A 139,138-nucleotide genomic window follows, 5' to 3' on the forward strand; every position below is an offset into this window, starting at 1 on the left:
ATTATGATGCCGCCGCCAATGATGCAACGAAGCTGGCCCAAAACAATGGCCACTGAGCACGTGCAGACCTTGCCATAATTTACCAATCCACTAACTTTGAACGTTGGCAACGAGGCGGTAAACGGGAATCTGGAAAGTTGAATACAGAATGCTCTTAAAAGTATTTTTAGAGAATTAGAGAATATCTTTAAACAGCTTTCATAATATTGGTAACAGTTGAACTAGCACCTTATATTTTCCAAGGGTTCTATAGTCCCGAAAATTATGAAAACTATAGATCTAAACTTTACTCCTTTTTAGATAAGTTTGAATAAATTTTCACTTTTTAATGCTGACTCCTTAAAAATGGAAATCGATCTTGAAATACCATTAACATGCATTAATTTTTCTAGTTATAACCCAGTTAGTACCATTTATAATAAAGATTCCTTAAGATTTCCAGAAGCTAAATAGATTCTAAAGATATTATTGTAATTAATATTTATTTCTTTATGGCTCTAAGAATACAAAATCATAAGCTAAATAGATTCTGAAGATATTATAGTTATTAATATTTCTTTCTTTATGTCTCTAAGAATACAAAATATTTGAAATACCATTTAAGTAAAGAGTATTATTATCGGAGCCAGTAGATGGACAATCATCGGTTTGGGTAATTTCGCGAACGCTTTTCCTATCTGCAACTCTTTTGCAGCATCTTGCATTATTATTGCGCTTATTATTATTATTATTTTGATGGGGTCTCCTTTGCGCCTTTTGTCTTTGCGTTGTTGCTGCGGTTTTTAAGCCAGAGTTAGTATTAGTGGTGGTCAAAAACCGGAGAGACTTGCATTTGCATCTGCATCCGCCGCATCTGATGCCCGAATGGCTCTGGGGTTGGGTGTCAAAGTTCAATCAAATGAATGGCACCCACAACGTTTAATGTCTTTGATGGTTTTATTAGTCGATTGCCGCCGACAGATCGCCAGACCAGAGCTCCACTGACTCATTAGCCATTGTTGTGATGAAGTTGTTGGCTTGTTTTTGCTTGCCTCGCTTTTTGGCCAGCCAGCCAGCTGCGATTTCGCCAACTGATTACTGAGATCTGCAGCAAGACTTTATTTTTATTACATTTACCGGTGTGCAATTTGCGGCCGGCCACAAAAAGTTCAAGGTTCCGAAATTAAAAAGTAGCCCAGCGAGGCGATTCAATCGATCGATGATGGGACGCCAAGGTTGCCACGCATCCTGGGGCGATCCACATTTTATTGGTGGGTGGATTGGTGGATCGACAGAATGTGGGTTGAGGTCAGAATGGACAATGGTATTCTATTTGGCTAAGAGGCCTAAGGTCTTGGAAATATATTCTAACCCACTAATGGTAATGATACTAACGTATAATACACATTATTATTGTTGGGATGTAAATAAAAAGCATTTAAAGTATTTAACACTTATCTATAGTCAACTAAAATATATTCCTAACATTCCTATATAAATTATGAACTGTAAATAATTATAAGTTATACATATAAACTCATCACAAACTATATCATACTTAAGATGTTAATTAAAATCATTTTAAAGTAAGTCTCGCTGAAATTGTATCAAAAAGTTAAATGCCAACATATCTTACCTTAACAATCTAATAAAATGTTTATTGCTACCTCAACCACTTAAAACACAGATGTTTCGCTGACCATTAGGATCCTAACTTAAATCCCCAACGAAACCGCACAGTATACACATTTCCAATTCTATTGTATTTATAAGTCCCATACAGCGGTAGATTTTCCATTTCTTCTATTTGGGTGCCAAACAACCCTTCCTTCTTCTGTATACTATACTTCCGATATTTTCCTAGCCCGAGAATAGCGCACTTCCTTCGTAGGCGGAACAGGTGTGAGGTAGGTGGCTCGAATCACAAACGCGTGTCCGACTTGTGCCTGCATCCTCGTCTCCGATTCGGTCTTTAGTCTTTAGTCTGGGATATAGCTGGGCGGCACGACATCGACATCGGTAACAACAACAACAGCCACTCGAGTGACACCTTTTCGACCAATGCATCTGCACAATTACGAGCGGGGCCAAAGTATCAGATTTCTGGGGAAGAGAAGACGGAGCCACCAGCAGAAAACTGAGTACCGAGTACCGAAAACAGAAAACTCCTTTCTTTTATGCGCCACTGACAAACGGCACATTGCACATGTCCATGTCCATGTCCGTGTCCATGTCCTGAGCCCTGGATGCGACTTGCAAGACTCTGGAGAGGGAAAGGGATGGAGTCGGGGCACTGGGACACTGGAACACAATGCTGCGGAGCTACAATCACAATCCCAATCAGTCACCCCCATCAGAAAGGCAGCCTCTGAAACAAAAGGCGTGTGTGCATGGGTGCGTGCTAGAGATGGCATCGTGAGAAGTGCCATTTAATAATAATTGCAGGTCCTGAGAAGTTCTTGAAATGAAGAAATATCATATCACATCTATACTAAGGAATTTAAAAGCTTAGTCGTTTATAATGAGTAAATGTCGACGTTCCGCCCATATGAGAACCCAACATTAATCTAAACAAAAGATCGTGAACAAGGTATTGAAATCAACAAAATGTATAAAGAACATGTTGTAGATCCATAAAAAAGAAGCCATAAAATCCTAAGATCTTATAAAAATTATGCTCAACAAAGTATATGAAAAAATGATATGCTTTTAATGTAAAAAACAAAATATCATTTTACATTAACAGGTTTTCCTTCAAGGGACAAATACATTAAAGATGCGATAGTCTAAGGAACCCAAAGGACATATCGCAAGTACCATCCCTAGCTGGGTCCTCGCCTTAGGTGCGGGTGTTTCGCCTTGGACCCGGTATTGATTTCATGTTGACGCTGCAATATTTGAGACGCTGATGCGGAGGCCACGGGCCAGAATGCCAGAATGCAGGCAGCTGGCTCGCAGGCAGGAGGTTGGATGGCTGGATGGCTGGCAGGCTTACAAAGTGCGTGTTATTAATATTATTGGCCCACAGGCTGCTCCCGGCTATTGGCCACACAGGGCGAGCAGGGGCCAGTTGACCAGTCACCAGTTGCACAGTTCCCCAGTTGGCCACTTGGCAACTCGGAATGGCCGAGATGTGTGCTGCCAGATAATTGCGGCCGGCAGGTCGTGCCAAATTCCACACGACGGAAGACAAGACCATCGAGATGGAGCTGGGAGTCGGGGCCAATTTAAAACCAATTTAAAGTTTAATGAATTCATAAAGAAATCAGTGACTGCACTTTCAAAACATAATCTGCCGACATTCCGCCTTCTCCTCATGGCGTGCCAAATCTCATAATCAGTCAATAACTTTTGCCGCCTTCAAGCACGTGGCCCTGCACTTGAAAAAGGGATATGTAGTTGGTTGATTAAAGATGTAATAAATACTTAGGATATTTAAAAATTATACTTACTGTTTTATAAAAATAGAACAAATATGTTCAATACCCCATGTAAAACACAAAATTTTTTTTTTTTAAAGGGGGTTAATTACTTGTAAGACCTATTGCATTTTTTACACTTGTTTTAATTTTCTTTGCTTTGTTATTATACGTTTTGGTACGTAAGTAGGGTGTTTTAATTAATTTTCCCTTTTTTAAAGAACTATGGTATTTTTTCCGAGTGTGAGTCCTCCGACATTGCCTCGAACTTGGATTTCCACTTGGCCGTATTTTATGGGCAATCGAAGTGAAATCAATGGCAGAGCCTGCATGCCATTAACACGAAAGTCGCCTCGATTGCGAAATCGCTTGAGGCCATCGCGAGGGAAGTGGAGTGGAGTACACCATCTCCAGAGAATCCCAGATGGACGAGAGACCCAGCCCCAGTCCCAACCCCATTCCCATTCCCATCTGCAATCCCCATGCCATTGCCAGTCTTTGATTCGTTAAACAAATTTTATTATTGAACAGATTTCCGAAGCATGACAGTTATTAATTGCAAATATCGCTTAATTCATCGCTTCAAAACGACAACACATCGCATAGTTCGGGCCAATCCTCCAAACAACCTGTAATCACGACACGATTCAGGCCAGGATCATGGTGAGGGGATCCAGAGTTATAACCAGGCTGTGTTAACCGTGGCTCTGATTTCGCCGGGTGAGCGGATGGGAATGGAATCGAGGATGTAATTTACATGGTTGCATTCCATTGACACTGATCATCAGTTAATTTGTTTGTTTATTGCCCGTATGGCTAAAAGTGAATGCGAGTCGTTTGTTTTCGGCAGTGGGACACTTCTTATCCAGCGCGATCGGGTCGAAAAGAAGTGAAGGTAAAAAGTCAGACTCAGTCCCGCCTGATTGAAAGATGGCAATGAGTTATGGCCCAAAATCCGATCAAATTGCACAGAGTAGAGACCCCCGAAAAAGCGAAGAAACAAACCGAACGGCTAAAACAAACTGAAACCCCGAATTAATACTAATTGGACTGTCACAATCCATTTGGCAGGCTAAATGCTGGTTGTGCCACATGTTCCTATTCAATGCAGTTTCAATTTTCGAATTCAAATACAAATACAGCCACCCACCGCATGATCAAATCATTAGTGAAAGGTTTTAGGGCACTTGATCGATCGTTCGGCTCGTTAGGCCTCCAATAAAAGCACTTAGCGAACGAAAACAAGTCAAATATTTTCACAACCGAAAGAGCCTGGCAAAAGATTGATTGTGTTGACTGATGGTGTTGTGGATCGATCCCCCCAATTGGCCATATTTTCTTCTCTGCAACCGGTGGCAACTGAAACTGCAACCTCCGACTTGCAGATATCGTGATGGCCCCGTTTTATTGATGGATTAAGGGCGATTACGCGATCGCTGTCCGATTCGAGTTAGCATAGACAAAGTGGCTGAAGGGCCAAAACCTCAAAAAGGTCTCGTTGTTTGCTGAAGACGAAGACCATAAACATAAACCCGCCAGATCCGAAGATGCCGAGGATAGTACAAGAGTGCTCTCGAGGGAATATTGCGCAATCGATAATCATGACATCGGCGGGGCTCGAATTGAGCTGTCATGTCAGACGGCAGTTAATCAATGCGGCCCAGCGGAAAATACATAATCAAATTAACTGCCAGAAGAGAAGTCCGAGTCAGGACAATGTTGCCAATGTAGGCCACAACGGAACGAGCAAGACGATTGTTGTCTAGCAATCTCTTCGGCTAGGAAACAGGGTAGCAGGGGTATGATGAGCTTTGGGAGGATGCTTGTGACAAAGAGATCTTAAGGAAAATATATGTGTTAGGAAGGTAATAAAGATTTGATTAGTAATAATAATAGAAACAATGTTTGAAACCCCCATTATATTATATTATATTTTTTAAGAACTTTCAGATATCTTTAGGATAATTTAAAAGTTCGACTTTTGAAGATGGAATTAGATTGTATAAAGGTAATATATATAGTATTTATAAAACTTTTGATTAGTATTACTACTTTTTTTTAATTCTCTGGGTTATCATCCATATATTTTATGGGTTAGGATCCTGTCCAAAATATTCTTATTCAAGCTAAGAACCTCCCATTCGAATCCGCGATTTCTAAGATTGACTCGTTTTAGCGCTCCGCTTGGGGCGGCAAGTGATTTGATTGCTGGCCATTGCCCGGGGTCGGGTTGCGGATAGGATTCGGGTTGGGATTGAGTCCCCCGATTGGAGATCGGATCGGGGCTGGGGTCCAGGGTTCGGGTCCGGCAGCGGCTGACTCAGTTCAAACAAGTTGCTGGCGGGAGTTATGAAATAATGCATTATAATTTGCAGGCAATTGGCTGGATGGGAGATGCACCTTGTGGTATGGGCATGTTTGTTTCTGCCCCTTTTTCCACCCGCTTTGGCTCCCTCTTTGTTTTGCATAATTGTGGGAAACAACCAGCGGGTTTGGTTTTTTTGGCCATTCGAGCTGGACTTGCTAAGTAGGCTAAGGTTCGTTATGGCATGCCTGGCCACTGACTCAGTCCCTCCGAAATCCGTCCCCTCCTGCCGTCTGCCTTCTGGTATTTGATAAATTGTGCCCCTGCTATCGAGGGCTATCGGAACGGCGAAGTGCAGGCAGCTATCGAAGGCGATCGCCGTTGAATCGCAGTGATTAATACGGAGTCCCAGAACGGAGATGACGATGCCGGGGGAACAGGTTTCCACTGCACTTGGCGCCTGCTGCACAGGAACAAATATTAATATGGTTTTATGATTTCCTGAATAATAATAGCCCAAAAACTTAAAATGGTTTGATCTTCAGAGCTACCAATGATTAACCATTTGTCTAGTATTTAAGTTTTGGGTATATATAAATATATTTAAAATCATTGTGAGATATTTGGTATTATTGTAAATACTTCATATGTGATCCGATCATCTGGATAGGATCATTTATTTTCCAGTGTTACAGTCCTGTTCCCCGTCGCTCGACTCTTCACTCATCAGCACACACCCAGTTCTGTCGCCTGCAAACGACCCCATACCATACCATCCCATACAATCCGATTCGATCCAGACCGGACCGATCCTCATTAGCCTTGCGCGCCTTGCTCTGTCGCTCGCTAATCAATTGTCGCCGTATTAAGGTCGCACTCCACTGCCTTTTTTAGTCGCTATCAGCACTGCCATCCCATTTTGGCGCTTCATTTAAATCATAAAACAAAGTGCGAGACGAGATTTATGATGTGACCTGTGCGACTCAGGAATGCGCTGTATTTAGGAAAAAAGGACATATCTATAATATTTGTATGGTATACATAAATAGCTATAGCTAGAATTGAAAGAAGAGCTCTCTATGCGATTCTCAAAAAAGTTACTTGGACTGCGTACTGAAAGCCCAGCACAAAGTCATTTGGGAAAGTTTGTAAAGGATTCTAAGTAATTAAACAAGTTAGTAATTAACAAGTTATTAATAAGGAAACAACTAGGTCGAAAATCTAAAGGACTGATCAACTGGATGCTCTACAGCGATTCCGCAGGTTCACTCAAGTGGATGGCATCTTGCATTTTTGGTCGCCTTTGCTTTGCCATTGCTTTTGCTAAATGTGACACTGAGGCTACTGTTCGTAATGGTGTTGGCATTAAAATGGATTACACACCGAAAGCGGCTGCCTGAAATTAACCGAAGTATCTCAACTGAACCGAGCTGAGCTGAGCTTTCGCCCGGCGTGGCCCACTCCCCAATTGGCACCTGTGTTTTCGGATCCGATCCCCGATTGGAGTTGCAGTTGGAGTGGCAACTGACTGGACTGGTTTGCGGAACATATAAACATATAAATATGTATTAACCGAGGCTGGCACATGGAAAAAAGGTGTTCCTTGTTGGTGCGTCTCTGTCTGCGTCTCGGTGCTTTAGTGCAAAGCGGCATTTATTCACGGCATTTCGATTTCAATTACGATACAAATTGTCATTAATGTTGGAAAGTTGTTTTCGCAATCGTCAGACGGAAGATAGCGCCGCCACATCGGCGGAGATCGGGGTTGGTTAGCCATGATTTTGATGGAGTGGATAGGCTTAGAATATGTATAAACTGAACCTGTGTCACATTTGATTGACTTTGGAGCAATCGCAGTTCGGGTTCATAAAGCAAAAAGTTCTCCAAACCCCTTCACCCCATGCCCCTAATGGCCATTTAATGCTCATAAACCACAATTATAATTTCCATATCTGTTGCGCTTGTGCACCCAAAAACCACACCTCAGATTTACTTGACTTGCCACACGAAATACGAGTGTGTGCCAAGAATTCTTACTCATAAATAAAACATTTTTTAATTTCCCATAATTTTCGACCCGCAGCGCGCCGCGAATTTCTCGTGCGGGGAGTGTGTCCGTTTCGAACAATATATAGAACGATCGATGATGAAACCCCGATTCCCGGACCCCAACCCCAATCGGATTTTAAAGTCACACTGAAAGAAAGCTTGAGAGTATTCCCCAAAAATGTTTAACAACTATAAAACAATTGATAATAGAAACTTGGATAGTAGCACTGCTTGTTTTGTAAATATTTAAAAAACAAAATTTATAAATTAAAAAAAATATTCTCAGTGCTGGCCAAGCTCGACTAACCTGCGACGATGTCTTGAGGCCAACCCAAAAGAACTTCCGCGACGAACAGCAAACACGGGTCACCGTTATGGCTCAGTGCCACCCCCACCCCTTATCTTTGCCCATTCCACAACCGATCTGATCTGAACGGGGTCCTCCATATGCATACCCAAACATACTACATACTACACCTTGAGTCAACGAATCGAACGGACAGCGCCTTAAAATTTTATTTGGATTTGGTGGCTACGCTGTCAGCGTTCCAGCATTGCGTACTTGTTAAAATATGTTTTCGATGATCGCACACGCGTGCACTAAGGAAAATGGGGGTTCAATTAGAGGGTAGTCGATTAGAAAATATTTTGTTCTTATGAAATAATAATGAAAGTATTACTATATTTTCTTAAGTGTAGATTATTTTTAGGAAAAAGTTTAGAGTCTATACTTTTTATTTGTTCCAAAGATAGTTAAAATTCTTTTGATTTTGCTTTTGATATTGCTTTTGTTTGATACATATCTTAAATTTTAACAAGTCCTAAAGTTCACAATTTTTCTCCCAGTGTCGTCACACATTTGCTTGTTTGCCATTTGTAGCGCTGTGTATGTTTTGTTCATTTCGAAAGCGTTGCCCAGAAGATGACAGCGGCGACTTGGAGGTGGACTTGGATCGACGATCGGTGCGTTATTGAAGCGAAACAAGTGTTTAGTCACCCAAACAGAGCGACGCAGGTAAAATGGGTGCTCCTTTACCCGGGAACCCCCTGGAAAACCCTGGAAGATCTCCTCCTTGGACTCAAGTCAAGTTTGTGGAGCGCACCCCAAAGCTGTCATCCGACTGCGTGGCGTGCCTTATTTGGTTAGGCTTCATTGAAGGTGCACCTTTGTTACGCTCAATGAGCGATATGTTTGCCGTCTCTTAGGAGGTAGCACATCCACTTGGTTGCCGATCCCCATCCCCATCCCCATCCCCCGTCCTCTTGAATCATCGCCATCGGAATAAAGTTCTATATGTCTGTTCGTAGCATGTGCCTGGTCAGTTTCGTTTCTTACGACATGCTTAAAAGGGTGGGGCCTAATAGAGCTCGCTTTCCGGGAATTAGGGACATAATTAATGCTTGTGCGGTTTCCGGTCTACAGATTCATTCAAATTAGAGACCACCTAACGCAGACTCTTGTATGCAAATGGGTCAATAACTAAGAAAGTCAATAATGAGTCAAAGAAAATATTAATGTTAGCAACATAATTTTTTATTTTTTTTTGATCCGTAGGTCATAGATGATTTTAATTCTTAAGCTTCGGTAGCTTTAGTTTCATAAGTTAAACGTAAGATAGATTGTAAAAATTAATAATAATTTTAAGTATTTCTTATATTGCCTAAAAAGATATTCTTACAGAAAGAGTTCTGGCAAAAAAAATCTATTTGTATAAAGGTATAAAAAGAATTGTCTTACTCCAATGCATATCTAATATTTCAAAATTCATTTAGCTTAATCCATCTGTAGATTCTATTTTGGAGACCCCCTTCCCAAAAAGATGCCCTTTTCTTACGGGCTCACCCGCAAGATCAATGATCTGCGATCAACTCAAGATTTACGATCGCTTTTCATAATTTATGTCACATATTCTGGGGGCAAGCCAAACCATTTCCAAATACCTAGGCCATAATTATGGAGCCCCACTCTCCTTCAATTGCAAAACGATCGTCAGCTGGCCACCCCGCTCCGCCGTATCTATAAGATCGATCTGGCTAAGCGCATCTCCGCCGTAAACCTTATGACATTTTTATGTTAATGCAACTTTGACTCGGGTTGCTGCTCCGCTGGATCTTTCCTACCGAATGGCGCCCGCCTCGGTTTTATTACCTTCTAAATGTTGCGTTAAGTCCGCCATTAAACGATCGACGCCTGTGCCGTATGTTTACAGATTTGTCGTCATAATTGCTTTTTAATGCCTTATCTATCGGTCCGGTCTGTCTGTAGGTATGTCTGTCTAGCTGTCTGTCCCCATATCTTTCTGGGGCTGTGGCATCATCATTAGGAGGGCCATTTAATTGTCTCAAATGAATTGCTATGGCAAGCGGAGCTTTAGGACTACCAGAGGTTACACAGGAAATAATTCAAGATATTATGCATTTTTTATTACAATTGGTTAATAATAATAACCTTAAATATTTCATATATTTTATTAAACAATTGATAAGATTAAAATGGATGTAAAGGGTATTGGTTTTCTTTAGATTAAGTAATAGACTTTTTTTATTTCAATAGCCATTTATTTAAGGATATTGTTTTAATTTTATCTTTGTATAAAATATTTATAACAATAAGCCAAATAATATAATTTCTCTCAGTGCACAGCTTCCTTATCACCCGATCGCTTTGAATTTACGCATTCGATGATCATTTCTGGGTGTGTGGGAAATCATTTGGGAGTCCAAGGGGGGCCTCCCAGATTTATCAGCGTGATGAGTAATGGTCAAATGTGAGGATCACACGCACACAGCTGCCAGCCCTTTATGTTAATTCCGATCCTAACTTATCGCAAGCCTCTATAAGCCCAGGATTTGTGGCTATTTCAGATATATCCATGCACCGACGATGTTTTCCTAACATATCGTGACACCTCTTAACCCCAGCCAGCGCTACCATAAATCACCAAGTATAAAATTCAATCCGCTTAAATTGCTTAATTATTGCCCGGGTCTTGGGCGTTAAATTTACCTACATAAAAATACGTCATTCCGGCTGTGGTAATTCACTCATATTAATTTCAATTACACACGCCGCACAATGCAATTATGCGTCCGGGAAAAAGCGAGAAGGAGGAGGAGGGGGCGGGGGCCCAGCACTGTCATGTAAACCGAAAATCTGGCAATTTATGTGATCAGTGGCTGCGATTTCAATCAGCGAAAAAGTCGCGCGCGGCGATACCCAGAGTTAAGTTTAAAAAAAGACAATAATTACTCAACACCTTCCCCGAGAATTGCACTGCCAAAAATATATTACTATTTTTTATGAAAAACAGCTATGATACATTTAGAAATATCCTTAGGAAAAGATTTTCAAAACATTACTGAATATGTTTAAGGAACATTTTATATAAAGGCTTGTACTACGTATTCTTACCCTTTAGTTTTGTTAGTATATTAATATTGCAAAATAATCTTTCATCCTGATTATTTTTATTTAAAGCTACTCCTGAGAAATAAATTAAATAAATTAAATTTTGAAGTCAAAATTAAAAGATATATTTTAATTAAACTTTATTAAAGAACAAAAGAACTTGTCGAGATCGATCATTTTATTAATATACGATTTGGAAATGAAAAAATTTTTTCTAAATTGAAGAACTATAAAATATAAATATGGTATGAAAAAAGTTCTAAAATGATTAAACATAAATAAATACTTAAATTTTGAAAATTATTTTTTTTTTTTTATTCCCATATAGATTTGTAGAAGATAGTAGTTTTTATAAGTGTGGCTGATCGGAGCTGAGCTGGACGGATCTGTGGCTGCAGGGCGAGTTTCTGGTCGTCGTCTAAGCGCGTTTCAAATTTCTTGTCCGCGACTCGGCAGCGGCAAAAAGGCTAAGAAAAATATAAAAAAGGCAACTGCAACGGCACACGGCAGAAACTTTAATTAAAGAACACCATAAAAGTGTCGCCCGTGCGATCGTAATTATGAATTTAATCTCAATTAAAGCGTTTATCTTGATTTTGCATGTGGCCAGGCCGGTCCAATGTGAATGGTATTGGGATTTGGACTGGGACTGTAGACTGTGCGAGTCTGGGTCTGCTTCTCCTTCGCCGTCTCTGGGCAATTTGTTTGCCCAACGGTTGGCCAGTGAATTTATTTGCATTATCCTGCTGGCCGGCGTCGCACGTTCCTATGACTGTGACTATGTGGCTAAAATGGTGGCCACTATCTGAGAAGCCGGCGCCCGGCTTTTATTTGCTTGGACATGTGCAAACACCTTTGTTGCATTTAGCAGATAAACATTTTTCTATTTTCCCGTGGCTGCCACAGCCAGTTATCAATTGGTCAAAGTTTTTATCTGCCGTTGCGCGTGTTTTTCCCTAAGAGTTGTGCATTTCAATTTGTCTCGAATCGATTAACTTGTCGCTGATAGTCGATCTGAGTGTAATGGCAGGGAATCTTTGTTAATTGAAAATCGTATCTCTTTTATCTTATCTAATTTTTATGAAATTTTTAAATTTAATTACTGAATAAGTACAGAGAATTTTTTATTTTTTGATTACTAAATGAGGTATTCATATCGTTTTCGGGGCAACATACCAGTAACCAGTAACCGAAAATAAAAATCCTTAAATCACCTATAAAAATCCCTAAGACGTTGGGAAATAAATGGTACTAAGTGAAAATGAATATTTTACTTTTCCTGATACCTGCAAATATTTCCCATTAGGTTTCTCTTTCTCATGTCTGCAGTTCCTGTTCGGCTCGCATTTGAATTTGATTAGTTATATGCCAACTTAAGCATAAAATATGATCCCTGGCCAAGAGTTAACGGGCTCCAATTGGCTTTGACTTGGCCCGAGATCATTTATCAAAAGAATGTCCCGACGCACACGAGACACCTACTCAGAAAGAGAGGGAAGACGGCGCAAGAGCGAGACAGCTGGAGAGCTGCTCAAACAAACGATTATTGGCTTGTAATTTCCGACTATTAGTAACATTTTGCGATGACAACCAGCGCGGCCTGGGCGATCAGGGGCGTGGGCGAAAGCCAATAGGAGGTCGTTCTTTATCAGACCCCTTTCTGGCGATTTTCCCCCGTCCCTGAAAGGAAGTGAACTAAGGAGATGATTGCTTAGCTATTTTATAGCCGAATTTAATATATTTTTGTAAGTGATGAGAATGACTGATATTACATCAGTGATAAATAAAATATTTAAATTAAATGTATCTTATTTAACAAAGGAACACCTTATCTTATAGAACTATATTTCTTAAATGAATGTTATAAGTCAGTATTTTTAATATTAAACCAACACGTGTAAGACATTGCAATTTGATATTTAATTAACAATCTTACAATTTTTGATCATATAACAAACTAAGATATTACAAAATGCTTTATATTTTCTAGCCTGTTTGAATAATAGAAATCCAGAATTCAAACGTAAAATTCCTTTAGTAGAAATTTCCTTCGATACTTTGTTGTAATCTATATATAATTAGCATCTCTGCCGTGGGGGACCTGCCATTTGGAAGAACTCCACGGCAAGCTGTGCAAATTTGACGGCAAAAATCAATTTGGAAACGATTTCGGAGGAGACGTGGGCGTCGCCCGCGAAAAGGAAACGCCAATATGACACGCTCAGCGGAGGAGGAGCAACTTGACTGACTGGGGCCGGGTCTCATGTTACCACAAGCCGGGCCAAGACCCAAAGCCCATAGCCATAGCCACAGCCAAAGCCATCGTCTAAGCCAAGAGCATTAACCAGCTATCGACGACGCTGACGGATGGCCAAAAGTCCGAGGAGTCGCAGCCGGCGGAAGATAAGCGCCGCCAAAGACAAATGCGTCTTGTGGGTTCAGAAAATCGCCGAGATTATTACGATTTTTCATAATAAATTGTGGCAAATCAGGCGCTCTGGCATTATAAGGCATCATTAACAACGACAACGACAACAAACTCGCAGCGGGCGAGGCTCCGATCCTTCTCCCCTGGCCACCCCTTAAGGACCATCTCTTGAGGCGCAAGCTAACACTGTGTAGGCCAAAAGCGTTAACAAGTCGGGCCTATGACGTTGCAGGCGACTCGAGGAGACGCGAACTTCGAAAGGAAAGGCACTGGGAGAAATTTGTAGGTTTGAGGAAAAAATTCTGAATACCAGATGGTCTTTAGTCCTTATAGAACCCACATTCTGTGCTAACTATTAAGCGTTGTCAAGGTTTCAACAATTGTTAAGCATAGTGCTCTTTCTCCGATAAAGCTAATTATCTTATAACCTATATGTTGGTAGATCAAATTTGTAAAAAATATTCTCAAAAATATAATTCTTATGAATGTTTAATAATAATAACATATTTTCAGATATTAAATTCTTTCCATATTTTTTTTGAGTGTCTTGGGTCCAACAAGTGGGAAGTGCTTTCCGTTCCGCCCCATCCCCAGCCCCAACCCCATTTCGATCAGGTCCGGTCCAGTCCGGTGCGTTGTGATCCAGTGTGGTGCAGAGTGGTGCAGTGTGGTGCGGTCCGGGCAAAGATCAAGCCAGCACCACCAAAGTTGGCGCAGTGCGTGGCGCTCGTCGGCCTCCTGCGAGTTTTCTTTGAAGTCCGATGCCAGCGAGCGGCCAAAGTCGTTTATGAGCAGAATGTGTACGCGTTGATGACGCTGATCTGTGTGCAGCAACAACAATAAGCAGAGCGTCGCATGTGCGCAACATCATCCACATCTATTGGAGCAGAAGGAGTAAAACCCACCTAGGAACCCACTGCAGCGAACTCCACTGAACCCAACCCAAGATAGGCTGCACTGGAAAAAACAACAACATGGGTGGGATCTATGAAACGGATAAAACTTGGATTCAAAAATGACAGTGTGACCTTGCCTCTCACATAAACCTTCGAATTTCAGTGACCGTTTACCTTGCAGATTACTCAAAAATTTACTTTGATTTCGTTGACTTTAAGAATACTAACTTCTTTACCTTTTTTAAACAGTAACACATAACATTCCATTTTCTCTGAAAAGTATTAATTTTTATCTTTGTGTATGGCCAAAGAAAAGTCCAAAACGAGCCGACCATGTGCCGCATTTACTTGTCAATTTGTTTTTTGGTCAACGTTTAAATAATGAACTCATATTTGCAACTCGGCCCGAGACTCTGTGGCTGTGTTGCTGCACATGCGGCGCATGTCATGTTGCATTATGGTCGGCCAGTTGCCACATGGCCGCTGTTCGACATCCCTGTCCCCCAGAAAGGGGGTTGACCGTTGGATAGGGGGAGTGCAAAGGGGGAGTGGGAATCGCACTTGCTGTAACTTAATTCCAGGAAGGCTTTTGACCGACCGCGCGACTAGGAAATGCCAACTCCCAAGCTCCAGAGGGTGGTCAACTCCATAGCACGAAATGGAGTTCATACGTAATGCGGTAAGGTGGTTGAGTTGGTGAACTGGGTGTGGTTCCAATGGCGCTGCCCATCCGGCAATCGAAAGTGCATGTGGGAGTCGAAAAGGAGAAGGCCTCCGGGGGAGGTACGTAAGGTGGATGGGTAGGAAAACAACAGTTAAATGAACTTTAGGCAGTAGTAGGAAAGTGCGGGTCTTGAACTTTAAAGGCTGATAAATTTAATTTTGTAAAATATATAAAACTTAGAAAAAGAAACTGAAAAAACTCTTAAATAAAGATATATCTTTTATTCTCGGTCTTAAAAATCATTGCTTGCCAATCCCATATAATAAATGATTTTCTGGAACTATATACATAGGTTATGTTTTCCTTGGCGCCAGTTTCATTCACTTTTCGCACATGACAATTAATCCACCGCCTGATTATTGACAGTGATAACGAAACTCTGGCATTGAACTATATGGGGCACTCTATAGGGAAAACACCCACCGGAGAACTCGATAGCCCGGGGGCAATGGCAGTGGGAACTCCATTCGAGTGGCGATACTATCGGGCGTCACCAGCGACGCCATCTCTGACAGATTCGACGTCTCTCTTGGTTTGGTAACAAAAAACTGCACTGCATTCTCATAATTTTTATGCAAACTTGCTGAAATAAAGAAATCAGTTGGTGGACCCCAGAGCTTCGAGCTCGGGGGCGTTGGTGCATTGGAGCATTGGAGCACTGGAACATTGGAGCACTGGAGCATTTTCAATTTCAATTTGCTAATGCGCGAGGAGGCTTGGACTTGGACTTGGAGCTGAATCTGGGGATTGGGGTCTCGGTTCTGGGCTTGGCCACTTGTTTGCATCAATTTGAATTTTAATTGAAAATGCGCCGGGTCTTGGAAATGCTAAGAACAGCACGCGAATCCGAGTCGGAACAGAAGACAGAAGACTGGCGCCAGTTGTCGGCCGACTCATGTGGGTGGCTATATAACTTCGATTCGAGCTGATTTACGGCAGTTGGTTCCGTTTAGCAATGGTTCTGCCTGCAGGTTCATGCAAATTGCCAGGGCTAAACAAACGAGTGCTAATTAATTAAGCTTTTCATATGTAAATGGTGAGCATGAAGTGCTCTTAATTTCTGGTTTTATGTGGTCTAAAAAATTGTTAACCTATAATAAATTATGCTGGCAATTAAGACTGGGATTTTTATATTATTAATATAGAATATGATATTGCTGGGTGAGCTAGTAATAGTATGGTTTAATGGCGGCTGGAAATATTACCATATTTTCTTATATATATCTTTAAATTATAATCATTTGGTCATAGCATTTTATGTTTAGAAGGTAATAAAAGTATTTTTTACTAACGAAACATATGTTTCAGTACCAATTAATTAAACTTTCATATCTAAATGAAAAATATGAAAACCCCTTCATTTTCATTTTAATTATTAGACTCCCCCTTTTGATTAATCGCGGTCGGATTCAGAGTCTAACCGCTTATCAAAACACCATCAGAATGTTCTGAAATATGCGGCCGCACGAGGACCAAACAAGGAATAATATGCCGGACACACCCAATAAATTTCGAAGAATGCTCAATCCTTTTACCATTTCCAGAAACTCGATCATGGGGGTTGCAACTGCACATCGAAACATCAGAACATCCGAACGTCAGAACTCAGAACATCAGAAGTGTAGCGCACAGGATAATGAACCCCCGATTATGGCCAGAAAGTGAAGCGAATGAATTCATTAGGGAAAACTGCTGGCTGGCCGACCGCTGACCCTTTGGCCGAAAAGGGGCATGGGCATTTGGCCAACTGTTGTGGGTTCGGGCCCCGAGAAATTGATGAAAAGTGACTGAGCCCGGCGCAGCACACGAACGGCACACGAAGGACTTGAGCGTGTCGTGTTAATTGCCACTAACTATACGATATAAAGCGGGTCGGTCGGGAGCGGTGAGCGGTGAGCCCTATCGACATTGTTTGCGGGGCGGACAGCCAGCCAGCCAGCCATATGGTGCTCGGGCCTCCCGAAGATGTATCTATTTTGGGCAGTGCTGGAATTAATTACGTGCTGACCAAAATGTGATCAGCGGACTGCCTGTGCCTATTATGGGTTGAAATTAGTGGTGAATAGTAGCAATAAAAATAGCTAAACTTATCTAAAGTTTTTTATAATCAAACGGGATAATATCTACCATTGAAATATATAATTCAAAGGGTAAAATTTTCTTTGATCAACGCATTTTTTTAAAATTTAAACATAAATGATTATACTATCTTGACTGTAAATGGTTCCAGCATCATAACAAAAATTGTTAAATATAGATATTATTTTATAGTTCAGTGTATTTCATATTTCGCAGTCTTAAATAAATTAATTTTTTTTATTAGCTATTTTGGCATTTAAAAAACCCCAATTTATCCATAAAATAGCCAAGTTAACAACGCTGATATCTACTGCGGCAGACGGCCACTGAATGAAAGAAGTCCTGCCACCTGATGTCTGATTTGATGGCCAAAAGGAGGAAAGACGATGGGCATTGGACCCTCGGGAATGGAATTTACGGTTTCACTTTCAGCGTTCAAATCAGAACAGGTAAACGGAGGCCCTCGATAAGCAGACGGTTCCAACTGACAGTTGTGCGTCTCGCCCAGAGATAAAGTTAATTGCCCGGCGTTTACAATCTGTTAGTTTATGAAGTGTTGCTAACACTTCTGTATCATCGTATCGCCGGCTCGTTAAATCCACTTCAGAATTCTCTCAATGGCGGAAACGGAAGAAAGTCTTTCTCTTCATACATATTTCAGCAGATAGTACGTCATTCTATTGCTCCATTTGCATTTCCTGCTAGCTATTCATCATCACATGTGCTCAAAAGCCCGTCACGTGAGTCCGACGACTTCAAAAATCACCAGCAAATGTATATATATTTTTAAAGATTTTTCCTCTTTCTGGGGACTAGGTTTTACTATATCAATAATAATGTATTTTACAAATATTTTACCTAGCCCGCTTTATTATATTTCTATCCCTTTTTTTCGTTTAAAAATTCCATAATTTTACCACACGCAGTGGGCAATGAACTCTCTTGTGAAATACTGACTTTTTTCGATTTTTAAGGGTCATATGGACTGTTTCTAATAAAAAGTAGGCCCAGCTGAATGAAGCTGAGGAAAGTCGCATACATAAATCATTTTTTCGGCCTAGGCTGTGGAGCATCGGCTTGAAACCCTCGAAGAAGGGGGCTGGCTATTTTTGGACACCGAGAGTCGCATCTTTTGTAAATTTCCGAGGGGCTATTGCGGGTGGACCTGGTGGTATTCCCCATATATATGGTATATTTGTAAATGCTACCGCATCGATTTGCGTGCGATGTGTGTCAAGTAGATGCAATCGCCGGGCGGAGTGATGGAATCTCTGGATCGGATCGGATCAGTTCGGAGTGGGATGGAATCGATTTGCCTGCAAATTAGCGAATCGGATATGACAGGAATGAGAGAAAGAGGGGGGAGTGCTACTTTCTACCCCTTCTGACTGTACTTTATGCAATATTTATACCTGGATCGTGGCTCTTGGGAAATTCAAATTGCAGATGAGCCACCGATGATCGCAGATGTCGAGCAGGAAGTGAAGGTAATTTTAGTGCGGCATATAAGGCGGCTAATTAAGCGGCGACAAGACAAAATCATAACCACAATTAACCGTTCGGCGAACATGTCACTGGGAGAAGGCAATCGTGGCGCTGGGCCCTCGATCCCTAATCCCAATTCCGATCTCGGGATGATGGGCCTGGCAAACACAGAGCGACATGTCAACTATAACCACCCATCGATCGGGCTTGTCGACAACTCAGAAGACTACAAACATCCAACGACAAGTAACAACATTTATCAACGCTCGCCGATCTACAGCAGTCCAGGCACGAAGCCCACGAGGGGGTTAAGAGATGGTGATGGAGCCGGGGTTATGGGAGATCTGGGTGAGCTGGGGGAGATCAGGGGGCTGGGTGATCTGCCTGCCTCATCATCAAGTTGATGGCCACAGGAGTCTTCAGTCCGCAGTCTCTTGACTGCACTTAGCGACTACTAACGCCAGGTTTCGTCGGTCATGTAACTCAAGAATGCACTGGGAGAAATAGATTGGAAATTTGAATTTTTAGATAATAACGAAGGAAATAAAGAACCAGTAACAAAGTATTTTACATTATAATAAAAAACCGTTTTAAAGGAAAGAAACTAACCAAATTTAGAAAATACTTTACATAGACAAATCGGAAAAAATCTATCATTATATTGTAGAAATATTGTTCAAAATTCTTTTAATTATTTTTGTTAAGTCTATAAATCGCCTCGAGAGACTTTTAAGATATATAATAACATATTTCAGGTATTTTTTCTACAACCTAAAATAATGTTCATTCTTAACATAAAAAAATTAATTACGTAAATATATTGTGTAACATGATTACTTTTCTTAAATAGAGATCCTTAAATTATCTTTGGAGGCCCTTAAAATCTTAGTCAAAATTGTAGTAGTTCTACAATTTTTTAGTCTTGAATAAAACATTGTTATTCTAGAACCGAAACTGTCATTTTTATTCTCGTTGTGCTTTAAAGCTTATAATTACTTTGATTTTATAATGGGTTCCAATGGGTAAGTGTGTCATATCTCAATGATGGGTAATGTAAGTCCCCCTAATTCTTTCAGTGTGCGGAATAGAACCTATGCGGTCTGCGACTGGCTTTACAGTTAAGGTCGCTGATCGCTGACAGGTTGCCATCCGCGATCCGCAGGCCGGTGTCGAATGCTGGGCACGATCATTTGCATGTGGCCTGGCATAAAGCATAAAGTTGAGCTCCGCTGGATGGCGGGATGACTGGATGACTGGATGGCTGGATGGATCCACTGCGATGCGATGGACAGTTGTCGTGGCTGGGCTGTCAGCCGGCGGCGCAATTTCTCTCCGGGATTTGATTTATGCCATGCGATCGCACATCGCTCACTTGTCGGAGTTGGGTTTCGGGGACTCCAGAGAGAGGGGCTGGCTGGAGGATGGAGATCTGCCGATCATATCTAGTGCTCCACATCAGCGCAGCGATTAAGCAATATGTTTTTTTCGGATCAGACTTACCCACACTTACACCCGCTTATCTGGCATCTCCCGGCCGCTTACGAAATCCGATTCCCAATCGAAATCGAAAATCGCTAGCCGACTCGGCTGGCGATATGTGTGCGAGTACCAAGATTAATGTTGATGCTTTTTCAATTACAACTCTGGCAGCATACAAATTTGGAGTAAAACGTAATCGCTCGTAATCTCAGACGTCCTAAACGACGACTTGGTCCACGATTCCTGCTCCACAGCAATGCTCCATACTCCTCGACCTGGCGACTCCTCGACTGAGGCTCCTCCACTGCCGGCTTTTCCACTGACTGACTGCCTAAGTGGCTGCTGGCTGCTGAATGTTGGGTGCTGGATGCTGGATGCCTGAGCTCGGATTGCATTTCCTAATGTTTGTTTTGCATGAGCTTTTTGTCTTGCCTTCTCGCTGGCATTTCTTTTTATTTTTTTGGATACTCTTACTGGAGGTATTTCGATTTCACGCAGAAGTTTACATTACAGCCTAGAACCTCAAAAATCCATAGAGCTGAACATAGCCTATATAAGCTATAAAACCCATTCAAATTATTATACAGTATTTTTTTAAACAGAACATAAACATTTTGTTCGATCTCATACGCTCTACTAGATAGATGGCTCGACTCTTTCTTACTAGACCAAAATCTTGGGTCGACTTTGTCGATTTTTTTAATAAGTAAAGAAAAATTATCAACTTTGTTGATTAAGTAAACTTTCTGAATAATAGAAATATTTTCTAAAATTTAAAAACAAGTTGCTTGCTGGAAAATGTTTTATGGGATGTAGAAAAATTAATTTTTAAAATTATCATTAACTTTGAGTATTTAAAATTGGGTTTTGGGTGTAGATTATTTTGTATCCGTATTGACTTAATTTGTATAGAATTTAATTTCAGAAAAGTACAACTACGATACAGAATTATAAATTATATTTTCCGGATAGGGTACTCACTCTTCGGCTTCGAAAACTAAATTAACTTTTTCTAGTTTTTGTTAGCGCTCTGTGACATGCGCCGCTCGCTGATTGCCAGGCCAGCTCTTCCAGCTCCACCTCCTGCTCCTCCTGCTCCTTCAGCTCCTCCTGATCCTCTTCTGCCCCCCGGATTTCTTGGCAATTACAAATGCCGCAACTTGTATCTCGGCCCGCCATCGATTTGTATGGCATGGAATGGGCCATGGAATCGAAATCGGAATCGCATCCACATTGGAGTCTCCGATATGTGGCTTCCATCGATCGCATCTCGTTTGCTTTGTCAATTGCAATTTGTTATCGCGTTGCCGGACTAATGGGGAGTAAGTCCCCGATCTCAGGTGGCTCTGGGATCGGGGATCCGAAATCTGGGATCGATTTGCATTCAGCCAAGCGCAAAGAGCGGCTGACTTTTGTGGTCTACGATTTGGCTGGCTTCCCTTTAGGCAGTGATTAGCCGCAGGACAATGGCAAAAAAAGGATGCCGCAGCAACAAAGGGCGGCAGACATCACAGGAGTCGATGTCCCAGTAGGTCACTGGGTGAAGAAATCTCGGGCAGACAATCGGGCGACAGGTACAACGATCCTTGGACTCGGTCTTCGGCTTTGTCTTCTCCGCAAGGTGTTTCCCTTCCTTCCAGCTGATGTGACCAATTCCATCTGTACTGCATTTTTTTGCAATTGCACAAGAGACGCGCTCTGATTACCGAGGAACTGCAATGATTGGCCTTTGTCTGGTTGGGTTCCTTCTGGGAATACGTTTTTGTGGGCCGTCTTATTTATGGCCGAAAGGTGTTGCTGTTGCAGCAAACTGTCGCTAATGGTGTGTCCCACATTGCAGTCACACATTTTAAGGGATTCCGATTAATAATAAAATGGTTTGGACAACGTTTGTTCTGAACTATGCAAGAAATACTTTGTTTCGTTATCAATAAATAACTTCTAAATATTTGAAGATCTTAAAAGATGTCATTTAATCAAATCTTTCTAATGTTAATTAACTAAAATATATTTATCCCAACTGAACTCCTAACTCCAAAATAATGAATTTCCTCTCTTTCTTAAAATTCAAAAAGGTAATTTAACTATATTATGATAATATTATTATCTAATCTACATAACGACATGGACAATGTTTAAGAATGTAAGTATTTAGTTGTCGAATTTTAAAACCATACCTACAAAATTAGTTTCATTTTCATGCAACCATTTCTTAACCAAAGTCTAATTAATAAATATCTTTTTGAGTGGATTTCGTAAAGTGTACTTTAACTTGATTATCACTACGTGCCTAAGCTGAAGTTTCCAGCCATATCTGGAATTTATAGGTATGCTTCATACCTGTCCAACATAAAGTCTTATCACCGCAGGGCTCTAATCAAATAGTCAGATTCAGATAAACCTCGACGGGTTCAGTTTTCGGTTCGGGCATGCTTCACTGGTAATCCAATCCAATCAGGACCTGAACTACCGTCTGCCATGTCAATCAGGACTCGATAAGCAGCCGTCGCTACGTTTATCACCTGCACTCCTGGGTCCTCTGGTGTCCTTTCCTTTGGTATCACATGCTATCCCTTTGGGACTCGGGACGCATGCGCCGAGATCCGTTCGGCAAATATGCTGGCAAAGGATTGCAGAAAGGAAACGTGGAGCGTCGGTGGTGTCAGCTAATTAAATATTTGCATTGCCGAAAGGTGCAAAACGCCGACTGATATGGATTGATATACCCAGAATATGATTATTGGGGGCGGGTTGAAAGGAAGTCCCCGAAATGGAAAGTGTATGACAAATCGGTTCCCTGTTTGCACATGCCAAAGGTGTTTTCTCCGAGAATTCGATATTGCTATTGTTGTGATTTCGGATTTTCGAGAGGGTTGACGGAAATTGTCACAAAATATGAGCAGCGGCAGTCCCCAAGATGCGGATGTTTGGTTTCCTGTTAATTATTGTGTATAAAAAGATACACAGAAACTATGAAATGAACAGAAATATGTATATAAAAGTTGTTGTTTTCTAATAAAGTAATCTATAAATTGGTCTTTATATATATGGCTGTTCTTTTACTGAATTTTCTAAAGACTATTTCCTCTTTGTTAGCTTTAAAGAATAGGAGCTCCATTTCAAGCTCTGAGATCTTTTCTATAAAACCAATTCCTAAAAACTTGTAAAATAATAAGTACCATTTAAGTTTCTTTTAGTATTTTCTATATTTTATTTTTATAAAAATATTCATTCTCTTAAAACTAGGAATAATCTTAACAACAGTTTGCTTAAAAGTAATGAGAATACATAAATTAGGATAATAATTAAATGAGTAGATTTGGTCAAATGCTGCGTGTGACAATGAAGCAATGTACATGAACTTAAGACCTAGGAATACTAGAACTGAAATAAATATAATAATAGTAGCACCAAAACCGAATCGACTTCTTACAACCTAAGCTAAGTTATTGTCTGTTTGTTTGGTCTTCGCCAGCGGAATGTGAGTTTTTTGGTACTGCTGAAGGATTCTCCCGAGTCCCAGAGAATCCTACGCAATGGTGATGGTACAGTTGGAGCTGGAGTGCTTGTTCAGGAGCGACATCCTCGAGAAGGACTTGTGGCACACCTGGCAGGCGTACTTCTTGACGTCCACGTGGGTCTGCTGATGGGCTCGCAGGTTCGAGCGGTCGGCAAAGGATCGTGGGCAGTCGGGGCACTGGAAGGGCTTCTCGCCGGTGTGGGTGCGGATGTGTCCCTGGAGCAGCCAGGGTCGCGAGAAGGCCTTGCCGCAGATAGGGCACTTGCAGGGCAGCGTATGGGTGCGGATGTGCATCTTCAGGGCTCCGATGGTAGTGTACAGCTTGCCACACTCCTCGCAGGAGTGCGTCTTCTTCTCCTGGTTGCACTCGGCTGCGGGGCAGTGGAACTGACGGTGCTTGGACAGACCCATCGAGGTGGAGTACATCTTCTGGCACTCGTCGCACTTGAAGCGGTAGTTCTTGGCATGATTGGCGGTCACACTGCCGGACGAGGAGGAGCCACTCATGGAGGGAGCGGAGTAAGAGGAGTATCCCGAGGAGCTGCTCACACTGGCTCCGCTGCTGCTGCTGGACTTCGCCTCATCGAAGAGGTGGAACAGAGCCGGCAGCGGGATATCATTCCTCACGGACAGATCCTCTGGCTCGGATCCAGTTTCCAGATCGGATCCCGGGCTGGAGGGTGGTGTCATCTGCTGGTAGCTGTACACCGACTGGGGTGAGGCCATCGAACTGGCAGGCGAGGGATAGGCAGCCAGATGGGGCTGGTAGCTGCTCCACAATGCAGAGATGGGGTTGCATCCGGCGGCCATCACAAAGGCGGACTGGAAGGGATTAACCGAGGTTGTGGCGGTGGTATAACCAGTAGTTCCAGCTGTGAGTCCACGCATATGGATATTGGTTGGCTGGTAATCCTGGTCCTCCGCTGGTGGCGACAGCAGGCAGGAGTTGGAGTTTAGGCTGGAGATCCTTTCCGGTGTCTTGGAGAGATTCAGCACATAGTCGCGTTTCGGCTCGGGCTGTTGGTAATCCTGCGACTCCTCCTCGCGTCCCCTTTTCAAAGACAGATCCTGTGGCTGGTCCTGGGCAAACTGCGAGTCCTTGGTCAGGGCCAAGGCCTCCGTTTGCGGCAGACGCTCCTCCACGAAGACAATGGGGCGCTTCTTCAGCGGGCAGCTCTTGTAGTTGGCGGCCATTTTGGATTTTAGTATGCGATTAAGTTTTAGTTTCCGGTTGCGATTAGAGATCGACTTAAAGATCGGCGATGCGAGTTATATGGTTCGAGTTTGTAGAGTTCGATTTCGAGTTATAGAGCGGTGGTTGCGTTCTCAACGAGAGCTGAGGTGGCTGTGACAGGTCGACTGCGGAGCACGCTCTTTTATACCCGGAACTCAGCCTCTGTCGACGCCGGCGTCGCTGCCACCATTTGGTGGTGGTTCTTCTTCAAAACAACAACAAAAACACTCACACGTGTGCGTCGCTACCTAGCAACAACAACAATAGTACTTTTCCCATACCCTTATTGCGTATTTCCCTCACTTCCCTCTACCTGCTCTCTCTGACACTCTATATTTCTCTCTGTGAGAAGAGCAGGCGCAGGCGCACCCTCCTAGTTATAAGGATCCAATCCCAAAACGATCCCCCTATAAGTTATGACAGCTCTGCTGGCTCTCCAATTTCCCGGCCTGTTCACAACCCACCCGTAATAACTCCTGCAGGTCCGGAATGCTTCGAAATGCAAGTTACACTATCGCTTCCCTACCTCTATATCACCCTAAGTAATTTCTATTTTTAAGCACGAGTCAAATTGGACTCCTAGTGCTGTATGGGGTGGTTTCTGCACTTAGATCGAGTGCCAGTGCTTGGAGTACATCTGCCGGTTGCCTTGGTTTTTTTGGGGGGGAAGTGAACCTGGGCAACACGGACTCTGACAAAACTGACACCTTCGCCGAGAGGTGTTCCAAAAATAACACTGATAATGAGCCGAATTCCGAGCACCAAGTGTCAACTCTGGGGTGCACTCTACGCTGACTTATGGATCATCTCCAGTGGCTCATTGGCAGCGATCGATGGGAGTTCGTTGGGGATTTTTCGGGGGTATAGGAACCATCACTGCCTAACCAGACAGGAGCTGACGGATACTATCCAGTCTCCTGCGAGCTTACCTTTGGTCTTGGTAATCTTCCTGTTCCCACCAATGGTTGAAACTATAAACATTTTGACGATTTCCTTTTGTCAACATGAGAAAGCAATTACTAGTTCTTAACTAAACGTATCAAATGTACACGTTTTGTAAGATACCAGGTGTCTAAGTGATCATCATTAATTAGATTCCGAATATTTAGTTTTATTATAATTATAAACATCTTACAAAATATTTAGTAAGCTATCACCCTTAAGTAACTGCTTAGATTACTTATTATTCCATATTCTCTCACCAAAGTTTTCTTGAAATTTAAAAATAAGTGTATTTAAGAACAATGAACTAATTGAACCCTTAAACTAAATTAATTTGAAATAATTTTCTGAACTTGATACGCCATTATAAAATTCTTTGTATTTTCATTAACTTATAAAATAAAATTCAATTAAGGCGGAAAATATATAGCTTCGTATAACGCGTAGAATTAAAAACAACTTTAGGATATTTTGGTCCTTCCGAAAAACCGTTTGAGAGGAGTCTCCAAATATTATTCATCTTACATTTTATTTACAATATCAATTATTCGTTTAATACAACACCCAATGGTCTCTCCTGGTCTTATGCCACCTCCTCTGACCTTTGACTCGCTGCCTCATCGCGCACACACAACTTTCCCACCCAGCACCTCCAGACTCGCCACCCCTCCAACTATCGCTGGGAAACTTTCCCAACTCAACTCCCACTCCCGCATGGAGGACTTCGCATCCGGGAAAACAGACAAGCCCGCATAGCCAAGTCCGATTTCCCAGGGACGTCGAGAAAAAACCAGGCGCGGTGGTAAAATTGGAAAAAATCCGTAGCAAACCCAAAAGTTTTGATAAACCCAAATGGTGACAAAAAATTCCAACGCGGAATTCCAATTCCCCGCGATCTTCCGATCCTGCGACCAATGGCGTGAGGGAAAATGGAATATGTCGAGCCAATAACCCAGCCGCATTTCCATTTCGTATTTCCCTGCCGCGGATTTCCCTTCGCCGACTCTCCGGATGTGGATCAGAGCTGGATTTAAAGTAATTTCCCAGCTTATCCAATTACGCAGTCAGCGAAACTCAAGCAAAACAACAGCGGAGAGTGGGAAAACTGGCTGGGGGTTTTCTATATGTCCATAGGACCATCCTACCTGGTGGGTCATCCCGGATACCTCGGTTATTACGTGTGTTATTCCGCGCAACCAGCCGCCATGACACATCCAGGCACTCACATATCTACCTAATGATCACGTCTCCGAAGTCCTCGGCCGCGGAATGGCCCGCAGGACATCGTGGATAACCCGGCGGACCTCATTCATTCCGCGGGAAAATCCGCACTTGTCGTCCGCACATCCGCTTAAGTACCTGACTTGCAAAAATCCCGGGATGGGTTGGTCCGCTCATTAGCATTAGGTAGATGATTGGCGGCCAGTGTTTCCCGCTTCATTCATTAACTCAATATTTTGGGGAAAACCCTTTCGGGGTTTCTGCTTTTCTCCCCGACTCGTTTGGGATTTCTGCAGGTGCTCAGCTGCTTTCCGATTTTCCTGTTGTATTTTGGTCGATTTTCGCTGACAATGGGCCCGTCCCATTTTTGCACCTTGTCCTGTACTCATTTGTTGTAGCTGACAATAAAGAGCGAACACAAGGATCTGCAGAATGTAGAATGGCATTGTTGGGAGAGGAGCCAGGCGAAATTTCAAAGGGATCTGCAAAAGGAATTGGGTCGAGGAGTAATGGAGGAATGATGGAGAAAATTAAACGTCAAAGAAGATTTGGAACATTGACTTGATGGATGGAATTGTAAATAATTGAGTAGCTTCTTAAATATTTTAAAATATTATATGAAAAGTAAATGTTAGATCATTGTCAATAATATAAGTATCATAGGATTTTCATTTTAGTCACTAGATCCTAAAGGTTTTTGGTCAGTTGAATTAATATAATACTATAATAATAAACTTTGGTTCATTTTCCAAAAGAATATTTATTAAAATCATAACTTCTTGTACACATTTTTGTTACAATCACTAGATCTTAAGGTTATCTTTTCCCAAGGATCCTGTAACTGTTTTTCCAGCTTTCAAGTCTGAGTTCCTTATATCTCAACCCCACTCCTTCACAGTCCAATGGTTCCATCATAACCTAACAGTATCTCCAGCTCACCTGGCCCGGTGCACCTTTTGCAAAAAAAATAGATACGAAGAGGAGAAAGAAAAAGAAAGGAACGAACATTAAGGATACCACCAAGGAAAACAAACTATGGCCCAAGATATACGATGTGTGATCTCGTTGACAATGAATTGTTGATTACTATGCTACCCCCAGGTCAGGCTCACTCTCCTATTTTTTTTGGCACGAAACAAAGGAGCTGCGATCCATAAATCGAAGATCGGAGAAGCAGGGAAAATCACTGCCACGGGCTGTGTGTTTGTGGATGTGGATGTGGACCGGGTGCATTGCACAATCAATAGGTTCGCGACACAATGGAGTAAATGTTTTGAGAAGCCAGCGAAAGGAATTGCTTCCCGGAATCCTCCGGCGACGGCGGCGTATCAATGTCCTTTAGCCAGAAGAAATCAAAAAGTTGGATCACCTGGCCGTATCTGTCGGCGATTATGTGCGGGTTCCATCCAACGGCTAGCTGTGTCCCATTGTCTGCGCCAAATTGTGAATGACCCCCGACCCCGACTTGAGGGGTCTGAGGAATCCAGACAGACCCCCAAAACTATTCGAACAGCAAGCTCTATTGTGGCAAGTCCTGCACTTGTGGCAGCTGCCTTGACTTCCAGTTCGATTCCCCCTTGGATTTCTCTCCTTTTTAAGATCCTGCGCAGGTTTCGCGCCTATTCACGGTTCGTTATCCTGTCAATGGATAGTGCCGGCATTACCAACTCTGTTGTCAGCGTCCTGTCAGCCAGGTTGCCCCCATTTTTCCATTATCCTGCGACGACTAAGCTGATTAGGGACCATCGCGTGTGTCCTGCTTGTTGGCCACACTAAACACTCTGTTTAGCCTATTACACGTGTCTCCTAAATGGAGTGTGTAAATATTATTTAATTCTGTTGCGGTGATTATGGGCTACATAAAAAAGGGAGAGTTTTTTGTATGGAGGAAACAACAGGGGTTGAATCTGATTACGAACTTAATAATAGTGATTTCCGCTTGGATATACTTCCTAACAAAGGAGGAAGGAAACAACTAAAATAATTGGTTGTAAGAAATTAAGATATCATCGATTTTAAGACATACGTTTTCCAGATATAGCTTACTCTAACATATAAGTATTTTTAAAGAAATGTTTTTATCAGAGGGTATATTCTCTTGTATCATAAGCCCATTCAGCGAAGGAAGTCCACTTATAAATAATAATTAAACTTATAAATAATAATTAAACTTAAGAATCGAATGTGAATGTGTGAATCCTGCTTAAGCTGTCCCCATTTTACCCATTAAGACTTCCTCTAGGAAGTCCATTTAATATCCACCTTTAATCCTTGATATATGGGACATTTCTCCACCTCTCGAACCACACACCAAGTTATGCGAGGTCAGGCCGAAGAAACTCCCCTATTAACAGGATTTCTAACACCTTTTGGCAGGACCTTAGATGCCCCTTAGACAGATCCTGCAAAAAAACCCATACAAACGTAGAGCAGTCAAGGAGCCGTTAAGGAAAAAATCATTGCACCGGGCGGGCGGGTGAACGGCCAAAAACAATGCGGCCAAGGAAACCCAAAGGACATCGCATCTGCGCCTGCAGGCAGGCAGGCAGGAGCATCCAGGACTCGGAAATCAGGAATCACAAATCGGTGCTGGAAATACTATAATGTCAACTCGAGGGTGGCGTGTTGGTGGCTTGGCATTGACAGCTGCAGCTCAGCCCCGGATTCTTCTCCTTTGGCGCGTCTTCGTCTTGGGCCTTTGGCTTGGGTTTTCTGATTTTACGTTTTCAGTTTTCAGTTTAGGTTTTTGGCAAGACGTGCATCTGTTTGCCCTCAGCCAAAAAAAGAATCGAGACTCGATTCGGACGTTGACTTGCATCTGCGGGCGCACAATGGCGAGTGATGAGGAGGGGAATTCATTAAGTACACCACGGAAAATATGTGAATAATTGCGAAACTGGAATTATTATTTACAAATTTTTATTTTATTTCATTAAATTGAAGAATGTTTAATACTGCAATCGATTTATCTTGAATATACGACTTAATTTTCTGCTCTTCATTAGAAGCTTATATAAGTTTAAAGACGTTTACATTTTATTACTTCCTTCACATGGATCCTAAGATGGCAAATTATTGCATTCGATTTTAGAATTATTTAACACATTCATAAACGAATTTAAAAATTTAATTTCAAGTATGTACTTATACTTATGATTGCTTAGAAGAAATATGTTCAATAAGTCATGCGAAATGTTATGAAATTTTCGAAGTTTATCTTCAGTTATGAAATTCTCACGTTAGATTTTTAAATTGATTTACACATATTTTATAAAAATTTTCATAATTTGCACAAAGAATCTACAGTTTTTTTTGAGTGTCCAGAAGAAGCACTTTCATGATCGTCATCGGAGTACGAGTAATCACAGTCGGGGCACAGGGCACAACAATAGTGCACCGTTCGAGATATTCAGCATTTTTTTGGCGGCAGGCCCTGGGGTCCTACCTGAGCCACATCCTTTGTCGACTCCTGGCCTGCCCTTTGATTCCGAAGTCTGGATTTCATTGCCCGGCTGGAGGCTGCCGGAATTTGAATTGGACTTCTGGGGTAATGCAACCGCAATTGTTTCGCCCCTTTGTTCTCGCTGGCGTTTTGGCATGTGCAGGGATTCTCCTCGAGATTCGGGCAAATGAGTTCCGTTCTCGATTCCTTTGTCATCGGTTATGCAGATGCATATTCCTGAATATACATAACTTATAGGTTGCATCACAGCTGCCCAAACACTGGCCTCCTAACGGAGCAATTGAAGATCGGAAGATGGAAAGCGGAACCGTTTCACAGATCGGTGGAATCGCTTGTTTGCACATTGTATTCCTCATCTGCTCTATTTGATAATACCCCTATTTTACAGTTTAATAAATGTATATTGTTAAGGTTCGAATGGAAAACCCCATTAACCATAGTTTGAAGTTTTGAATTCATAAGTAGCTAGCCTCGTTTTGGGGAATACTACAAATGTCTTAAGCCCTGATACATTTTTTTTGAATTCTTATAATGTCGCCATTTATGGTCGGTACCTTTAAACAAATGTCTTATCTAACAATAATTTGGTAAATAACCTACGTGTCCAGTCCTACTGCCAATTATTTTTCCCACTGGAAATTCCAGTTGGCTTGTGATTTCCCGGGAAAATGTCCGTCGTGAAACTCCCGAATTCGTGGGAAACCCCTGACCAGGTCGCGTCCTTCGCCGGAATGGCCAATCCTTTAAGGGCACTCGCATAATGTGCCCACATTAACACCAGGCCAATCTAATCCCAGCTCAATCATTTATAAGCGACAACAATTAACGTGGAAATGAAGATTTCACTGGAAATCCCGCAGCAGTGGCAAACAATATGCCCTGTATTTACAATTACAAATTAAAGGAGGCCTTATCTGGTGGCCGTTTCCTGACAAATGATCTCAGATAATATTCTCGGGAGTGAGAGCAATCAATCGAGTGCAACACGTTCTAACGATTTACATGTCAAGTTGACGAGAGTTGTCCAGGAAACGAAAACAATGGCCTGGCGCTTCGTGTGTGTCCAGGTGTCCCCTCATTTATATACTTATATATCTATCCATCGATTTCGGTTTCGATCGGGGTTTCACTTTCATTTGTCACTGCTGTCTGACACCTTGTTATGCGCAGATACTCATCGAGGGCCCGAAGACTCCCCCCTTTTCGAGTTGGGCAAACACAGTTGCGGCAGTTTCAAAATTTCGATTATGCTCGCGTGATAATTATGCATGCAATCGTAATCGTAAGCTTCCCTTTCTGGAATATGCAGTATAAAATGGTATTGGGTCTGGTTCTGGTTTAGTTTGGTTTTATCGTTCGACGACAATCGGTCTCATTGTTTCCGTTTCCCACCGTCTGCCTTTGTAGGAACTGCGTCTTTGGAAAGACCCCTTATAACCATACCCATCCCCAACCCACCAATCCCATCGATCCGAAGTTGTCCAGCTGCGGCAGTAAATTTTATGGTTAACTACGGTCCGACATTTGTGCTATTTAACCTTTTTGTGCCGGCGAGCTTCGGGCCAAAGATTACCGATCCACGTGCGACTCTGTTTGCTCTGACTCTGGTTCTGTATGCTAATAGGTTCTGGAGGGGGCACAAACAAAGCCAAGTACTTTTTACTTACAACCTGTAGTTCGTAAGTAGGGATTGCCTTACGGATGTTCAGTATGAAATCTATCAGAAATATAAAAAATATTTTTTATAATATAACATTTTTGTTTTAAATACTTACACTCAAAAAAATATTCACCCTGAATTTAAGAAAATTGAATTTCAAAATTTTCTGTACGTCCAAAATTATTTACTCCTTAGAAATTGTTTTCAAATATGTTAAATATATTAACTATATAAAAAATACTTTAAATTTAAGAAAACAGCATTTTTAAAATCTTTTTTAAGGATATAGAAACCTTTAGTAAGCCATGACTTACGAGTCACATCACATTTTTGGATAGGCAGACGTTCCAGAAATTTTTCACATACATTTTAAGCACCATCAAGTCACAGAGAACTCAATCGTACATCATAAACGAAAGTCTAAAAATTCTACAATTTTGGTTTTCAGTTTATTTCGTTTCGGCCATAAATAGGAAAGCCCCGGAGGATGGAGGAGTATTCTCGGGAACCGTGTCCCTTTCGCATTGTCGACGATTGCGGAGGAGCCTTTGCCATGGGCTGCATTGGAGGAGGGGTCTTCCAGGGACTCAAGGGATTCCGGAATGCACCGCAGGGCATAGGTCGAAGGTTCGCCGGGAGTGTGGCGGCCATGAAGGCCAGAGCTCCGGTAATTGGCGGGAGTTTCGCTGCCTGGGGAGCCGTGTTCAGTATTGTGGATTGCAGTTTAGTTAAAGTGCGACAGAAGGAGGATCCCTGGAACTCGATTGTGAGTGGAGCTGTGACCGGAGGAATTCTGGCCTCCCGCAACGGAGTGGCCGCCATGGCAGGAAGTGCCATCATCGGGGGCGTCCTACTCTCCATGATCGAGGGAATTGGCATCCTGTTCACCCGCATTTCGGCGGATCAGTTCCGGAATCCTGTACCTCCAAACATTTCAGAAGCTGCCCCGGGATTCGGCGATTTCAACTCTTCATCTGGTTATGGATTCCAAGGCGATGAGAAGGTCAATGTCACTAGCTAAATACAACACAATTGTTTCTGGCTAAAGGATCATCAAGCCTCTTGTATGGATTTTTTATTTTTGAACTGCAGCCAGAAAGTGACAAAAAAATGTTTAACATTAACTTACAGCTTAATTCCAGCCATGAGCGATATATAAAAAAAATTTAGGAAACACTAAATAAATTGGCATCAAAATTCCAGTTATGTTTGGAAAAACCCTCAAGCCCGTATTTGTCAATTAAATAAAATCATGTTTAATGGATGGGGTACCATTATGATATAATAAGACTTTCCTTTTAAATTAAATGTTCTGTAGTTTATTTAAAATATAATTAAGACATCATTGTTTACACTCTACATCCTAAGCGACGGAAGCAACTATGCTGTTTATAAAAGAAAACCGATCCTAAGTAATTGGCCAATCTTTGCTTAAGATGCCTACTTATCGTTTCCCATTTGCCACGGTTTGTGGCATTTTCATATTCAAGATTGCCTCAACAGGTAGTAGGCTGCTTCACACTTGCCTGAATCCACGACAAAAACACCTGACACGTGTCAGAGGTCAGCGTGAGATATTGGCAAATGTTTACCTGTTTACGAGGTGACTATATACGCATTCTATCTACCTGCCGCTGCTGCGCCGGCGCATAAAGTCAAGTGTCCGGGTTTAAGGGTCGCGGGTGTGGCCTCTTTACAACCTGTGCACTCGAGATGACCGCGGTGTTCTGGCCATTAGCATTAGTCGGTGCTGAGTGGCACTGGCTACCGGCCACATGTCCCGTTCTCAGTTGGAAAATCAGCAATTCGAGCATTCTCGAATCAGAGTTTTCCCCGGCAAGGCAAAAAACCAAGGGCACGGTCGATTTCCCAGCACACACATGGAGAAATTAGGACGCTGTGGGAATAGGGAATACATATATGTGGAAAGTCGAGCCCAGTTATAAAATCGTGGGAAAACGCCGCCTACCAGGGAATCCCTTCTCGGGCAGCATGGAAATTTCTTGAATAGATGTCCCTAACCAACATATGTAACTTTGGCTCGTGTGTTTTTCTTCTTTTTTTCGCGAGCGCCGACTCTTCTCGTAATGTGTGCGAGATTTCTTGCCTTGAGGAATTCCGCAACAAAACATTTGGACACGCCTGGCGCTACGGGAAAAGCACAGCTACATTATCATGTGTTCCGGGCCAGGATGTGTGGGAACTGCGCAGCCGGGAATCCAAGGACTCGCACCTACGAATAGTACGTGCTCGGGTCCAAAATGCTAGCACATGTGTGACCAACTGGCCAGTCCATTCCAGTACTGTTTGTTTTCCCATCTCCGCAGTTGGAGTTCCATGGTGTGCCATGTGTGGGAGATGGCCGGAGAACTCCCTCATGGGAAAACGGAGAGCCCAGCGAAGTCGAAGGTAGTACCGAGGTGAGAGGGAACTGCACGTGGGACTTCGCAGCAACACCATAGATTCGACAGTTATCATTCTTACACCGAGAACAAATATCGAAATTGGAATTCCACCTTTGGAAAAAACATATATATATTTATATTAACATACCTATCATATCATTATATGAAATAATTTCATATCACATTCAATCGTATCTTACGTTATCATATCGTAGAGTATCATATCATATAATATCAAATAATATTATAGAAGAACTCAAAAAAACATTTAAAGGACTTAGTTGTCTTAACAATGAACATGTTTTAAAAAATACGTTTTATATAGAAATTTTTTTTGATATTTTGTAGGTTTTTATATGTTTTAGGGAGCAATTTTAATTTTAAATGAACTGCGACTGATTTATAAAAGATTTTTTCTTGTGTAGATAAGGCCCTGGGTCAAGTCCTCAGAATGTTCACACCTTCGCCTGAACAGGCTTGAGATTGGTAATGAAAACAGGATCGAAACGGGGCATGTGGCCAGCACATGTTTGGCGTTGGCCAACAAAACACCTCAATGCGAGAAATCAACCCAAATGGAGGATTTTTTCGCATGCTGCGCCCGCATGGCGCTAAACGCGAGCCATTTGCCAGAGATTTTGAGAAAAGTAAGGATTTACTTTGTGAAAAATATTTAAAAGAAAGATCTTCTCAATATCATGACAAGTTTTGGTTAGTAAAACCCAAAAAACCCTGATACTCCATAAGATTTAAGTGTGTTGGGGATATTTTTATAAACTTTTCTGCGTGTAGTTTCATTCTAATCCTAAGCAAACCTTGGCACATGTCAATGCCAAAAGTTGAACAGCAGTCAAGGCGCATTAAAGGCATTTTACCGACTTGTTGGCACCTTTCGAGCTATCTGCATTAGAGGATTTGCATTTCGCTAGAGTGATTGAATTTCGTATGCTAATTTTTCAGGCGCCAAAAATCTCATGCATATACGACACATTTCGAGTGGGACTGGGACAAGTCTGCAGGCAGACCAATGCAATCAGAATTCTAAAAAGCTGTTAGGTGTATAAATTAGGCTCCGAAAACTGGGGCTGAGTTCACAGGGTTCAAGGGCGCTACACAGTAAGTTATTAAGGTGACAATAGCAAATGTATCTTCTTAAAAAGTCCGATTTTATTAGGAGGTTTATATTTGACCTAATACCCTTGCCTAAGTTCATTCTCTACTTTTAAAATATATATTATGTTTTATTTTATATGGTAAATACGAAACCCTTTCAGTACATTTTTTTAGAATTATTATTGTTTTTTCTTTTTAAAAATATTTTAAAATTGTTTGTTTTGTTTTGACTGTACCCTTACCTCAACAAAACCGATCCCGAGTAGGAATTTCATGGCTCTCAAGTCAGGCAATTAGATGGGCAAGCAAAAATGTGAGCACTGCAATAGTTTGCAAGGCAATGACTCTTTCCCATGTGGCCTGATCTACGGATTGTGCGACTCCATTTGCATTATTTCAACCGCATCGTTAATCGCTTTCAATTTTCAACTACCGCTTACTATGCGATCCATTTGCATGTTTTTCGGCTGATGAAATTGATGAAATCATCGGCCAGAGCAGCTGTCGAAAATACTTCGACTTCTTTTTGGGGAAAACTGCATCCATCGAGGGCTACGTGATCTAGAAACCGTGTTCCATCATCAGCTCATCTGACCTTATCCTCAAAAACTCGAATCGGATTCATTAAAATAGTCATCTCTCCTGAAAGGGAATGCAAATCAAAATTCTTTGAAATCTGTCTGAAAGGCTCAGGTGATAAGACTTGCATATATGGAGAAAGAGTTCTGCATTGTCAAACAATTTCTCGGAATTTACTGGCGATGTGGTAGGTTAAGACTGGAGGTGGAGTGACCCAGATGAAGGTGACTTGAAACCAGAGATTAAAGTAGTACTTTTATCAATATAAAAGATACTTTTAATACTTTAAGCTCTATAAAATAAATTGATTAGAATTCCTGAGATCATCGACCTAAATCGGAAACCCCTTCATGTTATGCAACTTCCTTGATAAATCAGTTATGTTTACCCATTCCCTCATTAGGCCATTTTTCAGAGCCAACTCCTTTTGGGCTTTGTTTGGCCAAGGGCTCAACTTTGCGCTTTTCCAAGTCATTAGGCCGAATTAAAAGCGGGAAAAACGGAACGCAGAATCGAAGGCAAATGGCAAATTATTCACTGTCAGGCAGGCGAACGCAGAATGCAAATGCTGAACGGCTGAATGGAAAAGGCTGTAAATGCGGTGGAAAAGTGCAACTGCGGGCAAACAATTGCAGTTACTAAGTACGAAAATATTATTGCCAAACGGTCGCGCCATCGATTTCGGTCGGCTGATAAGCCGCCAAGTCGGGGTTTCCAGCTCAGAGTCAGAGTCAGAGTCAGGCGAACGGTATCGGTATCGGGCTGAAATAGAAATCCATTGTAACTGCCGCTTTTTCAAGGCGAGTAGCTTCAGGTCCTAACCGCCGTCAAATGTTGACTTTAATTTGTTTTATTGGCGAATAAAACGACGAGCGAAGGAGCGACGATGTCGATAACGCTAACTAAGCGGGTCAGGGCTGCCGGGTTATTGTCTATCGAAAGGGTGGGGGGGTTCTACTCTCAATAGACTCTTATGGCTACACACGTCGTATACGCAACCTGAGCAACCTCACCTGGGATTTGCATAACAAGGCGTTCGGGGCAGCGACAAGTCTTGATACCTTTAATGCCTTTAGGAAGTCACTCGCAGCATTCCCGACCTGAAAAAAAACAGAATACACATATCTGTTTACAATAACAAAGGGGTAGGAAAGATCGTGGTTGGGGCCTTCGGTTTAAGTCCCACTCTGAGTTCCAGTCCCCAACTATCCGCACAATAGACAGGTCCCATAATAATTGTGCAGTGTGCTGCATGGATCCACTTATCTTTTATGTAAATTACCTGCCATAACAATTTCAGACTGCGACTCCAGTCCAGGTCGTCGTCTACTGTTACAATTCGGGTAGTCGGGAAGTCGAATCAAAGGAGCAGTACTTATATATATAAATGCGAGCACAAAGCAAATTATTGTCGAAATGTTTAATGACAAACTGTTGATGCCACGTCACGAACTCACTGGCCAGGTTGCCGACTTTTCTCCAATTCTATCCACTGTGAACTGTGCAAGTCCCCAGTCAGTCGGTTCACGAGTTTGTAACGGATTTAATGTCATAAGCGGGCATATCAGGTTCATCCAGGCATCCGGAGATCGCCTTAGAAAGTGCCACGTCGCAGATGGATGGCCTCTTTCTATCTAGATGTGGGGCTGCGTTACTCATTTAAAGATAGGTTGAGTTTGTTTTTCTACGATTTGTAGCCCTAGACAAGGTGAATGTGAGAGCTTCCATCCTTTAAATATAAGTACAATATACTAATGGTATTTAATTTATAAGTTCTTCCACAAGGTATGTTCAGATAACATATTTTTTCAGAAACAAAAATATTTTACAATCACATTTACAATATTTGAAGCCCTCAATTTATTTTCTACACATGTGTTATTATATTTTCCAAATTACCGTCACATATTTTGAATTATAATAACTTAATATAATATAATTATTTTAAATAATATTTAAAGAGAGGTTCCTATATAATAATTAATAATTAAATGTAGCGTCTTTTGTATTTTTTAATACCGTATCTAAGTTAATAGATTCACCATAACATTAGCAATGCCACTTGTTGAATAATCCCCAATCTTGAACGCTCACTATGCCCTATCTCAAGTGGCACTCCACCTAATCAGCCCCCCTTATCAGACCCAAGCACTTTTCGGTTTTTTATGAACTCACCCAAACACACACACCCACTAATAACCTTGGCAGCTTTTCCCACGCACTCTTATCAGCGGGCGTATAAAGAAAATTCCATCGATCGATGGCGTTCGGTATGCAGGGAACAGGAGCGGAGCTCAGTTATGACCTACCCCAGCATCGGGATGCCAAGGATTCCAAGGATGCCTAGCATTCCAAGGATATGTGAGTTAGCAGCCAACTGCGCACGCTTATGTTGGCCTGGAACTTTTGGCATTCTTATCATTTCCCAAGAGGCGTGTGAAAATCGATGTCGCCGGGCGGAAAATGCGTGACGTAATGGGAAAAGCACGGGAAACGCGGGCTTCCTGGGTGCCCGTTAGCTAATAGTTGGCCAGCGGAGTCGGAGCCGGAGCCGGAGATGCAGTGCCTCTCTATCGACAGGGGAAAATCTGTGCGTCCCCCTCTCCCCTTTGCAGCAAGTGTCGCACGTCCACCCACCTAGCAGAAATTATGACAGCTGGAGGTTCCAGTTCACAGGTAGTACCGCTGACTTTTCCAAACAGTTGGGGTAGTATGGTACTTTCGGCAAAGCTTACATTAAGTGAAAAATATATGTATAAACAAATACCAACGTTTTAAAAATATTAATTACAAATAATCAAATGATTAATTTACACTGATGATTAGTGATTTAAAAGAAATATTCAATGGAATTTTTTTTTTATAGTGATGATAGGTGATTTGAAGGAAATTCCTAGCAAACTTAAGTTGTCATTGTTATGAAATAGTAATCTTTAAATATCAAGTATAGAAAATAAGAACATATTTGATATAATAGTAAATAAAAGCAATTAAGTTAAATAATAATTCTGATGATATGTAAGAGTACTTAATAAAAGAGTTTGATATAATGAAATACAGATTTTTAATGTATATAGAAAACCACTACCTGTATGATAAAACCAGATAATAAAGTTGGTATATGTTCGTAAATCTCCTATATTATTGGTAAACTTCCCTAAATGACAACCCTATAAAGTGGTAACTCTGTGTCGACTACCTCCCGCTCCACTAAATCATCGAAAATCGGGAATACGCGGAATCACCTCCTCTGGGATCCTGGGCTGCTGTTCCGCTTTCTACACCATCCGCAACTCGTATCCCTGTTGCGTGTCCGTGTGCGCTACTGGAGTGCCACGCCCCCTCGCCCCATTAACTCCCCCACTTAGGCATTAGTTGAATATTCCCGCGTGCGCGTATAGAGAAAGTGTGTACCCATTTCTTTTTTCGGGGACACTGGGCTTATTTTTGGGGGTGGTACTGCTGGGGATGCTGCTGGGAGACCCACATTCCACCGTTAGTTTAGTATGCGTGATGCTGTTGGCCGTTTTGGTTGCCTGTTAGCCTAAAATGCGTGTCGCTGTGATAATGTGATGTGTGCTGCGCTTGTGTGCGCGGCGATAGAGAAATGGGGGTTGGCAAAATGTGGGCGGGAAAGTTTTGGCGGAAAAATGAGGGGTGTTCCGCCAGATAGAGGCATCGCTTTGCCCATTTCTGATCGCCCATTACATTTGAGAAGTAAAATCTACGCTATGTCGTGCACTTGAGCCAATCTTCTCTATAAAAAATATATAAAATTTAAATCCCAGCTAACATTTATTTGAGGCGAAGGCAAAAAAAGGAGCATAAAAACGGTGGCAAATAGGATTATCCAAAGGAGTCAGTTTCCGGGATGGAGGGGGTGGGTGGGGCAGGCCCGATGCCCGCTGCTCAAGTGAGCAACTCCAAATCCACCACTCAACCAGAGTGTCCTTCAAACCGCAGAGGCCCACACCAAACATTTATATACATTTAGTTGATGGCGAAACTCCTGCGAAACACGCACACAAGTGAAAATGTTGAATTTTGGCGCCTTCGTCGACCAGGCGAACAGGAGAAACAGGATGCAGGACGTTCCTTTTGCGGGCTAAGAGAGGGAGAACGGGAGAGCGGGAGAGGGTTGCCATAACAACAGCAGCTGCGCGCTCTCTCTCTCTCTTCCTCTCTCTCTCTCCCGTTGAGGTCCTTTGGTGACCTTGTTTTCACTCTCGTTCGGCCCTCTCTCGCCATCTCGCTCTTCGGAATGTGCAACCGGAAACGTCGCCTTCGTCCTTTTGCTGTTCGCCGGTTCCACAGGATGCTTTTTGCGTTTGATTTCAGGGACAAATATAATGATTGATGGACCCGGTTGCTATGGCAAAAATCCCATTGCGTGAGGGAATGTGCCGTTAGTGTGTCCTTGTTCGTGTATGTGTGTGTGTGGGAGAGCTGCCGAGAGAACAGCTGATGTGGGTGGAAAACCCCCGTCCGGTGGGTGGGAAAACTCAGGGGTGAGCAGCCGAGGTCCCAGCTGACAGCCAGGGAATCCCCTTAAATTAGTAGGAACCAAGTTGTTACCTAACTTTCTTTGTTACATTTTATACGAAGATATGTTTTGGATTATGAAGCGAAACTCAGGGGCTTTACATATTATCCTTTTATAAAAATTAAGAATGTTTAGTGAGATTCTTATGATTCTTTTAAATATCCTATTAAATATTTTAGGAACCAAGTACTGTTAACTAACTTTCTTTGTAATATTTTATTTGAAAAAATATATTTCAGGTTATATAGCGAACATTAAAGGCTTTAAGTTTAGGTTATCTTGTGTTATGTTATTCTCCCTTACAAAAAACATTATGTTTAGAAAGATTTTTATAAGTAGTAAATAGGGGTATTATTTATAAAATACATGTGTTTTTGCTGGGGATGTTTGATAAGATATAAAAAAAAAGAAGTTCAGAAATAATTCGAATTTATATAATAAGATTGAATAGGTAGTATAGTCTATACCAAAATGCCTGAAAACGTATCTTGCATGTATAACTCTTGACATCTAATCTCACACCTTGTTTTAAATGTTATTATAGTTTGGTATTGATCAATTCGAAAGACCCTTATTTATTACAAGAATCTGGGGTATAGAACCCCACACTTAACTAGATTTAATCCTAAACGACAAGGGGGCCAGTTGATTAGGTAACCCCTGTCCAGGGGCGGTTTGTTCCCCGCCACCTGAAACCGATTAGTTGCCCCCACATGACCCAACCGACCCAAATAATTGTAATTTATATGCCAAATGCCGAAAATAAAATCGAAACCATAATAAATGACTGACCGGCATTAATGAAAACCAAAAATCCGAATTCGCTGCTGGCCGGTGGAAACGGAGCTGGGACTAATGTGAAATGCCTCGAAGAGATTTGGCCAGATAACCAGATTCCGTTTTCCAGTTGCCAAATGTTGTTTTTCTTTTATTATTTATTTCGGGGGTATTTTGGCACACGCCCTCGCAGCGGCCACGCCCACGTGGCAGCACCTCCGCCTCCATTCTCTTTATTAGAGATCCGATGGCGAAGAATTCTCGGGGAGGTAGCCCTGGTTTATCTATCACCCACCTGGAAAGGTCAAAGTTGGGGGTTTCCCCTGAACCCGCCCCCAAGTGATCCCCCCAACCGACAATCCCTGGTGATCTGCACGTTTCGCTCATTTGGCTAACGTGATAATAAAGTGCAAATAATATGCCTCACACAGTTGAAGTCGAAAACGAAAATTTCAGACAATTGTTGGGCCAGCCAAGTCGAGTCTTTGGTGATCTTGCAACTGCGATATCTGCTGTTGCTGTTGCTGCTGTGGTTGCTGCAGCCTGTTGCAAGTTTTCCGCAATCGATGCAACAGCAACAACTGCAACATGGCATTATCGCTGATGGAAATGCACCTGACGCTGGCTATCACGGGTTTTTGCCGCGGCTTGTGGTATTTGCACGACTTTGGCTGGGGCGTTGGTTGCCACCAAAGCGAAACCGAACTGAATCGGAGTTCAGCCTGGCTAAGAAAACCTGGTCCATTCTGACGCACTGGCGACCACGTAAGGTGGTGGGCAGCAGCAATTGCAACAGCATTTGGCACTCGGGAAAAATATACAATAAATATTTATTTTAATATCAGCAAAGCACCATCATTACTTCCATTTGTTTGGTTAAATTCGAAAGAGACGTTTAAAAAATGTAAATAAAATATAAACCATTTTGGGAACCCATAAACATTGCTTGTTACTTGCATTACTGATAAGGAATACCAGAATAATGCCAAATGGATATGAACAGAATATAATTATTTGTTCGGAACAATTGTTCTTTGCTTTATAATCTTTAGAAATTTTATTATTATCAAAGTAGCTTAAAATTTATAAGCCTTTGCTACTTAAATATTATTATTTTTAGAAAGTATAACTATCAGAATTCTTAACCACAATTTAATCCCAGTGCAAGTGCAACAACCGGAGCCAGAGCAAAGTGCAACGCCAACCCGATTCTCTGTTTTCGCCCGCAGGCTCGTCTCTCGACATTTGCAAAAAGCTCCAGAGCTGCCTTCGACTGCAGCTCGTTATGCGGCAATTACTCGACAAACAATTTTTACCTTTAGCCCCAAGTTCAAATTTCAAAATCAAAATCAGCAGCAGCAGCGGCAGCAGCAGAAAACCTGGACCTGTAGCCAGGTAATTGGGCTCCTCTCCCCGACTCTTGTAAGATTTCCCATGGGTAACCTGTTGGAACGACCGTCCGGCCAGCAACTGTAATCACTCACTCAATCCGAGGGATCTGCACAGGAAAATATATACAGATACATAACCATACTAGAATTCTTAAAGAAAGAAAACCCGAATTCTTGAGAGCAAGAAGAACTCCTTGATATATGATGCGATACATATATACAATCATAGTTCTTTATTAAGAAGTAATATTATCTAATTACCTTAGTCAATTAAAGCAATGAATGGGTTTGTCAATAAACGCGAATTTTTCAGAACATGAATTTCTTTCGATGTTTAATAACAAAATACTGTTTAAAATTAGTTTCAGATCACCAACTTTTTCTCTCTGTGTGACTGCAACTGGTGGAACCGACTCGAGCGGTCCAAGGTGTTAGCCAGTCAGTTTGTCAGTCTGCCAGAGTTCGCATAGGGACACGAACTTCAAATCAAAGCCGGGCTAAGTGCCGGTTTGTGGCCCACAAAGGGATTGCACTGCAGATTTGCATGTGGCAGGCTGCTGGGGCTTAGAGCTGGGAGCTCTTGGAATGCGGCGAGCCATATAAATAGTTATAGATTGTTGCGCTTTTTCGGCAGCCTTGCCGGCATCACACAGGTTGCCTTCCGAAGGGCAGACAACTTAATTGTGATCCACCGCCGAACTGCTGCCGGTGCAGCAGAGATTTTCCAGTTGCCGAGGCAGGGAAATTGAGAATTTGGGTTGCCAGCGGAATGTGTGCGCTTCCCATGGCCACAAGACCTGACATTTTCATATGAAGATTTTGCAATGCAAAGTGGGAAAATGTAAGGGAGGTAAAAGGCGAAAAAAGTTAGCAATTCTAATATATTTATTTGTCGAATTAAATATTATAATAAATTGTTAGCCTATGGAAGTTTTTACTCTAAGATAATTTTGTTAATGACTTATGACAATTGCTTGATTTTTGACTAAAAGCTTGGTGTTTTTAAAGTCATGAAAGTTATAAAGTTATTAAATAAATTTTGGTAAACAAGACTATTTAAATAATTCCAAATCAATCAACTCTCATGAGGCCTACAGTGTGTGTGGTGGCAGAGCGGAAGCAGAGAAAAATTGTATCCCTTGAGAGGCTAGAGCTCCTTCTGCTAGCAACCACTGCTCCAGACTAAAGATTTTGATGTTTTGTTTTACAATTTTCATAATGGAATTTCAATTTTATACCAACTAAACACAGCCTAACTCATGTTGCACCCACTAATTCATTGCAGAATCACCTCTTCCATTGAAAAACCACACAAAATTCCCCAGAAATCCAAGCCTCCGCTGGGGAATCTTGGCAACAGGATTTTACTGGAACAATAACATAATTTGTGTTCGATTTCGCTACCTCCCGCCCACCAAATGTGGCGAAAATTGGCTATAAACCGGGCAATTAGCAAACATTTTCACGCACTGCACGCGTTTGCGATGTTCGCCGCATTCGCTGATGGCCAAAACGTGAGCGAGGCGTGAGCATAAATACGATGGAAAATGGCAGTAATTAACGAGAGTGGAAATCGGATTCGGAATGGAAATGGGAATCCGAGCTGCGGCGGCCGTTTTCATAAACATAAAAAGCCAATTTCAATAACATTTTCCATACCCGGCGAGTGTTTTTTGTTGGTGTTTGTTGCAAGTTGCAACATGAAACGGCGGCAGCAGCCACATTAGATGCTGCTCTTGCAGCAGCAACAGTTGCTGTTGCTACAAATTTGTTGCTGCTAGAATATCGTTTATTGAAACATTAATTGCCCATGTGAAAATCAGTGCGAGTTGGCCATTTGGGTGTTCAGTTGCCGCCCGCCGCAGTGAATTTGCATTTTTCCAGCTGCTTCACTGCCGTTTAAGACACTTGTTTAAGTTGGTTTTGCTTTTCTTGATTTTTTTGCTCGGGGTCGTCGAATGTTGCCCTCCGACAGCTTCCTTTTTCCATTGCGATAATTGAAATTTGATGTTGGACATTTTTTGTGCCATTTCTGTGGATGTTGTGGGGGGTTTGTAGTCACTAACTAGTTTGTGGAAATTGGAAAATACAAAGCTTAATGATTAAACTGAAGTAGCTTTTATAAATGTAATTCTAAAAAATTATATAACTAAAAATCTTAGTAAAGTCTGTTTCTTATGAGCATTAAATAAATAAATAATAAACCAAGTGCCCCTTGTTTGTCTAACCAATCTAAAGTCGCCCCTGACAGTTTTGCGCATTTCCATGGACAATTTGTTGGGCCTATGCTAATGTTTTGGGGTCTTGACAATCAACAATTGAAATGCCTTCAATTGCACTTCACAGCTTAATCACGGGGAACAGCCAAGTCAACAACTGTAACACCTACACTGGAAAACACAAAACGATTGACAGCCTGAACTGTCAACGCATTGAAAATCGCTTGAGTGACTGCCATAGGTGACCACGCCCCTTTGCCCTCCCAGAAAGCACTGAAAAAAAGCAAATGTATTTCATAAAAGACTATACATATAATAATATATTTATAAATTTTGTTTAGACATTTTTGAATTTTTTTTATTTGAGGAGAGGGTGAACTTATATAAATTGGGGTCTTAAATGAAAACATAGAAGTATTTATTGGGGTTTTAATTCATAACATTTTTAAATGAAAGGCTAAAATATTTATTTCCTGTGCTGTGTTACTTGTCGACGCCGGTGGCAATCGAGGGAGAGCGAGAAAACATGTCCACACTACAAGGAAAAATAGAAAAAATAAAAGAGTTTCCATAATGAAAATGTCAACCCGTTGGCGGAGTGCAAAGTCCACTTTATTTGCCAGGGGGGAGTGGAAAATAAATAAGAGAATAATACGGCAGCAAAGGTAGACAATAGTTCACAGACTGCAACTGCAACTGCGGAATATCACGCGTGATTCATCGGCTGCATTGTGGCAACAACAAATGCAACAAATGCAACGCCCACGCACGCACAAATGCATATGCAAATGCGTTTTTTATGCTTGTTAGAGCAACGCCTGCGTGGCCCAATGGAAATTGTGAACTTTTCTTATTTATTAAGCCAGCCAAGTCGTAATTATGCAAAACGGGCCAAGAGCTGCAAAAATATGTTGCTGATGGGACGAGAGCAACGAGGTATATAGATCTTGCCAAGGAGCTACCAATAGGGCTTGCCAAGGAAATTTATATTCGTCTTGGGGTCATAAATAATTAACTGGTCCTAAAAATTGAATATATCTGTATAATAAAAACAAAAGTACTACTAACCAAAGCGTAAATAATTCTGTTTGAATTTAGGACAAGATTAACGACTGTAATTATGATAAAAATGTAAGTAAGGATATGAACAAGGATACAGAACATGTATTTTAATTATATACAATAAGCAAATTTACCTCAATTTATTGCATAATGACCAAAAAGAAGATTCTTAAACTTTGATAAATTTCCCAGAAAAGCAAGAGACAAAAAGACGGAAAGGGCGATTTGATCCGGTAATTTGATTACACAATTGCCAAGTATTTGTCAAGACCGAGAAACGACTCAACTGTGGGTGTACTTGAACTCCGCACTCGATAAACTTAACAGCCAAAGTGCAAAATGCAACCAGCAACAACCAACTACCGACAACCGACAACTGCCAGCAACACCAAACACTCAGACAACCGAAATCGCAGACAGCAACACGGTTTGTGGCATTCAAAAACGATTTGCACCATCAGATCATCGAGATAAGCATTAAGAATCTTTGACAGAAATTGGTTAACTTTGAGATACAATATAGTTTTTCATAGGGTATAAGGATATTAATGGTAGTCTGTGGGTGTAAAAAGTAAAAAGAAATACAGCGGGGTGTATGCCATAAGGGCCAGTGAAATAACGCCCATTACTTTACTTTACTGGGCGTTATCGCACGCACCCAATATATTAAATAAAACTATGCCATGCAGTTCATTGTTTTATTTTTAGAATTATTTCTTAAGAATGATGATATTAATAATTGTAATAACATATTTTACTAGATGATCATACATATACCTGTATACTTTTCCATAAATTTGTCACATTTGTCTACTACAGATATTTTAGTATAATATTCAATCTAGTTTTGTCCTTCTAAAACCTTCTTTATTTGATAAATTACCCGGATTTGAGGAAAACTACTCGAAAGGGTATGTGATTTTCCCCGACTTTGCCGGAACCTTTTGCTTTTGGGGTGCCGCTGGCGTCGATTGGCAATCGCTGGATGGAATCGCGACCCGACGACCCGCTTTCTGGGCTGCCAGCTCAAAGGGCTTTAGCCCTGACAGTAGCACCCACTTTAAGCTCGGATTTTGGCTGCAATTTTTGGCATCTCTTGCGACAATTTGGCAATCATTTGCATATCGAAGTGACGATCGGTGCAGCTTTTTCCCATTTTTGCAGGGGAACGTGTTGGCATTTTCCGCAAGCTTCATCTGCCAAAGAGTTGAGTTTCCAACTCAATTAGAAGCTGAGGAGTTGTTTTCACGTTGTTTACCCCCAATTGAGATGCGGCGCATAATGAAATCGAAACCGAAAGACCAGAGAGTTCAATGTTTTGTTTTCAAAATGTGCTCTGAAAATCCTTGAACAGTGTCATCGCCCAACCGCCGATTAATTTACAAAATAGTCAAAATTCTTCCGCAATAAAGGGGGAAGAAAAACAAAGGTCTGCAGAATGGAGATTATCTATTTAAGAGGCGAAATCCACTGCCCGAGACGTGTCTCCTTGCCGCAAAGAGTCAACGCACTTCGCAACTCATGAATTTTACTACAACTGCCGCTTTACGCACTTTTATCTGAATATTTTGAGGCTGATATTCTGTTTTCATCTTCATTTTTTTGTGAATTTCAAGCCCATTTATTTATGTGTTGGAGGGACGGAATTTGCGCGTAAGCTTAAGGATTCTATGACTTCCAAGGGGAAACAAAAGAAGGATTGCTTAACAGAAAAGAAAATCAGCATCAACATATTGATACTTATGTACTAAATTACTGAACATTTTAGAGATTTACTTAAGAAAAGCTAAAGATATACATAGTTTAAAGGCGATTTAAAATTTTTAATGGAACTTTCTCTGTTTTTTATTTTTATATATAAAAATAAGTTTGGAATATTCCCTAAAAGTAAAGGTTATTCTCGAAATTCCTAATTTTACAAATGATTTGTAGTGGAAGAATCAAACTTTTCCTGGAAAACTACAATCACTTGAAAATTACAATATCAATTTTCAGCTATATTATTGGCGCCCTCTGCCGCTCAGTAGCTGCACTAAAACAAAGCAGTTCACATGTGCATTAAAGCAGTTTACACATGTAAAACAATGCAGTTTATGTAGAATAAATGTATAAATATCGATGTTCGATACTTCGATATGTTTATATTTTGCACATCTCTAGTTCTAGCCAAAATTGACGTGAGAATAGCTAAGCTGGCAGCACTGATTTCGGTAAACACGTTGCACTGTTTTTTGATTTTTGCAACTGCTGTGATTTGAATGAAATAATTGTTTTAAACAATTGGCAAGACCCCTGAAAAATCCGAAATGGTGAGTACTAAAGGAAGAAGTAGGTGTCCCCCGTTGATGACTCACCGAGGGTGCCACGAGGACAAGCCGGCTGATGCAACTTTCCGCCGAAAGAGTGCATCATCAAAATGCAAATTCCATGCTAATTACCCTTTTTCACCACTAAAACAGGCCACCAGTGAACGCAAGGGCACCTTCAAGGTGGAGTACCTGCAGAAGATCGAGCAGGAGGTGCAGCAGCGCTGGGAGACGGAGCGCGTCCACGAGTCGGACGCACCGACGGCTCCAAAGAAGCGGCAGGCGGAGAAGTTCTTCGTGACCTTCCCCTTTCCCTACATGAACGGCCGCCTCCACCTGGGCCACACCTTCTCGCTCTCCAAGGCGGAATACTCGGTGCGCTACCACCGGCTGAAGGGACGCCGCGTCCTCTGGCCCTTTGGCTTCCACTGCACGGGAATGCCCATCAAGGCTTGTGCCGACAAGCTGACCCGGGAGCTGGAGCAGTTTGGCTACCCGCCCAAGTTCCCAGACACCCAGGAGGCCACGCCCGCTCCCGAGGAGACCACCACCTCCGAGGTGCCCAAGGATAAGTCCAAGGGAAAGAAGAGCAAGGCGGTGGCCAAGACCGGGGCCGCCAAGTACCAATGGCAAATCATGCAGAGCCTCGGCCTCAAGGACGAGGAGATCAAGGACTTTGCCAATGCCGAGCACTGGCTGAACTACTTCCCACCGTTGGCGGTGCAGGATCTCAAGAGGATCGGCGTGCACATCGACTGGCGCCGCACCTTCATCACCACCGATGCCAATCCCTACTTCGATTCCTTTGTGCGCTGGCAGTTCAATCACCTGAAGGAGCGCGGCAAGATCATGTACGGCAAGCGGTACACCATCTTCTCGCCCAAGGATGGCCAGCCCTGCATGGACCACGATCGCTCCACTGGCGAGGGAGTGGGTCCCCAGGAGTACACGCTCATCAAGATGAAGGTGCTGGAGACGCCCAAGGCTTTGAGGTACTTCTTTGGTGCCATATGGGATTTCAATAATTACCCTCCTATAATCCTATCCCAGCTCCATCAAGCAGCCCATTTACATGGTGGCCGCCACACTGCGTCCGGAGACCATGTACGGCCAGACCAACTGCTGGCTGCATCCGGACATCAAGTACATCGCCTGGCAGACCAGCAGGAACAACGAAGTGTGGATCAGCACGCGTAGGGCAGCCAGAAATATGACCTATCAGGGATTCACTGCCGTGGAGGGTGATATCAAGGTTCTGGCTGAGCTGATTGGCCAAGACCTGCTGGGAGTGCCCCTGTCGGCTCCCCTGACCCCCCACAAGATTGTCTACACCTTGCCCATGCTGAGCATCAAGGAGGACAAGGGAACGGGTGTGGTCACTTCAGTGCCCTCCGATTCCCCCGATGACTACGCTGCTTTGGTGGATCTGCAAAAGAAGGAGGCGTTCCGCCAGAAGTACGGACTGAAGGATGAGATGGTTGTGCCCTACGAACCCATTCCCATCATCGAAGTGCCCACGCTTGGCAAGCTGTGTGCCGTCCATGCCTATGAGACCCTGAAGATTCAGTCGCAAAACGACAAGGATAAGCTGGCCGAAGCTAAGGAAATGTGCTACCTCAAGAGTAAGCGCATCTATATAATCACTCTAGAGTTTCTCTTACTTAATGTATTTCCTTAAAAATAGGTTTCTATGACGGCGTCATGTTGGTGGGCGAGTTTGCCGGCCGCAAGATCCAGGATGTGAAGAAGGACCTGCAGAAGCGCCTGGTCGACGCCAATGAGGCAGATGTCTACTACGAGCCGGAGAAGACCATCATGTCGCGTTCAGCCGACGAGTGCGTGGTGGCTCTTTGCAACCAGTGGTACCTCAATTATGGAGAGCCCGTGTGGCAGGCTCAGGCCACTAAGATCCTGCAGGACATGGAAACCTTCCACGAGGAGGCGCGCAACAACTTTGAGGCCTGCTTGAACTGGCTGCACGAGTACGCCTGCTCCAGGACCTACGGCCTGGGAACCAAACTGCCTTGGGACGACAAGTGGCTGATTGAATCCTTGTCGGACTCCACCATCTACATGGCCTTTTACACCGTGGTTCATCTGCTGCAGGGCGGCACCTTCCGCGGCGAGAAGCCAGGACCTTTTGGCATAAAACCGTCGGACATGACCTCCGAGATCTGGGACTACATTTTCTTTAAGGAAACCCCACTGCCCAAGAAGACGGCCATTAAGCAGGAACATCTTGCTGTTCTGCGTCGCGAGTTCGAGTACTGGTACCCGATGGATCTTCGTGTCTCTGGCAAGGATCTCATCCAGAACCACTTGACCTTCTGTCTCTACAATCACGCCGCCATCTGGCCAAATGATGAGAACAAGTGGCCCAAGGGAATGCGTGTCAATGGTCACCTGTTGCTCAATTCCTCCAAGATGTCGAAATCAGATGGAAACTTCCTCACCCTAACCGAAGCTGTGGACAAATTCTCAGCCGATGGTATGCGTCTTTGCTTGGCCGATGCCGGCGACAGTGTGGAGGATGCCAACTTTGTGGAGAGCACTGCGGATGCAGGTATCCTCCGTCTGTACACCTTCATTGAGTGGGTCACGGAGATGCTGGACAACAGGAGCAGTCTGCGAAAGGGCACGGATAAGACCTTCAACGATCAGGTCTTCCTGAGTGAGCTCAATTTGAAAACGCAGCAAACTGACGACAACTACCGGAAGATGTTGTTTAAGGAGGCTCTGAGGAGTGGCTTCTACGAACTCCAATTGGCCAGGGACAAGTACAGAGAGCTGTGTGGCGCCCAGGGAATGCATGAGGATCTGGTACTGGAGTTTATCCGAAGACAAGCTCTTCTGGTCTCCCCGATCTGTCCTCACATGGCGGAGCATGTTTGGGGACTGCTGGGCAACAAGGAGTCAATTGTTCACGCTCGCTGGCCGGAAGTTGGAGCCATCAACGAAGTGGATATCCTGTGCTCGGAGTATCTCATGGAAGCCGCTCACTCGTTCCGTCTGAACCTCAAGAACTTGCTGCAACTGAAAGGCAAGGCCGGAAAGGATAAATCTGCCAGTGTCCAGCAGGAGAAACCGAATCGCGGACTTGTCTGGGTGGCCAAGACCTATCCTCCTTGGCAGTGCTGCGTGCTGGATACCATGAAGGAATTGTTCAACAAGTCACAAGCCCTGCCGGACAACAAAGTCATCGCTGCTACACTGCAACAAAAGGCTGAGCTGAAGAAGTTCATAAAGCGCGTGATGCCCTTTGCCCAGATGATTCGCGAAAAGGTGGAGTCTGGCAAGGGAGTTGCTGCTCTGGCCGTCACTTTGGAGTTCGACGAGCGCCAGGTGTTGATAAGTAATCTGGAGTACCTGAAAAACACCCTGGATGTGAGTTTCTTATATTTTTTGAGTATTTCCCTTTTACCAACTTTTATTTCCCTTTAGCTGGATGTCCTGGAAATTAAGTACACCGACGACCCTTCAGCGCCGGAGAAAACTCGTGAAGAAGTGCGTCCTGGCTCGCCCTTCATCAGCTTCTCAGTGGCTCCCAATGTGAGCGTGGAGCTGACGAACCCCATCGAACGTTCGTCGCTTTTCCAGGTCAACACTGTCATTTCCGAAGGCGACACTGTGCAGTCCCTGCGTGAAAAGCTTTCCAAGATCATTGGGCTCAAAACGGACATGGCTAACCTGAAAATCTGGCGTTACGAGGATCCCGTTCTTGGCCCCCGGAAGATACCCAACTTTGAGGACTACAAAGCGGGAAAGACTGTGCTCAGTGAGGGCAACTTTATCCTGGATGTGGCTTCTAAGAAAGTCAGCCTGGAGCAGGCCGGCAAGCTGACCGAAGTGGGAAGAAACCTGATCTATGTGGTGGATTAAATCGAACAGCATCACAAGCCTAATTAATTTATTCATATAATGAAAATGAAACCTTGTAAAACGAAATCTTGGCTATTAAACTGTACTGTGAGACGCTTGTGCCCAATTCAAGTAAAGTAAAAATTAAACTTAAAAAGGTTAATTGTAAGATATGCCTAAAATGAACTTGAAACCTTGCTTGGTGAAAATCAAGTGACCCAATTAAGCAACTGAATGGTAGGCCTGTATATTTGTAGTTCAAGATAAATGTCTTTTTAAAAAAAAGAGTGTGTCCAATGCCACCCTTAAAACTAGTTGTTTTTGGAGCATTTAGTGTGTCAGTGGGCTGATAAGCTGCACAGTGGTTTCCCAGCAGGTCTTCTTCCCAATGGGTGGCTATCACTAATCCAAGAAAAGAACAACGAATTGCAGAGAACAACTATATAAGGCTTTGCTCTGCTTTAGGCCATAGTACACTTCTGTTTCTTGTGGAATAACCATGTTGGCCCTTCGCTTGTTTCTAGTGCTGCAGTGCAGCCTGTTGGTTCTGGCGGGAGTTTGTTTGATACCGCAGCCCATCAAAAGACAGCGGTCGCTAAAGGATGTGTTGGAAAAACCCTGGAAACTATCTCCTCGCTTGGATGGTCGAATTGTGGGCGGTCATCGCATTAATATCACCGATGCACCTCATCAGGTTTCCCTGCAAACTTCGTCTCATATTTGTGGAGGCTCGATAATTTCGGAGGAGTGGATCCTAACTGCTGCCCATTGTACTTAGTAAGAAGAGAGATTCCTTAAACTTTCTATGGAAAAAATCAACATTCTTATGTATTTTAGTGGAAAAACCGCGGATCGCCTGAAAATACGCTTGGGCACCAGTGAGTTTGCCCGCAGTGGTGAACTCCTTCGAGTCCAGAAGATCGTCCAGCACGCCCAGTTCAATTTCACCAATGTGGATTACGACTTTTCCCTGCTCCAGCTGGCGCATCCCATCAAATTCGATGAGACCAAAAAGGCCATAAAGTTGCCCGAGCCGCAGATGAAGTTCATGGACGGGGAGACCTGCTTTGTGAGTGGTTGGGGTAACACCCAAAACCTGCTGGAGTCCAGGGAGTGGCTGCGCCAGGTGGAGGTGCCCCTGGTCAATCAGGAGCTGTGCAGCGAAAAGTACAAGCAATACGGTGGGGTCACCGAGCGAATGATATGTGCCGGGTTTATGGAGGGCGGCAAGGATGCCTGCCAAGGCGACTCCGGCGGTCCGATGGTCAGCGAATCGGGGGAGCTGGTGGGCGTAGTTAGCTGGGGCTACGGTTGCGCCAAGCCCGACTATCCGGGTGTCTACTCCCGCGTGAGCTTCGCCAGGGATTGGATCAAGGAGAACAGTGGGGTTTGAATTTGTAAATCCTCCTAAGTATACCTACTTTGACAAGACACTTTAAATAAACTAATTTGACTAAAAATCTCTATTAACTATGAACAACTAATATCTCTTTTTTGAAACGATGGGTTTGGGGTAACTGATGCCAGTTAAAAGTTGAAGAATAATTTTTTAACCTTTGTCTTAAACAGCTTTGAAAAAGTTAAAAAATATATTAACTTGCTTACCTATAATAAATATTGTGGAAAATTAAAAATGTTTCTTAAAGATATTATAATATATCTTATTGATATTATTAGGTCGTCATAAGTCATAAAAAAAAAACTATTGCGTCTGAAAATATTACATAATAATGACTGGACTAAAATTCTAAATTATTTAAGAAAAAAAACTTTCTTAGCTAGAGAGTAAGTTTCTTTCATAATTGAATTTCTTAGTTAATTTAAGATTTTAGAACTGTCATTATTATGTAATATTTTACAGGCCCATAATTTTACCACGAGTCCCCCAGAAAAATGTAAACAAAAACTGGAGTAAATAGCTAAATGTGGCAATTAATTCGATATAACTAATTCAACAATGTGCCTAAGCATAATTGCTTACTTCAGTCTAAAACAGAAACGTAAGTTACGCCATCTTTGAAACAATTGAAAAAATAAATTTTAATATATTTAAATTACCAATATATTGACCATCCCAGATATAATACAACAGTAGTCAGAACATCTGGCTGAATGTTTCCGCATAGATCATTTCGCAATGTGCTCTTGGGACAGGAGGACTCCCACACGTTGCCAGCACACAGCCAACTTGCCAGACACGCGACCCTGCTGCCTTTCGCACACTCTGCCGGCGCATGTCGCGTTGTTGGAAATGAGTCCAGTTGGCCACGTTAAAAGGATGTTGGAGTGTTTGGATGTCTCTGTCTGTGTGCGGGTCCTTCGGCTTCTGGAGGGGGGAGCCTTGCACCCAGCATCTGTGGGCCTCATCTAATTGTTTCGCCTTTCATTGGATGGCTTATCAGCCGGTTATCACGGCTTCTGGGCTCCGTTCATGTGTTACATGCGGCGTATACGCAATTAATCACATTACGTATACGTCGGGAACACTTTGTAGGCTGTATGCACAATTTCATAAGTTGGTGTGGCTTTTTTTAGCCGTTGACCGGCTCTGCCCTTTATTGTGTTTGACTAGTGATAAATTAGCTTGGAAAAATTAACATTAGACGTTGCATAACCCAGATGTATGTACTGACATAGCCTTGGCATTGGTAAACTGATCGCAACTTACGTTGCTCTTACCGGAAAGTTTCGAACTGATAGATTGAAGTGGTCTAATCAATTTAATGTTTCTGCTTTGGTTTCGTCACTGTCACTTTCCTTTTTTTTCTTGCTTTGATTATAATAATTGATTTGGTAATAACAGAGTTGGCAAAGGGAAGTTTGTGAGTATAATCTTGGAAGATATATTATTATATTATATATTGTCTATATCTTTCCATAATATCCTGTTATCTATTCATTTAAGAAAGATAAATTGGAATTATAAACAGCTTAAATATTATTTTAAAGACTTTTAAAAAAGGATACATTTTTCATATAAGTATTTTAAAAATCTTAATAGTAACTTCGAAGTTAAATAATTTATCCATAAGCTGAAAAATCTTATTTTAATATTGCTTTAACTGTAGTTAGGGCAATTTACAACCATTACGGAATTTTAAAGCCTTCACTCCAGGAACATGTTGAATAACATTCTGACCAAGTCGAATGGCCTTTATTGTGAGTGAGTGACTTTGTGACTTGAGAGTACCACCTATTCATTCCTAACGCCACTGGCCGAGCAAAAGTGAGCTACAAACCACCGTTTCCAGTTGATTTGCAGCAGCGATTCGGTGACGACGTGCCGAGAAAATCCCCCAAGTAAATATATACACACCATACAGTGTACGGGTGCCCTGAGAATGAGAATGCGTATACGCCGCGGGTGCCCGTTCCTCCAACCAATTGTTGATTCCGTTCCCAAAAGGATTATTCAACAGATCATCTGCGGCACTCAGAGCCGAGCAAAGTCACCCTGACGAAGCCTACGACAAAGTCGCTTGAAGGCGAGATTCAGCTGGGTAAAAACGTTTAACACTGCACTGAGAAAAACCATTGGTCGCTTACTTTTTTTTAACTTGAATTGAAATTATATTTTTCTTGGAATTAAATGTAAAAAAAATGTTTTGCTAAATGATAATACCAATAACTATTATCAAATTAAAAGTTATTTGCCTCTATATTTTTTAAACCCCTGTGCAACGGTTTTTTTTAAATCCAATGATTAAAATTATAATTTGAATTATATAGTTCACCCATTTTAAATCCAATGATTAAAATTATAATTTGAATTATATAGTTCATTTGGTGTTATTGTTTTATAATTTTAAAAGAAATATCGAAATTTTTTTTAATGAAATTAAATACATACAACAATTATTTAATACAAATAATTAAAAGATGTAACTTTTTATAAAAAAAATATATATATTTCTTTTAATCCTAAACAAATATTTTCTTTGAACTTAAAAAAAAATATTTTTAACCAAAAAAAATATTTTTTTTTTTAAACTGTGTTATTACAAATGGTTTGTGGTATTTGTTGCATAAATCATATCTTTATAAGTCCAAAATATTTTTCCGAGTGCACTGAATAGCTCTGACTGTTGCTGTTGTGCCCAGAGTGTTCTCCGTATTTTCCGGCGCTGGTTATTCATGGTTATCGAACATTCGCCACCGGCGGTTGGCAAATAAACGTGCGGCACGTTGCGAATACACGTGAGTCGCGTTCGGCGAGAGCTCTCGGCTCGGCTCTCTCACTCAAACAAACGCCGCCAGCGGCACGTTGGCACTGTGTGAGTGGGTGTTTCGCTCAGTGTGCGTGTATCCGTGAGTTGCATTTCGTATCTGACTTCGGCGAGCGAGCGAAAACCCAGATCGCATTCAGCATTGTGCGTTCCAAGTAAGCGGTTCGTTGAGCGGGTCGAAATTTATTCACAAGACACCTATCTCAAAAATAAATATCTCTATTATAAACAATAACTAAAACCATACTTACATTAATATAATCTTATCTAAGGTCGCGAAATTATTTTAATAAATATAACTGAAATACTGAGCATACAATACAGTCTCTCTAAAAGTGCTAAGCTACAGTATTTGAGGGAGTGCTTATTCACTGCTCTTTCTCTCAGTGTTTCGCCTAGATTGCAATCGAAAAAAGTGCAAATTAATTGTTATTGTTCAAGCTCTTGTTGTTGCATTTTACATAAGTAAGACATGCAACAATAGTGTAAAGATTTTTTTTGTGCCGTGTTGACAGAAAAACAAAGTTCACAAAGTGCTAAATAAACACGTGAATTCCCTAAGTGCAATCCCAAATTATAATTTCCAAATTTTCTTAAACTACTTGCAGATATTGAAGAAACATATATTTCCAAAGTGAATATTAAGAAAACTAAAACTAGAACTTGATCTAGTCCACAAAGAAACCCAACAAGTGCTTAGAAAAGCTCACAAAACATTTATAAACAAGCTTACACTGAAAGCGATTCATCAAACTAAACAAACAACAAATTAACTTAAATAAATTAAACAACAGAAGAAACAACCCTAAATTGGTAAGAAAAACCAAAAAATTATTTACTAGACAATCTAGAGATTAACACAGGTCTGTGTACTATAGATCCACCCCTCTAAAAAATATACGCCTTATAAGCTATAAGCTCCCGAAAAAACTAAGCTTTCCGCGGCGCAATTATTTAAAGTGTGAAAGCTTGCCCCTTAAAGAAAACTTTATTTTACATTAAAGCAGAATCAAATAATATTTTAGAATGAAAGACAATTTAAGGCAATTTAGACCAGCTCTTATGTAAATTGCACTCATTTAAGCGGCAAAAAAGAGGCTTGGCCTTCCGCTGATTATCTGCCAGTGACAGGATAACAAAATAATTCCGGGAATTTCCCCAGGAAAACTGGCAACTGACAGATTTCATCGCAGGACACAGATTCTTAGTGTGTTTCTGCAATCCGTTTATCTAGCCCTCAGGGCCTTAGATTTATTGGCATTGCAAATGGAATTTCTTAAATATTTATTTATTTATCTATCTTTGCTTTCCGTTTGGAATGCAAATTGGCACTCGCCTCAATGAATTTCCTTTTTGCGAAAGAATGAAAAATGTTCTCACTCTCTACAAGTAAAAAAGTCACCAACTCTAAATTTCAATGCGCATATCATTTTGTAGTTCTCGCCTTGCGTTTTATGTAAGTTGTGTCTTTGATTTCATAACCAGTCAGCGGAAATGGTATTGGGGTTGCTAGAAATCCACCATGGATATGTGCATAGAGATGGGCAAATGAAATATGATTATCAGATGGTTAGGGAAATTAAGATTTTAAAATAAGGAATACTGGTAGTGGCTTATTTTGTAGAGGTAACTAGAGGTCCGATCGAATTTGTAAATGCTTTCTTGGATAATTAATACTTTAAAACTGCAACTTATTTTAAATTATTAAAAATCCTAATCATTTTAAGGTGTATGTTAATTAGTATTTACCATCTATGCAGAAGAGAGTGATTTAGTTTTTTAAATAATATTTTTCCTCTGGTTCGTAATAATTTGAACTATAGATCCTAATATTTTAAATGCAAAAATCGAAGACTACACTTTGTATTATTTATTACTATTTTATTATTTATTTCACAAATAACAATTTTTTGTTTCTTTAAATATTTTTTTAAATGTCCGTTTGTTACTTTCCGGTGTTGGCCATTTAACGTGCCATTTAAAGTGTTCGCCCAAAAGAGGGCAACAAATGGTGAATGCAATTCAACTGCACTGGCTTTTGTTGACAAATATAGCGCGGAATCATTCAAAGTCGGCAACCTGGAAGCCAAACAAAAACCATAACCCACTGCGCCGTCCTGCATCCCGATTCATGTCCTATAAATATCGCCACGGGGGGCTTTCCTATGTGAATGCAGCCTTTGTTCCCCGGAGTCCGAAGTCCGGATCCACTGGCTTTGTCCTCCAACTGTGTTGTTTACACAATCACCATCACGAATGTCTGCAAGTGAGTCACATGCGGCCACCGGGTGCCGCCTGTTGAGGATTTACCTGGTTATGTGATGGTTGAAGGTTGGATTTGGGAGGGGTATTGGGTGCCCCCTCTTTTAGGGCGGAAATGGCAATGGCCCTTCTAACCCACTTTCTTTTCCCAGTCTCCTCGCGTTTTAAGTGTGGCTTCTGGGAATTTCGGGGCCCGTCAAGTAGGCTTTTCCCTTGATTTGACTCACCGCGGGAGGTAAATGGGGAACACGCTGTTGGGACACGTGTATGAGGTGATGTTCGCCGGGTTTAATGGGAGCTGATTCGGGTTTCACCCCCAAGTGGTTGCAGTTGCAGCACATTGCACCGACTGCGCCCTTGATGGTCACATGGTCCGATTTGTTTTCGCTTGCTTGGGTTTATTTTTGGAATGCGGTGATGTGTGGCACTTATGACCGGCCATTAATAATTAGGAGGATTAATCTATTTTTAAACAGCAGTCGGGTTGAGGTATTCTATTTCTCTTTTATTCTACTACCTTTGACATGGACAAAGGGCTAGCGATCATTACTTATTTTTAGGTGATTAGGGATTGCGACTTTAAAATACAATTGTAAAAACAATGCAATTGCAGTAAGGATCTATTGCTTTAAATTGAAATACCAAAGTGGTTAATTCTATTTTTTTAAAATAACAATAAACGTTAGGTATTGATTTAAATTTCTTATAAATAACTTTTTTTAAACAATTTTTTCATTAAATTTATTAAAGTACTACCGACGAACAATAACATTGCATGCAATTCAAAAAATCTAAGAAGCTTTTAAGACTTATTACCATACAAAAATGAATAATAATAATTTTATAATACTAATTTAATATTTTGTATTTACTTACAGTTTCTGTGCAAATCCGAAAGGGGTATCTCAATGATTGGAATTGACAATGAGCAGAAGTAGGCAGCTCAAGAATCACATTTGGAATAATCAAAACTTTATAGAGTAAAATCGGTTATGGACTGGTTACTAGCAACCCCGCAGTTGTACAGCGCCTTCTCCTCCTTAGGTTGTCTGGAGGGAGACACTTATGTGGTCAATCCAAATGCATTGGGTAAGTTCCTTAAGTGATATAAAATTTTATGTTTTTTAAGTTCATTAAACTATACTTCTTGGATTTCTTTTACTAATTAATAACTTATTTTATAGCCATTCTCGAGGAGATCAACTACAAGCTCACCTATGAGGATCAAACGCTTCGCACTTTCCGACGTGCCATTGGATTCGGTCAGAATGTGAGATCCGACCTTATACCGCTTTTGGAAAATGCCAAGGACGATGCGGTGCTGGAGTCGGTGATCAGGATACTGGTCAACCTGACGGTGCCGGTGGAATGCCTGTTCTCCGTGGACGTGATGTACCGCACAGACGTGGGTCGGCACACCATCTTCGAGCTGAACAAGCTGCTCTACACCAGCAAGGAGGCCTTCACCGAGGCCAGGAGCACCAAGAGCGTGGTGGAGTACATGAAGCACATCCTGGAGTCGGACCCCAAGCTGTCGCCGCACAAATGCGACCAGATCAACAATTGCCTGCTTTTGCTAAGAAACATCCTGCACATCCCGGAGACCCATGCCCATTGCGTTATGCCCATGATGCAGTCAATGCCACACGGAATCTCCATGCAGAACACCATCCTGTGGAACCTGTTCATCCAGAGCATCGACAAATTACTCCTGTATCTGATGACCTGCCCGCAGAGAGCCTTCTGGGGAGTGACCATGGTGCAGCTGATAGCCCTGATCTACAAGGATCAGCATGTCAGCACCCTACAGAAACTGCTTAACCTCTGGTTCGAAGCCTCTCTGTCGGAGAGTTCTGAGGATAACGAGAGTAATACCTCGCCCCCCAAGCAGGGCAGTGGCGACTCCAGCCCCATGCTGACCTCAGATCCCACCTCCGACTCCTCGGACAACGGCAGCAATGGTCGTGGCATGGGCAGTGGGTGTGGCATGCTGCGCGAGGGCACGGTGGCCACCCTGACGGAGGTGAGTCGAAAGGGCCAGGAGTACCAGAATGCCATGGCCAGGGTTCCAGCCGATAAGGCTGATGGTTTTGAGGAGGCCAGCGATATGACAGGGAACGACAGCGAGCTACCAGGATCTCCGGAGCAGTCACAGCCCAATGGCGAGTCCATGGATGACGGTGATTACGACGATCGACAGCAAATCCAACGGGACGAGGAGGGAGATGAGAATGAAGATGAGGTAAGTGATTCCCACCCTGAATTTCATAAACTTTAAGTTACTAATGATTTTTTCTACAATTTAATAACTTAACCTGCTCCTCAAAGATTTTTTAAGATAAAGGAAATTTAATAAATAGAATTAAAATAGATTAACTATGACTTCGGAATCATCTTACGATATTTAATATCATATTCCTTCCAGCAACCTTTAAACTTTAAATTATAAATATTAAAATTTAGAAAATTTCGAGTAAAAACAAATAAAGAAAAAATATTTTAAGCTTTTGAAATAGAATAGTGAAAATGTCATTGACAATAAGTAATCACAATGCTTCAAAGGAAACCCATATATTTATTTGGAATATCTATGCTTATCCTAGAGTTTCATATTAGTCTAATTTTAACTTTTAAATATGTTTTTGAATTTTTCCAGGATGAAGCGGACGAAGAGGAATACCTGCAACTAGGCGAAGCCACCGAACCCTTGAACTTAACCCAACAACCAGCTGACAAGGTCAACCACACTACCACCCCAACATCTAGTCCTTCGACTGGCTGCCTGGGGACCGAGCCCTTCAAGCCACCACCACCTCTGCCGGTCAGAGCCTCCACCTCGGCCCATGCTCAAATGCACCAGTTCAACGAGTCGTCTTACAAGTCCCACGTGTCGGCGGTGAAACTGGGCCAGAAGTCGCCACATGCCGGCCAGCTTCAGCTGACCAAGGGAAAGTGCTGCCCCCAGAAGAGGGAGTGTCCCTCCTCGCAGTCTGAGCTATCGGATTGCGGCTATGGAACCCAGGTGGAGAACCAGGAGTCCATTTCCACATCCAGCAACGATGATGATGGGCCGCAGGGCAAGCCGCAGCACCAAAAGCCTCCGTGTAACACGAAACCAAGGAATAAACCTCGAACCATTATGTCACCCATGGACAAGAAAGAGCTGAGACGCAAAAAGTTGGTGAAGCGCAGCAAGAGTAGTCTGTGAGTTAGAGGAAAAAACCTTATCATATATATTTCATAACAATGTTCCTAAATACACAGCATCAACATGAAGGGTCTTGTGCAACACACACCCACCGATGATGATATTTCTAATCTGCTGAAGGAATTCACTGTGGACTTCCTCCTCAAGGGCTACAGCTACCTAGTGGAAGAGCTCCACATGCAACTGCTTTCCAATGCGGTAGGTTCCGATTTCTAAAGAAACTATAATAAATATCCTAATTTTGTCTTACCTAATGGCCAATCTATAATGAAATGAGACAGAACAAGGTGAAATTTATAAGTAACTTCCAGACAATAGTTTTTAAAATCATTACTATAATTTCTTACTTTGCTAGTACTCTTGAATATAAATAGTTTCTACATACTGAAAACAATTTAGACAATATCTATTTTCTACAAAACATTTCCATCATGCAATCAAATATAGTTCGATATGTCATACATATATATTTTTCCACTCTCAAAGCATTTCAATATAATACCTTTAAAACCTTTAAATTATTAAATTGATAATGTATAAGAGTATATTTCTCTTAAAGTATTTCTCATACCATTAAATTAGGGTTGCTTTAACAATTTTGAAATACTTATGTTTTGTTTCTAATTTTCATTCAGAAGGTACCCATCGATACATCCCACTTTTTCTGGCTGGTCACTTATTTCCTGAAGTTTGCCGCCCAATTGGAGTTAGATATGGAGCATATCGACACCATACTCACCTACGATGTATTGAGCTACTTGACCTACGAGGGCGTGTCCCTCTGTGAGCAACTGGAACTCAATGCTCGACAGGAGGGAAGTGATTTGAAGCCCTATTTAAGGCGGATGCACTTGGTGGTGACGGCCATCAGGGAGTTCCTCCAGGCCATCGATACCTACAACAAAGTTACCCATCTGAACGAGGATGACAGAGCCCATTTACGGCAGCTCCAGATCCAGATCAGCGAAATGTCCGACCTGCGATGTCTCTTTGTGCTCCTCCTGAGGCGCTTCAATCCCAGCATCCATTCCAAACAGTATCTCCAGGATCTTGTGGTCACCAACCACATTCTCCTCCTAATTCTGGACAATGCGGCCAAATTTGAAGGAGGCCAATCGATTCGCCTATCAGAGCATATTACTCAGTGAGTTTAAACTTTATAATACATTATTTTAAAATTTAATCATAATATATAATTTAAAGGTTTGCCACTTTGGAGGTAATGCACTATTATGGCATTCTGCTGGAGGACTTTAACAATAACGGAGAGTTTGTCAATGACTGCATCTTCACCATGATGCATCACATAGGTGGTGATCTGGGACAGATTGGTGTGCTCTTTCAACCAATTATCCTAAAGACCTACTCCAGAATTTGGGAGGCAGACTATGAGCTGTGCGATGTAAGTTATTTATTATAAAATACTTTTCCATATATTATTTTAAATTGTTTTACAGGACTGGTCCGATCTCATCGAGTATGTCATTCACAAGTTCATGAACACTCCCCCGAAGTCACCTTTAACCATTCCCACAACTTCTTTGACTGAAATGACCAAAGAACACAATCAGGAACATACCATTTGGTAAGGACTTAGATGTTTTCGTACAAGCAATATTACATATAGGGTGTTTTTGTCGTATACTCAATATATCATTCAAGTGAATCCGAATACTTTTTCGCACTACTAAGCAATTTCATTGATCTAAGACACAAATAACATAATTAATAAATATTATTTATGGACCATAAGGATCGGTGTTAAGTGTTTTCTTTTAGAAACATTTAGTTGCATTTATTAAATCTCCATCAGTGGACGTCCAACAAGTGATTTTAATACTCATTCATTTTTAGGGCACCAAGTATTTATGTGATTTTTTATATGATTTAACAAGCCTACTAACATACCTTTCCTTAAGAAAGAGCTTACTAACAAAAATGTAGAAATTTAAATGCCTAAGGTCCACTTTAACTTTAAACTAACGTTCAACCTGCAATACAAACTTAGTTAATCCACTTAGTTAGTAAACAATGTGTTATGAATTCTATAAAACTAATTTTAATTTATATTATTTTAGCTCTTGGTCGCAGGAGGAAATGGACACCCTATATTGGTATTATGTACAGAGCAAGAAGAACAATGATATAGTGGGAAAAATAGTGAAGCTCTTCAGCAACAATGGCAACAAGCTGAAGACTCGTATTTCTATTATCCAACAACTTTTGCAACAGGTAAGGAAGTTTGCAAATTTTATCCTATAATCTATATTAATTTTGTTTAATTTTCTAGGATATTATTACTTTGTTAGAGTACGACGACTTGATGAAGTTCGAGGATGCTGAGTACCAGAGAACTCTACTGACTACACCCACTTCAGCAACAACAGAGTCTGGAATTGAAATTAAAGAGTGCGCGTATGGAAAACCCTCTGATGACGTACAGGTAGGATAACTTGATAATATATTTAAACATAAATCCCCTTACTACAAAAGTTTCAAAGATTTTAAAATAGAAATAACCAACAATATTACATTTTATTTTATATCAAGTTAAAATTTTTCCTTTCACCTGTTTTCTAGATCCTGCTTGACCTGATCATCAAGGAGCACAAGTCCCAGCACCTGGTGTGGTTGCAGAAGATCCTGATCGAGAGCTGCTTCGTCAAGCTAACCCTGAGGAGTGGTCTCAAAGTCCCGGAGGGCAATCACATCATGGAACCTGTGGCCTATCACTGCATCTGCAAACAGAAATCCATACCCGTGGTCCAGTGGAACAACGAACAGTCTACGACGATGTTGTATCAACCTTTTGTATTGCTGCTCCACAAGTTGGGCATCCAGCTGCCGGCGGATGCGGGCTCGATCTTCGCCAGAATTCCCGACTACTGGACCCCCGAGACGATGTACGGACTGGCCAAGAAGCTGGGACCCCTGGACAAACGTGAGTTGAACTCATCCCACTCAAAAAAACAAACTATCATGTCGCAAAGGTGTTGTGTATACCGTTATCAACAATTTTTACTCTCTCTCTGTGTGTGAAATTTTGATCATGGGAATCTCGCCCGAATCCGAATCCAAATCCGTACTTCCGTCCATTCCCATTCTCATTGTGTGTCCGTCGGTGTATCTCGATATGCTGTGTGCCTCTCTCCTTCTCCTCCTTCTGGGCTCTTATAGTCAACCTCAAGTTCGATGCCAGTGAGCTGGAGGACGCCACGGCGGCGAGTCCTTCGCGGTACCACCACACCGGACCCCGGAACTCCCTCAGCTCGGTGAGCAGCCTGGATGTGGACCTCGGCGAGCCGGAGGAGCTGGCCCTCATTCCCGAGGTGGATCCCGATGTGGAGAAGGCCCATGCCATGGCATCGACGCCTTCGCCCAGCGAGATCTTCGCTGTACCCAAGACCAAGCACTGCAACTCAATTATCAGGTATGAACCATATTTCAAAAATTATATTAAGGCTCTTAAAACATTTCTAGAGTTCTTGGAAATTATTTTTATTCACATCTTTTTTAAAACAATAAAAAACTCCACTTATATTTAAACTATAAGCTTAATTTAGTTAGATAAAAAAAAATTAAATAACAAAATAAATCCAAATCAATCTTAAAATATTTTTCACTGACAAAGAATTGGTTATTTAACAAGTTATAGTGTTTTTAAAAGACTAACCCAAATTATGGAATATTTTTTCTATTAATATTTTTTTAAAATTACATTTATATTAAAGATCCTTGTTGAATATATTCTGATAAAATATATATTTAAGAAATATATAAAATTTAAAGTCTTAATGATAAGATGGAGACCATTTAAAAAAAGTGTTTAAAATCTAAAGTTACCTAACCAATCTATTATCTTATACTATAATATACTATTTTAGTATGATTGCTAATTTCTGTCCTTTTATTTGACAGATATACGCCCGATCCCACGCCTCCAGTTCCCAACTGGCTGCAATTGGTCATGCGCAGCAAATGCAATCATCGCTCAAGTCCGGCTGGTGATCCCAGCGATTGGTAAGTGCACTTTGTCCACATACAGCCCCATCCCCATCCCCATCCATATCCATATCTTAAGCCAAGTCGCGCGACCTAGCCCAACCTAAGCGAAGACAATGCCGAAAATCTTCAGATTTATGGCACACGGCAGCCGTTAAGGCTCTCCAAAAATCACCGAACATATTGTTAACACGACGCTCTCTCTCGGCCAACTGATCTCAGCCAGCTCCAAAGCTTAGACCGCGATTTATGAACTTTGCGGCCCCTGGTACATTTACTTTCCTGTGTTGACAGTCGTTGTCGCCAGTTGCGCACTAAATGTCAGCTCCGTTTTGGCCATTGTGTCTGTCGGCCGGCCAGTCTCCCAGCCTTCCACTTAGAACTGACTGCACTGGCAATTTATAGAATATATTTTAAAATATTAAAAGAAAATCTGTAATGCAAAAATTCCCACTAAATAAAATCGCAGTAAACTATATTGCACTTTGTACAAGTTGAAAATGAAAAGTAATATCAAGGAAAGAAGTAGACTAAAGGTAATACTATCTTTAATGTAGGAAGTTTTAAGCTAAATATTTGATATTTCAATAAAGGTCTGCCAGATGATAGTAAATAGAATAGCCAAGATTTTTCCAGTGCACTTGAGGCCACCGCTTGACTATCTATCTAGATGCATACAGAGTGTGTATCTCATCCGCTTTGGCCATGTGTGTCCGTATTACTCGGTCTTTTGGCCAGACTCCGACTTTAACTCCGTCTCAAGACCCCACACGATCAGATTCAGCTCACCCGCTGGTGGAGCTGCTCCTGCGATTTTCCGATTTCGATTGCGACGGCTGCTGCTCATGTTGAACAGCGTTTTGCATTTGGGTTTATGACTTTTTGTATGGCATTTTGTTGTTACACCAAAACTCTTAGATTCGCGATAAATAGTCGGACTTGCCGATTAGAGGATAACGCAAAGTATATTCGGTCTGCTGTGAAACACGCCTGGATTGATTTGGAAAAGGGTGGGGCTGCGTTTATTTTGGGCATTGGAACTAGTTTGTATGATTGATATCTGGCAATTAAGGCTTTAATCTCTAATTGGACTGTGAGAACATAAAATATTTGATTGTTATTGCAAGTATTGAATAATTCCAAGTGCGACTTTGACTTACTTTGATTATTTAATGCAGCCATAATATTTGGGTTTTATCTCACTGTCTTACTTTTTGGGATATTGAATTTCGTAAGCCTAATCAAGATAATATTTACATAATACCATTAGCTAAAAGATTTATTATAAAGCCTTGTTTGAATTTTGCCTTGTTTGTTCGAACTTGCAGCTAAATTTTGGTTCAGAATATATTTTGTTTTCAAGGGGGAAATATAATATAGCCTTGTTTATAAATAAACAGATGTGATTTTTTTGTTTTGAATAAAGGTGTAGCTGATTAAAAAATTTAAAAAAATTAAGTGGGAGATAAAAAGTAAAAATATTATATTTAATATTTATACCCCCATTAGAAATTCGTATTTTAATTCTAAAGGTAATCAGCAAAATGTAGGATTTTTACCCAGATAAAAAGTAGTTTCTCCTCTTCAAGAAACATAGAACCTAAACTCCCTGAGCTATACCCCCACTTTCCACTCCCTCGTTAGACCTAAAAACAAGTAGTTTTTTCTTAAGAATCATTTACACCTTCGACAAGTTGGCCGTGTCCGCCACAAGCGAACACACAGCTATCCGGCAATCAGTGCAATCCATGAGATACATTGGCCTGACCTCTGTCAGCGAACCCAGCAGCAGCAGCAGCAAAAACCCAGCAGCAACATGAGCAACAGCAACAACAACGGCAGCAGCAACACTAGCAACACCAGCAACATCAAGAGCAACTCGAAATGAAGTCATCGCGATTAGCACGCGCAGCTGAGACAGAGCCTATGAATGTCGGGGCAGTTGTATCTGTATCTGATGGATACTCGCGAACTGGAGGACAGTGGCTACACTCGCACCCTGACTGCATAAATTGCCTTTGTCGCATAAATAAACCGCAGATAATCTCGCTGCCACAGCTGTTCGGAGTCAATCAATTTATTAGGCTTATAGGGCGAAATCAAAGCGTTTACACCGAGTTAACTTTAATAAGCCCGCCTGAATAATTGCCCATTGTTTTGGGTAATTAGAAATCGGAGCTGATCCGCAGAGACCGTCATTAATCACATCGAGAGATGTTGACATTTAGCTGGGCTTACAATCATCTGACAACTGTTGTTGCATCCTTAGAAGAAACTGTCGTCGACCCCCTGAGAATTTCCAGTGAACTGAACCAGTTTTTCGAATAAAATTTGCATATTTTTTTGGTCCGCGGTCTGCGTTTTGCTCTTCGAAGGAATGTGAAATATTCTTGTTGATATTTTATTTATTGTTTGCTGCACAAACGCTGTGGTTCCTCTGCCTTAGTCAAACGAGTTTTTGTGTTTACAGTATGTTACGGTTTCTCGGTATTTTTTTTGCGTGGAAAGTAAAAGTCAAAAGTTACGCGATCTTTGGCCCCCCGGGGATCACCGAGCTAAAAGGCAGTGCGTGCGGCACAGAGTGCAACCAAACAAGTTCTTTTGTTAGTTAGGATAGTATATAAAAAGCTGCCCTGGTTGCTGACTCAATAGTTGGGTTAGATCACTAAGGATGAAGTCATCTAAGTGTTTTTTATAAAGCTGGGAAATGTAGGTATAGTTATACTTAATTATAAAGGCAAAATGTTTTCTCTTTGAATTTTTCTGTAATTGTTTACCCTTTTAAAATGTAATATGATATATTTAAAGAAATTGGATTCTAAATTACTTGGGACTAGATTTTTTTATTTCTTTTGAGTTTAAAAAATTCCCTTTCACGTATTGTAACTTTACAAATATAATATTTAAATTCCAAATAATGTTCAAAAAATTATAAACCTTTAACTGCATTGCAGCAGAAGAGTAAACGTATCTCACAGATACTTTAGGTAATTGCACAACTCTCTAAAAGCTTAGGCAAATTAACACAATATGTGGGCACGCTCCTTGGCCGTCTATTTTATTTATTTTTTTTACTGTTGCCCTGGGGGCGTGGGCGTTGACAAAAGGCAATTTTCCAAAGTAATTTACTTTGACGCCTGGCGAAAATTGAATTTGACATTTTTCTCATTTTTTGCTGTTATTTGCCGAGAGTTGTAGCTATGGATAAAATTGCAATGGCCAGCCCACAAGGAAGCCAAAGTCAACAGCTCAGGCTGGAGTTGCACTTTTCAAGTGGCCCGTGGGCTGTGTTCGACTCTGCAATCTGTCAGGCACAGCAGCAACACCAAGTGCACAGCAGCAACACCAAGTGCACAGCAGCAACACCAAGTGCACAGCAGCAACACCAAGTGCACAGCAGCAACACCAAGTGCACAGCAGCAACATCGGGCAGAAGACTGCTAACCAACCATATTTTTTTCCATTCGGTTTTCCCAGCTTCAATTGGCGACCTTCTTTGCCTCTGACTTCGTTTTGGGTTTGGCTTAAGATTTCCATTTTTTTTGTTGCTTCTACATTTTGTTAACATTTTACATTATGGCCAATTCTTTTGGTTGCTGCTGCAGAGCAATAAGTGCAACATGCAGGCGAAACATGGACACCAATTGCACTCTGGTGGACTGCTGCTGCCACCTCATCAATCAGGCCCATAAATCATTTTAATTATTAAATAAACAAGTTCCTGAAAAAAAATATAACTGCAGCAGCTTAGAGTTTTGTTGAGTCATTCAATTCAGTAACTGCTACCATGGCTATAAAGTGTGAGAATATATGGGCTCGAGTACCAAAGGGTTAATTGGGCAACGATCTGTAAGGTTGCTTTGAAAAGGGAAGGGATATGCAACCGAAATCGGGGATTTATAAAAGAAATACAAGCAGGGAGGTGGAAAAATTTATAATAAAGGGTATTTTAAATAGAAATTTTAAGATTAGAATTTGAGCATGGTAAAAATGGGAATTCATAAAGAAAATAAAACTAGAGATGTTTTTTATATAGGATATTTAAGTCTTATAATTTCAGCATTATTAAAAAAGGTATAAGAGAATTTTGTGATTTCTTTGAACTCGTCTCATTTAAGAAGATTTCGCTTTCCGTTGATTCTTAGTTTCGGATGGACAGCTTTCTATATAAAGAGTTTTCCCAATTCATTTGACTAACCTTACTTTCTGTACCCTCTTCCCTTTACAGCATTGGATCCTCGTCGACAACCGTGGACGATGAGGGATTGGGGAAGTCCATTAGTGCGTCCACCTCGCAGGCGGCCAGCACCTCGATGAGCTCGGTGAATCCCACGACCACATTGAAACTCAACATGCTGAACACCTTCATGGGCAGTCAAAATGAGAACAGCAGCAGTTCCGGATGCGGGGGCACCGTGTCCTCCCTGTCCATGGTGGCCCTGATGAGCACGGGCATGGCGGCAGCAGGAGGATTAGGCGGCTCCTCCGCCTTGGACATGGAGGTGGATGTGGAGGCCTCCATGAAGTCATCCTTCGAGCGACTGGAGGTCAACGGCTCGCACTTCTCGCGGGCCAACAACCTGGACCAGGAGTACAGTGCCATGGTGGCATCTGTGTACGAGAAGGAGAAGGAATTAAAGTGAGTGCGATAGAAACTGGAAATCCAGTTCAAAGGACGCCCATTTAGGAAGTCGCACTTTGGGTATTTCTTATTGTTTTGTGTTGTCTTTGGTTTATCAAAAAATATTTTAAAATATGTTATTTTAAATATGAGTCCCAGCAGTTCTTTTGGAAGACAGATTTCTTCAATGCAATATTTTCTTTTTCGCCTTCTATAATCTTCCCATAAAATGTTTTCTGCACTTTATGATGCCTCCTCATCTTAATAAGTATTCAGAAAATATTGTTTGAACAGATTTCTCAAATAGAGATTTCACTTCTTATATACGTAAACTTCGAAATAGGTATTAATGCTGCGCATTATTCATATCTCCCCTTTACCAAGTACTTATTATAAACAGAAATAATTGTTTGACAAATTTCTTCAATCAAATTCGCCCAAGCTTAGAAAGCATAAATTAAGATGAATAATTGTTATATATTAAGGATGGTGAATTGTACCACTGTCTAACATACTTTATTAATTTATTTTGTGACCCGAACTCCTTAAAATTACTTTCCTATTGCATTTACTAAAATACTGGTAAATTGATTGGCTTTATATAAACCATGGAGGACTTTTCGCCTGATGGCAACTGATGTATCAAAGAAAATTGAGACCGATGGAGGCGAGGCTCAAGTCAAAGCCTAGCCAAGATTTCGACCTGGCTAATTGACAATTAGACAGATTGCGCAAATGGCAGGCCGTCATGCTGTCAATATGTCCGCAAAGGCGGGGAAAAGCTGGAGAATACCGGGCATTGCCGAACAGTGTCTCACATAAATTTATGGCAAGCAATTATTCAGTTTCAGCCATTTGCGGCTGCCAAACATTTATCCCCAACTTTTTATTCGATTTCAATGGCTATTTTTGGCCACGAACTCAATGGAAAACGTCGTTCTTGGCCTTTTTTTGGGCGGGTACTTTCATAAGTGTGTATTGCTCATGTTTCGACTTTTGGCTCATGATCATTGCAGCAGCGATAATGTCTCTTTGGCCTCGGACCTAACCAGAATGTATGTGAGCGATGAGGACGATCGACTTGAGCGAACCGAGTTCCGGGTGCCCCACTATCATTGAGGATCCCAGTCCCGATACCCCGATATCCCGATATACCGATCTTTGAGTGAGGCCCACCAGCTGGAATGAATTGTACCTTAATCAAGCAAATCGAGTAACCTTTAATACCACACAGCACAAGGATTGTACATTAATATGACCTCTAAATGCAAAAGTATACCTGATTAATTAGAGTTAACGAAAAGTCTAAGCAGAAAGTGAAGTGCATTATACGGTTACTAGATGTGAGGCTCTTAAGATTCTATTCTTATCGTATCCTTAAGTTAACCTTAGTTTCCAATTGTATTCTGTATACTTACCACATACACACAAATATCAAAATGGGCAGTTCCTGGTTGAAATAGTGCAAATATACACAGATAATCTATTTACACGAGTAAGAGAGAAGAGCGTCCGTATCCAAAATCCATCTGTATGTATATCCTTAGTCATAAGTTATGCTTAGCAATAATAAAGCTTTCTCTGTAGCCGAAAAATCCACAAATCTCTGTCTTTGACTGGGTGCAAATCCAAATGTGAATAATGTGCAGCAAATTGGCGGAGCCGTAAGATAAACGACCGGTGGGCAACGCGAATTAAGGTCATTTAACCGATCTGGGGAGCTGGGGGTCAGAGGCTTGGCGAGGGGCCAATCTGGGGAGACTCCACGCACGGTAGCCGATAGAACTGTGCAAAAACAACTGCAGAAAATTAATATTAAAAAGAGGACACTGAAAAAAATTAAAAACCATTGAGATAATAATTTATGTTCCAACAATAAATAGATTTATTACATTTTCAAAATTATTGGTATGACATTGTATATTATTCCTTTTGAACTAGTTGATTAACATTTTTAAAGAAAGCTTTCCCATACTTAAGTTGTATAAGAATGTAATGATGTTTTTATTATAGGAACAATTAATTAACATATGTAAATTTAGTCACCTTTAACTTACCTTTCTAAAAATTAGGGTTTTTTAAAATATTATCCACTGTCTCAAGATCGAAAAATTCCTAAATCTTTAAATTTATTCTAAATTAAAATTTATTTGATTTCCAGTGCAGTAAATAAAACTTAGGCCACTCGGTTCCAGTCACATATTCGGTCTTGGTCTGGCCCATACATAAATGGCAAAACATGGCTAAAACAATTACCAAAACGCGGCGGGCACAACAATCGGCCATCGGAGCATAAGCATACTACTCGTACAAGAAATAATAATAATAATTGTGGCCAATTGCTGCTTAGTTGGCTAGTTAATTGCAACACGGCCAAGACGACAGTCCACTCTCTGGAAAACCTCTCGATGGCCACGAGTTCTTGACTTGATTTGGCCAGATCTCAGAATGGCGAGAGGCTTTTTGGGTGGTAAGTAAGTGATTCACTGTGGTTGGGAACCAGTTCGGAAATGGCTTAATACGATTCAGTTTAGTTCCGTTTTGGCTTAGTCTATTTCCTCATTTTCTAAGCACAATTTATTAATTTAATTGGATCCCCTTGTATTTATTTAAAATGGATTCTGCCCACAGTTATTATTATTTTATTTAACATATAATTTATTTAGAGAGGCTTAAGTGGCTTATTATTAATTATTATTCTTAGTTTATTTTTTGGTTTATATGTTTCTATATGTATCTAGTTTGTTTCTCCTTTCCTTGAATATATATTTATTTTAAAAAAATTCTGCATGCCTCCTGAGTAGTTTAATTTATTTAAAGCAACTGTTTCATGGATTCAAATTAAACTTTTTTATTTTCTAAATGTATCTGCTAGATTTTTTCATTTCCCGTACATTTCAAAACAATTCTCTAAATATTTTAATTTATTTTTAATTTAGACTATTTTGTGAAAATACTTCATATGAAATCAAAAATAAAATGTTTTAAATTTAAAGTAATTAAACTTATTTAAAAAATAAAATTTTGATAAAAATTAAAATTTTAATGTAAAAATATTTTAAAATGATCCTCTTCCTTATTTTTTGTCTGATCTATCTTGGTTGAAAATTGTCTGCTGGTGCACCTATGACTCCAAAATTGCCCATTCGTGGAGTCGCCTGTGTTTTCCATTGTGGTGGGCTGGTGACGGGCTGGCCCACTATATGTCTTCGCCTGCAACTTGGCCTGCAACTCCTAGCCAAAATGCAGCCGGCAGTGCAATTACCAAGACAAGCAGCTAATTTTATTTGCTGTAAACGTGCGCCTCCGTCTTCAGATTTACTCTAGCCTTATGGCTACGATTTTTCAGTGTTTGTGTTTGTGGAGTTGACTTCAGCTCAGTTCGGTGGGAATTATTCGATGACTTTTATTCGAGAACCCGCAGATTGCGTGTCTGAGGCACATTAGGCTCCTTTGACGGGCTGCCGCCGCCGTCACTCGTCAATTGAGTTGTCAGCACCAGAAGTGAGAAAACACATAAAACGGGGTGGTCTTTTTGGCCAAGATGAGATTAAGCCAGGGTGCTAAATGGCTAAAGAGGCTGGGCCAATATGCAAATCGAACCGGAAGCCCAGGCGTCTGCGATTTGAAAGTAAAGAGAAGCGCTTCTCCCCACAAAAGAAGCGATTGTCAAAGGCTTCGGCCAGATTAAATATAGCACAATGAATTTGTTGATCGCGAAACTGGCTCGTTTGAAAGTTGAGTTCAAGTTCAGAAATAGCAATGGCAACAGCAACAGGTTGCTATAATTTATATACCCACATGCACGAATAGTTGTCAACGGGAACGACAAAGCGGTAAGAAAGTCTTTTGGTGGTTTTCGGGTGGTTTTAATACCCTAATCGAAGATTAACTTGATTTATTTATGGCTGCTTCGGAAACCAATCATTTTTTTTAGATAATTGGGCATTCCCATAATTGGATTTAAATTACCTAATGAAAAATTTAATCATAATTTAGATAGGTTGCAGCTTGATGAAAGCTACAATTTAAATTTAAAATGGGAGTTATAGGTGATGGATTGAACTTCATAAAATTGATTTTTAATAAAATTATTAAGTTGCTTACTTATCTGCAGATTGTGAAATAAAAATTCATTTATTTTTTTCTTGATTAAGACGTTTTTGGTGTAGGACATTTAAAAAAAAGATATAATATTATACCAATATATAAAACAATTCTGATAAATACAAAATTAATATTGTATTAGTTATCTTGTTATTATTATTTTTTTTTTCCTTTTACAACCTTTTTCGCCAAATCACTATACCCCCAAAATCCACTAACCAACTTCTTTCAAAACAAACGGCCATCCTCAATGCCCATTCCATAATGACTTTGATCTTTAACCAAGGGAACAATCGAATATTATTTTTGCATAGGCATGTGAAAAGAAAACGCGAGGCGAAGTTTATGCAATGGGGAAGTGTGAGACATTTAGATAACATTTGGCCAGGCCTCTCGCAACGATATGGATAGTAATAGTACTTGAGCCTCCGGGGGGCTGGGGAATTATTTTGGGCATTTAAAGGAGGGCCAGGAGAGCAGCAGCAACTCGAAAAGTCGTGTCAAGACAAAGTGCAATAATTCACACTCACTTTCGGGTTTGACGGTTTATAGGTGGGAACCCCAGAAACACCAGAAACATTAGCAACCTGGCAACATTGCAGCTTTGCAACTCGCAGAATCGACAGCCCGAACATGCCCCAGACACTCCACTGTGATTATGAAACTTTACATGAGCACGGCTGACACATTATATAGTTTATGACTTGATAAACTCTCGCGGATCGATCCGCGAATAACCCATTGTCCAAATAAAGTCATATGCCTGTGCAGCAGCAGCAGCAGTAAAACGAAATTCAATTTACGATTTGTTTGATCGGGCATTTGAAATATGAAATGTTGGACCAATTTTGCATTGCCACCGGCGGCAATGTTCAGGTCTCAGATTTATAGTTCAATTTGATCATGATTTATCCAAACGCCCATAAATAATAACCACGATTAGGGGGCCAGGGAGTGGCCTTTGGCAGTCCGAAATTTAATTAGCCGAGAGTTTAGAGGCCAATGGGCAGGTGCTCGAAGATGACAATCCCCCGGATATTTGCATAAGATTCTGGGTTCCAATCCTCTTTATAGAGCCGCTGCTATATGGATCCCATCTTCGGAGCCTCGTCAGCGGATACCTGAACCCGAAGAGCCGAAGATCCGAAGAGAAGCCTGCTTCGTTTCTTCGGGCACTCGGCTATTCGGAATATCGGACTTTCGGAGTCGGCGGCTACTTCTACTTGGCGTTGCATAAAAAGTGGTTCAGTGGAGCAAACGCCTTCAAACCGAAAACATCGCGAACGCCTCAAATAAAATCGCTTTTAAACGCGCGGAAGTGAAGTGCAGCCAAGGATCAGGATCCTTAAAAGGGTGCGAGTTTAATACTCCACTGCGTTTTAAGATTCTAAAAAAAAATCTGTAGCTTAGTTTCCAGACCTCGGAATATACACTTCATTTGGATACATCATATAATTGAGTTCTAAACAAAAGTTAAGGTAAGAGAACCCCTGAAATGAAGAGTAAACAAGGCGTATTTGAGCCAGTTTTTGGCATAAATTTCCCAAATCGGCGGATTATTAATTAGCTTTCGCACGAAAGTTCCTGATAAAACATTCAAATAAAACCATTATTTATGATGCAATTTTTGCGGCTGTGCTTAATTTTGCGTTATGTTTTTGACGTTAGAATATTTAATATACAGAATATATACAAATATAATAAAATACAAATATTGAAAATAGAACTCAAAAACTTCGGTCAATAAAACCTAATAAAAATATAATTTCATTCATATTTTTTTAAATTGTACAAATATAAACGTTCTCCGTTGTGCTTGTGATGTAGACCTTTTTTTAAAGCCACCAAAAACTGATTTCATTAAAATGCTCTAAGAAACAACGTATTAGAATTCTTGGTTTGTTGGTTATTAACGAGCTCCCTTGAAATGCAACCAGGAAAAAGCCAGCTACAATTATTAATACAATTACTTAATAATTATAAGCAGCTATTGTTAACTTTTTTTATAGTCTTTGAAATATTATTCGATGTCCAAATGTCAACGAATGCATAAACAACCCATTATGTTATAAAAGACTAGTTCTTTAATAAATTATACTTAGCGTGATAAGCATTCTAAACATATTTACCAAATTAAAAATTCAGTTTCGTTTAAATGGGAATTAGAAAAACTTGATATAGAACTTTTTATTTATGAACCACTTTTTGTGCTAATGCTTATGCTTTGTTTTTCATAGAATGCTTTCTATAGGCCAAATGTCAAGGATTGCATAAACATGGCACCATAAAAAATTATAGATTTTTAAAGAGGATCTACACCTAGATAAAAACAAAATCTAGCATTGGCTCACATTTATTAATATTCATACCAGTTTGCCTAGTTTTTTTGCTAAGCTCTTGCATTGCGGAAATATGCTGGCTATAATGAATACAAATTGTGCTAAGTAGTGTGAAGAACAGAGTATGGTTTTCAGAGGGATCAGCAGTGGCCGCAATAGTAAAGCTTGGACTTTGTAGCCGACTGACAATTACAAGTGTATTTTTATTGCGGATCATTTTGATTAGGTTCAATTTAAATTGAATTGGCCACTGAAGTTGCCAGCGAATTGCGCTTTAATCAGCCTGACAGACGTCACACGGTGGCAGACAGACTAATTTGCATATTAATTTTAATTGAGTGAACAGCGACCGGCAGGAGACATCCATCGATAAAGTTCATTCGGATTGAAATGGAAAATGTCAGCCCCCAGACTCAAGCTCAAATCGAAACTGAAATCGAAATGGAAACCGAATTGAAATAGAGCCATTGGCGTTGCAGCTGCCTTTCTATGTGGTGGGTCCAAAAAATCAGACACAGAATAAATTTAAATACAATGCAACTACAGATTGACCAAACAAATGTGGCTACAGCAGAAAAATGCTTTTTCGGTACCGAAACTGAAAGCAAGTTCGTTGCCTAAGTCTTTTGATTGATTGACTAAACGTCGGCGAATTTATGGCAGCATCATCTCCCTCTCATTTCTCTTTTTCCTCAGAGTCATAGAAACCCCACCTACCAAAGCTTCCGCTTGGCGAGTGACAAGCTTGGCAAATTGTTACACACTAACCATTCAATGTCATTGGCAAAGAAAAAATGTAGTTTAGCGAAACCAAAGCAAAGCAGACACATAAAAAAATTCGCAAATCTCGCACTGTATTCCATCATCGAATTTGCATATGCAAATTTCATTCCCACGACTTTTAATTGCAATGAAAACACCAAAACTAGAAAAACGAAAGGAAATGCCGAAAAGAAGACCTGGAACTAGCCAAACTATGCGATTCTCGATAGTTGTTTGTTTCTCAGGCGGCCAAAACCAAGGTCAAGTGCGTGATATTTATCACCGATCGAGGCTCATTTGGCGTTTCTTAAGTATACCTTTTTATGGACAGGAATTTATTGGGCTTTAAACCAAATTTGATATTTGATGTACCGCTCATTCTCCTTAAATAAGATATAAAGGCAAGTGAATTGCATATATTGTATTTTACCATCACTTGCGGATTACAAAACTAATTTGTTAAAGATGTATATATTTTCGCACTAAAAACGAAAACATTTTTACTATATTTCGTTTAAGTTTTTCTTGGAAATTTCCAATTCCGTTTTAAAATATCTTAAAGTCTTTTTCGTTTTTACGACCTCTGTCCCGTTTTAATCATCTTAAGTTGGATTTAATAGCAACCCACTGAATTCATTTATTATATGGGTTTTTTTACAAGCCATCCAAGAGTTAAGTGTGTAATTTATGTAAGACAGCTAGCTGTCTCTGTTTGTTCGCATAGGTCTAATAGACAAACCCCTTAATGGTTCTTGATAAATGTTCTCAACTGTATGATTTGTATTTCCCATTTCTATATATTTATTGTACCACTTCTAAGCCCATAAATCTTTGCTTATAGCTGCTTCTAGAGTATACAAACTTCACTTTACTTAAGATAACTTTTTATTTTTATGATATACTATTGCCCGGCACATCTTTGGGTCATTTTAATTAACACTTTTAGCGAAACCATCAAACATGGTTAATTAATGAAGCAAAGTTAAATGACTTTTATTCGAATTCAATTCGAATTCCCCGAAAATAATGTGTCATAATCAAGTCAGAACCCTGACACTTCCCCCCAGGCACTTGAAGCAGGTGAACACGGGCTTGAAATTGCAGTAAAAATTAATAAATAAAAGAAACCAGACCAGGCCAGACCAGAAAAGAACCATGGGTGAGGCACAAGCCAAAGTCTGGGCTGCACCTAGAAATGCGTACAAATCCGTTGACATTTCGCCCGACAACCTTACAAGACACTCCAGCCGCCGAGTGGAAATCGGAGTCAGAAACAGCGACAGAAACACAAGACGGGCCCTGAGACAGACAATTACTAATTGAGTTCCCCCCTTCGGGACTTACATTAATTACCCTCTGACGTGCTCAATGTGGAGTGGCCAAGATCTGAACTTTGGGTTCGCTAAGGGTGGGCGTCGCCCATTTGTGGGCCCTGGATTGTGTAACTCTTCTATCTTCGCCGGCTAAATGTTCGATTTACAAATTAACCAAAGCAAACATTTCGGTGCAAAGTTCAGTTACAACAGCAGCAGTAGGAGAAAAACAAACAATTGTTGAGAAATCCCTTGTAAGCGATTCCAATATCGAAATCCAAGTCTAAGCTTAAAAGCAAACAATAACAAGGGCAGACCGACGAATTAATTGAACGTTTTTAAAAAATTAAATTGATTTGAAGAGCGCGCAAATCCTAAGCAGTGACTAAACCACAAATTGATTGAGCCCAGCGGGAGGTTGGTTTCAAAAAGTGGATAAATCTTCACTCTGTCTAAAGAGTTTCCATCTATTGATCTCTGGGTCATTAAGCAGTTGATTGGATATTTCTTAAAGGGCGCTTATAGGGAAGATTAAATATAGATCAAGGATTCTGTTCAAGATTTTAAAGTCTGAATAGTCATTCTTAAAAAAACAACAAATTAGATTTCTAGTTCCTCCAAGTAGCTAAACATTTTCTACAAGTATTTCTGCAAGGTTAAGCAGCGTTGAAATCAAGACATTTCCCAATCTCATATTGCTATTAATGAAACTCCCACTGGTATTTTGCAACCATCCAATTGAACATCCACAATATTTCTAAGAAGAAACCAATTTAATCCGATCTATTGTGGCCCTGCCTGCCGTTATTCACTTTTTTCCCGAGGCGTCTATTATTGTTGGTCAGTCAAAAGTTCAAATTGGCAAAAATATTGATTGTTGGCCGAGTTCAACCTGGGTTGAGTTACTCAAGCCAGGCAGTCACGCATATGCCCCTTTCGATTTCGTTTGAATCCGAATCGGAATCTCTTTTCAGCGATTTCTCAATTCAAGTTTCGACTGAGTATAAGTGCTATGCAAATCGATCGACGGAGTTACTGGAGCCCAAATTCAATTTGCATTTCCCAAACAAAGTTCGTGATATGTCAGCGGGCGTTAGAATGTGTTGGAGGTCAAACCGCCCCCTTTCAGTACTGGGTAGTTGACACTTTTTTTTTACCTGGAACTTCGCAATTAGCAGAACCTTTCAAATAAATCGTCCAATGTCGCCTGGCATTTTGTGATGAATTTCAGTTGGGTTTTGTTTGTGTGATTTCGTTTTAATTCCGTTTTAATTGCTTTATCAAATGCCAAAGCCTGCAAGCAGAAAACGAATGACTGAGGCAACGAACTTGATTCGAAAACGGGTTGAATCTGCCTTTTTTGCCCGTTGTCAGCTGTCCGCTCCCCTCATTAATAGTTTTAACTCACTGTTTGGGATCTATAATCTCCGGATCTTAATTGTTGTTTCCTTCGATTGTGCAGTGATGTCTTGCTGCTGCCGCTTTTGCATTTGCATACTTACCTGTTGGCACCTGTCCCGGCTTATTGAAACATTTTTATTGGCATTTATATAGCATACACATGTTACTTCTTGTTTATGCTTATTTTTTTCTCTCGGTATCCAGGTCAAGTCGGCTGTCATTTGATGCAAGTTATTAGGCAATGTTCCTCCTTCTCTTCGCGCAGCTTGTTCGACTACAAATTGCGTTTTGCATTCAATTTGGCCCAAGTTAACGCACATGTGGGCGTGGTCCGGTCACTAAGGCGTAGCTTTTGATTAGAATTTCGGTTTCACAAAGAATAAAGGCTGGAAAATGTGTGAGCATATTGTGATGTTTGCCTTGAACTGCACTTTGAGGTGGGGAAGTGGTTTCTCCAATTCAAAATATTTTAGAGTATCAAATCACTTCGCTTTTATCGCAAGTTGATCCCCTAAGTACATTAAAAAATATCTAACAACAAATTAAAATAAACAAAGATAAAATATAATAAGTTAATTGATGTTGTAATTCCTACATTTTTATAAAGCTTATTATTTTCAATTGTGATTTCCTTTAAATTTTCTTCACCGTCACTGACCCAATTCTCTAACTAATTACGGCAGACAATTGTTTTCAGTTAACTCTTGTGCTCACTGATTTACTTTCCAACTGTTACATATCCGGCTTGCTAAAATGTAATTAAAACATTTTCAATGCCAACAATGGTCTTTGTCGATTACAAAGCACTTTAGATTTCTTTCAAACAATTTTCGAATGCGATGAAAAAATGTGTCTACAAATGAAGTAAATATTTTCCGAAATAACATAATCTATAGCCCCTGAACTAAACCATTTGTCACCTTTAGACTGCCAAAAATATTTTGTATAATTCGAACCGCTCGAACACCCGCTTTAATTGCCGCAAAGAATTTAAGCCGCCACCGTGGGTGATTAGGTAAATTAGCATTGGCCAGAACGAGATATACCCACACAGATAAAATCAAATTTGATTCCAGATAGATGTTGCAACTAGCCGATTCAACCAGCAACTAGCAACTAGCAACAAGCAACCTGCAACAGCGTCGCTGCCTGCGAACGACATCAATTAGCAGCGTTTTAAGTGCGTTCCACATTTGGCGTGAAAAAAGCTGAAAAGCGCAAGAGGAAAATGCGTCGAAAAACGCCTCAAGTCAATCAATTTTCCTAGTTCGGTGCAGAGTGCACAGAAAATAATACTTCTTTATTATTCAATCTTATATTTGGGGCTAACCAAATAAAATAGTAGGCTGCATAGGCCTTATTAGTATTTAAAAGATACTTTTCTTATCACTACATTTTCAAGAACAAAAAAATCAGGCTCGAAGGACCAATACTTAGTAAAAAGTTGTTTAAATTCCAGTTCCAATACCTCGTTCGTAAAATATTTTTTAAGGAACAAATAACAATACCTATTTCTTTTCCCTGTGTACTGGCCAACAAGGAGGCCCGAGCTCGCCTCTCGAGCCTGGTCAAGATTGCGTGGCCCGATTGGAAGCCATTTGGAAAGGCAGCGCTCGAGTTACGCGCCGGCAACTTACGCAAATTTTGCCAGTCCTCAGTGGTCCGTCCCCTGGACTCTCCATACCCCTGCAGTTCCCAGATCCTCGATCTACGATCTCCCCTAAGGCCCGAATGTCCAAGCCACTAAAAGCCGCCTCATCAGAGGGAGATACTCAGCGACACACCCTAATCGGGCCATGTCTTTGGATCTCGGTCTCGGACTCTGTTTTCGAGTGCCAGACACTGTGTGTGAGTTGTCTGGATCTCGGGTTTTCAAAGACTTTTAATTGAAATCTGCAATGGTCCGACTGTCTGGCAGACAACTAGTTTACGCATTTGAAAGTGCATTTGCTGTGCTGTGCTGGTAATTAAAAACTTGTCGTTCGATTTGATAACTTTTTTCTGAGTACCCTTAAAAGATTGGGGAGAGGAAATCTCAGGAGGGGTTTGATGGCCTTAGGATAGTTAATGGGATTTGCTTTTATGGGGAAATAAACTGATGATCTAACTAATGTGATTATACTGGCAACTATGATTTTTTTTAAGCCTGCCATTAAATTATCTAAGCTTATTTTGTGAGTTTATAGAAATGATGGGACAGTTAAAATTCGAATTTGTTTATAGTTTAATAAAGTTGAACAACCTGATTCGAACAGGAAAAATATGTTTTAGTTTCATACTGCGTTTTATGGGACTTTTCTAATTTTTGGAATATAAAGAATTAGTAAAATAAAATTATATATTAAAAATAGGCTTTAAAATCGAATAAAAAAATGGCAACACAATTAATACCCAATCAATAGAGTATTCCACCTTCAAGCGGTGCCAACACAGTTCCTTTCACGTTTCTTAGTCGGTCAACGCGGCGCATACGCAACATTTGTCATGATATGTCCACTCGGTCTGGACATGCTCATTTTCGGCGTGTAAATCGGTGGTAGAAGGATGTACAGCTGAGTGATTAATGCGCTGGTGACTGTGTGAGTGTTAGCTACCCCCCAACCCCGATGCAATAACCAATCCGCATTCCGGCCCTGCTCTCCATCATCCCGAGGTTTTTAAGTAGCGATGCCAATTGATACCAGTTTATTAAAACCCGTTTAGACGCAATGCGAAAACCCAAATACAAAACGCCCCTCGGCTAATCCGAAAAACCCAAAAAATATCTAAAGATTGGAGCATGAACATTGCACAACTTTCAGAGAGGAGGAGGCCATAACGTGACATCCTGGCTACTGGACCGCTGGAAACTTAATATTCAACGCATCGATTACGTTTCATATGGCCACAACTTCTTAGCCTTTGGCTCTCGGCCAAAAGTGAGTGGGAAAATCGCAGTTTCTTGGCATGGTCAAAGGATTTTAATTAACCGATTGGCTAAAAATCTAATTTCCGCTGGCGAGGAAAAAAAGTGCGCCACAATTTCGGTGATGCAATATCATCCGAAATGTGCCACGCAAAAGTTATCAACAAATCAAAGCGACTTCGAGCCGCATTGACACACTTTTCCCGCCCGCTTTCCACCGCCCACTCCGGGGCTCCATTTCCCTGCTGGCGGAAAATCCACATAAAATTTATAGAGCAATGTGGATTTGGACCGGAGCCGAAAAAGCCAGGCCCAAAAGCGAGGTGCGTGAGTCGTTCAATCAATGCAATTCATTCATTGAGCCTGAAGTGGCCAGCAACACGCAAGTTGGCTTTTTGCCTGCTAGCCAAGTGCCTTTCAAGTCCAGTGGCGTAGTGAAGGGGGGTGAGAAAAATATGAAGTATTGTGAGCATATCGCAAGAACTATTTTAAGGATCTTATTTTTTTGAAACGAAATATTAAAACTTTACTCATTTACTCAAGTTTTTAAAACTTTAAAAAATTTGTACAATATTTGTCAGTATATAAACCTTTTATTTTAACATTTTAAGAACTATATTTCTTTTTTAGAAAAAAAATAAAAACTTTAAACTTGATCCCCTTTACTGCCCTGTCTGAACTGTCACCTACAAAGTCCCCTTACCCCCCACTTACCCCTTTCTTATGTGGCATGTGTTTTCCCTGTTTTCAATACAAGAAAACCCCTTCTGTCTGCTTGGCACACGCTGGCAGCTCTGAAAAAATGCGTTTTCGTAGTATGCTAAAAAAATCGAGCACACGCAAAAAAAGATAGCAAAAAGACAGCAAATCGAGCAATCGATGACCAGTAAAAAAGTTGCGTATGGCAACAATTTATTGATTTATTATGGTGCATATAGCGCATAATTTATTACAAATCTATTTGAGCTGGGCCGCCAATAAGGGGTTTTAAGCCAGGGGGAATTCGTGGGTGCCAAGAGATTTATTCGTCAGGGAGGTATATAAACAAAAGACTTAGGCAACAAACTTGCTATTTAAACAAGATAACAAATTATATTCTAAAGTGCACAATGCGGAAGCACTGGTCGCTGTTTCATAATATTCTTTAAGTAAAACTTTTTGGCAACAACATATTAAAACTTTAAGTACCCCAATATAATACAAAGTAACTTTATGATTGCAAATCTAGCAGCCAAAGAACTTTACTCCCTCCAAAGTCCGCCATAAAAACTCCTTTGCAATCCATTTGGTGGCACCACATAAATACATGGTTTATTATCTCCCCTTGTTAATGACTTAATTAAACGCCTTTTATGTAAACAACGGCGAGTGAGCCGGCAACAACCACAACTACAACTCGATGCATGATCTGAACCCACAACTGACACCGGAGCAACGCCCACGCAGCAATAACAACAACAACGACAACAACTGGAGTAGGAATAGGAACAACAACAACAGTGACCACACGCCACTTGGCTGCACACTTCCCACGCCCCCTTTCCCGCCCCTCTGTCCCCTTTTAGCCATGCCCCCTGAGTTTGAACCTGCTGCCAGTCACAGTGGCGGTTTGTTTTTGTATCTACACAGGGAGAAATACTTTTAAAAAATGGGAAATATAATTGTATAACATTTAAAAACAATCTGAATATTTTTCACAAGGATAAAAAGAGATTTTCATAAAAGTGATCATAAAATAATTTTAATACATTTTGAAAGGCTTTTATTTTATATTACTTTATAAATATATCATCTTATAAAAACCTTTATTTTCATATATCTCACGTAAATGGAAGAATATTAATAAAAAAAACATTGATCATATTACTCCTATGATTCTAATCAGATTTATTAGCTTTAATGATACTTTAAAATTAAACATAATACTATCTCAATGATATTAAGAATATTTTATTTATAAAACAATCATAATAATTGTAATATTAATTTTAATAAAATATTCATATATATATATGAGCTCAAAATATATATTTTTTCAATACATAATTTTTAGGGAAATCAAATAATTTAAATAAATTTGTTAAACCCAAAAACATTACAATAAATTAAGATATTTATCAGTGCAATGTGGTTCATTGGTGGCGACTGCCACTTGATAAATATCATTAAACCGCCCGCCTGGCTGTTCGCTTTTGTTCAGAGCGCCCAAGAAGATTGATAATGCCTCACAAAAGGAGGGCTATTTGTGTGGGAAGTGTTAATAGGACGAATGAATATAAATATCCAATTAAGTGTGGCGATTTGATTTAATTGGCTGGAGATTTGTGGGGGGCTCTGAGTAGAGTGAATGGAGCACAGACCCCTGGTGACTAGGAGATGTTTGCGATTCGGTTTGCTAATTAGCTCGGGGCTCTCCTCTAGCCACCACCTTCCATTATGATCGCCGCCTTGGGCAACGATATCTGCGCATGAAATATCACGCCAATTACAGTGGCGGTTAGCCCGATTCAACCACTTAACGATTCACCGATCCAACGATTCACCGATACACCGGCAGACCCAACCACAACCAGTTACTTTTAACTCGGCGCACTGCGGAATTAAATCAATTAAATCAAAAACAGTGAGGTTTATATGTTAAAATCAGGGAAAATGCTGAATACTCTTTCGGTTCATTTTGACAAACCTTATAATCTCACTGAATGATAAATAAATATTTTATAATATCAAAAAAAACCAAATGCTTATTAAAAAGGTTGGCGTGGCTTTTAAATCCATTGGATTCTTCTGAATGTGTGTTTCTAAATGCGGTTTTCTGAAATTGGGATATTTTGGGTATTTAACTAAAAGATATACTATACCAATATCAAACTGACTTAATTTGCAAAGATACCCCATTTGATGTACAGAGTATAGACAGCTTTAACCGCTAGAGTTGAGTGATTTTTGATCAATTATGTTTACGACTACTCATTAAATATTTATTAAATTGATTGAGCAGTTATGTGATGTCACATATGTAATTACATGTGTGCTAAGAGATATTTCCCATTTTAATTAAGTTTTAATTAGGTCTCAGCTCGTTTGATCACCTTGCTAAAGATATACTCTCCCATTTCAATTACAGATGCCTTACCACCGACTGAGTATTCTGGGGCTGTTTCTCCTTTCTTTGGTCTGCGCCAAAGCCGATGTGGGCTACCATTACAACAGACCCACGAGACCCACGGCACCTTCGGCTCCCTCTGGACCCGGATCGGTGTACACTGGTCACCAGTTCAGTGCGCTGCCCACAATTCATCCGCTGCCACCGGTTCCGGCCCTTCCACCTCTTCCCACGGCCAGGGTTCCGATCCCAAGGAGTCGTCCCACAGCTCCTGCCGCCAGCATCGTTAGTCACTATCTGCCGGCCAAGCCAGTGGTTTCCACATATATCCCACCGTCGTCGGTTGCCCCTCTATCATCTATAAGTTTCCATGGAGCGCCAACCTACAAGCCCATCTATGGACCCCCTTCTCCTCCTCCGCCGGTAAGGATTAGCCAGCCGTTTCCCACACTGACCACGCCCATTGTGGTGCCGCCCACTGGACCGGCTCCTCTGCCCGAGGGGGGAAATCTTCGTATTCCATTCGGCAAGCAAGCCTTGATTTCTCCCGGAGAATCCTATGTGTCCAATGGAAGACAATTGAAGCAATATGCCGTCATCGAGATTATAGACAATGATATCGATGAGACGCCGGGTCCATTCCTCTCGGGATCCAGTTTCTTCGATCGCTATGGTGCACATGTGGGTGCTCCGTCGGGGAATGGAATCCAGATAGATTCTAGGGCCAATTCTTTGCTCTTAGAGCAGCAGCAACTGGCCATCCAGCCCAGATCTCAGGGAGGTTCGTCGGGAGGAGATGCCATCGCCTTGGGATCGGGTGGTCTGGGCTTTGTGAGACTGCCCAATGGAAATGTGTACCTGGGCTCCGGTTCCCTGGGCTACATCAGTGGTCAGCAGCGGGTGGCTTCTGTACTGGAGGCTCGCACTCGATCGGAGTCCACCTCGGATGCCCTGCACTTCGGCCATGGACCTCTGGGCGGAGTGGACAACCTGCTGAGATTCAAGTAGAGAGGCTGCGGCAGAGGCTACCTTCCCTACCCACTCGCACATCTCCACATCTACATCTATTGAAATATGTATATTTTATTGTAAATATGTAATTAAAACATTTTCTTGTTTGTGTAGACCGTAAGCTTGCTCAAACTATTCGAGATTCTTGTACATTTGTCCTATGCGAAACATCGAAACTTGATCAAATAAATACAAATATGGTTAAAAATATCAGCAGTGAGTTTAAAATTAATTTTAAGGGATGTACAAAAATCGTAAAAGCTTTTTAAAAGTATTTAAAAAATGATTAATATGGTTAAAAGATTTTGCAAATATAAGATAACAAGGTCTAACTTATATATACTAACTATTAATAGAATTATTTTCAGCTTAGTGGCTCCATAACGAACTCTTTATTATAACGGTCATTTATGGAACTAAAAATTGTTAATGTCGTCGCCTAAAAGTATACTATTATTTTTAACGTTATATCATCAACATGAAATTAATTAATTAATTATTAAATTAATAAAATTTTTAAAACCTGCATAGCAATAAAAATATTTAAGGCCTAAAAACTGTTTAGATAATTCAAGTTTTTTAAAAATTAAACCATATCCCTTGAGTTAAAAAAAATAATTAATAATTTTGCTAGTCAAACTTTTGTTTATTTTTCAAGAAGCAATATGCAATCTTCAAAGTTAATTTACGCAATTCTTAAATGTGTACTATTGTTATACAATTTCTTTTATTAATGAACAACAATCCATTGTTAATTCAATTCAATTTCCGCTAATTTTAAATGTAAATACCTTACACTATTTGTTTTGACTAGCTTGCCTAGTTTACTTATTGAATTTAATTGATTGCCTTATATTTATAACTCTGTAAACATCTGCTTAGGTCACACAGAGCTCGCATGCGTACCACTATTTGCACTATCTCGTGTGGTCGAATTTTTGCACAGCGATGCTAAATCTCAAGATCTGGCTGGGCAAACACTTTGCCAACGCCTGTTTGCCATTAGGCAATTATTCATGCGCAGTATTCAAATGGGGCTGGAACGTGCCGGGATCAGTGTGAAGTAGTTGTTGCGGCTGGCCCTAGGGATCGGTCTATCTGAACATGTGCTCGGCATAATACTTTTGAATAAATAATTATAATGGGGAAAAGGGAGACCGGGGGCAAAGGCGAAACGTTTCCTAACTGCGCAGTTTTTAGAGATCTATTTTTTTGGGCCTGCTTGCCGGTTTCTAGAAACACACAAATGCGTTGTTGATCTTTTGTTTGGGGTGTATATAGTATAGATATGTATGTGTTCTTTCCGATAACTGGGACACGCGCTGCTGGGGCCACTGACTGGCTAACTAAAAAAGCCGGCCGGTATTTCCAGCTGTCTATAATACCTCCCCCACCGAAAAACCCCCCTTTGGCATTATTTCTCTTTAAACAGTTCAACAAACTGCCAAAAATAATACTAAACCGAAACTGACTCAAGGTAAAGTGGAAAGTGTTCTATCGCACGCGTGCCCTCCCAAGGTTCATTCGCTGATAAAGAAAGTAATTTGGGATTGTATTTTTCAAACACAAATAAAAAATATTAACTGAAAGCCAGAAATGATAACCTACCATTGAAAACAAATATAGTTTCTTTTTAAATTATGTGTATTTTTTTATTGCTTTTTACTTAACTTCTAGAGTTTTACAAGTTACAAAGTCAATATGACCGAAAGAACGAAACATGTGGAAAAACTAAGAACTTAGCATCTAGTTGATGGGTATGGCTAAAACGATGCACACTAAGCTTATAAGATCGGGTTTTAGTGGGTTTATCTATTGACTAAATGATTTTGGCAGTTGCTGCTTGGAGGGACTTCAACCATATCCCCTACAGATCCAGTTGGAACTGTTCCTGATCTTCGATCTTCAGAGACTTCGTCTTCTTGACCAGTTCCGTTGGGACGGGCACACATTTGCGGAAGGGAGTACGGGGAGTGCCCCTCAGCAAACAACTGGGCACATTGGGCGGGGGCGTTTGGCTCAGGGGGGAGCCACGGAGATTCTTCATGAAGGCCCGCTCGTAGATCAGTTTAGTGCCTGGAATAATATGAAGGAAAAAGTGTTGATTAGTCAGGGTGTCTGCGTTGCATCAGAAAGGTATTCAAAGTTCCCCAGTGATAAGAGCAGCTGCGTAAACATTTCTTTTCTGCGATAATGAGTCACGAACCTTGAGCACATGTGCTCGGAGTTATCAGCAAACTGGCTGATTCAGGGAGATGCCCAGGTTTCATCAGCCAAAAAAAGGTGAGTGAGGTATTTAAAAATAAGTAAGAATTAAGATGTTCAAAACCTTTTGATTAAAAATGGGAAACCCGTCACAAATGCTATAATTTTAACTAGTTAGAAATTTAGAAATCTTGTCTCCTCGGAAATTCTTAAGGCCAATTTAAGTGCAAATTTAGCTTGATAAACAAAATAAATATTTAGATATTGGAATAAACAAGTTAGGTTCTTAACTTTTTTATCACTTTTTGAATTTTCAACCATCTTGAATATGATATATGGTTTCGTAATCCCCGTTTCCGCTGTCTGAAACTTACCTCCAGGAGTGGTGGAGTACAGGGTTCCTCCGGGTGTTGAGGAGTAGACCTCGGGCATCTGGATTGGATCCGAGATGATAATCTTCCTGGTCATCATGGGCAGAGCCTGGGTAATGGCTTGACGGGCGGTCGGGGAAGCAGACATCTTTATTGATTGATTGGTTTTCAAGTGGTATTCGAAAAACTTTCCGCTGAACTTGTAAGCACACTCGATATGGCTGTGACAATTTGATTGTTTACACAAACTGCGTTGTTTGAAAAGGTTGTGTTTTATCAGCTATAGAGCTAAGTGGCTGCTATGTGTTGACCGTTGGCTGTTCGCTAGGCGATTGCTGGCGGTATTACGAAGTCGGGCTGTATTTATACCCCTAAGATTCTTGCGCTCTCGCGCAGCTATACGCTCTCTCCTTCTGGCCGATTCTCGTGGGGAGTCTCTCTGATTATTTTGCTTGGTTCGGTCGGCTGATGTTTTTTGTTTTTATCTGGGTGTATTTTCTGCGTAGTTTATGACAAACCGGGTGATTATTGTTGTTGTTGCTATTGCCTTATTCTAATAACCCCTATTGTTTTTATTTTTGTTGCAGAGCGGACGAGGGACCGCTGCACACCTCAGACATTTCCGAAGATAAGGGGGCTGTCTTGAGGGGCTTCTCGCCTTGAGCTCTTGTTTATCTTTAGCCATTTGTTATTGTTTAATGCACGGCAATATAATTGGTAAACAAGTTAGCCAGCAATACTAAACGACAATCGCATTCTTTTCTCAAAAACGGTCTATTATCGATCTTGCTAGGGAAATTTGATGACTCAGGTGCAAGTGAGATGTTATCAATGGGTGTCTGTAGGTGCTTCAGGGAATTTCGGGAAGTGCTTGCTGTCTGCTCTCTATGGGGCCATGAATTTGCACTCGTTTTCACGAAATACAATTAATTAGCATAATGACACGTAGCCGGCAAACGTTGACGTAGGCCCTCAATGTATTTCTATGCATGTGGGAACTTAGAGAGCATAGCAATAATAAGTATTAATTATTACATTATGTTGTGGGCTATAAGATACTCAGTATATATTTTTGAGTGCAGAGTTTATGTAGATTCAAGAAAAATATTAAAACTTTACTTAGCTTAATAACTTAGTCCACATTTTTTGGACTTTAAGAAGTTTTTTGTTTTTTTTTTAAATAAAAATATGCTTCGATGCAAAATTGTTTACAACGCTATAAAATTATATAAAAAGTCTATATAATTGCACACCAATCAATTTCTTGCATCACTAGTTCATTGAGTGAAGAAAATAAAAAAACGTCTTGATTATTCTTTTTAGATCATAAGTTCTTTAATAATTTATTTTTAAAGGTCGTTGGTTATTGAAATCCCAGCTTTGATCTAAAGACACCCTCATACCAAAATTGAGCCCCGAACCCCCATTAGTTGCCTAGTTCTATAAGGTGGAAAATGTTATCTTCCGCAAAATGAGTATACCCCACAGATCACAGAAATGACAGGGTGTACCTGAGGAGCGGCACGAGCGGTTTTCGCCATGCGGGGGCGATGTTGACGATTTTTAATTGTTGGACGCATGTAAATAGTGCTAAAGGAACTTTTGCTTGCGTCGGCGCCCACGATTCGACGTAATTCGGTTTTTGGCCCCTGGCCATTCCGAGGGACTTGGGGTTAATGTAAGGGTGCCACGTGTGTGTGATCTACAGCGATCACGATGTGGGAGGTGGCGCCCACCTAGAAATCTGCACAAGGTCAATACTTAAGCGTGCTGATATTTATGAGCCGTAAACAGGGAAAGCTCTTGAGACCTTGAAAGATTTTCCGGCTGTGGGGAGAAGGCATATGTGTATAATATGTAGGGAAAGCATGACCCACATCCATCAATTACATTTCAAGGGGTGGGAGTAAGCTAAGTGCCAACTGACCCCCAAAAAGGCGACGGTAAACAAGGGAGCTAGAACCTAGAGAACTCTGAGAATTATGCCGTGTCATCTAGCACGTAGTCCACAGCATAAAAACCGCCCTACGTGCAGGAAGATATGTTTATATATTTATTTTTTGGGTGAGAGACCGGCTGCTCTCTTCCATTTCCACGTCCATCAGGGCTTATCAACCCTCAAGGAACCAGTTCGGATTTCGCTTTCGGTTTCATCGGATACAATCTACCTGCGCAGAGAGAGAAACCTATAGTCGCAGTGAAAGAGATGGCAGGAAGTTTTCCTATTGCGCTGCAGCCAAGTGAAAATGCGTCTTGAGAAATTGGCAGCCAGAGGGGTGTTCCTTCTATCCGCCGGGGTTTTATAAGTAGCCTTTAGTAAAATTCGGCAGAAATCTGTTTTCGGAAGGCTGATGAAATTGCACCATCCGATTGCGTGCTAATGTGTGCGGTGGGTCATTACCATTCGTGGGATCTATTTCTAAACGAGTCTGAGATAGTTGTGAATGAGCTAGACGAATTCAACTTGTTTTTATTTTTCGGCTCGAGCGAATATCATGAAAAACGTAAACATATGGAAATGTCATTTAACAAAGGGTCCGACGATATGTGGATGCTCTATACCTAAACTACGATCTGTAAATAATGTGAGGTCTAATAACCTGAATCAACATACAATACAGTAACTACATTTTACTACAATTTTACAATGTTTTTGCAGTCTGATATTTTAATAATCCCACTAAATAATAATGAAACATAAAATAAATACATACACAATATACATGTTTACTCTTATTTTAATTTAAAAAATATAAATAGAGTATAAGTAAATATCATAGTGGTAACTTTTTTCTAGTTTTCTGAGATACTTAAGTTATTCTAATGATGGAAATTAAACGTATAGCATTCCTTAGTATATAAATTTTCAAGAAAACATCGCAGTTTATGAACGATAATAGGAATGCAAAACTGTAAACAAGTTTTATTGGCTACATCTTTTAACAAAACCCCTCCATACTCGCAAACAGTCGTACAATAGGGCATCTTTAGACGCAAATAATACCCACATCGATCACATCCCGCATCTCTGTTGACGTCGATGACCCACATTCTGTGAATTCGAGTGAGAAGCGCCGCAGTCGTCGCGTTGGCCAAAAAATAAAATCATTTGACTTTGTTTGTGCACAAAATATGAAAACGCTGAGAAAAAAAATTCAGAGGAAATAACCAAAACAACAACATATAGCTAGTCTTTAAATTAGCATGTGCTTTTGTCTCGAAGATAATGAACTTCATAGATAAGGATAAAGCCAACCCAGATCGAGACTGCTTGACGCTAAGTCATTGCCTGCTGCCATCCAGGGATCTTCGATCTTCGTCCTCTCCTGGGACAATCGCGTAATTTGCGTCTTAGCTTACATCAGCTAAACAATACGATCATATATGTCTGGTTTTGGAGGGGCTCTGTGGCCTCAGGGGGGTGGTACCTTCTAGTCTATCTGGTGTCTGCTACCTCTTCTTGACTCCTCTTTCTCTTTTGTAGAAAGTTCAACAGCCCCGCTGATAAGGTTTCCGACAGTCGAATATTTTAATCAAAATAAAAGGAATGATACAGGCTGTTTTAGATGCCCTAAAGCCACATGTTCTTTCTTTCGCTCTATTAAATGTAAACCAACGTTAAAAATTCGGGAGAGCACTATTTCTAGTTTGATTTAGTTATAATTTTATTCTATACCAAAGGTTCCGTTTGTTATTTATTTATTATTACTGATACATAATTTATTTATTTCCATACCTTCAATTTTCAATTGGTCAACCCTTCTTTGTATGATAGTTTATGATGATATTGTAGTTATTTTTTGGTAACACTAAATTTTCATACATATGTAGATATATGTTTATTTGAAAACTTTATTTTATTACCAAAACAGATCTCTTCGAAACTGGAATACCTAAACATAGTGTATACAGCCAATAAAAATCAGAATTTGTGGCTTGCGATCGGACAGAATCTTCGCTACGATTGCGATCTGGTCTTTCATCCAGATCTTTCACTTTCCGCAGTCATATATCAATAATGCATGGGGCAAGAATTAATGGAAAAATGGAATTTACTTGGCGAACTTTTTTGCTGAAACCTTCACAACGATCAATGAACTAAACCCGTGACGATCGAGGTCCCCGAACTTAACCGATCGACATGTGGCCAGTGGTTACTTAAGTGGGTGTGGTGTTTACTAAAAAAGATGGCTACTTCAATCCCACGTGGAATTTGTCCAACATGGTATGGTTAACAAATCCAAACGTCCAGCGTTGGCGATCGTTGTCCTTTTCGCACATACTGGCCACCACCCTGGCAACTCCGTTCTCCACAAATCCCTCCATACAGCGCTTGCTATGCTCTCCGTGGATCAACATCTGGGTTTCCCTATCGTAGTACCAGAACTGATTGCCACCCTGACTGTGACAGCCCCACATCCAAACGGTGGCATTGGGTGGTGCCTCATGGACATCCAGGCACACGGACTCGTGACGCTTCATTCGTATATCCCGATGAATGGAAAGCTCCCAATATTGATTGGGCTGGGGACTGGTTTTGTTTTCCGCACAACTGAACATTCCCACCGCCTTTTCGTTTTCCAATCCCATGTTATCCAGGCAATAAACTGGATTGGCCACATTTTGAATGACGCCAGAGGCATAGGATGGTGGGTCTACGGGCGGGAACTTGACCAGGAAATCTGGAGCCACCTCCGTCATGAACCAGTGGAAGCTCTTGCACTTCAAACGCTCCCGAATTCCACGCTGTCTGGTAAGATCCCCGGGATCTAGGCCTTCGTAGGTGGCAGGATCGCGGGAATACACATATTGCTTATACTCATCCATCCAAACTTCGGCCACGCGTTTGTGGTTCTAAAAAGATATAATACTAGGTATTATGAAAAGTGAAAATATATTTTTTAATTACTAACCTTTGCGACGAAGTTGAACCCCCTGGGATTTCCCCTAGGTTTCATGGGTCCTCGGAATATATGAGCGACCCTCGAGCAGGGAACATCCAGCAACATTCCACCGCACATCCAGATCTTAAAGCTCAGTTCGTATTGCTCTCCACCCCAGATGTCCAACTGGTCGTCATAGCCACCCAGATCCCAGAAGAAGTCCGTTTTGATAGCAAACAAGCCGCCCATCATCACGGGACTTCGATAAGGCATGGACTTATCCGCAGCATCCTCTGGTAAAACAGGCAGTTGTTTGTACAGCATTTTCCAATCGAACCCCCCACGAGCTCCTGCCTTCATGTCACCGGAGTAAGAGAAGTCACCATGCGCAATAGTATCCACAATAGGGCAGGTGGAGATCTTGGGATTAATGGCAATGGGTTCGATCAGGGGAGGGAGCTGGAAATTACAGAGTATAAATATTATTGAAAATACTATGTTTCATTAAAAACCTTACCCAATTGTAGTTAACTTCGATGTGGGAATCGAAGAAGACCATTACTTCTCCGATGGCCACTTTGGCACCAGCTATCCTAGCTCCGATTAGACCTCTTCTCTCCGGATTTCTCACTATGGTCACCAGATGCGGGAAGTGCTGTTCCACATACTCATCCAACGGGTGCTTCAGAACTTCCCACTCACTGCCATCGTCCACGAGGACAATTTGTTTTAATAATTCCGGTGGAGTGCGATTTATCACACTGTAGATGGACCTCAACAAGGTGTTAAAGTGCTCGTTGAAGAAGATGAAAACCACACTGATGTTGGGCAACTTTGCCAGGTACTTCCGCGTTTTGCAACTACAGACATACAAAATCAGATAAGAAATAGTAATTACTGTAAGAGTAATTTCAGAATCTAATAATAGGAAAAAAGCAGCATGTTTAAAAAAACTTTTTAAGAGAGTTAATAAAATGTGGAAATAAATGTTTCCCCTTTTTCTTTACTTCTCCTATAATAATGGTATCAAAATAGATTGATCCTTTTAAGGGTAATACTCACGCCTCGTGTCTGATATCCGGTACGGATCGGTTGACGGATATTCTATCCGACAAGAGGCCATTAAAGCCGTTCATCTCGTACATTTCGGTTTCCAACTGCTTTTCATTGGGATCTTCGATCTTAACGGCTACTCCATGCTCACCGAAACCGACACGTTTTTTATCCGCCTCCATGTACGCATAATCGTGCCAATCCTTGCGCTCTCCCTTGGGTTCCGGTAGCCGGAACCCTTCAAGCTTGTCACTTTTTGGTAGATCAACAACGGAGTTACGATCCTGATAAGGAGGTCGAGGAGCCTTCCGCGTGGGATGTACATTGGCAGCCCTGAAAACGGGCGTTACGGGATCTCCGTTCGGATCCAGTTTTTCTTCGGCAGCCATGGTCTGTCGCATCCGCCGCTCGACGATCATGCTGGTGACCAGGGAAACGCCGACGACGACCACCAGGAACATCACCACCTTGCGCACCAGGCGCTTCACATATCTCCTCTTCATGGCCATCTGGACGTCTTGCCGGCGAAAGTCCAAAGTGCTGACTGCTGGCATGGCGATGCAGCGGAGGAGCAGCTACCTGGCTGGCTGGTGACACCTGGCAAAAAAACATAGCCATTAGTGTAATTGGGAACCTCGCATCTGAAGTGGGGGAAGTTCGTTGATAAGGCGGCGGAATAGGTTCTAGGTTCGATTTTCGGTTGGCCAAAAACAAGCTTCTCCACTATCAATCAGTGACGTGTAAGAAGACCCAGATCCCGCACTCACCTGAGCAAAAGTCGGTCGAAAAGAATAATAAAATAAACATTACCGCATGCGAATTTAAATTAACGCGCGTCACGGTGGCGACATCTGTTGGGGCATTTGCGCTGCTGATGTTAAGTATTTGGGAATGGCGAAAACCCTTTCATTTTAGAATTTTAAGATCCCAAAAAATTTATTAAAACATTTTTTTAAAACGTCATGTTAAATGACTTTGTCTTAAATAAAATATTTTTTTATAGAAATTATAGGGGTACGATATTTAATTTTTAATTTTTTTAAGTGCAACACCTAAGCACTTGGACACTTTTTGTTTTCATAATTTAATAAATATTTTATAATTTTTTTTTTTTACATTTTTATTTACATTTTATTTAGTATTCCCGGTGTTGCACTTGCGGATCATAGCCAGTTATTTATCCAAACTTCCACTGCTGGTTCTGTTTGTTTTTGTCGCAAATATTATTGGAGAACACCTTGCCAAATTCTTTACCCTTGGGCAAATAGGCTTCAAGACACCAGACCCACATCTGGCCCTGTTGGATCCACTGATGCCGGCGGTTGTAGAACCAGTACTGATTGCCACCGTTGCCGTGACAGTGAAAAAGCCACACGGACTTCGTCTTAAGGCCCTGCGTTTCAAGGCAATCATCAATACTCTTTGTCAGTCGAATCTCATGGTCCTCAGTTAGAATCCAGTTTTGATATTCCCCGGGATCTGTTTTGTTTTTAGTGCAGCGGGAGAGAACCACTGGTTTCATATGTTTCTGGTTCAGGGAGTCCACGCAGAATCCTGGAAAGGCCACACTTTCAATGGGCCCCGATAAAGTTTCCGATGGATCCACAATGGGAAATGCTTTCAGAAAATCCACAGCCACTTTGTTCATGTACCAGTCGAAAGATTTGCACTTCAGCGAGGTTCTTAAAATCTTCAAATGGGTAAGGTGCCCTGTGTCCGTCTTCCTATAGAGCTCTGGGTTTGAGTGGTAAACGTGTTTCTTATACTCATCCATCCACACTTCAGCTACTCGTTTGTAGTTCTAGGAGAAGTATTTAATTGTAAATGTATTAAAAATATTTTTTATTTTTAAATTGCTCTTAAAGAATCATTACGTTAACGTAATTTTCAGTTAGTAAATTATTACGTATACGCAGTAGCAACATATGTACATTATTTGTGTGTGTTAATTTTTTGTGTAATATAATAAAACCCTTAGGCATGTCAGCCCATAAAACTTATAAGCTATGCCCTTAAAGATGATTCCCTACTCACCCTAGCCAAAAAATGCTGACTCCTTGGACTCGTTTTTGGTCGCATGGGTCCTTTGATTATTTGGCCCACTCGGGAGCAGGGAACATATAGCAACATTCCGCCACACATCCAAACCTTAAAGCTCATTTCGAACTGCTCGCCGCCCCAGATGTCCAGTCCCTCATCATATCCTCCCAGTTTCCAAAAGAACTTCCGGTCTATCGCCAAGGGTCCTACTAAAAGGGGAGTACGGTACGGCCTGGAACCAACATCTTCTTCGCCGTGATAAAGCGGTAACTCCTTAATCTCAAGCAACCAATTGAAACCGGAACGGGTAAATGCATTATACTTCATATAAGCAAAAGTTTTGTTCAAGATTACATCTGAAATGGGACCGGTAACTATATTCCGGTTTACCACAATGGGTTCTAGCAGGGGAGGTAGCTAAAAATAAGGAATAATTTATATGAAGTCAAATATGTAATCACAAATAATACATACAATTTAAAAGCAGACTTATAGTCCAAAAACTTACCCAATCAATATTGACTTCAATGTGGGAATCTAGGAAGACTAAAACTTGGCCAGTTGCTTTTTTGGCTCCCTCCACCTTTGCTTTAATAAGACCACAACGCTTTCTGAGTCTTACTATCTGGATTATTTTTGGAAAGTTGATCGCCACAAAGTCTTCAAGTTGTTGCCCCAAATCCGGCAGACTGCTGGCATCGTCCACGAGGACAATTTGCTTGAGCAGTTCCGGAGGAGAGCGATTAATGATGCTAGTTACAGATCTTAGCAACACGCTGAGGTGTTCATTATGAAAAGGCATTATTACAGTCACATTGGGCAAGACCTCCAGATATTTGCGTTTCGAGCAACTGAGGTTGCTAAGTTTTAATTTAAGTTTTTATACTGGTATTCCTAAGAACTCACCCCAAAGGCCTGATATCCGGCAAGGATCTGTTTAGGCTTATGAGATCAGAGAGTTTAGCATTATAGCCGTGGATTCCGTAGAGGACTTCCGTTGCTTCATTTTCTTTGGTATTTGGCAACAAAGCTGCTCTTCCCTGTTTACCCAGTCCTGTCCCAATTGTATCCTCCTTAATGAGACAGTAGTGCCAATCCTTGATAGCTTTTTGCTTTGGGAGGTAAAAGTTTCCATGGCGGTAAATTTTTAAAATATCCAATTCGTTTTGGGTCAAGGTCAGTATGGGTGGGGAAGTCTCCGGCTTCTTTAGGATCTCTCTTTTTGGGAGCTGTCTAGTTGACATATCCGTTTTAGGGATATCTTTTTGGTTGATTTTTATGGCAATAGACTCCACTATTCTTTTGTGTATCTGGCTTCCCATTAAAATAGTGGATACCAAAGAAGCCAAAAGAATGGCGAGCAGAAGACGCACAATCAACCTCAGATCTATATTCATAATGATCTTTTTTAATTCGTGTTTAATTCTATGTTATGATTTATGCTAAACGATTTACATATATTAAATTTATTTTCCTAGCCTACTTGATAATTCTAAATAAATAAATTCAGAATTTCAACGGAAATAAAATCATCGTCTAGGTTTGAAGCCCAGCTATTCTATACTTTTGGTATTTTCATTGTAAGTGGTCACGCTAAACTTGGTATTTAAGGAAATTTTATTTGCAATTTTTGCCGCGACTTTGCAGTATTTAAATACTTTCTTAATACTAAGACCAAGCGCATGGAAGGTTTATAATTTTTATTTTTAACTAATTTAAACAAAATCTGACTGAAGCCAAGGTAATACCGCCATGGATCTCAACGACGCAGTGCTCACCTGTGCGGTGAACATGCAGTGGACCAATTCCGTGGGCATTACGGGACGAAAACTGGCCTACAAGACGGCTACCTTGCGCTTGGTGCGGAATGATCTGCGGGAATTGTTTGTGGAGGTGACGCCGGAGAAGCTGAAGCCCCTGAAGTTCAAGCTAAAGGACCTTATGGTGCACAAGAAGTTCATGGCCGAGGGCAAGGCCACCTTTAACTTCAAGGCGGAGAACTGCACCTTATATTTGTCCAACGCACCGCCGGGCACTTTGATGTTCTTTCTGCGCACGATCTTCATCAAAATGAATGGAAGCGAGGGAGGATCTCAGCCAGATGATGCCTCCTTGCAGAAGAAACTCAGGGAGCATCTGATGTCCGGGAAACCCAGCACTTTCGATGACGTCTCGCCCGTCACCACCGCCGAGATGATTTTGGCGCGCAAAAAGGCGGGTTTGATGTCCAAGGGTTCGGTGACCACGCCCTCGCCCCAGGCAGCCAAAAAGCGGAGATTCGAGGAGCTCAAGGAGGAGAAGGACCGAGGCAGCCTACCAGCCGCCAAGAAACTCTACCAATCGACCACCGATGAGTCCCTCAGACTGAGCGAAGAGCAAATGGAGGTGCTGCGGGCCTGTACCTCCGGCAAAAGTGTATTCTTCACAGGCTCTGCGGGCACTGGAAAGAGTTTTCTGCTCCGGCGGATCATCTCGGCCCTGCCACCAGATGGAACAGTGGCCACAGCCTCCACGGGAGTGGCAGCGTGCCTGATTGGCGGCACCACTTTGCACGCTTTCGCAGGCATAGGAGGAGGAGACGCCACCATGCAGAGGTGTCTGGAGCTGGCTTCCCGACCCGCGAGTGCCCAGACCTGGAGGAAGTGCAAGCGACTGATCATCGATGAGATCTCCATGGTGGATGGGCAGTTCTTTGAGGTACTAATTACCTAAAATTTGTGTATATTTAAGAGAACATTACAACCTTCCAACTTTATGTAGAAAATCGAAGCTGTTGCCCGACACATTCGTCGTAATGATCGACCCTTTGGCGGCATCCAGCTCATCCTGTGCGGCGATTTCCTGCAGCTTCCCCCAGTTATTAAAGCAGATTTCGGAGCTGCGCCCAGTGCAACGCCCCAGCAGCGATTCTGTTTCCAGTCCAGCGCCTGGGAGACCTGCATCCAGTGTGTCTACGAACTGAAGCAAGTGCATCGTCAATCGGATCCGGAGTTTGTGAAAATTCTCAACCACCTTCGCATTGGCCATGTGAATGATTCCATAACCAGCCGACTGTCTGCCACTTCCAAGCAGAAAATCGAGGGAAATGGCATTCTGGCCACTCAACTGTGCTCCCACACAAACGATGCGAACTCCATTAACGAGTCCAAGCTGGAGAACCTCGAAGGGGACAAGATTTTATTCAAGGCTGATGATTCGGATGCCGGCATGACGAAGACTTTAGATCAACAGATTCAGGCACCTTCTCAATTGTACCTCAAGGTAAATGCCCAAGTAATGCTGCTCAAGAATATAAACATATCCAATGGTCTGGTGAATGGAGCTCGCGGCGTGGTTGTGAGAATGGACAAGGATCTGCCAGTGGTAAGGTTCAAGAACAACCAGGAATACGTTTGCAAGCACGAGAAGTGGATCATTAAAACCGCCTCAGGCGGCCTCATCACACGTCGTCAGGTTCCATTGAAGTTGGCCTGGGCATTTTCCATCCACAAAAGTCAAGGTTTAACACTCGACTGCGTGGAGATGTCCCTGTCAAAAGTATTTGAGGCTGGACAGGCCTACGTGGCCTTGTCCCGAGCTAAGTCCCTGCAATCCATTCGCATCCTGGACTTCGACGCCAAGCAAGTGTGGGCCAATCCGCAGGTGCTGCAATTCTACAAGGGATTCCGACGCAAGCTAATGGACACAACCATGATTCCTTTGGGTCCCAAGAACAAGGACAAGAAGCCAGGAGACAGCAAGGCCGGAAACAGCGCCCTGGCCAAGCTCAAAAAGAGTCTCATGAACAAGCCGCTAGTCTCAATCAGCTGAGCTCAGAGTTATTTTAAGCCCTAGTGAAATCATAGTGAAAAGAAGAATTTGTATAAGATTTAAAATTGACTAATATTGCTTATCTAATTCCATTAGGAAATTGTAATTTTTTCTTTTTTTAGAGAAAAACATTATGGCTTATAGACTTTGAATTCCTTTTCTTAAAGAAACGAAAAATTATTTCCTAAATTGGTGCATTTTTATAATACAGGCGGGCTCAGATTTGCCTCGCTTTAACGCGAATGTGAAAGTAAAAACCGGAGCCCGCCTGAAATTATAACTTTTTATAAAGTATCACATATTGTTGCTATATTATTTTAAAGATTCATCAATATTTTATGTGAAGTTCTTGAAGTGTTTGAACTCAAAGAAAATTATGAATTATAGAACTTAAAACCCGACTCTTTCTCTCTTGAGAATTTATTGTCTCAAATAGTTTATAAGTTAGCTAACATTTTGTCAAAATGGTATATTATAAACCGCTAGAAATTAGTATTATGCACAATTACGAATCGAACATTTGACCTTAATGCATTTCACAAATAAAAACTTTAGACAAATTACTTTAAACCCTTTTGACACTATCGAGTTAGTCATTAAACCGATGAACTCGGCTGATGACAGGATTATGCAGCTCTCAAGTGTTACTTACAGGGGATTCCTCATTTTCCTCACTTAAAAGAGTTTTAATCAAGCTCAACCCTTGGGATTACCATTTCAAGGCGTGTATATTTAATTATAACGGATAATGAAACTAGAAAACATCAGCTCAGATCGGCGCGTTAGACACATAAAGGCAGAGTTTAATGGGCGGCCTCCTCCTTCATGCCACTGCCCACGGGTCCATGGCGACGCTCCCAGATCAGGCGATGCTTCTGCTTCATGTATGCGGTCTTGGCATTGGCATAGCCTCCCAAGTCGCCATCTGAAATTGAAGGAAATCGATCAATGAGTGGCCATTTAAAGCTGAAATCTAGGTGTCCCATATAGGGATTCCACTTACACTTGATGAACCAGTTCTCGGTGGCCTTCTCGTACTGTTCCAGCAGCGGCTTGCACTTGACGATGTGGTCGGGGGCCTCGTAGAGGGTGCAATCCTCGAAGCGCTGGCGCAGAATGTTAACGATCTCGTTGTCCACCATGCGATCCCGGCGGAACTGCTGATCGGCCTCAAAACGGCAGACGGCGTCGTCCGTGTAGCACTGATCGATCGTCGGAACGCGGCGGAAGCGCTGGTGGTACCAATTCTGCTTCTCCTGGTTCGGCTCCACAATGCTCTCTGTGGGGTAATTATAAGATAGATTAACATGGGTCTCAAAAATCGCTGTTCTAAATGCAATATTGTTCCTATTGATATGAAATTTGGTATGTGGGTAGGAGTTGAAATATAAAATTTTTATTTATAGGCAAAATATTAAAAACAATCTATTAAATTGCAAAAAATTATATTGGAAAGAAATGTACAGTGGTCGGCATATGTATTTTGACAAAATAAAAGTTAAGTATACTCATAACTTGAATTTACTTCTTGTAAACTATAGGCATCAATGGAAAGGTAATTTCAATGCCGTTTGAATGATACAATACATTTCTTTACCCATTCAGTACTTATTGAAAAGGACAAATTTGTGTAAATCAACTTTTAAATTTTTTTTTCAAACTTTTTTCCTCGTCTTGAAAACTTAAATTTTTTGATGCAAAAAGTTTCTTCAAACAAAAACAATAGTAACTGCAAAAAGAATTTTTCAAAAATCATTTTCCTTATATTTTTTATGAATTTTTGAAAATGCTTAAAAACAGGCATTTGAGCCATATATTTCTCTTTTTCATACAAATTTTTTCCGACATTGTCACCTTCAAAAAATCATAAAAAATATAAGGAAAATGATTTTTGAAAAATTCTTTTTGCAGTTACTATTGTTTTTGTTTGAAGAAACTTTTTGCATCAAAAAATTTAAGTTTTCAAGACGAGGAAAAAAGTTTGAAAAAAAAATTTAAAAGTTGATTTACACAAATTTGTCCTTTTCAATAAGTACTGAATGGGTAAAGAAATGTATTGTATCATTCAAACGGCATTGAAATTACCTTTCCATTGATGCCTATAGTTTACAAGAAGTAAATTCAAGTTATGAGTATACTTAACTTTTATTTTGTCAAAATACATATGCCGACCAGTGTAGAATAATTTCATCTGGCATAAAATCTTTTCCCTGATTCTTAGTGACTCTACTTGTGTTAATAATCAGGCATAGCATGTATCAAGTTTTCTTTAATGCCGACAGCATATTCGGCTAAAAACCCAAGGTAATATTGGATTTAGCATTTAAGCAAAGCCGTGTAAACAAAAACAAAAGCCCAGGGTGTTGAGGTTATGTCATTATGTAATTGTCTGGAGTTTTTCCAATTTTTCCCTGCCTTGGCCAAAGGATACCCATCTAAACAGGGTCCGGACACTCCTAAGCCCATGGTGGATGCCAATCCTTGAGGATTACGTACCGCGGAACCAAGTTATGGGTCCATCGATGACATTGAGTACCGACTCGGCGAAACTGGCCATCGGACTGCGCGGCTCCGGCATTTTCTGGCTTTTCTTCCACCTGAAATAAGCGGAAGGCTATAGGTATGTAAATTTAATTGATTCCTTCTATTTTGGCAGGAAATGGTTTAAAAAACCTTAATTACTTGAAAAACTTAGTGTTAAAATTTGTAATAGGACCGCAGGCTGGATAATCGAAAAATCGACAATCGCCACCTATCGGCGATTGCTTAACGGTGGGAAATGGAACATATGAATGTTTTTGTTTTTATAACTTAAATAGTTTGAGCAAGCAACAATAAAGAAATCAAGTTCAGTACTTTAAAGGAAAAATTTATGAGAGCATTGCATTTCCAGCGAATAACAAATTCCACGAAATGGTTTTGTCAGTTTTTTTGTGTTTGCACGTAAGCAAACGTAAGCAACCGTAAGTGTTGCCGTGCCAAACATCGATTACGATGCTTTGAAAACATCGATACATCGACTTAACATCGATGTTTCTCCACCTCTAGTCACTGCGGTCACACTGCTTCGCTCAGCACCTCGCTTGGGTAAATTTTTTTGTTTAATTTATTGTTTTAAAGTCTACACTGCACAGTGTAACCAATAATAATGTCCTGAGCCCACCCAAACTTACACCCCCTATTTTTTTTTTTTTTTGCACGTGAAACATAGTGTTAAGGATATATACAGCGACGAAAAAGTGAAACCGACAAGAGCAATTCTGTCAATTTAATCCGATTAATGAAGAAATCCAGGATTTGCGCGAGTTGAGAATGTGTAATTGATGTCCCGAAAGCAGGCGATTGCAGGTAATTAGCCAAGGAGGCAGCAGGTAGCCGAGGAGGCCGTTTCGGCCAGCGGAGTCTCACTTTGAGGGGAGGTAAACAAACCACATACACCGGCGTACAGTCCCGGGCATAAGAGTGTAGCCACCATGCTGGCTCAGTCGGTGTATTTGAAGGTGACGCGCCTCTCGTTGCGCTCCGCCTCCAATCTCTCCAAGCGCCGCGTGGACGAGCTGAGCTCGGGCATCGGTGAGCTCCGCCAGCTGTTGTCCTGCGTGGTCTGCTGCCAACTCCTGGTGGATCCCTACTCGCCCAAGGGCAAGAGGTGCCAGCACAATGTCTGCCGGCTGTGCCTGCGCGGCAAGAAGCGGCTGTTCCCCCGCTGCTCGCAGTGCGAGGATTGCTCCGACTTCAAGACCTACGAGGAGAACCGCATGATGGGCACCCAGCTGCTGTGCTACAAGACGCTGTGCGTCCACCTGCTGCACTCCGCCCTCTTCGGGCAGCTGAACGGACTGCGGCCCCAAGTGGACCGGGAGCTGGTGTCGCGCATCAGACTGCCGCCGCTGACCACACAGGACTTCATACGTGAGGGTTCCAACATCTCCGACACGGGCGATACGTTCCTGCCACAGCCGGATCTGCCCTTCCTGAAGGACCTGCCCACATCGCTGCCCGCCGAGACGCCGCCCACAACAGCGGCCACCACGCCAGAGCTGCCCTACGATCGACATCTTAATATTAGCGATATTGAGGCGGAAGCCGCGGCCACAGCCGAGCAGGGCCACTTTTCGCCTTTGCCCCTTCTGCCCACAGGATCGCGAATGGGCTTGATCTCCCACGGCGGGCAGATAGTCATTGCCACCGAGTCCTCGGAGTCTGGCTTCATGGACCACGCGTGGACGGACCAGGTGGACCTATCCGGCGCCGTGTCCGTCTCCAGTTTCCACGGCAACAGCACCAACTTTGCAGTCTCCTATGTGATGCCCACGGCTGCGTCCACGCCGTTTAATCCTCACGATCTGCAGATCGGACAGGTGGTGCAAATGGCCAACTCCGCGCAGTTGGCTGTGCTGGCTGCCGTGGAGGAAACTGATGAAACCTCTGCGCAATTGACAGAACTACCTGTTGAGGAACCTGAGGAGGCTCTGGCCACCATTGAGGAAGTCGAAGAGACCCCCATTGAGTCGGAGACTGTGGTCGAGGAGCACAAGGAAGACAACACACCTGCGGAAATGCACACTTCACAATCTCCTAATCTGGAGGATGTTGAAGAGCCAGAGTCAGAGCAGGTTACCCATAAGAGGAAATTGGCCGACATGCAAGAAGAATGGCAAGAGGAGGTAGGGCAGACGCTGGACAAAGACTTGGAGGAGCTGCAAGCAGCAGCCGAGAAGGGGGCGCAAGAGGAGGAGTGGCATCCCAGCAGTGAGGAGCAGCAGAAGGAGTGGCATCCCAGCAGTGAGGAGCAGCAGGAGGAGTGGCATCCCAGCAATGAGGAACAGCAGGAGGAGAACAGTACTGAATCCCTACCCAAGCGAAGGAAGACCCGCAGTAAGAAATCCTCGCAAGCTGCCAAAATTGAGCCTGCTCCGGCTGAGGTCAAGGCTAAAATACAGTCTGGCAAGGGGGCTTTTCGCAAGTTTCGTGGGAAGGAGGCGGAGGAAAAGGTAAAGCCACCGAAGCCCAAATGCCGATGCGGTGTCTCCGGCTCGGCAAATACCTTGACCACCTGCCGAAACTCACGTTGTCCCTGCTATAAGAATTTCAATAGCTGTGCCGACTGCCACTGCGTGGGATGCAAGAATCCCCATAAAGAGGACTATGTGGAGAGCGACCATGATGATGAATACGAAGTACTTAAAGGAGAGCCAGAAGCACAGCCGATGCAACCAGCTGAAGAACCCAAGCAGGAGGAGAACAGCCGGGACTCGGCGCCGCCTTCGAACGGCGGCATTCAACTGGTGCTCCTCTCCGATATGATGGCCTCACAGTATCCCGTGGTACTGATGCAGAACGAGAACGGCGGGGTCCAGGGTAAGCACCCATGCAGCAGTGTCGGGTCTCCTCTAATCCCTTTTCATTTGCAGGCTTTAACATTTTCCAGGACAACAAGCCCGTTGATCCGGCCACAGCTGGTTTCATCTACGTGCAGGTGCACAACAACGATGGCAAAATGAACATTCCCCAGTTCGCCTACGTGATGCCACCGCCTGCTCTGCCGGAGCCACCGGCTCCATCTCTCTCGCCACCTCCTCCGCCACCGGCTCCGGAAAGGGAAGTCATCGAGCCGCCAGCCAAGAAGTTCAGGACCAGCAGGACACGCCGGGGAAGGGCCAATTTCTCGGCCCTCGACACGGTGGACGAGCTTGTCAGTGGCGGATCCAGGAGTAACTCTGCCGCTGGCGACAGACTGTCGGCCACTGACAACGCCCACTCGCTGTTCGAGGAGATCATGTCCGGCTCGGATGACTTGTAAGCAAGGCAGCTCACGCATAGATGTTGTTTTCTCTTTGCAATGTTTTCTGTACTTTTTTTTTGTATTTACTGATGCCCAGAAGTTATCCTTTAGAGGATATATGTTATGGAGCGAAATGTTCCTCCATAACTAGTTGAATAACTGGGTGTTCACCTCATTAATCCTCTTATTTTCGTATCATTTGATTTTGTACTCGTAGCATATTTATTTCAACATGTACAGTTCCTCATCTCAAGCGAAGTCCACTCAAATCAACTCCCAAATATTTTTTAGGAGCATTCTACATCCAGAGGATTTTCCAGACTTTTTGTAATCAACCAGCCAACGTTTCCAAAACTCCACTTTCTTTTCATATGTATAAGAAACAGTCGTGTAGTATTAAGCAATTCTTAAACCGCCGCAAAAAACTGAGTATTTAAGGGCAAAGCAATAGTCAGAACTAAGTAATAATTTTCGTTAAACGAACAGCGAATTATACAATAACTTAAATGCTTTGCTCGCAATGCGGTTGCTGTGAGCCAAAAAAAGAATAATTTTTTTCCTAGACTAAGACAATTTTTTTCATAGGCTAAGACATTTTTTTGAGCATGAATTTTTTTGAGCACGTGAAACAATAATAACAAGGCCATATATAGCCATATTATATATGCGAAAATAATAATAATAATATTATTAAAATATTAAACAAATGCAAATAAATATGAGTATTACTACTCTTAAAAATGTGATTTTGTAAGGGTAGAGGTGGTTCTATCCTTAAAAGGCGGTTCGAGATTTCTGGAACACAATTCTTGGAAGTAGAATGAGTGCCTCCTGACTCTCCATTTCCGCTCACTTAAGTCACTCAGGCTCAATTCCGAGTTTAATCAGAGCTCCGCGAGAAGAGTCGCCCTTAGATAAGCGCTGCTGATCGTCGGATCGCCGCCTGCTGCTTAGCTCATCATTATCTCTTGATTAACGCGCCAGTCGGCAGTGCGTGTTTGTCCCGAGTCGAGAACGGAGGCTGCCGCGTTTCCTTGTTTTTTCCCGCAACTGATAAGCAGAGGTTCAGTCTAATCCCCGAGAGATGAAGCCACTGATAGTGATCGTGCTCGTGGGCCTGCTGGCAAGTAGCTGCCACATTGTCCAGTCCCAGGAGCCAGGAGAAGGTAAGCCCCATCCTGATGCCAGCCAAACCACTCAAACGCCACCACTCATTCTTTGACCTTTGAGCAGTCGTCGTGGAGCAGGAGACCAGCGAATCTGATGACGCACTTAAGATCAAGCAGAGCCAGGCCAACATAGCCGCCCAAGTGGAGGCCATGCTGGAGCATTTCCAGCAGGAGGATCCGCAGGGCCTGCCCGGAGTGCCCGTGCCCGATCCCCTGGAGGTGCCCAATGTCAAGAAGAGCATGGGCATGGCCAATCTGGACATGAAGCAGGTCAAGGCTTACGGTTTGTCCAAGTTCCGCATTGACAAAATGAACCTGGACTTGAAGGAGATAAAGGTGGGTTTCTAAATTGATTTGGAGATCGTTTGATTGATAGTTTCTCCTCTTTTCCAGTTCAATGGAGGTCTTCAACTGGATCAGATGCTGGTCAAGGGGCAGTACACGTTGAGCTCCTTCTTTTCCAAGGCCAATGGCCCCTTCACCGTGATCCTAAAGAACGTCTATGCAGAGGCAACTGCCTTCCTGGCCGTCGAGCGGGATGGCCACCTGGCCACGGACCGCATCAAGATCGACATCACCTTCTCGGACATGACCATGGACTTCCAGAACCTCGGCATAGTGGGCAGCGTCTTCCAGAGCGTCGTGAACGGGGCCCCCAATCTGGTCTTCGACGCCATGAAGCCGTTCATGCTCCAGGAGGCGGACAAGAAGCTGCGCAGCGAGATCAACACCATGATCCAAAACACCTTGGGCGAGCGGCGGCTGCCCAACTCGATAACGCCGCTGGACAGCGCCATAGCCATGGCCCGCAAGATGGTGCGAGAGAAGGGCTACGATCCGTACCACTTGCCCGATGTGAATCGCACCATGGGCGTGTTTAGCGTCCAACTGGCCCACACCTGGATCAATGGAATCTCAAGCTTCTACCGTGTGGGAAACATCACCGCTGGCATGGCCAATAAAACGGTGTCCGTGGTTCTTCAAATTGGCACGCAGCAGGTGACGGGCGCCGGCCAGTGGGAGGTGGGTCTGGGCATGATGACCCGCGTGGGTCATGTCCAGTTCACCGTGCAGCACATCCGCGCCACCGTCGGCGTGAGTCAGTCCCTCGACACGCGCAAGCGGGCGCAGATCACCGATCTGCAGTTCGACATGGGAAACATACAGGTGCGATGTGATGGAGCAGGAACTCTGGACTACGTCATGGAGTTTGCGGTGAATGTGATCCCGAACCTGCTGCGCTACCAGATCATGGACGCCATCGAGAACCCCATCAAGCAGCGCGTCCAGGAGAAGTTCAACACCATCGACGTGGAGCAGGTCATCAAGAACATGGCCCAGAATGATTTTAACTTTGACCCAAAAATGTTGGGCTTGTGAGTCGGTAGTAAGTAAATGAGTTTTTGCAATCGAATAAAGATTTATCCCTAGAACGTGGGGAATCACAAGCTAGTTAAGGTATAAGCTATCTACATAAGTTACGTCTTGCAGTGGAATGTGCCTAGGGTTCCTTTACACTGAAGCAGAGCAGCTGCAGTCGCATGTTCCGCTTCACCCGTTCCAGAATCTCGTCTGCCTTTCGCTTCTGCTCGCCACTCAGGGGAGGATTGATGGCCTCCAGTGCCTCCATGAAGTAGTTCCTATGGGAGATAAGAGAATTAGTCATTGTACACAATCATTGCCCTTAGGGATTGTCTTACTTGGCTGTCTCATTGACATAACCCTCCAGAGAGTCCCTCAGCAGACGAATATCAACGTGGGCCTGAATCGCTCCCGTGAAGCTAAACCGCTGGACGCAGCTCATCAGACGAGCCAGCTCCTCGGATATGGTCTGCACAATGGACTCCAGGATAGGTCGCAGCAGAGCCGGAGAAATACTGTAGATCTCTGAGTAGACGCCAACTAGATTATCGCAACACTCGTGGGCGTAGGGACGCAGCTGGCCGATCTCCATCTCGTGATCCCACTGGAAACGACCCAGGTACATGGAGGGCTCTATGGTGCCCACCAGGGGATCGCCCTTGTGCTCGACGTACTCCTCCAGGAGGTTGGTAAACAGTTGGTTGACCGTGTACCGTGCCGTTTCGATTGCCAAAGTGGGCAGCGGGTAACCATAGCGCACGAAGATGTCGCCGATGCGCGGGAAGAAGCTCTTGTTGCAGTACGCATAGTTGGCCAGACAACAGAGCATGCGCTGCTCCCAGGTCACAGCAGCTCCTCCGCCGCTTCCAGCCACCGAATCTGGCTGCTGGGAGTTGGGAAATCCCAGCAACTGCGACACATTGTGGGTGGGCGTCTCCTCGTCGTGGGAGTGAAAGGCCAGCTCCTCGATTACCCCGCTGAAGGCGGATAGGAATTCTTGTAGGCGCTGAGTCACCTCCCGTTGTCCATCCGACTGCGGCTCGAGTAGATTTCCCTCTCGAGTCTCCCGCTGCATGCACACAGACTGCACCTCGTCCAGCGTTTCGATGAGCAGGGTCTCCAAGGCGGCGGGAAGCAGTGTGGCGCCTGGATACTCCTCCACGCCCAGCTCCCAGGTCTCCTGGCTACCCAGCTTCTTGCATCGATCCGTGGCCCGCTTGAAGATGATTGAGAAGCAGAAGAGGCGCACCTCGTCGATCAGCTTCTGTATAATGTCCAGCGCTTCCGAGGGAAGATCCAAGCTTATGAGTGTGGCATAGGCTATCCTTGTGAAGCGCAGGCACTGCGGAATCCAGGGAAGGAACTGGTGCGTAGCCGAGGCGGAGCCAATAGACCAAGACAAGCCGCTGGACTGCCGCAAGGCGCGCTGATCCGCGGCAATAAGTATGGCCAAGCGCAAGTAGACACAGAACTTTTCGATGGCGTTCAAAATCATGCGCTTAAAGTCACCTGGTTTGGGATCATGAGGTCCTCGCAGCTCCCCAGTGAAGTACAGCTGGCCCAGACGCCATAAATCTGGCAGTTGGGAGGCCGCAATGTCGCACAGCTCCTCGCAAAAATTCACCCGGCTGGGCGCCTGGCTGGGATCCCTGTTTTTGGCCTTCTCCTGCGCACTCGAATCCTTGTTGGCGTGCTGCTCGAAGGTCTGACGGAAGGTGCCTTCCAGGTACTTGGCCCTGGCCTCGATGGCATCCCAAGCTGGATCGATGTTCCGCAGCTTATCGCCAATGGGAGTTCCGCTTTGCTGAAGCTCCAAGCTAATCAAAGCCTTGATTAGTTTCTTCTGCTGCTCCACGCTCTGCGGCATCTTGACCACCTTCTCGTGCAGCTGCTTCCTGATGGACAGAATCCTGAGGTCCACTTCTTCCAGCACCTTGCGAAAGATGGGAATCTCTGTTTTGCCAAAGAGATTCTTGGCGCGCGAATAGTCGTTCACCACAATGTCGTATTCGCCCGCCTTGGCCCGTCGGTCCACCGAGTTGGGCAGACAGAAGAGGAACTTGTGGCGCGACAGGGCGAAGAGGACGGACCTAGTGGAGTCGGCCTTTTCCTTGCGCACCAGCACATCCGTGAAGATCTTCTGCGACTCGCTGATGGAGTCTGCAACGGAATACTTTAGCATGGAATCATATTAAACAATAACCCAACTCACTCTCAATGGATGTTTCTAACACGTTCAGGGTCTCCTTGCCGTACAGCTTCTCATCCTCCTGCAGCTTATCCCGAATGTTCATCAGCGTATCCAGCTGGTCAATCACAGAGCCCGCATTGGACTTGAGGAAGGACAACTGACCCTCCTTCTGGCTCTCTACCTTGCGCTTCAGAAAGGACAGGCCCGCCTTGAGATCCTCGAAGGAGGTTGCCAGATGATTCTCTAGCAGGAACCAGGCTGGTGAGAAGTGCTCCTGCGATAGATCGCCGCAGGCTTCGGGGAACAGGTCGCGCAGATCCTCGGGAATCTTCTGCTCGTTGCCCTCGATGGATAGGCCGAGGGGATCCTCCTGCGTCAGACCGGATTGGGCCAGGGTGCGACGACCCCAGGCAAAGTTCTGCGAGGGCGACTCCTCGATCCACACGGCAGACTCCTTGAGGGGACCGATGGTCTCGTGGTATGCACGGAACTGCACCGTGGAGGTGCCCACTCCGCCGCTCAAGGTGGTCACAATAATGTCCCCCTTTCCTTTGGCCGGACCAGTGCGTGCGATGATCTTGTTGGGTGACTTCCACTCCGCGGACAGCAGGCAATCCGAGCCGCAGATCTTCAGACCTTTGGTTTTTGGGAAAATAAGGGAGTCATCAGAAGAGAAGGAGACATGTGGGTCAGACTACGCCTACCAATCAAATCTTGGGCCCGGGTGCCCAGGAACTCGCCGCGGATGATGACGCGGGTGCCAGGTGGACCCTCCTTGGGGGAGAGCCCCGTTACCACTGGCTGCGGGGCCATCGTGAACTATTTTACCCGAAAAAGTTGGTCCAAACTCAATAAAAACAGAAGGAAACAGAACTTTTAGTAATGCCGCAGTGTTGGAAAGCGCTAACTTAATACCGGTGCTAACAGCTTAGCTTTTTAGTCCCAAAATTTGGCGGGCTTATCTAGCAGTTATCAAGAATCGGAAATTAAGCTTATTAAATTAAATTGTTGTGCCTTCCATAGGTAAGGGACAGTTTATTTATTATGACAATGGAATTGATTTAACGGTTTTGAACCACCTCCTCTACTAATAATGCTTTTATATTTCCAAATTAATCACACCTGTTTCAATTTAAAAATAACTATTTACGGTGTTTCCTCTTTGGCTAAAACTGATAGTTAAAAATTTAACACTTTGGGGACTAGCCAATTTGTATTTACAATATATTGAAATGGGAAAATATTTTACTTATCTTATTTATAAATAAATATACTTATATCAAACCAAAATTATATATCAATATAAATATTTTGTACGAACCGCACTTATAAATAGCTTTTTGCTCACCTCTAGCTAGTGCTGTCTGTTTCAGCAGGACATCACTGACCATCTCCGCTCTGCCAGCACTAAACAGCTGATCGATTGTTTCCCAAATCCGCCGCAGAAAAATGGATGACGTCGAACGAATTCAGAGCGAGAATGATAATTTGCGCAAGATTCGCAACCGCCTGATGCAATGGGAGTCCAAGACGGACCCGCTGGCGGCGCTGAGTGTCCAGCAGGAGGAGCACCTGGACGTTCTGACCAATCTGTGGCGCGACAGCGGACCATCGGTGAGTGGAATCTTCTAGGACGGCAGAGGGGATCGGTTCTTACCCACGTCTTTCTCTCCAGGCACCTCCACCGACCACGCCCACTCAGGCAGCTCCCGCCGAGCACCTAGCAGCAACTTCTCCGCTCAGCGGCGATGACGGGGAATTGCCCGTGGAGGGCTTGCAGAGCACCAACGACTTCCTGCTTTGGTTTGCGGACGTCAGCGCCGAGATCGAGCAACGTGGCGACGCCGACTACCACAAATACCTGCAGCAGCTGGAGCAGCGCAAGGCGGAGTGCTCCCACATGCTGGACCAGATCGCGGGGGCCATGGAGCGCCTGGGCGCCCTCTGCGACGAGTATGACTTTGTGTCGCAGAAGACGAGCGCCCTGAACACGGCCAGTGAGCAGTTGATCGAGGAGCAGGAGAAGCTCCAGGAGCTGAGCCACGAGATCCAGCGCCGACTGCACTACTTCAGTCAGGTGGAGCTGCTCAACCAGCGACTCCAGAGTCCAACGCTCTCGGTGGCCAGTGAAGCTTTCAGGGAGTGCCTCAACAAGATCGACGAGTGTCTCAACTACATCGAGGAGAATGTGAGCTGTAATCTTCGCCTTTGCTGATCAATATTCTAACTAGCATCTTTTCCAGCCCAAATTCAAGGACGCGGCCACCTACAATGTGAAGTACAGGCAGTGCCTGGCGAAAGCCTCGGGTCTGGTGCGCAACTATGTGACCAGCGTGATCAACCAGGCCACGGAAGCCACGCTGCATCCGAAGAATGCACCGGATGCCTCTACTGCCATCAAGGCGCCCGATGCCGCCTTTGCTTTGTACTATGGGAAGTACCAAACGGCCGCCGCGAAGGTGAAGCGCGTGGCTCAGTTGATTGAAGCCCGTTCGGAGCACAGCCAGGACTACGCCCAGCTGATGGCGGATCTGCAGCAGCACTACTTGACCCAGCGGGCCAGCGTAATGTCGCCGGCGGTGAATCTGTCCATACAGAACGTTAAGTTGGCCCACAAGGGGGATCACTGCTCGCTCACCCGCAGTGCCTGTGCCTTCCTGGTGCATGTGTGCCAGGACGAGCAGCGTCTCTTCTACCAGTTCTTCAGCACGGGGGCTCCTCACTTGACGTAAGCCGAGTCGGACGTCTAAAAGAACTTATTATTTCATACATCATTATTTTTAGAATCTACCTCGAGGGCTTGTGCACCATTCTGTACGACACCATGCGACCCTTCATCATACACATCAATCACTTGGAAACGCTGGCGGAGATCTGCTCAATTCTGCGCATTGAAATGCTGGAAGAGCATGTCCAGCAGAACCGTAAGTTAAAAGTTCCCTGAATTATTCAGATAAAATGTATAAATATGTCTTCTTGTATTAGCTGCTGGCCTGGAGGCCTTTGCTACCATTGCTCATCAGCTGCTGCAGGATGTGCAGGAGCGTTTGGTATTTCGAGCGCATCTATACCTCCAGTCGGACATTCTAAACTTTAATCCCTCATCGGGGGATTTGGCCTACCCAGAGAAGTTGGAAATGATGGAGGTATGTGGCTTTAGGAGAATATAATTGACTGAATGATTTAAGTGCATATATTCCAGAGCATTGCCCTGTCGCTCCAAGAACCTGCACCCTTGCGACGCTCCGACTCTCGCGCCTCCATGATATCCAGTGTCTCGAGTGCCGTGGAGACGGAAAGCGTGGACACCGCCTACAGGGTGAAGCAAATGAGTGAGTTCCTTAAGAACCCAGAGCTAGAAACCCCAAGCTAACAAGTTTCCTCTTTAGATTCCCCCGCTGATCTTCATGGCATGTGGTACCCCACAGTGCGTCGCACACTGGTGTGCCTCTCGAGACTCTACCGCTGCGTGGATCGACCCATTTTCCAGGGCCTGTCCCAGGAGGCTCTCAAGCTGTGCATCCAGAGTGTCTCCCATGCGGCGGGCAAGATCTCAGCCAACAAGACGCCCATTGATGGCGAGCTCTTCGAGATCAAGCATCTGCTTATTCTGCGGGAACAGATTGCCCCGTTCCGGGTGGACTTCACGGTGAAGGAAACATCGCTGGACTTTAGCAAGGTGAAAACGGCTGCCTTCGGTCTGCTGCAGAAGCGCAAGCAGCTCTTTTCCATGGGCAGCAACAATGCCCTGCTGGAATTCCTACTGGAGGGCACGCCGCAGATTAAGGAGCATTTGCTGGACTCGCGAAAGGAGGTGGACCGTCAGCTGAAGTCGGTGTGTGAGAAGTACATTAAGGATGCGGTGCACATGCTAGTGGGTCCGCTGGTTACATTCCTGGAAAAGGCGCAGACCCTGTTGGCGCAAGCTACTCCAGCAACGCCCCAATCGCCAGAGTCCGCGAAAGTCAGCTACGTTTTGAGGCAAAGCCCTTGGGCAAGTCCGCAGCAGATCAGCAGTATCATCCAGGAGACGCAGCGCCTCATCAAGGCCAAGCTGGCGGTGCTGCAAAGGTCCATGCAGCTCTACCTGAGCAATCGTGATACGGAATTCATTATTTTTCGGCCGATCCGCGTAAGCTACTACAACGGTACTTGGTAGACTTCCATTAACTCTGGTTTTCCTTCTTCAGAACAACATTATTCAATCCTTCGTGAAGCTGGAACAACTGCTGACCACCAATGGCTACTCCACAGATGATATGATCATCACGAGCTGTCCTTCGGCGGAGCAGGTGTCCATACTCTTATCCAGCGCCAGTATTTTGGCTGCCGAGGGAGTGGCCAGCTTTGCAGCAGCAGCCCGGAAAATCAGCACCTCGTCCTCGGTGGAGGGTCCAACTGTTGGACGAAAGCTCAGCACGTTGTCCAATAGATCCGAACTGGTGGAGGAGCCCAAGGCTGAGGAAGCCGCTGCCCAGGTAGAGGTGGTTCCCGCGGAAGGACCATCACCGGAGAAGATTGTGGAAGAACCACAGACGCAGGCCAACTCCGAATAATTTGCAATGTATCTTGTATAACTACTTATGTGTATCTATTTATGTATCTAGCCCTGTATCATATTTATCTGTTTAGCGTTGAGTAAGATCGGTTTGCAATAGGGTCGTTTACCTTGTTTCCTTTTCAAAGATCCGTGTTACACAACTCTCATCTATGCTTTCCAAAAATGTAGAATTAACATTGATTTATTTTTGCTAAACCACGTAGAATGTGACGAAGTCGAAGTAAATTACCAACAAAATATTACGATAACAGTGTTTGATTAGCATCTAGTAGTTGGGCAGATTCCTTGCTGCTGGTCAAGTGATGGATATGTTGAGAGAGGGCTGTAGGGACTAACCATTTGAACTAGGACAGCAAGCACTTGTCCTTGGCATTGCCCTGCTGGTTGCCTGCCCCGCCCACCGAAACCTGCTGGGCGTTGTTTGGGGTGGGAGCTTGGCGGTTGCGTTCCGCCGCGTCATCCTGCTCCATGATCGATAAGGCTAGGGCTCGCGCGAGGGCCTCGTCTTCGCTCTGAAAGTGATAAATGCATGTAGTGAATAATGGATAAAGGTCTAGAATGATCTAGAGATTTGGAGGCGAGTCTATGTAATAAGCTAACGAAATTCAGCTTTCTTTCTGTAGAGTAAGTGAGCAATATGTTTGGCTTGGAAAGCAATAAATGGCCTGACTATAAATGAGGATGTTGTAATTAAGGAGTAAATATAGCTTCTCCTATTGGCTTTCTAATGGTAACAGAATTAGGAAGGAGTATTGATCTTCGGAAGATCCCTTACTCACCATGTTGCCCTGTATGTTTTGAACTTGAGTGGCCTGTACAGGTCTTGGTCTGGAATTGGTCGAGCTGATGCTGCTGCTGGTGGGCTTGCTCTGCCTGCGCCGTTCGGCCGCCTGGGCAGCCATGGACCGCGTGTCCGAGGAGGTCTTGAATATGGACTGCCATCCACCACTGCCGGACGAGGAGCTTGCTGCCGCTGCTGGCCTGGCGCTCGATGGCTGGCAGTCGTGGTCGCTGGTGTGGCGATGACGCAGGCAAAAGTTCAAGTGGCACTGGGAGCAGGTCACCGGGATGAGCTCCTTGCGCTTGCAGCCCTTGGCGTGGCAGCGATTCGTGTAGATCTTCTTGCTCTCCGACTTGCACTGCTGGTCGATGTGCTGGCCCACGGTGACGTCGGGCTCCACTCCTGGGGGCGTGGGCACGGGTTCGCGGCAGAGTGGACAGATGGGCACCTGGACGTTCTTCCTGTGGGCGGCGGGGCAATTGTGCCGATCGTAGTTGTAGTGCGAGGCGCAGAAGACCTTGTCGCAAGAGTCGCACTTCACAGGCAGGAAATCTGGAGACGTGGATCGAAATTAATTCAATTAGTTTTCCACTTCCTGTTTGGCCAGCTTTGCTTTGTCTCACCCAATCTGTTGCAGGTTTGCTCGCTGCAGTGTTGTCCCAAGTGAGGAAACTCCATGGTAGTACTGTTCTGGTTGCTGTATTCCTTCGAACTAAACGGTAAAAGCTTTTAAGGGCCTATTATATGGCTGGTTTTTGGAAAACTTCGAGAAAACAATTTCTTCGGAAATGACTAAACACCTTCTTCTTCTTTTGGTTTGCCTAGTGTGGCTGTAACATCAATAATGATAAAATGCTTTACTGGAAACTAGAGATGGTACACTTAGCGAGTGCACCCTCCTCGCTTAGCCAATTCACACACCCTACGTAAGACGATCTTACGTTCTACGTTAACGTAAGGGTTTTTTTTTAAATAGTTATTTTACCAAATCTTAGAAAATGTTTAAAAAACTAGTTTTTTAATAAACAGAAATGGTTTATTAACAAAAAATAGTTGTTAAATTTTACTCCAAAATTTTAAAAATAATATTCCAAATATTTCTTCTTATTTCAGTTGTTAAATTACTATTCCCAGAAGTCAAAATATTTTTTGCAAATTAGGGCTTATATGTATATATATCTATAACATAACTATAGTTATCTTGAAAATATATGAAGGCATTGTACAGACTAACATTTTGTAGGCAGTAACTTTTTAGTGCCATGTGCTAGAACCAGTAAGGAACATTAAACAATTTGATAAGTGACCACAAAAAAATTAAGCAACAACCAAGAAATATGTGGGAATAAATATTACATTAAAGAACTATTTCCATAGTTAAATAATTATTTTGCAAAAGCTATAAGAAATGCTAAAATTTTTTTAATAAAACTAGCGCTACACAAAATAGACTTGATCAAGTTTGTGTACGCCTAAATCAAAATAAATTTTTGTCTTGCTAAGCAAATAAACTTACTTTCATGTTCAAGAAAAAATGTTTATTTCCGCCTTAAGTAACCCCTTTCTCATTTTCATCTCTGTTAAGAAGTCGACTCTTCAATCGCTTTATTAGCCACCGACCAACGCAGACCCATCGTCTCCCGGCAGAACCTCCAACTTTATTCCCGTCCAATACATCCGTTCCGGCTTTAAGCCGATACCAAAAAAGTATTGATTGCACATAATTATAGGATTTCGATACGGGGCCCTCTTGAAGCTCGCACAACCCACCGACCGAAGTGAAAAGTGACCCTGCAGAAGGGGGGACCAAGGCGAGAAGTACGAAAATAAAGAACGGAACGCATAACTTGACCAACATTTGCTCATAATTAAGACCGCCAACTGGTTTTCAGTTTTCGGTTTGGCTCCAGGAGGTTCGAAACGCATTCGTGTGCACCGCGTAAAAATCGGAAGTTGCAGCTTTGCATTTAATGCGCTTATTTTAAAGAGTGTTGAAAGCGGAGTACTCAAAAAAACTATATACATAAATGGTCAGGCGAAAGAAAGAGTGCCGAAGAAAGAAGGGAAATTATGGACTATAATGAGAAACTTGATGCGATATCTGACACTATTTTCAATGAAACCGGAATTTAATGAATTAAAATATTCTTGGGATCTTGAAAACAAGTTATGAGAAAGTCTTTTAAAATTTAGAATAGTAACTTTTAGAAAAAAAAGTATGGGCAAAATTAAGCATTATGGATAGTTACCTAGTTTCAAAAAATATTTTTAGAACTATTAAAAATTGTAAAGACTATTTTATTGTTGCTTTGGACACTGTATAATAGTAAAGTACCGTAAAATGGTATGTTGTGAATATTTTGTTGTTGTGTGTATTTTTCGTTGGTCAAATTGACAATTCGGTGGGTTGGAACCATTTGACTATTATATTAGTCAATCTGCAGTATCAAATTTATTTAGCCCGAAAAGGAAAAAAAAGTTTTGTTTATTTTTATATATGTACAGTAGACAGCCTACTGAAATATTTAACAGCACATTAGTGAAACTTATTTCTGACACCATTTCACTAGAAAATAATAAAGACTTCAATCTTATATTGTCACTTTCCTGTCACCTTTGCAAGTTTTCTATTTAGTTTTGTTTAACCACAAAACTTTGACATTTGATGGGATTGTTTGCCTTATATTATTTTTCAGGCCGCGTGACATGTCAGGTTGTGTAACAAAGTTTTTCTGATTTGCTTTTGACTACTGCCACCTGACATGTGTTTTGTGCATATTAAAACTGTGTGGTAAAAATGATGGCCTGCCAGTCGGTGTCACTACTACTGAAAAAACGATGAATAAATAAAAGTGAATCACAATTTGACAGCTACGTCAGCTGATCTCTTCTGACAGTTCCTGCACAATTATTTGGCCCGATTCAACATCCTAGCATCCTGAATTTAAGTAACTTGAGACTACGAAAAAATCATCCTTAAAAAATCAATAACTTTTCTACATTTTCTTTTTCCACATTGCCACGCCATTTTACAAAAAACCAAAAAAAAAAAGGCCGAGGAAAAAGAAAACGGGGGAAAAGTCGGTATGTAAAAGCCAAGATGGCAGACAAGCAGACAGATAAAGTGGGGGCTATGCCATACCCCATATATATGCGGGTACATATATCCCAACGCAGTTGGAATTCAGAGCACGGCCCCAGGACAATGCCAGCTCTGTGCCCATATATCCTTTTTCAACGAAATTTCAGCTTTCACTCGTTTCGCGTACGTGACCGTGTTGCCACCAAGGAGCTGTTGAAGTGGCAAATTCGCACAGCGCCACCATTCCATTTTGGGGGTTTTGGGCAGGGGTTCCTTTTTTGGGGTGGCTAAGGGGGTTCCTTGTGGGTGTTTCTGGGGGTCAGGGCAATGGTGGGTGTGCGCCAGGTGGGCGACGGCAAAAAGTAGCAGTTTATTAGGCGCACCAAATTAACATAGGACTACTAATGACTGCCTCGGCAAACTAACTAAGCAGGCGAAAAGTTGGATAGGTGGAGTACAGGAGGGGTTTTGGGAGGTGGAAGGCTGGAATTCGGGTCTGTGGCCATGTCCCGCTAATTAAGTTTGCTAAAAGGTGGTGGAAATCTGCCTAAATTATAATTCAGTTGATAAGAAAGGACTACTACTCAACACCTTTAACTGTCTTTGATAATATTCGATAGTATCTTCTAGGAAGATATATAAAATTCTATAAAATATTATGTAGTTGCCTTAGTTGCTGTGAAATGAGATGTGTTGAGTTACATACTTTAAATAATAACTTAATAATTTTATTCTCAAGAAGGGTCTCTAAATAAATTGAAATGAAATTCAGTATCATGTTTAAAAGATATTATTGATTAGTTTTATAAAACTTTCGGTTGTATGATTTGTTGCCATTCTCTTCCTTATCAAATTTAATACATTAGTGTGATGGTAAATAAAAATAAAACTATAAAAAGGAAATAATATTTATTTGAAAAAAGAACACAAACTGAGATTACCAAAACTGTTTAACCTTTAATAAGTGTTAGCTCCGGTATTGCAAAAAAGTATGCTACAAAAAATAATACATATTATTAGAAACAATATAAAATTTTGGCCTAGTATAATAAAATTATGCTTACCATTATTATAGGAAAGCAAATACCCCTTGTCAGTCAATTTTTTGCACTCACCCGAGGGTTTTGAGCATTGCAATGCCGGGTGAAAAATATTACAACGCCTGCGCGGATTTACATCCTTTTTTGTTCAGTTCGGTCCAATTCCAATCCCCAAAAGCCGACACCCCTTCTACTGGATGCTGGAATGGAAGGAAACGGGGAAATGCTTTCCCCGAAGCTTTTCTTTTTGCTGCGCTTAGCTCCCCAAGGAAATCAAAGGGAAACACAACGTATGGAGGACGTTGAAGTTGCTTTAATATTTATACCGAGTTCATGTCTCTATCTCAGGAAAATTCCCCTTACAACACTCAAGTGGAAAAGTGTTATGTGTAGATGTGTGTGTGAGTATCTGTGAGGGGCACTCACTCAAGGATGCCGCAGGACGAGAGGCAAAGAAGGATGTTGGTGCGGAGTTCCTTTGGTGAACTATATTTGACAATCAAGCCGCAAGCATATGTTACCCGATAATTTGCCGAAAGTTTTAATGAAAGGCATGGGACTCATTTTTCCTGCCACTCTCTCTCCCTCTCTCTCTCTCCTTGCGTATGTGTGTGTGCATGAGTTAATGTCCTTTTTGTGTGAGTGCGTTTTCCTGCTGCTTTGTCGCCATTATGTTGGTGTCTGTGTGAGCCAGCATATTTTGATGAGCTCGAGAAAAGCAAGTGTCCTTTTCCGAGAACTTCCTTCTTTCCCTCGAAAGGGTGTGGGTCCTGTCCTCGGTTTATGCGTGTAATTTCCATTTTATAAATGACTTTTCCGGAGAATTTTCCGACCAGCCGCAGGCCACTGTAATCACGCCATATCTGTTGAAAGTTTACAACTTTTTGCCAGCGTTTTCGGAATACAAATTGTAGGGGGATTTGCCCCTTTGCTTAGTGGCTGCAACTTTTAAGAAAATATTAGGTGCCTAGTTATTGGGAAATGAATCATTTTAAAAAATTTAACTCGTTATTTTCGAGTTTACCATAAATAAAGTAAGGATTGTAACTAAAATTGCTGAATATTTTGAGGAAGTTATTATATCCTTATAATTGTTACCTATTGTAACTCCTTTACTATATTTTACTTTTAATAGTTTTCCTATTTTTTGGTTCCATTCGAATTGTGTTAAAAATGTTTTGCTATATTTCAATGCATATGAAATGAAAGAAAATTTATACAATGAGAAATCAAATAAATATAGTAACGTTGCTGTCATTTCCGCTGTGACAAATCTGTTCAGTTAGCATGATACTCGTATTCAAAAAAAAGTGTTAATCAAAACACCTATGATTGAAATACTCTGAAAAATGATTATTAATTTGTCGTTACATAAAGGTACTATAATATGTTGCTTATTTATTTTAATCAGGCTATAAGTATTATTTTAGAAGTAGACTTGTTTTTGGGAAATGTTTCCATTTACAATTTCTTTAAAAATTAAAAAAATATTTTCTCTCTTTACCATGGTCTTTTTTAAAAAAATTTTTAATATATAATATACATGTTTCCTTATTTCTTAGATTTTCATTTTTCCTATTATTAAAAAATTACCCTCCTTCTTTGCCAAACTCCAGTTCCAGTTTTGTATCAAAGGGTATGATAAAAAAGTCAATTTGAAACGACGACTAAAAACTGGACAGGTTCGTGGTCCCTGGATGGAGCCACCAAAATCGGGGAGGATGGGGCGACACTCTGTCATACAATTTTTCAGTTGCTGTTACTTCCTTGGTCCCAGCTTATATTTTTTTGCCCTGCTGTTGGTAATAAGCGTAAAACTTTGACAGTTTGTTATCCGCATTTGTTTGGTGGCTTGCAGTTTTCATTTGCCAGTTTTTGTCCCCTGTTTTTATTTTATTTTTTTTTTTTTTGTCTTACTGCTGGTGTTTTTTATCCCCCCAGCGAGCACCTGTTAAAGTTGCCGGAGTGACAGCAGCGGCACTTTCTAAACGGCTCACCCGGGAGCATCCGCATGATAAGCGTTGTCCACGAATGATCTGCCAGGTCCTCATCCTCGTATCCTACCATCCTGTTTTTTTCCTGGTTTTTTGTGGGTGTTCCAGGGCAATTAGAACAACAAGAAACATTTATACAGATGCCTGTTATTTTGCGGTTTTCCGAAAACAATTTTTTCCGTTACATTGTCGTATTCCGTTCAATACTTTTCTCACCTTTTTCCGAGCGGAAGTCAGCAGTTAGGGTTATCTTAACCACTTTTCCGCTTTTTTGGTTGTAATTATAATTTTGACCATTTTATTGATGGACAACTCATAAGGCAACGTATAATTGCGGTTTGGTTTTTGTAAAAAAATGGGCATGTCGACCACAATTAGGGATCACTTATGTCAAATTTGGGGCACGAAATTAAATGCATTGAACACTTTTTTCAGGGAACACAAATTGTAGTCCCGAAATTATGGAATATTTATTTATTATGTTAAAAACTTTACTTCAGGAAGAATTGGAATTTATTGAGGATGTAGCAGATATGAAATAATATTTTTGGACTTTTCAAATGGGACTGTAAAATTAGTTAAAACTACTATAACTACTTCTTTAAAATTTTTAAAATGAAATCAAACTTTCATTTGCTTGGCGGTGACATAGAGACAAAGGTAAATCCACTTTGGACTGCGTACAACGATTATAATGGGCAAAAAGGTGCTTAGGACGGTTGATTCATCTGCGATACGTGTTCGGGGTCTCTTAATCGCCTCGAAAACAACACTAGCACCAGCAACAACACTATATCCTTGGGCCACTATATCCTTACGCTAGTCCTGCGACATCCATAGTCTGACCAACGAACAGCAATTAAAACGGATTAAAAAGGCAGCAAACTGATTTATGAGCCAAGGAACTCAAATAACGACAATACGACCACTGAGCCCAGAGCAGCCACTGAAAACCCCCAACCACTAACCAGCGACCAAGTGGCTCTATATGGTTTGGGGATCCGTTTCCGTTTCCGTATCCGCATCCCAAACCCCATTCGGATGCTGGTGGTTTCGGCCTCAGTCGAAATTGAAATAATTGCGCAGCGAAGCAATTTAGAAGAATCACTTGCCATTTTCCAGTGCGTTCGATTGCTTCTCTTGTCTAATTGAAAACATAAGGGAAAGTCGGCGATTGGGATTCGATTTTCGAGGTACTCTGTGATTAAAAACAAAATTATTTATAAAATGTGTAACGGGCCTTCAGAACCAAAATTAATTGAATCTTAGTTACAAGCGGAATAAGATTAAGAAAGTCATTTTTAGTCCACAGGAAAATCCTATATAATCTTAAAGGAAATTTAAATGTTTCTATTAATACTATCAAATAGTAAACTCACTTTCGTTTACAAAGATAAAAAAATTAAATAATAACAGTTTTATGTCTTCACTAAGAAAATAAAAATTGTTAAAATTTTAAAAATAAATACTTCACTTAAAAAAGTTTCGTTCCATACAAAGGATTGTAAAATAATGGAAAAGTGTTTAAATGAAGAAACATTTTTTATATCATGACAAACTTTTCTTGATTTTAGAGTGCGTGTTCTTGATTTAAGAACATTTTATCTTCGTTCAAGAAAAACCTTCTCTGACTAATTTTTATGACCGATTTTTTTTTTTTGTTGTTCAAACACTGCATAATTTATAGCACTGTTCATTTATTCCGTTACCTCTTATAAATATTCCTTTTCTTATTTTTTAACATCCTTGTTGTACTTTAAGTAATATTCTTATTACACGGTATAAATATTAGGCAGCAAACCGATTGGCTTTTCCCCGATTACGACTCTAAAAAGAAAACTCTGTCACTGCTGCTGGTGTTGCTGCTGTTGGTGTTGCTGCTGTTTGTGTTGCTGCTGCTTCTATTGTTGCTGCTGCAATTTGGCGCATAGATCTGGCCAAGCGGAGTCGTTCATGTATTTGGAATTTATAACCGCATATAGCGCACATAAATCCAGCAACGGCCACCAGCATCAGCAGCAGCAACAACAAATCGAACTTTATGTGCTGCAATGGCAATGGCTGGCCATCCTGGCCATCCTGGCTATCCACGGCACACCATACCATACTGGCCATATGCTGCCACGCCCCCAAAAAAGCTGGTGGGGGACTGTCGCCAAAGCTATTGCCACTGTTAGAAATTGCTGGCAGAGATTCGGATTGGAATTGGTTTGGGTTGGCGAGGATTGCTGTGTGTACAACGCTTATAATTGCTTGTTGCTGCTGTTGGTGTTGCTGTTGCTAGTGTTGCTGTTGCTGCTGTTGCTGTTGCTGTATGGCATTGGTGCTGCTGGTGGGCACGCATCTCTATCTGCGACACCAGGGGCCTCCCACGCTCGGCCGGCGTGTTGTAAAATGTAAAATTCCAAATAAATGGCCACGATGCTGCTGTGCTGCTGCCACTTAAGCGCCTCCACCATGTGTGTTATGGCCTAAAGTAAATCTTCATTAGATTTGCCAGAGTAACCAAAAGGCTGATGCTGCTGCTGCAACAGCAACAGCAACACCAATAGCAACACAGCCATAAAAAGCAGCGCAACTGGACATGAGTATTTATGGCCACTTTTGTTGTCATTTTAATTGATTTCAATTTTTGTGCATTGAGCAGCAGCTCCTGGCAGATAAGGATGAGTTGCAAGACGGTTTCCTCTTCAATTGCACAGACTTGTGTTCGCATGGCTTTATATATTGATTAGTTTATGCTGCTAATTTATGCTTTCGACCTCAGACAGTAAATATTAGGCTCAGAATATTCGCCAGAGAGCTTTAAAAATTCAATTGATATCCATTTTATGGGTTATTACTTAAATAATACAAATTTTATTAATCGTAAAAATAAAACATTCCAAGGTGTCAAATAAAAGATTGCTAACATTATTTTAAAACAATTTTGTATGCTTGTTGGTAAGCAAATTATCCAATTATGGTCATATCACACTGCATGTAGACCACCTTATACGATTTTCTATTGAACAAATTCACGGCAACCCAGGAAAAATTGGGACTAGAGCCTAAAACTTTTTTATAAACCTTTATATTCAATAACTATTTATATTGACTTCATTTTTTTAAATAAATCCAATCATATACTCATTTAAGTCAGTGTCATGTGGCTATAATGCTTAACCTGTATAAAAATTAGCTAAAAATAAATTCTAAATGAAGTGTATCTTGCAAATATTTTTTGCGTTTTATATAAACCTCTTCGAAATGTACTCAAAACTTTTATAAAGACCCCTTTCCATCTCGTGTTAACCGACTTCAGCCCACTGCCAACCCATCTGCTCCTTGCCAAAGTTTCCCCAAATTGAATTCAACTCAAATTAAATGGAATGTGACTCGAGTGACCGGCGAGTTCAACGTTCAAACTGATCCACACAGTAAATGACAACAGCTGGTGCCAGTCCAGTGTCTTTAAAGTCGGAAGGTACCACCCTCCTCATCGGTTACCAACCACTTTACTCCACTCATTACCAATTGATGAAGCGCACACGAAAAATAAAATAGCAACAAAAAACGAACCAAAAACTTTATGAAATTTTGTGGTTGCTACCGTTTCTGAAAAATGTCTGCGGTCTTTGCCATTCCCGAGTTTTCGTTCTCGGCCCATAAAAAGCCCAACCGCATTGGCCGGGCCAACCCCTAATTGTTGTGGCCAGTGGACCCATGTAAACCCGGCCATATACAATGCAAAACCGTCTTGTATATAACAGTAAACTTGTGAAAGAGCAATAAAGATGATTAAAATGTAATTATCCTTAATATTCTGATGAACGGACGCACACACAAAAAAGGAAACAAACTTTCGGGCTGGTTAAATTTTAATTGATGAGCTCCGGGGTTGAACTTTTTAAACTTTTTCCACAGGGGAGGATTCTCCTTCTTCTTTTTGGGTACCTGCAGTTGAGTGCAAATTAATTTGTGTTTTGAAAATTTGCCAAAAACTTTTGTTGCCTGGGAACCTTTTTTAACGATGGGAAAATCTTGAAATAGGTTTATTTCTCGTTATTTCGTGCCAAAAAAAGTGTACACTTGTTACGGCAATTATTGATATTTTTACTCGGCTTATTCCCTTTGGGATTTGAGCACCATATAAAATCAAGGGGAGTTTATTCGGAATCCACCCTTTTTGGGGTGGAATTTGGTCAACATATTAATCACATATAGGCATAAAATAAATGTCCTACGAGTGTGTGCCAAATTGATATGTACATCGGGATATCAATTGCATGGTGAACAATGTGGTTTGATTTTGGTATGGGTGGGAAATTCTTTTCCACTTTTGTGGCTGCAGGTTGAGGGAAAAGTACACATGTGCAATAAATTATGGTCGAGAGCCATGTGAATCATTGTGGACTGAGTCATCAGAAGAGAGATCTAAGGGTTTTCGATAGAAAAGTAATAATCTAAATGGATAATGATTATTTATATTATGTAAGAATAAAAAACTGTAGAGCCAAAATCATATAAAATGTATTCAAAATATATTAAGTATCAACTGTTTTTGACATAAAAGCCCAAACCATAACCACAATAAAAATGACTATATTAAACGTTAATTTTTCCTCGATTATTAAAATTCTTTGTGCTTAACTTTAATGCCAATCTACAAAAGAAACCATAATTCCAAACTTCTCGATTATACGGTTTTATGCTCGAACAGAACCATAAAGGCCAATCAATGAATTTATAATATCCATCAGAAGTGTGGAAAACATTAAGGGCTGCCAGAAGAAAAGAAGTGAATAGTTATGGCCACAGAAATATGTGATAAAATATGCATTCATCTCGAGTTGGCAGAAACATAAAGAAAGGGAACCGAGGGAAACACTAAAGCAGAAAGTGTGAAGAAAAGTATCAAATAGCTAACAAACTATAAAAAAGGCTAACTTGCCGGCCTTTTTAAGAGACCCCTCGCGTCATGGATGAGCTGTAAAAATATAAAAAACGCTACATGAATCCTTGTGCCGATCGAAATTAAAACGGCATTGTTCGATTGCTCCACAAAATGGAAACAAATTTCAGTGGGGAATTTTCCACCCGCTGGGAAATGGAAATGGCCGCAAGGCAATGAAAGAAAATGCTCAGAGGAAAACATAACTGAAAAGTAATAATATGAGCCATAAGCCTGCCTCCTCATTAGCATTTATAGCGCCGGCTCTGCTGTGCTGTTTAGGACTAAATGTTTACGATTTGTGGGCTGTCAAAAATGTTTGAAAATCAATTGGAGATGTCCTATTGGGCAGTAAAATGCGGGGATACACATTAATAATAGTGCTTATTATGGAAATTGTTAAAATATACTCATTACATCTAGCGATAAATGAAATCTGTTAATATTAAAAGTAAAGATTTTTAATTTATTTCCTATATATAATAGTATTTTTTTATAATAGTCCTTTTTTTCTGAAGTATTTTCCAAGGGCTATAATAATAATAGAGATTATAAAAAGGGTATCTAATAAATCAATTTCTTTCTAAGAGCAGACTGTGTTTGTACGGATAATAAAACTATATTTGTATGGTATAGTGGGTGGAAGAGTAGTAAGCTAAATAATATCGCACTAATTGATGGGCCCATCCTCCTACTCGCACCACCCACTAAATGATGGCTGGGACGTGCCCACGGCGATATCCGATCAATATGCATAATCGGCGTAATCAGTGCGTTAGTTCAGGTGGGATGATATGGGTTGGAAATGGTTATTGTGGGGGATATATGCCGATGAGGTGTGCTGCCGTTATAACGGTGTTATGTCGTTAATGTGCAATTGCCATGTTGGCAATACCAATTGCGTTCGCACACTCGCACTTACACTCGCAATCACGCATCCAGAAGCAGTTGCCTGAAATTGAGGCTGTTAAATTGTTAATGGGGTAATTCCTTACCCAGAAGGTACAGTACGTGCTGCCTAAGAACGAAGGGGGTGGAGTCTATGTTCATAAGCCCCCTGACAACTGAATAGTTGCGTATTACAGGTGCCATATTGTATATAGTTAGCATATGCTGGGGTCTGGGAAAGTTCTGTCTTTTAGGAACACCCATATGTAGATTTTCAGCAGATTATAATATAAGAAAAAGAAAACTAGATAGATAGATAACTGACTATAGTTATTTAAATTATTAATAATTATAAAGAGAGGTTATAAAGTTAAAGTTATGTACTTGGGCACTTCAAAGAACTTATAAATCGTATATATGCTTTAAAAATACAATATGAACTGGTAAGGTGACCCCAAAATATGATCAGTTCTTGGGCAGATTTATAAAGTTATCCATTATGGTTCCACTATTTTTTTCCTTTCCCAAGATGTAGACGCCCACCCACTTGAAGGCTGTCTGCCGTTGTTGTCTTTGTTACTGCCGGCGACGACATGTTGAAATTCGCGCGCCAATTTAGCACTTGTCATTTGCTTTACACTCTGCATCTCCCTCATCTTTTTCCTTTTTGAAATGAGAGAACTGCGATGCGCAGACGTATCATTTTCATTATAAATATAGCACTAGAGAGGGTTGCAACCGGGATGGGGTGGGGTCTGGATAAGGCTGGGGAGGGAGGTCCAGGCATAAGCCACGAATTTATGACATTTTGATTTGCGTGAAATTTGCTTTTGGCACGCATGCGTCCTCCACAATCCGTGCTCGTGGGTCCACCTCAACAACAGTGACAAAAAATCGTATATCATATCATATATAATTGAAGTTTTCGTATCATATCAAAGATAGAACCATTTTAAAGGGTTAACGTAATATTATAGATACCATATAGGATTATAATCCTTTTTATATAAAGAAAACAACTATATACTATAGTATCTTAATGAAAAATGGGTATGGTTTTAATATTTGTATATGGTATTCGTTTTATAGACCATCTAAGTGTGAAATATTATATTCCTACTGTAGGGTTGTTGTATATCATTATGAAGATCGTGCTGTATTGTAAATATGAGTTGTATTCGAGCAGCTTGGGAATATTGAAGGAATAATTTATTCTACAATATATTTATACAGTATTTTATTTACCATATTTTTTCTCAGTGCAGTCCACCTCATCCACCTTTGTGTCACGTGCTGCTGCGGCTGCTCCCTCGACTGCTGCTGTCGTCGTCGTTATCCTGTTCGTTCTGTGTCACATTAAATGCGCTTAAGGCGCTAAACAAACCCGGCCGGATCTCTAGAAAGGCCTGAGCTGGATTCTGAATTCTGGATGGGATTCTGTGGTCTGTGGACTGGACCCGAGGGCCCACCTATGTGTGCGTGCGCTTGCCACATTTAGCGTCATCGTTGGAGGTGCCCAGAGCTGGGATTCTTCTTTTTTTCCGCTTGCCAATTAAAGCGAAATATGCGCGCATGCGCAGCAGATCCAGATCCTGAAGTGTCTTCTCCTCCAAGGAGTGGAGTGGAGAGTATGGCATGAAGTGCTGGGACAAAGCCCTGTATGCAACACACCATTTTTTGACATTTTTATGAGCAGGCAGCGCATATATCAAGTTGGAGCAAACACTGGAACGGACTCGGCAGTTGGATTCGGCTTGAGCTTTGGGTTTGGGCTTGCAGAGAAAATTCCTCACATCAAGTTTTTTGTCTGCTTATCATACTCTATAATTTTGGGAATTGCTTTCATTTTATTAGGGACTTCTATTTAATTTTTTCCATCGACCTAAGGTACTTACAATGAATTAAATATCAACAAACAACATGTAATTTTTATAAATTTGATAGAAATAATCATTATACCCATCTTAAAATATGATGATTGAGAAATAATTCAATGTACGAGTATTAAGAAAAAACAAAAAAATAGGACTTCAGAATTCAAGGACTAATTTTTCAAAAAGATAATTTTTAAAAATTAAATGTTTATACATTTTAAATAAAATAGAGAGTGATTAACACTTCGACCTGAAAATATTTCTCCCATTTCTACTTTTCTTTTATTTATTTTTGTTGCGGCGCCCACGTAGAGGTTAAAGAGGCGAGAGGCGCATTTTGCCCGGGGGCGCCAGTTTAGTCCATTTCGCGCCTGCGCAGACAGAGTCGCAGAAAAAGAAGGACAAAACCCCTCCCGAACTCACTGAATCTTCCTGCCAAGGGGACATATATCGTGCGAATATTATTTATATATGTTCCGACCACAAGGCACAAATGAAACGCAAATATTTATCACCATTTTTTGTTGTGAGCCCGACTTTGGATCCGAGCCCTACGCCCGAACCTCCTCCAGTGATATAAGGCATGCCCCGGCCCATTCCCAGTCCCAATCCCATTCCCCCCTTAACCAGGTCGAAACAAATTGAACTGTAGGTGGTTGCTGACCGCTTGGCCTCTGCTGTGTTGGCCCTTGTCATCTCCCGTTGTTATTTGCCTCATAAATTTCCTCACCGATTTTTACGCGCTTTTTTCGCGCTTGATTTGTATTTGTATTTTAACTTGGGGGGAAAAACTTTCCGGGGCCCTGAATTATTGAACATGGCTGCGATTTATGACCCAGAGAATTTTGCGGCCAGAAGCAGGGGGAAAAGGCTGCAATGGTGGTCAAATGGTAGCACAGACCCTAACCCGATTGGCTGCAATTTATTTGTTGTTGGTTATGGCCATGTCAAAATATGTGTGATATGCAAAATAATGAGTTGTTGTGGCTTACAGCCCCCGCCCACAATTCATTTAATTTCTTTCCCTTTATTTTTTTGTGGCCGTCGATAAAGTTTTTTGGCATTATTGATTGGCGGTAAGAGTAAATTTGATTACATTTTTTAGCTTCACTGGGGTTTTACAAAAGGATTATAATATTTTTGTATGGGTTGATGGAATGTATTATGTAATTATGTTGTATAGTGCAAAAATTAAATTAAATAAATTTGTATATCAAAAATGTATCACTTACATCTTTGAAAACACCTCAAAATAAGTTGTAAGTATAAAAAATAACTATCGGAACAATTATTGGTAAACTAGATTCCAGTTAATGTACACCGAATTCCTCAAACTCTCCTTTCACATAATTAGCCGCACACCCCAACCAGATTGAAAAGCTGACACACATTTTTCATGTTTCAACTTAACCTCAATTGCCTTATAACACATTACCACATAGCCCCGATTTCTGATCGAGAAAAAAGCAGATTGCGTGCCTTGACAAACATATACGGGCAGAAACGCACGAGAGATACCAATCAACAGCATGAAAAATCCGAAGAAAACCAAAAATGTTTATTAAAAAATTACGATACATTCCCGGGGCCCTTGATGATGATCTGTCCAGCGATCCGATGTGATCCTATCCCTTCGAGAGGCTGGAGTGCACATTAAATTGTGATGCATCAATAAAATTTGCCTGCAGCAAGTTCCCAAAGCCATGCTACGAAAGTGTTAACTTCGAAATATCTTGCCGCTCTATAATTACGGATGGTTTTTCGGTATAATTGCAGCCGGGCATCGTTTTGGGTTTCTTTAGGGTTTGGGTTTGCCTTTCGGCCCTCGTCTCTCGACTGGGATCAGTCTGGTCTGGTTTTGAGTGTTTCAATCACAGCCGCTGACGAATGGCAGTCGCTGCTGTTGATAGGCCCGACTAAAGGTTGGCGAGAGGCCCCCGATCCAGAGCCCAAATCCCTCGCTATATGGCATCCCCCTCTGCGGCTGTGCGTGCATCTGTATCTGTATCGGAGTCGGTATCTGTATCTCTCTGTCTGATGCACGGCAGCCGCTTGAAGTAGCGCAAATTCATTTATCTAAAAAACAAGAAAGGAACACCGCTGCCGACACGCCAACCGATTCTAAGGTGTTGGCCGCCGCTCTGGGCCACAAAAACTAAAGGAGACCCAAGTAATTCCGGTAATTTACGAATATCCCCAAAACAGAACACTGACAGAAAATACTTTTAAATATACTAAGGAATATATTTTTATACGGAAGACATATATTTTGATCGAAGATATTACTAAAACTAATTATCTAGGGGAAACGTAATTTATAATATATTGTATGGTTGATAGCAGCTTGTACTTTGAGGTCCTATTTTGGTCTCAGAATTAAAAGCAATTCTTGGATCATATAAAAATACTAAATTCGGTATTTGCAATCAGTTTATTTTAAAATCTTTTAAACAAAAATTGTGTATTATCTTCCAAAAAATATAATTAAAATCCGTTATTGGGAACATGAAATAAGGTATTCTTATAAAGGAAGTTCATAATAATTTGGTTTACTTTTTCTTTGATAGACTTCAGTACGGTGATCACTCAATTGAACATCATTTTTTAGATTTTAGATATTACTTCGATTTTTTCTCTGTGTAAGAAGCAAACTCCACACCGTTGTCGACGCTTATGAATCATAATCACAATTTCTTCTGGGCCTGGGTGTGTGATGATGATCAATGATCTGAAAAGTGTTTCTTGGCCGGCCAGTTGGAGAGTTGGAACTCCAAGTTTATGACGCTGTTTCTGGCCGGCGGCTAAACGTGCGCTCGCCTTAATTTTCAATATGTCTGGACGTCGACGATTCCCCGATTCCCTGATGACGGGGGCCAGAAACTGGCGACTGGGTCAACGCTGATGGCCTTTCGTTTTTATGGCAGACACATAGGCACCTTACGGCCAATTTATCGAATAAAAACAGGCCTTGCAGAACCCGAAATATTCGTGAAGCATTTTCGAGGGATATGCAGGATATGCGTGTCGCAAAATAATTTGAAAGGGGCGATGGAAACGGTGTGAGACCAAAGGAATTTTCAGGTTTTTTATTAAGCGAATTAGTGTTGAGGTCGGAAATAATTTTGGAATTTAAAAACGACAAGGAAATTTGGATACAATGTATGGGATAATTGTAATGGAAATGTAGAAGGGGAGTTGTTAATTTAAAGCAATAAGTACATCCCAGAAAATATAAATAAACTAAGCGTTTACAAAGGCAAATATTTATTTCTTCTATTTGTGAAATGATTTTTGTATGTGCTATAATAGTAAATAGAATATACTTATTGAATAAATTAGTAAACATATTTTGTTCTTCAGTTTAGCAAGCCAAGGTACTAACTTTCGCTGTCCCTCCTTCATTTTTATTTCGGCTTGGGATTTTATAATTTAAAAGTGAAAAGAGCCCGCATATTCTGGCCAGTTTGAGCGGCTACCAATTTACTGGCAGCAGCTACACGCATTCCAGCAACCATTTACGCAATCATTAAGCACGAAGCTAATTTGTGTGCCACAGATTTCAGAGATGTTGGCATGTTGCACGTGTTGGCCAAGTCGGTGGATCGAGAATCTGGAAACCTCCTCTCGGACACTGACGGCCCAAGTCGGCATAAACCCCTTGAATTATGCACAATTATCGGGGGCCCGGGAAAGTAGGTGCGATGAGCGCCTGTCCGAGAGCTGAGCAATAAAATAGCAAAAATAATTGAAATGTAATTTTGTAAGGCTGCGTTGAGGCCTCCGATTGAACCGTCTTCATCTCCATTTTCATTTCCATCGGCGTGTCACTAATTGGAACTGCCTGCGAACACTTGGCGCCCCAAAACAAAATATAAAACTCACTCTCCAGCTAATCAAAATTCCATAAATTCATGCATTTAACGCTGCATTTTTGGCCATATCGAATGCCTTGGAATCCGTTGGTAGTCCATTGGTAGCATCTATCAATTCGTGTTTTCAAAACATCTCAAACACCTCTGTAGATGGGAAAATATTGTGCGTGGCAAAATGCGCGTGAAATCGTAATTGCCAGCAGTGAAAATTGTTGTGCAATTACCTTGATTAGTAACGTGTGGAAAATGCTGTTTTCCTACTATGCTGATAATGTGTTGAAATGGGGATTTACTGAACAATTGATTGCTTCATGCGATTCGCTTTGTGTGCCAAGTGAATTAAAGGTCAAGCGGTGGTTTCACCTTACCATCTTTATTGCTTTTAAAGAAAGGTTGAGATACTTAAAGAAGAAGGTTATCAAATTTATAAATATTTGAAGATTGATGATATAAATAAGCTCGACCTGTTGATATGTATTATAATATTTTTGAGTCACTTTAAAATTCTTTCCTATTTTTTCTGCTCTATAATAAATACTTTTATACCATTCAAACATTTCAATCTCATAGCCTATTCAACATTTCAATGCCAAGATCTTTCAATCATACTTTTCATTCGAATATCTCTGTTATTTGACAGATCACAGCTTTCAATGCTCTTGATGGCTCTGCTGATGTCTCCAATCCAGTTTTAGACTAATTTCTATGCCAGACGAAGCCAGTTTTTAGATTACTTAATTATATATGTAGAACACGGCTAATTTATGTGCGCCTCAATCGGCAATCTTTCCGCATATCAAATGGCACCAAAGACATGTGTTTAGCTTTGAAATTGGACCAACAAAGGCCATAAATTTCGCCAGTCTTATCTGAATTTATTTGGCATATATGCCAATCAACGCATTTCACCTTTAATCGGAGACAATATAAATATTGCACTTATTGATAAAAAGTATTATCGAACAAATGATTTTGCAAAGCGCAGATACAAAACCCCTTTCATTCAAATTAATAAATATAATATTGGAAGCGACGAAAAAAAGAGAAACAGAGGGACAGAGACCAAAACTGATACAAAATCCATAACTCTGCCACTTTACGAGCAATTAATTTATGCGTTGACAATTCTAATGACTCTTGATATATTCTCCCCATCTCTGTTGTGGTAGTTATTGCCGTTCCGATCGGCATTAATATACATATAGATACGAATTCACGGAGTGGAGTGTGTTGGCTGTTTGGGGTCTGGACTGGATTCCCGATTCCGAACAAAGCGACAATCAAGCTGGGAATAATCATATAATATTAATAATCATAAAACGTATTGAAATGGGCGCTAACTAGTTGATTTGATTAAAGGCCACGCGGGATGCTCAGTTTCAGATAGCTCCGATCCGCACATCGAACTGTCCCCGTTCGTAATCTGATATTGTGTTAAAATATCAACGCCCCATCTCGAGATCTTTTGCCTGTGTGGTGTTTTTGATGATCGGTCGGATAACACTTTGGTTTTCTGCCCTGTCAACTGGTTTTGGGATCCAATCATGTAAATGGGATACTTCAAATTGTTTTGATTACGAGAGTGCGTCACAAAATTCAGTGGATAAATAAAAAAACGTTTTTGAAAACATTTGTTGTTTAAGTATATCATACTTTTGATTATTGTTCCTTTCTTTATTGTTCCTTACAAAATGTTAGTACATATAAGCATTTTTTTAAATAAAAAACATACTTAAGGCAAAATATATTAATTATAATTAAAGATAATTATCTTTAGGTTATAATTATTAACCCAGCAATAACTTGTACTCTTGGAAACTTAAAGCTATGATTTATTTGCTTATAAATTACTTTGTTTGTTACTAAGGTCACACTTTTATTAGCTACTTTAAAACATAAAAAATTGATTTTAAGTGAGTAACAATTAGCCAAAACAAATTTAGTGGTGATAACTCAAAACCAGTTTTAGGACTCAACTTCTGAATAAATATGATATGCACAGGTTTGATTAAACATATTAGCATTAACACAAAAATCTTTAATTTTTAAAAATGCGGTCTATATACACAGGTGATAAAAGGCGAGAAGCGATAAAAAACCGAGAAGAGAATTTATGATTTTCACTTTTTACTGTGCACGAAAAATATATTTAAAATCTATTAGCAAGTCTTCTGCGAAAACAATATAAATTTTGGCATTTCGGTTGCTTAAATGCCGACTTTGTAGGGAGTGGGATTTTAATGGGTTTGAAAGCGGTTTTAAAATCAATTTCTGCGAACGCCACTTGGCACAGTTCTAAATCAAGCGAAGCGCCCCAGTTTGACATGTGTGCAACATTGTGGTTCTGTTGCCATTGGATGCCTCCAATATGCTGATGCTACATGCTTTTCCTTTTGTTTTAATGAGAAGCGAAAAAGGGGTGCAAAAATTATTTCATAGCCTGTCATAAATGTCGGCAACGGGGCCTTTGGCCGGGGCACAATTTCATCTGCCACTTCCGAGGCACTATACATATATAACCACATATATATCGCCAGTCCCAACGCAATTTCCAGCATCTTCATCTTCATCGGTGGAACAGTCGAGCGGTGCTGCGTTATTATGATCTTTTAATAGCCCGCAATTTTCTCACCTCGCAAAGTGTGAATATTATGGTGTAATTGCATCAACGCATCAACTCCTACCAATTTCAGGCTGAGGGCTAAAAAGGCCGCGCCAATTGCCAAAACCATCCCGAGCCCATGGGTTACCCAGTTCCCATTCAGCATCCCTACTCATCCCCGGCCCATCCTCCTTTGGGGAGGACAGGACCAGAGCGATCCAACGCCGCCGGGCCCGGCCCCATCATAACTTCTGTTGGGGCCGCCAAATGCTGTGGTCTCTCTTTACCTTACACTGAAAATAATACCTTAAAGGCTCCGTAGTTGTAAAATATGAAATACCTAATATCAGTTTAAAGTAGGGTCTGTGAGGTGTCATTTTGGTTTATATTATTTATGGGATTTCAATATATAGTAGTAGTTTAGTAATCATCCCCTATCGTATTATCTCCTAGAATTCCAAGTAGTTTTTGTGATATAGGCTTCTATATAATGTTAAGTTCAATCAGTTATATTTTTAAAATCCTATAAAAATCTTTAGCCACAATTAAGAAGATAAATTGTTTTGGTATGGTATGGTATATATGATCTTAGACAAACCCTTTTTCCATATCAACTTTATTCCCAGTGTCCATATGGGTCTGATCTGCTCTTGTGGGGCGTTGATTGTGGTGCAACTCCCTCTTTTCCGAGGCATTTCGCTGCCATTTGGCCGGGTTTTGTGGATTGCCGACAGGTTCATGTTACCTGATGCGGTGTCGGTGCCTTCTCTTCTCGATCCGCAGCCTTTTATGAAATTATGGCAATAGTGCGTAATTATTTTCTGTGCTCTTAAT

The 139,138-nt window shown here is 41.7% G+C and overlaps 16 protein-coding genes across 21 annotated transcripts; 9 read left to right on the forward strand and 7 right to left on the reverse strand.

Moving 5' to 3' along the window:
• Positions 1–23,439: 23,439 nt before the first annotated feature.
• On the reverse strand, positions 23,440–25,114 carry sna (snail). Its single transcript, XM_017076976.4, has one exon. The coding sequence runs from the start codon at positions 24,964–24,966 to the stop codon at positions 23,782–23,784; it is 1,185 nt and encodes a 394-aa protein (XP_016932465.2). The 5' UTR covers positions 24,967–25,114; the 3' UTR covers positions 23,440–23,781.
• A 7,497-nt stretch (positions 25,115–32,611) lies between these two features.
• Tim17b2 (Translocase inner membrane 17) lies at positions 32,612–33,517 on the forward strand. The gene has a single exon (XM_017075060.4). The coding sequence runs from the start codon at positions 32,780–32,782 to the stop codon at positions 33,311–33,313; it is 534 nt and encodes a 177-aa protein (XP_016930549.1). The 5' UTR covers positions 32,612–32,779; the 3' UTR covers positions 33,314–33,517.
• A 15,029-nt stretch (positions 33,518–48,546) lies between these two features.
• Positions 48,547–52,731, forward strand: LeuRS (Leucyl-tRNA synthetase). The gene is made up of 5 exons (XM_017089763.4): positions 48,547–48,690; positions 48,841–49,679; positions 49,738–50,309; positions 50,372–52,071; positions 52,129–52,731. The coding sequence occupies exons 1-5, from the start codon at positions 48,688–48,690 to the stop codon at positions 52,564–52,566; spliced, it is 3,552 nt and encodes a 1,183-aa protein (XP_016945252.2). The 5' UTR covers positions 48,547–48,687; the 3' UTR covers positions 52,567–52,731.
• Positions 52,732–52,857: 126 nt separating this feature from the next.
• Positions 52,858–54,011, forward strand: LOC108006771 (trypsin-1). Its single transcript, XM_017070325.4, has 2 exons — positions 52,858–53,322; positions 53,383–54,011. Exons 1-2 carry the CDS (start codon positions 53,045–53,047, stop codon positions 53,936–53,938), a joined length of 834 nt encoding a protein of 277 aa, XP_016925814.2. The 5' UTR covers positions 52,858–53,044; the 3' UTR covers positions 53,939–54,011.
• A 1,815-nt stretch (positions 54,012–55,826) lies between these two features.
• tim (timeless) lies at positions 55,827–72,467 on the forward strand. 2 transcript variants are annotated; one of them, XM_065867209.2, is made up of 16 exons: positions 55,827–55,845; positions 57,380–57,584; positions 59,912–60,122; positions 60,218–61,275; positions 61,690–62,237; positions 62,298–62,439; positions 62,877–63,385; positions 63,445–63,643; positions 63,699–63,826; positions 64,320–64,473; positions 64,532–64,684; positions 64,822–65,182; positions 65,419–65,671; positions 66,160–66,261; positions 70,472–70,882; positions 71,881–72,467. In XM_065867209.2, exons 3-16 carry the CDS (start codon positions 60,026–60,028, stop codon positions 71,981–71,983), a joined length of 4,218 nt encoding a protein of 1,405 aa, XP_065723281.2. In that variant the 5' UTR covers positions 55,827–55,845; positions 57,380–57,584; positions 59,912–60,025; the 3' UTR covers positions 71,984–72,467. The 2 variants fall into 2 exon arrangements, with proteins under 2 accessions (XP_065723281.2, XP_065723262.2); XM_065867190.2 differs by lacking the exon at positions 55,827–55,845 and adding an exon at positions 55,894–56,045.
• A 3,745-nt stretch (positions 72,468–76,212) lies between these two features.
• On the forward strand, positions 76,213–88,018 carry LOC108008964 (uncharacterized). Its single transcript, XM_017072895.4, has 2 exons — positions 76,213–76,449; positions 86,819–88,018. Exon 2 carries the CDS (start codon positions 86,819–86,821, stop codon positions 87,803–87,805), a length of 987 nt encoding a protein of 328 aa, XP_016928384.2. The 5' UTR covers positions 76,213–76,449; the 3' UTR covers positions 87,806–88,018.
• Positions 88,019–89,434: 1,416 nt separating this feature from the next.
• Thor (eukaryotic translation initiation factor 4E binding protein thor) lies at positions 89,435–90,730 on the reverse strand. Its single transcript, XM_017070159.4, has 2 exons — positions 90,388–90,730; positions 89,435–89,884 (listed from the first exon to the last, which is right to left on the reverse strand). The coding sequence occupies exons 1-2, from the start codon at positions 90,530–90,532 to the stop codon at positions 89,676–89,678; spliced, it is 354 nt and encodes a 117-aa protein (XP_016925648.1). The 5' UTR covers positions 90,533–90,730; the 3' UTR covers positions 89,435–89,675.
• Positions 90,731–94,222: 3,492 nt separating this feature from the next.
• On the reverse strand, positions 94,223–96,889 carry Pgant4 (Polypeptide N-Acetylgalactosaminyltransferase 4). Its single transcript, XM_017090442.4, has 4 exons — positions 96,330–96,889; positions 95,785–96,127; positions 95,298–95,726; positions 94,223–95,238 (listed from the first exon to the last, which is right to left on the reverse strand). Exons 1-4 carry the CDS (start codon positions 96,872–96,874, stop codon positions 94,576–94,578), a joined length of 1,980 nt encoding a protein of 659 aa, XP_016945931.3. The 5' UTR covers positions 96,875–96,889; the 3' UTR covers positions 94,223–94,575.
• A 559-nt stretch (positions 96,890–97,448) lies between these two features.
• Positions 97,449–99,846, reverse strand: LOC108021636 (putative polypeptide N-acetylgalactosaminyltransferase 10). The gene is made up of 4 exons (XM_017090443.4): positions 99,267–99,846; positions 98,869–99,211; positions 98,355–98,777; positions 97,449–98,121 (listed from the first exon to the last, which is right to left on the reverse strand). Exons 1-4 carry the CDS (start codon positions 99,755–99,757, stop codon positions 97,498–97,500), a joined length of 1,881 nt encoding a protein of 626 aa, XP_016945932.2. The 5' UTR covers positions 99,758–99,846; the 3' UTR covers positions 97,449–97,497.
• Positions 99,847–100,010: 164 nt separating this feature from the next.
• Positions 100,011–102,733, forward strand: Pif1 (Pif1 DNA helicase). The gene is made up of 2 exons (XM_017090259.4): positions 100,011–101,057; positions 101,121–102,733. Exons 1-2 carry the CDS (start codon positions 100,113–100,115, stop codon positions 102,168–102,170), a joined length of 1,995 nt encoding a protein of 664 aa, XP_016945748.2. The 5' UTR covers positions 100,011–100,112; the 3' UTR covers positions 102,171–102,733.
• Positions 102,734–102,871: 138 nt separating this feature from the next.
• On the reverse strand, positions 102,872–104,955 carry ND-PDSW (NADH dehydrogenase (ubiquinone) PDSW subunit). Of its 2 annotated transcripts, none has more exons than XM_017090260.4 (4): positions 104,853–104,955; positions 104,667–104,784; positions 103,174–103,449; positions 102,872–103,095 (listed from the first exon to the last, which is right to left on the reverse strand). In XM_017090260.4, exons 2-4 carry the CDS (start codon positions 104,746–104,748, stop codon positions 102,974–102,976), a joined length of 480 nt encoding a protein of 159 aa, XP_016945749.1. In that variant the 5' UTR covers positions 104,749–104,784; positions 104,853–104,955; the 3' UTR covers positions 102,872–102,973. The 2 variants fall into 2 exon arrangements, with proteins under 2 accessions (XP_016945749.1, XP_016945750.1); XM_017090261.4 differs by having other exon boundaries at positions 104,667–104,767; positions 104,853–104,921.
• Positions 104,956–105,190: 235 nt separating this feature from the next.
• Positions 105,191–108,696, forward strand: msl-2 (male-specific lethal 2). 4 transcript variants are annotated; one of them, XM_017090240.4, is made up of 4 exons: positions 105,191–105,257; positions 105,382–107,531; positions 107,585–107,969; positions 108,247–108,696. In XM_017090240.4, exons 2-4 carry the CDS (start codon positions 105,644–105,646, stop codon positions 108,284–108,286), a joined length of 2,313 nt encoding a protein of 770 aa, XP_016945729.2. In that variant the 5' UTR covers positions 105,191–105,257; positions 105,382–105,643; the 3' UTR covers positions 108,287–108,696. The 4 variants fall into 4 exon arrangements, with proteins under 4 accessions (XP_016945729.2, XP_070852887.1, XP_016945728.2 ...); XM_070996786.1 differs by having other exon boundaries at positions 105,219–107,164; positions 107,258–107,531; XM_017090239.4 differs by having other exon boundaries at positions 105,220–107,531.
• Positions 108,697–108,927: 231 nt separating this feature from the next.
• On the forward strand, positions 108,928–110,576 carry LOC108021151 (uncharacterized). The gene is made up of 3 exons (XM_017089722.4): positions 108,928–109,121; positions 109,189–109,460; positions 109,518–110,576. Exons 1-3 carry the CDS (start codon positions 109,040–109,042, stop codon positions 110,502–110,504), a joined length of 1,341 nt encoding a protein of 446 aa, XP_016945211.2. The 5' UTR covers positions 108,928–109,039; the 3' UTR covers positions 110,505–110,576.
• On the reverse strand, positions 110,525–113,580 carry Sec5 (secretory 5). The gene is made up of 4 exons (XM_017089721.4): positions 113,382–113,580; positions 112,699–113,313; positions 110,825–112,646; positions 110,525–110,764 (listed from the first exon to the last, which is right to left on the reverse strand). Exons 1-4 carry the CDS (start codon positions 113,488–113,490, stop codon positions 110,626–110,628), a joined length of 2,685 nt encoding a protein of 894 aa, XP_016945210.2. The 5' UTR covers positions 113,491–113,580; the 3' UTR covers positions 110,525–110,625.
• Positions 113,581–114,092: 512 nt separating this feature from the next.
• On the forward strand, positions 114,093–117,480 carry Cog3 (conserved oligomeric Golgi complex subunit 3). Its single transcript, XM_017090015.4, has 8 exons — positions 114,093–114,291; positions 114,353–114,865; positions 114,921–115,405; positions 115,462–115,601; positions 115,663–115,823; positions 115,880–116,009; positions 116,067–116,809; positions 116,868–117,480. Exons 1-8 carry the CDS (start codon positions 114,127–114,129, stop codon positions 117,231–117,233), a joined length of 2,703 nt encoding a protein of 900 aa, XP_016945504.2. The 5' UTR covers positions 114,093–114,126; the 3' UTR covers positions 117,234–117,480.
• On the reverse strand, positions 117,387–118,860 carry LOC108021339 (AN1-type zinc finger protein 2A). Its single transcript, XM_017090016.4, has 3 exons — positions 118,643–118,860; positions 118,018–118,571; positions 117,387–117,750 (listed from the first exon to the last, which is right to left on the reverse strand). Exons 1-3 carry the CDS (start codon positions 118,695–118,697, stop codon positions 117,583–117,585), a joined length of 777 nt encoding a protein of 258 aa, XP_016945505.2. The 5' UTR covers positions 118,698–118,860; the 3' UTR covers positions 117,387–117,582.
• Positions 118,861–139,138: the final 20,278 nt, after the last annotated feature.

This window comes from Drosophila suzukii, chromosome 2L (genome assembly GCF_043229965.1).
Source record: "Drosophila suzukii chromosome 2L, CBGP_Dsuzu_IsoJpt1.0, whole genome shotgun sequence".
NCBI lineage: Eukaryota > Metazoa > Arthropoda > Insecta > Diptera > Drosophilidae > Drosophila > Drosophila suzukii.

Coding starts and splice junctions, on each gene's coding strand:
- sna (XM_017076976.4), bottom strand. CDS start 24,966: ATGGCCGCCAACTACAAGAGCTGCCCGCTGAAGAAGCGCCCCATTGTC.
- Tim17b2 (XM_017075060.4), top strand. CDS start 32,780: ATGGAGGAGTATTCTCGGGAACCGTGTCCCTTTCGCATTGTCGACGAT.
- LeuRS (XM_017089763.4), top strand. Junction 49,680..49,737: donor GAGACGCCCAAGGCTTTGAG/GTACTTCTTTGG, acceptor ATCCTATCCCAG/CTCCATCAAGCAGCCCATTT. Junction 52,072..52,128: donor ACCTGAAAAACACCCTGGAT/GTGAGTTTCTTA, acceptor ATTTCCCTTTAG/CTGGATGTCCTGGAAATTAA.
- LOC108006771 (XM_017070325.4), top strand. CDS start 53,045: ATGTTGGCCCTTCGCTTGTTTCTAGTGCTGCAGTGCAGCCTGTTGGTT. Junction 53,323..53,382: donor ACTGCTGCCCATTGTACTTA/GTAAGAAGAGAG, acceptor TATGTATTTTAG/TGGAAAAACCGCGGATCGCC.
- tim (XM_065867209.2), top strand. CDS start 60,026: ATGGACTGGTTACTAGCAACCCCGCAGTTGTACAGCGCCTTCTCCTCC. Junction 62,440..62,876: donor TGCAACTGCTTTCCAATGCG/GTAGGTTCCGAT, acceptor ATTTTCATTCAG/AAGGTACCCATCGATACATC. Junction 63,386..63,444: donor CTATCAGAGCATATTACTCA/GTGAGTTTAAAC, acceptor TATAATTTAAAG/GTTTGCCACTTTGGAGGTAA.
- LOC108008964 (XM_017072895.4), top strand. CDS start 86,819: ATGCCTTACCACCGACTGAGTATTCTGGGGCTGTTTCTCCTTTCTTTG.
- Thor (XM_017070159.4), bottom strand. CDS start 90,532: ATGTCTGCTTCCCCGACCGCCCGTCAAGCCATTACCCAGGCTCTGCCC. Junction 89,885..90,387: donor GTACTCCACCACTCCTGGAG/GTAAGTTTCAGA, acceptor ATATTATTCCAG/GCACTAAACTGATCTACGAG.
- Pgant4 (XM_017090442.4), bottom strand. CDS start 96,874: ATGCCAGCAGTCAGCACTTTGGACTTTCGCCGGCAAGACGTCCAGATG. Junction 96,128..96,329: donor CCGGATATCAGACACGAGGC/GTGAGTATTACC, acceptor GTATGTCTGTAG/TTGCAAAACGCGGAAGTACC. Junction 95,239..95,297: donor GGTTCAACTTCGTCGCAAAG/GTTAGTAATTAA, acceptor ATATCTTTTTAG/AACCACAAACGCGTGGCCGA.
- LOC108021636 (XM_017090443.4), bottom strand. CDS start 99,757: ATGAATATAGATCTGAGGTTGATTGTGCGTCTTCTGCTCGCCATTCTT. Junction 99,212..99,266: donor CCGGATATCAGGCCTTTGGG/GTGAGTTCTTAG, acceptor TAGCAACCTCAG/TTGCTCGAAACGCAAATATC. Junction 98,122..98,354: donor GTCAGCATTTTTTGGCTAGG/GTGAGTAGGGAA, acceptor TACTTCTCCTAG/AACTACAAACGAGTAGCTGA.
- Pif1 (XM_017090259.4), top strand. CDS start 100,113: ATGGATCTCAACGACGCAGTGCTCACCTGTGCGGTGAACATGCAGTGG. Junction 101,058..101,120: donor TGGATGGGCAGTTCTTTGAG/GTACTAATTACC, acceptor AACTTTATGTAG/AAAATCGAAGCTGTTGCCCG.
- ND-PDSW (XM_017090260.4), bottom strand. CDS start 104,748: ATGCCGGAGCCGCGCAGTCCGATGGCCAGTTTCGCCGAGTCGGTACTC. Junction 103,450..104,666: donor ACCCATAACTTGGTTCCGCG/GTACGTAATCCT, acceptor ATTACCCCACAG/AGAGCATTGTGGAGCCGAAC. Junction 103,096..103,173: donor CGAGAACTGGTTCATCAAGT/GTAAGTGGAATC, acceptor CTTCAATTTCAG/ATGGCGACTTGGGAGGCTAT.
- msl-2 (XM_017090240.4), top strand. CDS start 105,644: ATGCTGGCTCAGTCGGTGTATTTGAAGGTGACGCGCCTCTCGTTGCGC. Junction 107,532..107,584: donor CGAGAACGGCGGGGTCCAGG/GTAAGCACCCAT, acceptor TTTCATTTGCAG/GCTTTAACATTTTCCAGGAC. Junction 107,970..108,246: donor ATGTCCGGCTCGGATGACTT/GTAAGCAAGGCA, acceptor AATATTTTTTAG/GAGCATTCTACATCCAGAGG.
- LOC108021151 (XM_017089722.4), top strand. CDS start 109,040: ATGAAGCCACTGATAGTGATCGTGCTCGTGGGCCTGCTGGCAAGTAGC. Junction 109,122..109,188: donor GTCCCAGGAGCCAGGAGAAG/GTAAGCCCCATC, acceptor ACCTTTGAGCAG/TCGTCGTGGAGCAGGAGACC. Junction 109,461..109,517: donor TGGACTTGAAGGAGATAAAG/GTGGGTTTCTAA, acceptor CCTCTTTTCCAG/TTCAATGGAGGTCTTCAACT.
- Sec5 (XM_017089721.4), bottom strand. CDS start 113,490: ATGGCCCCGCAGCCAGTGGTAACGGGGCTCTCCCCCAAGGAGGGTCCA. Junction 113,314..113,381: donor CCGGGCCCAAGATTTGATTG/GTAGGCGTAGTC, acceptor CAAAAACCAAAG/GTCTGAAGATCTGCGGCTCG. Junction 112,647..112,698: donor GTTAGAAACATCCATTGAGA/GTGAGTTGGGTT, acceptor ATTCCGTTGCAG/ACTCCATCAGCGAGTCGCAG.
- Cog3 (XM_017090015.4), top strand. CDS start 114,127: ATGGATGACGTCGAACGAATTCAGAGCGAGAATGATAATTTGCGCAAG. Junction 114,866..114,920: donor TCAACTACATCGAGGAGAAT/GTGAGCTGTAAT, acceptor CATCTTTTCCAG/CCCAAATTCAAGGACGCGGC. Junction 116,010..116,066: donor CTACAGGGTGAAGCAAATGA/GTGAGTTCCTTA, acceptor TTTCCTCTTTAG/ATTCCCCCGCTGATCTTCAT.
- LOC108021339 (XM_017090016.4), bottom strand. CDS start 118,697: ATGGAGTTTCCTCACTTGGGACAACACTGCAGCGAGCAAACCTGCAAC. Junction 118,572..118,642: donor GCAAACCTGCAACAGATTGG/GTGAGACAAAGC, acceptor CCACGTCTCCAG/ATTTCCTGCCTGTGAAGTGC. Junction 117,751..118,017: donor AAAACATACAGGGCAACATG/GTGAGTAAGGGA, acceptor TATCACTTTCAG/AGCGAAGACGAGGCCCTCGC.